The sequence below is a fragment of the Pelmatolapia mariae genome, linkage group LG16_19 (assembly GCF_036321145.2).
Source record: "Pelmatolapia mariae isolate MD_Pm_ZW linkage group LG16_19, Pm_UMD_F_2, whole genome shotgun sequence".
NCBI classification, from domain to species: Eukaryota; Metazoa; Chordata; class Actinopteri; order Cichliformes; family Cichlidae; genus Pelmatolapia; species Pelmatolapia mariae.
In genome coordinates, this window is record NC_086241.1 from 13,315,591 (window position 1) to 13,441,254 (window position 125,664).

General features: G+C 38.5%; 6 protein-coding genes across 10 annotated transcripts in view; 1 reads left to right on the forward strand and 5 right to left on the reverse strand.

The window, feature by feature from the left end:
* Nucleotides 1–3,605, forward strand: part of vwc2l (von Willebrand factor C domain containing 2 like) — a 25,997-nt gene extending 22,392 nt beyond the window's left edge. For 3 of the 4 annotated variants that reach the window (XM_063499266.1, XM_063499267.1, XM_063499268.1), the window contains exon 5: nt 1–3,605. This exon is cut by the window's left edge and continues 217 nt beyond it. The gene's annotated coding sequence lies outside the window, so the exon portion shown is untranslated. The other variant, XM_063499269.1, reaches the window with a different exon arrangement.
* Nucleotides 3,606–10,298: 6,693 nt separating this feature from the next.
* Nucleotides 10,299–33,623, reverse strand: bard1 (BRCA1 associated RING domain 1). Its single transcript, XM_063498903.1, has 11 exons — nt 33,468–33,623; nt 32,437–32,493; nt 31,566–31,714; nt 29,583–30,667; nt 28,931–29,011; nt 26,513–26,685; nt 19,691–19,823; nt 19,092–19,224; nt 16,603–16,695; nt 12,353–12,450; nt 10,299–11,039 (listed from the first exon to the last, which is right to left on the reverse strand). Exons 1-11 carry the CDS (start codon nt 33,557–33,559, stop codon nt 10,692–10,694), a joined length of 2,442 nt encoding a protein of 813 aa, XP_063354973.1. The 5' UTR covers nt 33,560–33,623; the 3' UTR covers nt 10,299–10,691.
* Nucleotides 33,624–38,445: 4,822 nt separating this feature from the next.
* Nucleotides 38,446–96,736, reverse strand: abca12 (ATP-binding cassette, sub-family A (ABC1), member 12). The gene is made up of 73 exons (XM_063496776.1): nt 96,671–96,736; nt 96,449–96,542; nt 94,730–94,885; nt 93,882–93,989; nt 93,656–93,723; nt 93,049–93,219; nt 92,662–92,855; nt 92,265–92,383; nt 92,073–92,176; nt 90,945–91,091; nt 90,471–90,637; nt 90,137–90,270; nt 89,432–89,562; nt 89,061–89,225; nt 88,616–88,797; nt 88,249–88,382; nt 87,796–87,904; nt 84,813–87,407; nt 84,014–84,126; nt 83,659–83,726; nt 83,295–83,443; nt 82,065–82,195; nt 81,723–81,865; nt 80,407–80,574; nt 80,015–80,232; nt 78,503–78,961; nt 77,757–78,215; nt 77,011–77,469; nt 75,794–76,723; nt 75,499–75,605; nt 74,273–74,379; nt 72,732–72,931; nt 72,227–72,303; nt 71,246–71,373; nt 70,236–70,400; nt 69,412–69,580; nt 69,042–69,233; nt 68,533–68,672; nt 67,815–67,934; nt 67,570–67,660; nt 66,828–67,007; nt 66,036–66,351; nt 65,323–65,437; nt 64,708–65,037; nt 64,245–64,314; nt 64,005–64,139; nt 62,923–63,081; nt 62,649–62,832; nt 61,833–62,051; nt 60,970–61,166; nt 59,652–59,809; nt 58,713–58,946; nt 58,420–58,552; nt 57,341–57,587; nt 56,018–56,107; nt 54,904–54,991; nt 54,620–54,747; nt 53,812–53,899; nt 53,365–53,473; nt 51,499–51,553; nt 49,794–49,971; nt 49,542–49,657; nt 46,790–46,952; nt 46,367–46,620; nt 45,951–46,158; nt 45,187–45,296; nt 44,417–44,567; nt 41,759–41,893; nt 41,086–41,189; nt 40,744–40,836; nt 40,386–40,491; nt 39,261–39,398; nt 38,446–38,796 (listed from the first exon to the last, which is right to left on the reverse strand). The coding sequence occupies exons 1-73, from the start codon at nt 96,734–96,736 to the stop codon at nt 38,713–38,715; spliced, it is 14,712 nt and encodes a 4,903-aa protein (XP_063352846.1). The 3' UTR covers nt 38,446–38,712.
* A 1,537-nt stretch (nt 96,737–98,273) lies between these two features.
* On the reverse strand, nt 98,274–106,359 carry pofut2 (protein O-fucosyltransferase 2). Of its 2 annotated transcripts, XM_063499997.1 has the most exons (10): nt 106,178–106,359; nt 105,322–105,575; nt 104,784–104,928; nt 103,696–103,806; nt 102,961–103,027; nt 102,588–102,713; nt 102,290–102,470; nt 101,786–101,909; nt 101,466–101,493; nt 98,274–100,948 (listed from the first exon to the last, which is right to left on the reverse strand). In XM_063499997.1, the coding sequence occupies exons 1-10, from the start codon at nt 106,351–106,353 to the stop codon at nt 100,877–100,879; spliced, it is 1,284 nt and encodes a 427-aa protein (XP_063356067.1). In that variant the 5' UTR covers nt 106,354–106,359; the 3' UTR covers nt 98,274–100,876. The 2 variants fall into 2 exon arrangements, with proteins under 2 accessions (XP_063356067.1, XP_063356066.1); XM_063499996.1 differs by lacking the exon at nt 101,466–101,493.
* Nucleotides 106,360–107,878: 1,519 nt separating this feature from the next.
* LOC134644083 (tubulin alpha chain-like) lies at nt 107,879–109,412 on the reverse strand. Its single transcript, XM_063496781.1, has 3 exons — nt 109,190–109,412; nt 108,942–109,090; nt 107,879–108,847 (listed from the first exon to the last, which is right to left on the reverse strand). Exons 1-3 carry the CDS (start codon nt 109,308–109,310, stop codon nt 107,879–107,881), a joined length of 1,239 nt encoding a protein of 412 aa, XP_063352851.1. The 5' UTR covers nt 109,311–109,412.
* Nucleotides 109,413–117,254: 7,842 nt separating this feature from the next.
* On the reverse strand, nt 117,255–122,549 carry LOC134644183 (tubulin alpha chain-like). Its single transcript, XM_063496947.1, has 4 exons — nt 122,445–122,549; nt 118,790–119,012; nt 118,529–118,677; nt 117,255–118,410 (listed from the first exon to the last, which is right to left on the reverse strand). Exons 1-4 carry the CDS (start codon nt 122,445–122,447, stop codon nt 117,436–117,438), a joined length of 1,350 nt encoding a protein of 449 aa, XP_063353017.1. The 5' UTR covers nt 122,448–122,549; the 3' UTR covers nt 117,255–117,435.
* Nucleotides 122,550–125,664: the final 3,115 nt, after the last annotated feature.

Below are 125,664 nucleotides of genomic sequence, written 5' to 3' on the forward strand. Positions count from 1 at the left end.
ATTGACAGGGCAGGAGCACAATTCCTATAAATCCTGAGACAGCATACAGTAGGATCGAAGAGGTGATCTCGCAGGCTTCACACAAATGTAGCCAGCGAGAAGAAGATGGAACTTGTCTCAGCTGTTTCCACACTCCGATTTTAATGGTCCTATATATTTTCAGAAGTTGACTTGCTTGACTTGCTGCTCTCACACACACACAAAAAAAGTTTCCTAGCTCCCTGAACTCTTTCCTAACCATTGACAATGTTGAATTGCTCAAATTGATTTCTGTACGTATGTCATCAGCTTGTTGTGCGTGCCAGTCACAATCACACAGGTGTTCCAGCAGAACAAACCGTAAGCACACTTAGCAGCGCTTCTTCTGGCATACAAGGATTAGCACTGATGAAAACACGGCAAAGATGTGCTTGAGTTACACGAATTCACTCTAAGAGCTTGTTTACAAGATGTGCATCACACATAAATGTCTGCCTCTTCATGAGACTTTATCGCTGCGGCAGGAGCTCGCTCCTAACATACATGATGCAACTTGCAACTGTCATATACCATTAACAGCTATGGAACCTCAAAGGCTGATTTTATTGATTAACACACCATGGTTTTGAGTCATGTCTCACAAGCAGGATAAGTTTGTACCACCTGGAGCTGTGGGGGAATGAAATGTAGTTTTTCAAAAAAGAAAAAGAAACCTGCATCCCTGAGAAGAGCCATGTTGCATCAACCCCCCCCCCCCCCAAAAAAAAACAACAACAACAACAACAGCAACTTTGGGCAACCCCTTCCAGTTCAATTGGCTTTATTGTTTTCTCTCAGAGGTCCATATCCTCCAAAATATTCCCACTAACTAACTGCTTGAACTTGTTATCAAAGCAATTTGCGAGCCAGTAGCAGCCTGCTTTAATTTTCCTTAATCAAGGAGTATTCTGTGATAAATCATCCAGCTGGGTGCTTGGCGCTGCTGCAGCCTGCATGCTAGGCACATTCAGTGAGAACCAACAGACAAAAGGCGGGAACGTGCATATGTCTAAGTGTTTTTAAGCAGCATTCACAAGCATATTGTTCACTTGAGTATGTACAAGCACACCATTCATAAACAAACTTGGGCATAGCATGATACACACAGCTAAATTATATCGCTCGTTTAGCTCATGTAATACATTTTCAGTTCCTACTCTTCTCGATATGTTGAAATGGCTCAGGCGGTGTGGTGGAGCCACAGCCATGGCTATAATATAAAGACAAGCTAATGTATTGCTTTGACATTTTTTTTTTCATATCAGAGTGGTCCTCAAGCAGTCCAGTCTGAAAGAAGAAAAACAAAAAGCACCCAAGCAGTGCCCAAAACACGATGTTTTTGAAATGATAAATACAAGTCATTAATTCAAAGGTGAATTTCCGTAAGCTAATGCCATTCATCACTAGAATTTTTTCCATTTCCAGAAAATCCGTTCCCGTTAACCTTTTAGACCCTATTCCTGGGCGGTGATGGATGAGCTGCTTAATAGCAGCTCCCAGCACTCTGTAATGAGACAGAAATGAACATAGGATAAAGACCAATGACTAAAGAGGTGCATTACCTTAAAAGGAACTAAAACTAATTTTAGAGGAATCTCATAGTCTGCAGAGTTGCTGGTTGCAGTATATGGGTGATGAAGAAATCTCCGAGTTGGAAGATCTGCAAGGCTCAGTCTTAGGTGGAACAAAGGAGCTTGGTTCATTTTTATCAGCAAGTTACAGTGATGTAGTATGTTTCAGACGACCTAATCTATCTGGTCTGAGGTCTGAAGGCTCATAAAACAAAAATGACATGAATGGTTTATCAGTCACAGCCTCAGTGCTCCACACATTTTAGAATTATTAAACGAGCTTCATTCATCTTAATTAAGTTAAATGCCACATAATTTTTCAACCTACACATGCATCCCCCCAAAAATGAGAGTTGCTCGGATATTTTGGGTCGCAACAAAGAAAGACTAAAGTGAACGTGCCAGCTGACAAGGCTCAAAGGCATTGCTGCCACCACAGATGCCTTATTGCTACTGTTCCAGATAAGATTCACAAAGCATGGCCTTTGGCATCATACAGTATGAACAGCCGACTGCTTCAAGTGCTACTTTGTTTCACTTCTGTGTGCAGTGGTTACTGCTCTGTTTTACCCCAAACTATTTATTGTCTTATCCTACGACATTCCAGAAACAGTCAGCAGGGTGAATAAAAGAACAAGGACGAGTGCAGTTCAATCACAGCTAAAAGTGCAGAACTGAACCCAGAGATGGCTCTAAAAATATACCGTCACTTGATAGTGGTAAAGAGAGAAGCTCAAGGAAGAAACTAAAGAAGGAACTTGATCTCTGTAGAAAAGTGACATTGTAAGTCATTGTACTGGTTGTTCTAATACGGATTCCTCCAATGCTTCTTATCAAACTAAACTGGGTGAGCTGCGGCTCCTCATTTTTATGATGTTTCAAGCTGCTTTCATCACCTGAGTTTGAAAGTTGGAACAAAGAGAGTGAAAGGGTTGTCAACAAAAAGCTGAAAAGTTAAAAGGTGTGATCCAGAGTGCTAGTGAAAAGAGGGCATGGGAGATATGACATCAAATAGAAAATCATGCATTCTAAGTTGGTCGTAAAGTTAAAGAAAAACCGTGAAAGAATTTAGTTTCACTGCACCAGAGCTCGCAAGCAGAAATGTGCTGGCGCATACTTTGCATTTTAAATAACAAGCAAGATGGATTTGAAACCACACAGATCATCCCGAAATCTTGCCTACGTTGTCATTTGAAAGAATAGGCTGTCTGCTAAAAACACAAAGTGGTACTGTGGCACACATCCACTCTACACCGCACGTGAGAGTGGCATCCAAACCAGACGAAATTACATTTCTCCTTCCAAACACATGAAGCTGCAAGGTTTCCAGGACAGATTAGCTGCACACTCTGTCTTTCTTCATCTCCTGCCAAAAAACTTGAGTCTCTATGTATGTCTGTGAAGGTTTATTCAAATGACCCCAATGTCTCCTCCCTCTTGTCATTAAAACCACAGGCTTGTACATGGGCATTTTTGTAAAGGTGCATCATTTGCTTTTTTCCATGAGACACCGACTTACTGTAGCTGGAAACAATGAAAGATTGTTTTATCTATTATTTTTTTTCCCCATTTGTAATTTTTTTTCAGCAACAAAACTGTTACATAAAGTGTGCCTGAAAAACAACACAAAGTATCGGTAGAGAAAGAGAGAAACACTGTTATTATACAATCAATTGTATTATTTTTTTGGTGCACCGAGGGTCTGTTCACGTGGGGCTCAAATATGGGATAGTACAATTTCTATAACAAATTGTAATTTTATGTTTAAATAAAGTTGATTGTATGTGAATTCATGCTCACTCGGGTTCACCCTAAACCGCAAAGCAAAGAGTCCAGTTTTCAAATAGTTAAACAACCCTTGGTGCTCCACATGTTGTACATATGTAAATATCTTCAAACATAATGTGTTTCCTGAAATCTGAGGTGGAGTAAAAAAAAAAAAAAGAAAAAAAAAAGAAAAGGAAAATGAGAAATAAGAAATGTGTATTATTCATCAAGACGAAAATATTTTGTTAAATAGAATTCAAAAGAAGTGTTATTCGGCAAAAAGTGAGTGTGGATTTCTTTTTTTCCTTAATCCTTTTTACATTCTTTGGAGACGTTTCTTGACACAAAATCACTTAGGATGGCATGAAAACACAACATGAACTTCTAAAAAAACAAAAACAAATGTGCATTTCTCCTCTGCAAAAAGCACAGCACAGCATTTTTTGGTTCTTAAATCAATGACAGGTGCAAATTCAATATAAGCCAAGAGGATGCTGCAGGACAACTCTGTTTAAATTCAGGCACATGCGCTTAAAAAGAGGGACACAGACAAACTCTTAGTAATGGTGTATATAAACAGAGCATTTCAGAATAAATGCTAGCACAATATTTTCCTGGCTCGTGGTCATGTGAGGGGTAGAATAAGAAGATACTGGTGCTTAATGGTTTTGTAATGCTCCCCAAGTTCAAGGGCATTACTCACAGGTTTATTCCTCCATTCCATTTCATTACAAGTCAGTCTGGGCTTCTATCTCGTCCGTACTGCTAATTGCCTTCTCCCACCTCCCACCGTGGACAAGAAAAGGGAAGCAATTTTATGCAGCACATAGCAATCAATAGCAATTAGGTGCATCCCTGACTAATCCTGTTGAAAATGGCATCTTGGGAGATGGCCAGCAGAAGAACTCTTAAAGCACACATACCTGCAAAAGTTTTCCTTTTTCTTCACAGCAAGTGCCAGCACTGTGACGGAACAATTAATTGCTTTGTTTTCCCGTTCTACACTTAGTATTGAATTTCCATCAATCTTTCTCTAGGAGCACAGTCTGCTATTGTATCAAACAGATATCTTCAATTAGATAATTGTCTCTTCCTGGTAAAGCCCTACATATTACGGAATGCATTTCCACTCTAAAAAAAAAGGCAGAAGATAACCAAATGATTTCAGTTCGACACAATAGGAAAAAAAGAACACCACAATCTGAACTCGAATGGTGTGAAAAAGATGAGAAGGCTTACAATCAGGTTGTTGCATCTGCAGTGATGTCTATGTTGCACTGGAGTGTTGTTGTGAAGAGGGAGCAAATTACAATCTAATTCAATCTAATTTCAGTCAATCTATATTCCAACATCACTTATTTGGATTCTGGGCTCATTCTTTTAGATTGGGTGAGAAGTCTGGAGAAGAACTGCTGCTCCTTCACATTAAAAGGTCAGTCAGTAAAGGAGTTTTGTGGCATCTCATTAGGATTATTCCTGGACGCCTCCCTGTGGAGGTTTTCAAGGCAAGGCAGACTTGATGAGAATGCTTGTGCAGGGCCAGAACACTTTGGGGGGATTATATATTACAATGTAGTCCAGAGATGCCTTTGAGTTTCCCCGGGAAGAGCTTATGGACATCAAAGAGGTGAGAGGCATCGGAGCTACCTTACTGAACCTGCAATGAAGGTGAAAAACCTCCACTGCAATTCAGTAGGCTGACGCAATCAGACGTGTCAAGTAGCCTAGTTATCATTTCTAAACAGTTACTGTATTTTATGCAAACTACATGGACTGAAGCTGTAAAGGGCCATGTCATATCTTACCAGTTACCTTACTAACATAAATTTTGACACGATAAAAGTGACGCAATGTGTTTACTTCCCATAGTACACACAATGACACAAGAACAGATACACCATATTGCCAAAAAAGATTTGTTCATCTGCCTTCACATTCAATTCAATTCAATTCAATTCAATTTTATTTATATAGCGCCAAATCACAACAAAAGTCGCCTCAAGGCGCTTTATATTGTACAGTAGATAGCACAATAATAAATACAGAGAAAAACCCAACAATCATATCATATGACCCCCTATGAGCAAGCACTTTGGCGACAGTGGGAAGGAAAAACTCCCTTTTAACAGGAAGAAACCTCCGGCAGAACCAGGCTCAGGGAGGGGCGGCCATCTGCTGCGACCGGTTGGGGTGAAAGAAGGAAAACAGGATGAAAGACATGCTGTGGAAGAGAGACAGAGATTAATAACAGATATGATTCGATGCAGAGAGGTCTATTAACACATAGTGAGTGAGAAGGTGACTGGAAAGGAAAAACTCAATGCATCATGGGAATCCCCGGCAGCCTATGTCTATTGCAGCATAACTAAGGGAGGATTCAGGGTCACCTGGTCCAGCCCTAACTATATGCTTTAGCAAAAAGGAAAGTTTTAAGCCTAACCTTGAAAGTAGAGATAGTGTCTGTCTCCTGAATCCAAACTGGAAGCTGGTTCCACAGAAGAGGGGCCTGAAAACTGAAGGCTCTCCCTCCCATTCTACTTTTAAATACTCTAGGAACAACAAGTAAGCCTGCAGAGCGAGAGCGAAGTGCTCTAATAGGGTGATATGGTACTACAAGGTCATTAAGATAAGATGGGGCCTGATTATTTAAGACCTTGTATGTGAGGAGCAGGATTTTGAATTCAATTCTGGATTTAACAGGAAGCCAATGAAGGGAAGCCAAAACAGGAGAAATATGCTCTCTCTTTCTAGTCCCTGTCAGTACTCTTGCTGCAGCATTTTGGATTAACTGAAGACTTTTCAGGGAGTTTTTAGGACATCCTGATAATAATGAGTTACAGTAGTCCAGCCTGGAAGTAATGAAGGCATGAACTAGTTTTTCAGCATCACTCTGAGACAGGATATTTCTAATTTTAGAGATGTTGCGCAAATGGAAGAAAGCAGTCTTACATATTTGTTTAATATGTGCCTTGAAGGACATGTCCTGGTCAAAAATGACTCCAAGGTTCCTCACAGCATTACTGGAGGCCAAGGTAATGCCATCCAGAGTAAGGATCTGCTTAGATACCATATTTCTAAGATTTTCAGGGCCGAGTACAATAACCTCAGTTTTATCTGAATTAAGAAGCAGGAAGTTAGCGGCCATCCAGGTCTTTATGTCTTTAAGACATTCCTGCAGTTTAACTAATTGGTGTGTGTTACCTGGCTTCATGGATAGATAGAGCTGCGTATCATCTGCATAGCAGTGAAAATTTATGCTATGTCTTCTAATGATGCTACCTAGGGGAAGCATGTATAATGTAAATAGAATTGGTCCTAGCACTGAACCCTGTGGAACTCCATAATTAACCTCAGCATGTGAAGAAGACTCTCCATTTACTTGAACAAATTGGAGTCTATTAGATAGATATGATACAAACCACTGCAGTGCAGTACCTGTAATACCTACAGCATGTTCTAATCGCTCTAATAGGATATTATGGTCGACAGTATCAAACGCTGCACTGAGGTCTAGCAGGACAAGCACAGAGATGAGTCCACTGTCAGAGGCCATAAGAAGATCATTTGTAACCTTCACTAAAGCTGTTTCTGTGCTGTGATGAGCTCTGAAACCTGACTGAAACTCTTCAAATAAGCCATTCCTCTGCAGATGATCTGTTAGCTGTTTGACAACTACTCTTTCAAGGATTTTTGATATGAAAGGAAGGTTGGAGATTGGCCTATAATTAGCTAAGACAGCTGGGTCTAGAGATTGCTTTTTAAGTAAGGGTTTAACTACAGCCACCTTGAAGGCCTGTGGTACATAGCCAATTATTAGAGATAGATTGATCATATTTAAGATTGAAGAATTAATTAATGGCAGGACTTCTTTGAGCAGTTTTGTAGGAATGGGGTCTAAAAGACACGTTGATGGTTTGGAGGAAGTAATTATTGAAGTTAACTCAGAAAGATCGATTGGAGAAAAAGAGTCTAACTTAACATCAATGGTACTAAAAGTAGCTGTAGACGATATTACATCTGTGGGATGATTATTGGTAATTTTTTCTCTAATGATAAAAATTTTATTTCTGAAGAAGTTCATGAAGTCATTACTAGTTAACGTTAAAGGGATTGTTGGCTCAGTAGAGCTCTGACTTTTTGTCAGCCTGGCTACAGTGCTGAAGAGAAACCTGGGGTTGTTCTTATTTTCTTCAATCAGTGACGAATAGTAAGATGTTCTGGCTTTGCGGAGGGCTTTCTTATAAAGCAGCAAACTATTTCTCCAGGCTAAATGATGATCCTCTAAATTTGTGACACGCCATTTCCTCTCCAGCTTACGAGTTATCTGCTTTAGGCTACGTGTTTGAGAATTATACCACGGAGTCAGGTACTTCTGATTTGAGACCTTAGTTTTCACTGGAGCTACAGTATCCAGAGTCGTACGTAGTGAGGAGGTAAAATTATTAACAAGATAATCGACCTCTGTTGGAGTAGCGTTCAGATAGCTGCCCTGCTCTATGTTGGTACAGGGCATTGAAGATGATAACAGTGGGTGGATTATATTCTTAAACTTAGTTACAGCACTATCAGAAAGACATCTAGTTTGATAAAGTCTACTCTCCACTGCTGTGTAATCAATTATTGTAAATGTAAATGTTATCAGGAAATGATCAGACAGCAGAGGGTTTTCAGGAAACACTGTTAAATGTTCAGTTTCTATGCCATATGTTAAAACAAGATCTAGAGTGTGATTAAAGTGGTGGGTGGGTTCTTTTACATTTTGAGAGAAGCCAATTGAGTCTAATAACAGATTAAATGCAATTTTGAGGCTGTCATTTTTAGCATCTACATGGATGTTAAAATCACCCACAATAATTATTTTATCTGAGTTGAGCACTAAATCAGATAAAAAGTCTGAGAAATCAGAGAGAAACTCTGTGTAAGGCCCAGGTGGACGATAGATGATAACAAGTAAGACTGGTTTCTGAGTTTTACAGCTGGGTTGGACAAGGCTAAGCATCAGGCTTTCAAATGAATTAAAAGTCTGTCTTGGTCTTTCGTTAATTAATAGTTCACATGCATTTGAACTTGAGTCCATACTTTTAATATGATGTCGGCCCACCCGTTGCAGCTACAACAGCTTCAACTCTTCTAGGAAGGCAGGTTTAGGAGTGTGTTTATGAGAATTTTTGACAATTCCTTTAGACACTGATGTTGGGCGAGAAGGCCTGGCTACAGTCTCCATTCTAATTCATCCCAAAGGGGTTTTGTTGGGTTGAGGTTAGGACTCTGTGCAGGCCAGTCAAGTTCTTCCACAACAAACTCGCTGATCCATGTCTTCATAGACCTTGCTTTGTGCACCGGTGTGCAGTCATGTTGGAAAAGGAAAGAACCATCCCCAAACTGTTCTCATAAAGTTTTGAGCACAAAATTGTCCAACATGTCTTGGTATGCTGAAGCGTTCCTTCCACTGGGACCAAGCCCAACCAATGAAAAGCAACCCCACCAAACTTTATACTTGGCACAATGCAGTCAGTACCCAGACTTGTACAGTAGCAGTGTGCTTTACACCACTTCATCCGATGCTTTGCATTGCACTTAGTGATGTAAGGCTTGGATTCAGCTGCTTGGCCATGGAAACCCATTCGATGAAGCTCTCTGTAAACTGTTCTTGAGCTAATCTGAAGGGCACATGACATTTGGAGGTCTGTAGCGATCGACTCTGCAGAAAGTTGGTGAGCTCTGCATACTATGCACCTCAGCATCTGCTGACCTCACTCCATGATTTTACGTAGCCCATCACTTCAAGATTCCGCCATTCTCAGTGACTTCTACTTTGCTAGAATACCACTAACAGTTGACTGTGGAATATTTAGAAGTGAGGAAATTTCACCACTGGACTTGTTGCACAGGTGTTATCCTATCACGGTACCACACTGGAATTAACTGAGCTCATGGGAGTGACCCATTCTTTCACAAATGTTCTTAGAAGCAGTATGCATGCTGGGGTTCTTGATTTTATACACCTGTGGCCATGGAAGTCATTGGAACACCTGAATGCAATGATTTGGATGGGTGAGGGAATACTTTTAGCAATATAGTGTGTCTGAGAGTGGTGTTAGATGGTGTCAGATGACTGAACAAAGAACAGTACTTTGCAAAATATGTAAGTAAAATGTTCCTGCTAAAGGTGAAAACAACAAACTTGTTTTATAACCTGAGGCAAAAACACAGTGAAGGCATGTGAGGAGGAGATACAAGCAGCCGGTGATGTGTGACCCGAATGTAAACAAATGAGTTGACCAAGCATCACTGAAGCACTCACTCCATATGACAAGAAAAGCCAAATGTGGATGGAAAGTACATGCTTCAAGCAACTAGTTAAGCTTGACCTGAAGATGAGTCCCAGATAGAAACTTCTACTTTTAATTTCAATTTTAGGGGCCTTCAGGTGTTACACATTTGTTTCATTTACTTTTAAACTAAAGTATAAATCAGTTATTTTACACTTTTACTTTACATCTCCAGGGATAATACTACCTAGGCTACTTTTGTGCTTACATTTGACTACAGTGCTGTCTGTTCATTTCAGGAATAGATTCGTACTCCAGATCAGGTAGTCTGTCATCGGTGACAGTAGGTCAATGGAACATTTCCTTGAAATATTGACTTTGAGGCTGTATCACTGACCCCAATCTGTAAATCCAGACTCTGTTTTTTGGCATGTTTGATTCATATATACAGCTCCCAAGCTTTTTATCTTTTAGATGCTGGTAGGTAATTTGTTTATTTCTGAAGTCTTGCCACTTGGATAAAGGAAAGAAATAATTTCATTAACAACTTTTAATAACAAAAGTTAATTTCAAGAGGTTTTTTTTGTAAATACAGCATTATAACCAGCAATAACTGTTAATTACAGTCAAAAAGCAAACTAAGAAAAACAGTTATGTTAAAATGTCCATGTTTTCTAATATAACCTCTTTCCTTCTCTTTTTATTTTTCATTTATTTTTATTTGTGTGCAACACAACTTTATTTCCACACTTTTTTGCATCAATTGTAGTGTCAAATCTTCTATTGTAAAGTTCAATCATACTGTATATAAGTCAGATTCTCAGACTTGTGAAAAAAATAATCTATATCTATCCATCTATCTCTAGACAGATTTGTACTTTATTTTTACACTGTAAGTATGGACCATTAAAATTAGCAACATTATTGTTTCATTATTCTGTATATGACTCACTATATCCACTTAATCTCCACAGATTAAACAACAACAAAAAAAGACATACATACACATTATGGCCATGCTTATGGGTAAGTTGTTTGGTGCAAACATAATTATTTAACAAATTTAGACCAATAGTTCAGGGTTTGGTACAGGGAGGAGGCTGAAGGCAGTGATGCAATTGATGACCCAGGTGGTGGGAGCTGACCACACCTTGCCTCGTCTCACTACTGACGGCTTGTGAGGGCCTTGAGGGTCATAGATGATGTACTGTGTGCAAAGGGCCTGGTCGGACCCTGGCAGGGCATGATAGGCTGCGGCATTCACAGTTTGAGTCACATCACTGTCTGGCTTGGGTTGCCGGTTCAGTAGCTGAGCTCCTCCCTCCCTGAGTAGTTTTGTGAGCTCATCTTTGGTAGGCGTCTTAAAAGAGCCAAGAAGGAAGAAGAAACATCCATCGAACAGTGGTGGAAGCTGTGAAATACGACGGGAACAGACATTAGTGAAAACTTTGAAGACCGCCTCATCCCTTGAAGAGTCCAAGGCTCGTCCAAACTAAAACTGTCTTGCTGAGAAGACGTCTCTATTATCATCCTTCATTAAAAACTGAAAAACATGAGCTTAGTGGCAGGAATGAGTAAAGTCTTCTCTTTTGTTTATGGTGAAGATAAATGGTAAATAATTGTATTTGCTACTATATCTAGGCAAGCGCCTGTGTGGATGCTTTGTGTTCATTTCTTTGCTGCAGCGCCAGAAGACATTTTTATAAGCACTGTTCTCCAGACAAGCTCTGAACCACTTGGCATTACTGTTTAAAGCAGCAGTGAATTAGGCCACTGGAGACTGTTCTATTCACAGCATCAAGGAACTCAGCTGTTTTGCGTTGTAAATTAGCACTCTCAAGTGTTTAGAGTAGAAAGATTCTTTTACTATACGTTGGCAGGGTTTTACTTTTGCTTCTGCATGCCCTTTATTTAGGATTTTGATTGATGGTTTTTACTGTTTTTCAAGAATGAACGTTTATTTTGCATCAGAGAAAGAAAAAAAAGAGTTATAAAAGAGTGGGGGAACATGTGTCTCCTTGTGGTTATGACCAGAACATGCTGAAAATATGTTAAGAATTCCTCAGGGAACTAACAGGTAAACACTTTATCAGGTACATATACAGTGCATAGAATTTTGTTTTTGCACAAATGAATCTGAACAAAGCAGACTAAAGCACCTTTAGAAGCAAATGCAGCTTCTAAAGAGTCTTTTGCCAGTATTAGCTTTGACAATGCAGTGCCCCCATTCTCTAAAAACAGCACAAGCTCCATCGGGTTTCATGCTGATTGGTTGGGGGAAAGCAATTTTCAAGCCCTGCCAAAATATCTTCTTTAAACTGAGGTCATGACAGACTTGGCCACTGTAAGTCATTCATGTTGTGTTAGAAACGATGTCAGTGTAATTTTGGCTTTGTGGTAAGCTGCTGTCTTTCAGAAACGGTTGGCTGCAAAATCAAACGTGGGTGAGAGAACAAAAAAATTTGAATACTTAGCTTAATTAAGACTAATTTGATTTGAAGAGATCAAAAATGTAATTTTTTTATATTGATTTGTGTCTAAAATAAGCAAATATGTTATGATTCATGACAGAAAACAGATATATACAAAAAAAAAACATAAAAAAAAAAAATCAACTATCACCATATGCCACTGCCTGGAAAAACAAATTTTTCCCAAGGAGAGAGAGCTTAAACAACGCATATTCATCAATTTCATATCTTTGTTTTTGTGCTTCTCGCTTACCAAGCTGCATCTGTTGATGCGACTTCGCTGGGGGCCTTCTCCTGCTTCATGCTCAGCTTCAGGCACCCACTTCCCCGCCTGGAGACATGCCTCCACCCCTGGCATCAAAGAGAGAGAACAAAGAAAATTAAAGCTACAGCTAATTATGTTGACTTTGAGGGAATGTGACAAGGCTGTGTTGCACACTAAGGATGACAGTCTGTTTTATCACAAGGTGGAAGATTTCATGTATTGGCATAGCTGCAGTTGTTGACAGAGAAAGATGCCCACAGCATGATGGAGTTAATGATGCAACCCCCGTTTTAAGTATTAAGCAGAATTCGAGCATCATCTCTTTCTCTCTGTCTCTTGAGGTTTTACGTAGTCAAAATAAAACCGTGTGACAGTAAGCATCCCGGCATTTGGCATTGTGTTAGAGATACAGCTTTTGTTAAAAGTCCTTAGGAAAAAAAAAAATCTTAAAAAGGCAGAAAACTTTTTAAAAGGCAGATAAAGGGGGGAAAAACCCCCACAAAAACATGCACATTTTAATGACCCCTCACTGTCACAGATAAAAAAAAGCTTCTGAACATGTCACAGATCAAACTGCTGCTGTTCTCAGTAAGTGTTCTATTACTGAGCATCATTTTAGGGATATATTAAAAGAAACTCCAAATCCACAGTTTATAAGTGGCATATCTAAACATTAAAGCTAGATTAGGTTGAAAATATGACACTTTGCTGGGGGGGGGGAAGATAGGAAATACACCTGAGCATACGCCTTGGCTCGAATAACTTTTTTTCATTACAAACACACTGAGTTTTCCCATAGCGCTTCTAACTGTTAGAGATGCAAACTATTCCACAGACACATTTGCAAGGTATATACACAACACTTCGCCTCAAGTTCTCTCTTACAAACATTCCACCTTCCAAATATGTGAGTAAGGTGACAGGAACAGATCAGTGTGTGTACACCGTGACAGCACCATTACAAGGGGTGAGGAGTAGTAACATTTCTTCACCCCCCCTAATTACAGACTTCTTTCAGGAGGACCCCGCTAAAGAGTTGGGCAGAGATACAGGGGTTAATCTCTCTCTGGACGATAGCACTTAGTTTCTTAGAGTCATTAGCATATTTGTTAATCATACTCCGAAAGAGAGCATAAAACATCTCAATCCCCATCCTTACTGAGTGAACAGTAAGATGAACCAGCCCTCTTGACTAACCATGAGACCAAACTGTTACTGCGATCTCATTATAAAGACAAAAGCTGACGAAAACTTGTCCTCTTATAATGAGACAAGAAGAATTGTATTGGCATTTCGAATGGATAAGAAGTTCTAAAGGCCAATACAGACGCTTTAGGAGTGAGACAGGATACAACATTGCACTCATAGTCATTATACAAAAAGTCAGTATGAAGTCATACTAATCAAAATTGAAAATTTCTCCTCTTCAGAAGCACCTCCACATCTGACATCAACTCCTAGGGAAAATAGCACAAGTCCTGAATTTCCTCCATTGTTATGTAATTTATCTTTATGATGAACACCAGGACCTATAGAAATGCTCTTGTGGCCTATGCTAGTTTTGTGCACCTATCTAAGTTCTGTAAAAGTTCTTGTGATCAAAGAATGACCTACCAACCAGTCTTTCTTGAGAACAGACTGTAAGCAACCAGACTTTGTAGGCTTTTATTGATACTAACAGGCAACTCGGCATCCCACACTTCCAATCTCATATCTTTAAGTAGAAAAGCTGACCCCAAGAAGTTTTCTGAGAGCTGCAATGAGAGTTGTACTTTTTTCAGGCTGCACCGATTGCTTAGAGCATTCAGTAATGTTAAGAAAAGTAAAACTGTATGTGCTTTATTAGTTTAGCTTTTCTGTGTAAATTCAGCCACCTATGTATAGGTGAACTCTTAGTCTTCTTATGACTAGGGACTGTGCATTGAAATGTCTTCTTCATGAAATACGCAATGGAAAAATGTTGTAATGTTAATGTTTAAACACATAAGATGAAAAAACAAAAACAATAAGTGGACATTTTCTAGCTATAGGTTGCCAGACACAGCTGGTGGATGCAAGATTTAAAAAAGGTTTACAAGCGAGCTAATTGAGATTAGATTGAGGTAAATAATCGTCTCATTTTACTCTAGCAAAAACGTTAGTGTGTTTCCCACATGCTGGTCAAAACCATTTCAACTGTTCTGAACATGTCTTTTAGTTTTAAATGAAACCCTAATAAAAGGCTTTTAGTTGGAATATAACCTTGTTAGGCACACAGAGACTGTGCATTTCAATCAAAATGCAATGCACTGAAACAAGTCTGATAAAGAAGTAAGCCGGGGCTCGGCTTAGCTGACAGGGATGGCATACAAAGTCAGGTGACAGTGAAAATGCAGCTCCTTCTGTGTGCTCACATACACAAGAAAAAGAAACAGATAGGATGCCACAGTGACTGTCACAAGGGAGACAAGAAGTGTCAAGTGCTCAGCCCGCGTGGAGAAAAGAAAAGGGGAGGGGGGGATAAATATGGTCCAAACACTCAAAACGTTACAGTGACACAACTACACACATTCAACGTTGAATTGGCTTACTGGCAGAGACAGAAACAGGAATGCACGGCACTGTACTGTAACACTCACACATTCCCACACATACAACAGTCAAGGGCATGCCAAGGTGCCAGAAAACTCTTTGACTGCAAGTCTCTTTCTGCTTCCTGTGAAGCTGATTGTCTCTGAACATATGCTTGCTGACTTGGTCCAAGGATACCAGAGAGACTAGCCAAGAATAGGAAATTTTTTGCAAGGTATTTATCTTGGTAAAAAGGAAAAAGAGTTGACCAACTTTTTATCACTAGTGATATTGTGGCCTTGTGATATATTGATTCCCACCTACTTCACTTGGCCGTCAGACATAAGGAGTTGTGTGCACACAGAGCAACAGGCACAAACAATCTGATATGAAAACTGCTTGTTGCTAAATGTTCTTTAAATCTTCCCATAGAGACTGGATGTTGTGCATGAAAAAAAAAATCCTGTATATTTTATTTGGACTTTTCCAAAAAAAAAACCAAAAAAACAAAACAAAACAAAAAAAACAACAGAATAATTCACTTAAAAGGTTCCAAAATGAGAGAAATTAACACCATAATATTGTAGCACTAAGTAGCACATCAGCAATTTTAATGGTTTACATGTCCCTTAATGTACCCGCATAAAAATATTATCTAAAACAGTCCTATGGAAAATCACAAACATCCCAGTCGTGGCCACTGTTTGAAACAAAGATGGCTATTAAAATGTTCTGTTATCTCAAATTGTTTTGTTTTGTTTCTTTTCTATGTAGAAACATCTGGGAAGTCTTCCTTGGAAATGTTCAGAAAGGGCAGGCAATTAAAAAAAAAAAAATACTCAGCAGGTGACTGGATGAATCATGCTTGTAGCAGTGACCTTACTACTGCAGGCTTATAGGTTAAAGCCGATTAGAATGGATTCCCTTGCAATCAGCAACCTCAGTATTTCTGCTGTCTCGTAAGGCAAGCAGAGGGCGTGCTACCAACATTTGTGCTGTACTTTTGGGAGATAAATGACTAACTGTGCCAGCAACCTGAGCAAGCTGAGCAACTACAAGAAACATAACTTCTATGTAAATGGAAATACTGTTTCTATATCTAGAAACTCTCTGAAAGACTTTAATGACTTTTCTGTGAAAAATGTATATATATTTATCAGGTACGGTATAGAAATATTTACATGTAATTTTGCCACTCAGCACAAATAGCCATCTGGCACTTACTTCTGGATGAAAGGTATTTAAGTATATTGCAAACAAAACTTACAATGTACAAATGTAATGGTGGAGCATGTGAGGAAACACGTGATAGTAGCAAATTAAAGTTCTTTCTATTTTTGGGCAAGAAGCCCAGTCAATACTGAACTTTTTATTAAAAGCAATATATAACATGACAGATTTAGTAACTGGAATTACATTGCTTTTGTTAAATTATAATGATACTACTCTAAATGTCCAAGACTTTTCAACATATTAAATTCTAATGCTATTAGAGCTGTCGGAGCTAGAAGATCACAGAACAATTTATTCATTTATGTTTTATACAGAGTCATGACATCAGTAAATCTAAAAATATTTAATTCACAATTCTGGATTCATTTTCCAACAGTGACACTTACACATTAAATGAATTAATGTGAATTAAGGAATTAAAGGCTGTTAAAGTTGACAGCCTTCTCTGTACTTACATTTGTATCTAACAATCCAGCAGCCAGCAAGAAGACCCATGAGGGTGGAGTAGGTGGTGGGCATTTGCCCTTCCGGCACCACAATGTGACTCACTGGAAAAAGAAAACAGACACACACCAGTCCATACAGGTCTACATTTTGCCTGTGACACAAATTTTGGTAATTTTGCACCAATGTATCTGAAAGGATGCAATCAGTGTGTAGTTTAATTCGGGGGCTTTGCAATAGTGAAATTCTAAATGTTTGGCAATTTGGCCTTTCATACATGTTTATATATCACGTTTTCCATATTTTATACATCTTGTATCTTTATATATCCAGTTATTCGCCTTATTGTCTTGAGTCAAAAACCATTGCTTTTGCAGTATGTTCTGGGACATTATCCCACAATACTATCAGTTTCAAAGTTTAGATTTAAACATGAGTGCAGCTTTATACACTTCAAATTCCATACTGCTATTTTTAACAGTAGTAGAAGTAGCAGTGGCAGCATGAATAAGTACAAGTGATCCACTTCCATTGGAAGCCAAATGTCTATGACATAACACAGCTTCCACCATGTTTGACAGATGACACATTATGCTTCAGATCACAAGCTCTCCTTTTCTCTCTCCATACTTTACTCTTCCAATCAATTTAGAACAAGATTATGTTGGTTTCATCTGTGCAGTGAATCTCACTCTCGGCATGGTCAGGTTATTTTTTAAGGTTCAAGGTTCTTTATTCGTCACATGCATAGTTATACAAGTATAACACACAGTGAAATGTAACCTGACACGCTCCTCGACTTGTGCAAAAAGGGGTGGGAGAGAGGAAGAACATTATCTATTATATACACATTAGGTGAATGTGCAGTAGTAGCATTGTATGCTGCACTACAGCTTTTGTTTGTGCCAAATTCTAAGCTGACCATTCTGTTTTTGCATATTGGTCCATTGGTTAAAAAAAACCAAACAAACAAACAAAAAACACTTTAATAATCCAATCCCTGTCTACAATAGGTCTAAAAAAAATTGACAGATTTTTTGACACATCTAAAGAGACAAACAAAATATAACTACAGAGAGTTTATCTTAAACAGTATAGTGTTTTTCATCTCAGCTCAAGTTTATCTCTAACCTTTTTGTTTTTTTGCTTTTTTGACACATTTATTCTGTTAGTTTTCATGAGTTCAGCACTACCTTTAAGGGAAAAAATATCTGAAAATGTGAAAAATTATTAACATCTGTCCCCTCTCCACTTTCTTTTTGACAGTGTGTTTTTCACTTTGCCTTCCAGCATTTCCGCCCCAAACAGTATTATAGATTATACAATAAATTTTATACTACATGTAGGCATGTTATGCATTTCATGAGACAGAGCCATTTACATGTGAATCTTTTATGAAATCATTTGTAAAAGGGTAAACCAATGTAATTATGCATTAAAGGAAAAAAATCTGTGATTCTGATTTAGCAACACAAACCCAACTGGATGAAATAGTTTTTATTCCAGGTTAGTCACTGCCCAACACTTCCCTAATGTCCCTTACTTTGAGTGGGTGAAAAGTAAGCTTAGTGAAAACCTGTCAAACACTTCGTGGCAACACAATAGGCCAAGTGTTAGCTTATTGTATAAAAAGAAAGGGAAACATAATTATGGTTAATTAAAATTTAAATACAAGCTTATTGCCTCTTCAATCAACAAGTGAGCACAGTTGAAAAATTCAAAATGAACATAATTATATCTCCAGGGTGAAACCTTTTTACATTGTGTATTGACCATGAATTTAGTGGATTTGCAGGCTTCAGTTCAAAATGTGAGAAATGTTCATTGGAAGCTTCTACTCTCACCCCTCAGGCCAGATGAGGGAGAGTTGTGAGACACACTTGTGTTTTTCATTAGCGTGTATTCATCACTCTGACAGTACCTCCAAACATTTTATGAGGAATGATTTCAATTACTTTTGTTCTCTTGTGTTCTTTCAGCTATAAACTATGCAGCAGTGAAGGAGCTGCTGTATCACAATGATGTATACAGCTCTAAAAGCGTTTGTTAGTTACCGTTGAACCTTCACGAGTGATAATGCTCAAGCACCTGACGTTGGCTTTTACAATAAAATGGATTTGTGTTAGACAGTAAAGCCTATGAAGCTTGGCTCAGTAGCAAAAGGACCATTTGGGATTGTGAACCATCTCTAAGGTTGATGAAGTAGCTGCATTATGTAATCTTTAGTAAATGTTTGGATGAGGCCAAGAGACAACCTTTTGATTACTGAATAACTCAGGAGGTTCAGCCTGAAATTTATCCTTCAGATATATATTTTGACTGCATGTAGAAGTGCTTGGCAGTTAAACAAGCTTCTGTACAAGCAGTTCGCTGGCAGTTGCATTTAATTCATGATGCTGTTAAGAGCCCATCACCAATAACGCTGAAAGCAGTCATGCAGCTAGTATTGTAAGGGGCTTGGACTGGAACGTTGATCCCCTGGAGTACAAACAAACAATACCTGAGCCAGAAAATGTGTCAGCCATCCTCCCTCCCAGTAGCTGTCCCAGTTTGACCAGTTGATGCCGTTCAGCTGGTGAGAGCTTGCTGGACAAAAGCACCATGGTTTGTTCCCTCCTCACACAGTCATTTACCTACAACAAGCAGAAATTTAGGGGTTTCGAGGCTTTTAATGCAAGAATATGTATTATGGTTCACTAAATCTAATCTGAAAATGAAAACCAACTGTAGGAAAAAGATAATTTTCCAGAAAAAAATGACTGGAAATATCTCTGCCTTTAGTATCTGTTAATTTTGTTCAATTAATCAACACAGCCAGCTTCAGGAGGCACTGGTCATTGCCATGTTCCATTTTTGTATTGTTCTGAACTTCTTAAATCTTGACCCTGACAATCACCAACCATTACATAATACAGACAAATTTCAACTAACACTGATAAAAACTAAATTGAAATGAGAAAACCACTGTGGAAACTAACTGAAATGAAGATGAATCAAAAACATTTTAAGCAATATGAGTAAACATAGTCATTATAATAACTCTGCTCCAGAGTTGATCATTTCAAGGGAAAAAGGGCTATTCACATCATGGCGACATACCACGGAGAGACTGGCTGAGGGGCTATGAGATGTACGAGCATTTGCATATTGAGTTCCTTCTGAGGCTTCTTGGAAAATCTCCAGGATCTCCAGACTCGCTGCATAATCTGCAGGCCGCTTTCCATACAGATTTCTATGAAGAGGAACAAAGATAAAAGGTGTAAGTATCTAACAATATGCACACACTTATATATTTATTCACTTGCAGTGCTGCAGACCATCTGGTGACCACCGGGAAGGTCAGAAACATTAACACTGAAAAATATGTCAACACATGAAATCTAAATCCCAGGAAACGCCACCAACAACAAGATATTTTGCTGTGTAATCCTGCATCTCTTGTGGGTTATTTAGTCATGATGGATCAGTGCAAGCATTAAATAGACAGTTGTTTTTCACAGGAACATTGCTCGGGATCCAAGGAAGTGAAGTGCTGAGTCTGAAGTCATTTGGATGAGTGGTTCAGCTTGCACTTTAATCAGTCATGTTGTTTGTATAAGCTCATCTTGAGAAAGCTGTAAGTCATGATATACCTTTACAGTCACATTTTGAATGAGCAATGCACTAGTAAATTTCCATTAGGAAACAAAAACAGCCCAAGAAAATATATTACATGCTATATTGTAAAAGCATATTATTATAAAAATGATTCAGACTTAGCTGGCTGCACTTCCTTAGCCAGGAGCTCTAGAGTCTTGGGAACCTGCTCTGAAAGCTCCATCCACAGTATCGTACCTTTTAAAGGATCCTTTTAATACTTGTTTTAGTTTAAGCTTTTAAGGAGATCATGTTTTCAAATCAGATCATCGCCCCATTTCATCATTTAGTCCCAATCTGTGCAAATTCAGTTTCAAATATTTGCTACTACGTAGATGTAAAAAAAAAAAACTATTTGGCAATGCCACATCCTGCTTGCTCTGTGAACTCTGTGCAACAGTGTGTGTCATTCACTCGTTAGTGCGTAACAGTTCGATGTAAGGTTAAGCTGAAGTCTGTCCTATACTTCAAGCATAGGTCACATCATAACACTCACTAAATGCAAAGCAATTAATATCAAAAGGCTGCATACTGAATGTGTTTTAATATTGACACATGGTAACCTTCTAGAACAGCGTGTCTAATGGAGGCTTTGCATCTCAAAAAGCACTATTATGTGCAGAGACTCAAAGACGATGAAACAGCCTCCCTTGGTCACAAAGGGGACAGCTTTAAAGTATGCGTCTTTACGTATGAGAAATCTGCATGAAACAAGACTTGGGTCACCTTGAAGAAAAGGGGGGTGGAGAAAGGAATCACGAAAGGCACAGGAGGAGGAAAGGAGACAAAGAAGAACCAAGCCCAGCAGGTCGTCTCTAAAAGATTAGGCGTCAGCAAAGATAACACCTGGGGGACAATTAATAGGTCCACTGGTCCATAAAATATTTCATTTGGATTCATACCCCCAGCTCCATATACACACAAATACAAACAAACATAAAATGTCCCTGACACTTAAACATATGCACACACACAAGCTGGTTTAAGCAGCAGCACATGAGAAGAATATCTAAAAATAAAACAAAAAGTAGAGAAGGAGGTAAAGTCACAAATACTCTTCCACAGGCCTCTGCTCAAGCACACAAGTGGGTGGAAGGTGATGGTGGTTCTAGTAGACGTGCATTATAACTGTGACTATCTAATATAGTCACAGTTATAGTGGTAAGTTATACTAGAAAGTTTCAAGTTATAGTGGATCCTTTCGACCACAGCAACCAGATTTAGTTTATGAGCTGAATACATAAAATGTGTTGCATGCTACAAATGGTTCATCCCTGACATTCTGAGCCTTTCTACAAAACACATTTTTCATTCCTAACTCCACTTTGGTAAAACAACATAAACACTGATAAAAGCTTTTTAACCCATCTACTTCTTGATATAAACTTTAAAAGACTGCTGCCTTACTTGGTATCTACAGTTTATATACAGTTTAAACCATTTCTGCCCAAAATCACATTAGCAGCAAGTATGAACAGTGAAATGAAGAGGCAGTATTTTTTTTTTTCAAATCCAAGATAATTAGTTAAATTTCCATCTTTGAAATTTGTCCTGATGCTTAGATCACCTTACAGCCAACACTGCTATGTTAGACTTCCCAAACACTTTCACTTAACTTTTTAAAAGTACTGCACTGTGATTTTATTTTATTTTTTGCAAATGCCCTTCATTAACACCAAACCATAATCACAAATAATGTCGAGTACAGCTTTAAGAGTTTTCTTGATGCTTTTAGCTACACCCTTCTTCAAACTGCTAACAATATTTCAAACTTTGTGACTGCACAAAAACGATAGTCCAGTGCATTAAAGCCAAAACAGGATCGGAGCAATGCACTTTGTTATGACAAGAGAATGCAACTGAAAAGACGGTATGCATTATGGAGTACATTTCAAAGAGCAAGAAAATGACATCCATTAACTGGAAGTTGTCATGTCAAAGGTGCCCTCTGAGGTCTTCTTGTAAACAAGCAAAGCTTCTTTTCACACTTAGTTCAACTCACCAAAACAGACTGTCTCCTTGAGGGCTAACAAAAATGATGAATTACCTTCCATCCCATTAAAACGGCTGAAAAGCTATTTTTGGAACACTGTGACCTGCATTCTTTACATTGTTTGCCATCTTCCTGACTTTTCTGATTGGTGTATTACTGTAGTCCTTAATGATTTATAACCACCAGTTTTTGGCTTGCCGATACTAACATCATCATACTTGTGCACCTGCATCATAATTTCAGTGCAAAAAATCTAAACAACATCCCTAGAGTTATGATTAATTTGAATTAACTTTAATTTGGCTATATTAAAATCACAAAAAATCTGTATAAAACCAAAAAAAGTCAGTATATAAACTACATATAGACAGACACACAGACATACATACAGACACTATATCCTATGCTAGTAAGTGTAAAGAGTGACAAAGAGTGATGTAATGACTAATTACTAGCATTTGATGAATGTCATTGCTAGTTTGTCGTACCCCTGTGTATTTAATTATACCCAATGGCATGTTAGTACAAGGCTTCCAGGTGATGTTAATTAATGTCTGTATGGATTCAGTGCTTCCGGCTTAATGTGGTCATTACGACTTAGTCAATTTAAATATATCGGGTACCTTGTTGCCCATGTCTCATTAGCACAAATTTATTTTCACACTGCATTGACCTAAACATAAAACAGTGAAATCTAAAAGCTTATTGTATGCTAAGCAAAATGCTTCAGGCCTTCTCTTAAGTGTACAGATGTCCTGCCCTGGTATACATTTAGAAGCTCATACTTTAAAGCGGTCTCAGAAAATACATGTTGTGACAAAGCAGATATCGCTTGAATATATTAAAAGGTACTCAACTGATAGTTTGTCTCTTTTAAGACTTCCTTCAGCATTTCAGACTTCAGTCAGATTAATCAAAAGTTGAGCTAGATATAAAGTGGACTCTGGCACCAAGTGATTTATAGAACTGTGACTAAACAACAACAAAACGCAGCTGAATCATTCAAGCTCTACTTGCACACAAACAGCAACAGAGGAAAAACGAAGATCTGCAAAATCTGTGCTTCTAAACCCCGAGCTGTGTGCCAGTCAGTCCATTAGGGATTGCACTGGCACATGTCTTAGTTTGTGTCCTCTGTGCATGTGTGTGATTCTGCATGGTAAGGAAGAGAAGCTAGGACAGGAACTGTATTGATCTCGGATCCTGAATAGGAATGAATATTGATAACAGTTTCTGGATGCCAATGCCAACATGGCTTTATGGATTAAATTATTGTCTCCTGATCAATTTTCTGTGTAGAACGAATGTAGGCCTGCATTAGTATTTCACACTGAAGTGCCCGTTTTATTACATTGCAATACAGAGATCAGACCAGTAGAACAAAGGCTTGCATTTTCTCTGTCCAAGAAGTCCGAACATCTTGAGGTTTGTAAACTATTACATTAATAATAAATTAAAAACAAAAAAAAAACAAAACAAAACAAAAAAAAACACCTCTTAAAAAAAATACCTTTCAACTTACAGTCTTTATTTAAAGAACCAATCAGGGTTCACAGAAACCCTCTTACTAAAGTTAATGACATGGAGATTAACAGTGACTCAGAGTTTCTTTCTTAGTCTTGCTTGATCTCACAGCTGCCTATGACACTGGTAATCGTGACATTTTAATTCTGGCCTTATGATTCAGTTGGTTACTCAGAGGCCTTCCAGGTAAGAGGAAATTTGACCATATTACCCCAGTACTGAATTCACTTCACTGGCTCACAGTACAATATAGAAATACTCTTAAAATCCTTTTATTAGTTCACAAAGCTTTCGATGGTTTGCCCCCCAGCACATCTGTGACTTGCTCACTGTTTATAACCCAATCACACGCCTCAGGTCATCAGGTGCAGATCTTTTAAATGTTCCTAGAATTACATTCAAGTATGCTGAGGGTGCTCTCAGTTATTGTGGTAACCTGCTTGCTGACCTAAGAACAATTACATCTGTACTGACATTCAAAAAATAAACCTAAACCTCACAGAATGTAAATGTAAATCAAAGTTATGAGACAAACACAACTAAAGACAAAAACAAACAAACAAACAAAAACAAACAAAGTATGATAGGTATTCATTGATTGTAAGACTGTAAAAGAGCTGATCATCTGATCAAAGTACCGAGTCTGATCAATTAGTCATCATAAGGATTAGTCCGTTCCCTTCCTCATTATTGACAATGTACTTCCACAAGCCAGAAAAGCTCATATGCCATCAACTGATTAACAAACAATCAGCACTGGATTTTACATCTGTCTACCTATGTACTACGTAACTCCCAAAAAGCTGAATGTCTTGTACGATGACTGAGAAACAAGACTTTGAAAATTTATTGAGGAAGTGGGGGAGGAAAAAAAGCAGTGGTCCAGTAGGACAGAAACACCACTATGATGTAATGCCAGGAAACACAATAGGCATGCAGTAAATATTAACTGGGTGTAAATGTTCTGTTTCTTTTGAGATTTATGCTTCAGTAGTGTGTGTTTGTGTGATACCAATGAGAGATCATATCATCAAAAGATGATGTCTCTGTCCAGGAACACTATATAGCTGATTTAATTTGTCAAAAGCATTGATTCTCTAACTTTTTTTCTTTATCCATTCACAAAAAAAAAGCATATCGAAAAGAATATTTGCCTAAATTGTTTTAGTCATCATCAACAATTAAATTAGGACTGTAGTTCACTTTTAGCAAAATGAATGTCATCACAAGAGCTTGAGCAAGCTACACTGCTCAAACAGTTTTTTATGCTTAATAAAAGACTTGATTGTCACAGTTTAACATAAAGTTAGTTCAACTTCTTGGATATTGATCTGTCCAGTTAGGATGCATTAATCACTGCGAATCCATATGATCTGCTTTGGTGCAAATGAACACGACAAGGGATGCACAGGAGAGGCGAGAAGAGAAAAAGGGAATGATTTTGCAGGTTGTGGCATAAATCATTGCTCTTCTCTTATCCCTCCTGACTGACTTTTCTCTAGTTTTGCTTTTTGCTAGTGTTCTTTCACTAGTGGTAGCATTAGATGGTACCTGCAGCCCATTCATGTTGCACAGGAACTCTATCTGCTTCAAGATGGCACATCCACATGAGCCATCACAAGAAGGTCTGCTGTGTCTGCCAGCATATTCTCAAGTGTATGGAGGAGATGTGGGCCATTACATGAGGAGAGCTGGAAAAGACTACTGTGAGGCACAAATCAGCAGCCATATGAGTATCTGCTCCTTTGTGCAAGGAGGAAAATGAGGAGCAATGCCACAGTTCTGCAAAATAACCTCCAGCTGGCTACTTTTAAACATGTTTCTGACCAAACTGTCAAAAAACAGACTGCATAAACATGGAATGAAGTGCTGACGTCCTTTAGTGGAACCTGTGCTCACAACCCAGGACCGTGCTACTCAACTGGCATTCACCAAGGATATGCCTTCCCAGACCATTACTGATCCACTGCCAAACTGGTCATGCCGGATGATGCTACAGGCAGCAAAATATCTAAATATTCACCACTGCAATGACATCTCCACACTCTTAATGCTTCCTAACTTGATTAAGATGAATTGCTCTGAAGTTTAACCAACTTTAGGTTATACTATGGATAATTGAGTGCTCCTTTTTTAAGAGCAGTGTATTTTTTTTTTATTTTAATATTAATTCAACTTAATTTTATTACATACCTTCAACAGGTAACACACACTGTGCACTGGCTCTACGATACATTAGGAGGGACCTGCCATACAGTTTCACAACTACTCTAGAGGACACTGCTGCCAATAAGAGTTTAAAAAATAACTTCCATCTTGTTGTAAATGCAGTTAAAAAGTGGCCAAAATGTGTTTAAATACTAGGTTAAAAGTTTGGCTTTGAAGACAAGACTAGAAACTCTTGTTTTCATGTCAAACCTTCGGGCCACTAAAAAAAGAATTCAACAAAAAATAAACAGCCCTCACAACTGTGGGGCTTTAGTTTTCACTCATTCATGGCACTTAAATAAAAGTGAGATTTTGAGCTCCACTGCTCTTCACTGGGCCTTTAGGTCAGAACTTAAAACACTGTTACAAAAGACCAATGTTGCACAAAATAATCTACTTTCAGTTTCTCTTGTGCTGCAAGAGGACTGAAGCGCTGGTATAAAGTATAAAAAAAACTTTGTAAAAGTACAACCATAGTTGCAGTGTAATAAAACAAAGTCAATGTAACAATGGACACCCAAATGAGAACGCAGTATTATGAAACACTTAAAGCAACTTACAATACGTTCTGTGAGGCGCCAAGCTGCAATAGTAGCTTTACAATAGATGAATGTCCATTCCTGACAGCATCGTGTAGTGGGGAGTCGTTCTCATACCCAGGCGTGTTCAAGAGGGCTCCCATTGAGACCAGTAGTTCCACAACTGCCAGATGACCCAGGTTACATGCTTCATGCTGAAACAAAGTAGTAAAGCTCAAAAGTTATACTGCTGCTTTTCGATCTGACAATATGCCTCAGATCTTATAGTGTAATAAAGCATTTTTAAAAACTGATACGAAATAAGTCTTGCTGAGTAATAACATCTGGGAAGTATGCATAAATATGTCCTGCCCCAGTTTTCTGCTTTCTAAAATTAAGAAGAGGGGTGCCTTAATGTTGGTCTGTTTTTAAGACTTCGCCTTTGCAAAGGATTAATTTGACAAAGTTAAAGTTCAGCCTGAGAATTTCAACAGAAATGCAATTAAGACACACTCAAACAACTGCAGAGTGATTAAACACAGCACTATGCTTTAAATAACTTGAGCAGCTAAGGCATTTATTAAGAAACTGGCTTTTTGTTCCAGTTTATTTTTATTTGGGTCAGGTAGTCTAAGCTATTAAGCCAAGGGCTGTGCAGTTATTTCTCCTCAATGACTGTAAAAATGATTTGCCACCTGAATGAGCAAATATTAAGAAGAATATGCATCATCTATCATCATTTTCATCATCCTCACCATCATCAGGGACTAGAAATGAAAACATGCCTCTTATTTGTGACAACTGTTTCATGTATTGCTGGGACACTTCCAAGTTTTTTGTAGTACTGGCCATCTGGACCATACAAATGTTTATTTTGCACCCAGTTTGGAACCAAATCCATGGATTCGTAAAGTGCATGCTGAAATCGGCTTCATTTTGTTTGTTCTAAATTTCACAAATACAGAGAGAAACATGTAACAAGCTGAAATGCTCTGGCTCTACAATTGGTGGCTGTAGCATATCAAGGCATATAGCTACCAACCTTCCCACATATATACAAACACACAAATTTGAATATTTCTAGCATTAAGCTTACTGGTAGCAATTTGAATGATCAGCTGAAAACTGTCAAAACTCAAATTGAAAACTCAAGTTTGAGTGGAGCATCTTGACATAAAGTGCTGCAATAAAGATGCAAACACACACTCAGTCTTGAGCAGCTGTCGAGGCGTTTCCAGCTTATCATGTGGCAGCAACTTGAGGTTTAACTGATAAAATAACATGCCTGGGATTGTTGCTGAGGAGGTACCACCACAAAGATAACCCCTTGTGTCATCAGAACATATTACTTTTCAAAGAACTATATTCTTCTATCTTGAAGGATGAAAAAGTCAACCCTGGTAGAGGAACTAATGCAATATTGGCAGCAACAAAAGGTCTGCCACCGTGCCATTTGGAAGCTGGACCTATTCTTGAAGTCATGCAGGGCTTTACTTTCAAGTGTCATATAGCTTCATCTCATATGCACACTAAAAACAAAAGAAATCTTCATGTTAATGATATTTAAATTTCTGATTTAGTGTCTGCACAATGTTTCACCAGATTTCAGAGTTTAATATAAAAAAAATAATAATAAAAATGAAACTTCTGCAAAAGTGCCTCCCCCTTATTTAATCTTGATCACAGTTTTGTTCCAGAGGCTGGATGTTGTCATTTTAGTGACTTTTACAACCACATTCTACTTACACTGGGCTGGTGTTTCCTGAAAGAAACAAGTCCATAGAAGCTAAAAACTATTCTTATATTATGTTTGATTCACTTAACAAGCTGTGCTTGTGCTGTTACTAGATTACTTGTAACCTTATCTGGTCTGGTTGTTTGTGACCCCATGCCAATTTGCACTGCTCTTGGTAGACTTCTGATTATTATTATTATAATGAACTCACTGTGCTTTTGATCATAAATTTATGCATTGTTTAACATCACCATCTGAAATTTCCACTCCTATCTGTGCTTTTCTCTGATTGCAAACTAGTGCCAATTTGCCCTGCTTAGTAAATCTGGTCCTTATTATCCCAGTCACACAAACAGTGCAGATGCTTAAATTTTAAAAACATGAGTTTAAAAACAAACAGAAAATAGAGATAGCAAAAGAGGGCCAGTCATATAGTAGAAATATGAGTAACCAAGCAGGAAGAAATCCAAATATTTAGCTTTAATAGCAATAATAATAAGTAGCAAACATTATAGAAGTAAAGTTAAGTCTTTACGAAAACCTATGTGGAAAAAGTCACTGTAGTTTAAAAAAAAAAAAGAAAACAGGTCACCTATAAACATGGAAACACCAATTATTTGTCATCAAAATAAGTTAAAAACAAACATGATTGTGTGTAAACAAATGCTACATTGCTGAAGAAACATAGTGTAACAACAAATGAGACTAACAAATTCATCACCTACCAGAGGTGTCCACCCCGCATTATCTTTTAGATTGGGGTCAGCCCCCTGGTCCAGAAGATCCTTGACAGCCTCTACATCTCCCTGCAAAGACCAAAAGAGAACAACAAACCTGAGGTCAGATCTACAGACCTGTAAATGCAAACCTTTAAACTTAGTAGCTGATCTCAGTAAACCAAAGCTCTCTGGTTTATCAATCACTCAGCAGTGGGCCATTGATTGCTTTGTCTGGGATCCAGGGAAGGATTACAGCTATGTTTACAAGGATTACTGTAAGACAGTTTAGTCTCAATAGAGTGGAATATGGCTGCCTGATCTAATACAGCCAAATATGTTCAACTCCATCGTAAGGGAGAATATTTAATTATATATCTGTATTTTTTTTAAAGAAGAAAAAAGAATAAACAGGAAATGCCAGGTTTGCTCCTTATACTCACTAATTTTCATGATTTTTATTTCTGCAAAATGTCCTAACCCAAGAACAGCATTACTGAGCTAAAATGAATGAAATTATCATTGTTTACCATTTTAATATCTCATTTTTTAGGAACACTGTGCACAGATTTTATTCTATCAGTCCACTGCAGATATTTTCACACCTAGAGTTGAACAGAAAATTGAGTAAATAAAGTGAATTATGCCAACACTTTATGACCTTGATTGCAGCTAGATGAAGCAGGGTCTCTCCCTTGTGGTTCCTCTTCATAACTGCAGGGCTTCCTGGACTGGACCGTCCAACAGATGCACCATTAAAACAGGAAGATCTCCTGTAACTTTCTGTGGAGGGGCTGGCTTGAACAGAGGGGCTGCCTCTGCCCTCTTTTCTGGACTTTTTGGTGCTCTTAGGGGTAGTCAGAGATGGAGGATTTAGCACAACTGGAGAGATCGGACTCAATGATTTTCTCCCCCTTCTGCCTGGAGAAGGTCTTGGTCTTTTTGGAGTGTTGTCTAAAGTGCTGTTTCTGTCTTCGGTCCTAGATCTTTTTGAGGAATGCTCGGAAGGAGACACGTTCTTGTGGTTTTTGGGGTTATCATTTGGTTTGGGTACATCTGCAGACAGCTGGTCATGCTGAAAGGCACTTTCCAGCGAGGGTTGAACAGGTTCAGTTTGGCAGTTCAGTACAGTCTTGCTACCTTCTGAGAGACTCTCTCTCACTGTGCTCCTGGCAGGACTGAGTCTGTCAGTGCTCCGCTGTGCCATCTCAGGCTGAGGCCCATCAGAAGTGACAACAGGGCTGAGGAAAGAAACCCTTTTACTGGACCTTCTTGCTCCATCAGCACACACCTGCTCATTTTCAGAGAGATGAGCCTCTTTTGAGATTCCCCATTGCTGGTTTATGGCTTCCAACCTTTTCTTCTTCAAATTTTGCTTCGTCTGTTTTCGTGTGGTTCTGGTGGCTTCTTGCACCGGCACATTCCTGCTGGTAGCATTTTTCTTAGTTGACCTCTTCTTCCTGTTGTTTTTTGTTTCACTGTTGCATCTTTGAGAAGAAGAGGAGCCGGAGTCTTGGGAGGACGAGGTGAAATTGAAAACTGACAGGTCCTGGCATTGAGCAGTGAGGGTGTCTTGCTGTGCTGCAGCTGTTTCTCCAGGAGACCTGCTGTCCAGTACGGTGATCTCTGCAGCCTTTTCGACTGTACAGCGTACCTTGCGGCTGCGGGGACTGAACCAGATTTTAAAATTCTTCTTGTTGTTTTTAAGTACAGGGCCATCAGGCTGAATCTCAGCCACAGATGAATCTACAATGAAGTATGGAAAAAAAAAAAAAAACAAAGAAATATATGTGAAAACAAAGTGCTTACAAAAATTATCACATGGAACTATTCAAGCTAATTAAGAATAATTTATATACTGAAATCTTGAAAGTTTAACATTGATCTTTGAGGAACTGTTCTTAATGTATAATTTGGGGTGGTTTGATGGTGACCTTTTTTCCATGCTTTCTTTTAATTGAACTTCAGTATTAGTTGCATTTCAAGGCTGGTCATTTAGAGTGTTACAGTGGTTACATACGAGTACATAAACATACACATATTAATGAATAAAGGGCTCAAGGTAAAATAGCAAACACTAACGCTACTGCTAATGGGATCCTAATAAAATGCAAGAACGCAAAAGAAAAAAAAATAGAAAAAAATCCCTCACAAACAGAAACTGCACAGTTTATTAGGTGTAGTGAAATAATAATGCTTACATATGAAAGACGTATGGGAGCACCTCGTTTACTTTCTACATCTTTAGTTGGTTTTGTGAACACTGACAACAACGTGTAGATTTGTTCCCATATTAACTACATGGCTTTGAAAGCCCTTCTGAAATTCTTTGTCAGAGCTGAGATCTACTTGCAAACTAAACACTAATGTGGATAATTGCACTGCATAATTAGTGCCATTACCTGGATGCCAGATGGGCAATAAATACAATAAACCAAAGGAACAAGCCACTAACACTGTCAATCTGAGATCAGATTAGTGGAGGAAAATGTTTGAACATTTCAGTCAACAAGTGATAGAGGACGGTGTGGAAGGATGAGCGTGGTGAGAAAGATAATGAACCAAACACATGGATTTCGAAAGATAAATTGTCAATTATGCTTTTAGCCTGCTATATAAATTTATATATATAGCTTCCGTCTACCTGGATTTTTAATAGGATTGAGCAGGGACTCTAAGCCACAGAAGAGTTCTATGATGCTGCTGAGCTGCCTGTTGATTTGGATGTCCTTCACCCACGCAGGGCTGTGACACACCACACAGCCATCTCCTGCACGTGGCCCAGCACAGGACCTGAGGAATAAATATATCTCATATTAGGAGTCCACACTACAGCTCAGTAAGAAGAATTGCAGAGTGGTTATTCCTTCACTTTTAAAGAACATCCAGTCATGAAGAGAAGAATCAAAATTCGGGCTGTTGTTTAAGCATGCAGACATTAATTCACTCAGTAGCCACTTTCACACATCCGCTTCAGACAATTTCAGGGGAATTAGGTTGGGATATTGTCGACATTTCAACTTTCCAACATGTACCACAGAAAAAAAATGCCTGTTTGAGGTGGACTGAAACTACTTGAAATACTTTTTGTGTTAGCATGAAGGAGGGAACACATTACGCCCACTCACTAGCAATAAAGGCACCAGACTACTACCTGCATTGTTCGCACAATGGCATAAACCATCATCACATAGATTTTGTATTGGGCAGCTGCCAGGTTAAACTGTGGAAAATCCAGCTGCTTTGGATATATGTGTTTTCTCCACTAACTCTAATAAGTGATGTCTAAAGGTTCAAGGCTACAGTGCATGTGTGAAAAGCACTATAGTATATGAGAGGGGAGGCAAGACTATGCTCACATTATAATCTATGATGAAGGCAAAACATATTGCAGGTGTTAAAAACTATTTAGGTGTACCAAATGAAATTGAGCCATTAGGCTTATTAGCTAAAGCTGTCTATTGGTGTCCTATTGGTGTTTAATTGGTTAGAATACACTTAAGTTCATACATTACCTGCACAGCATATGCTCACATAAACCTAAGCAAACAGGTTCCTTCATCAAATCTGAACTGGGGGAAAAAGAGAACAAAACAGACAGAAAAGACGTTAGTTGGACAACGGTTGTATACCCCCAAGACCCACAAATTAATTTAAAGTGAGATAAAAAAATAAAAAAAACAACATCACAATAGCCTTATTAGGAATGCAGGGTGTTGCAATACTTTTTGAGCCAAATGTGTAAAATCTGAACTTTAGAAGACCCTGAAAACCTTAACACAAAGTGCACTACCATCATATTAACAAAAGCACATAGTCCTGGATGTTTAGCAACTTACACTCTGGGGCAGTCCGGGACCTTGTCATATGCAAAAATAATCACCTGAACTCCATCACAGCTACAAGTACAGTCAAATACAATTTTAAGCAGCACACCACTCTCTGTTTTTACTACGCTTTGTGCTGTTGTCTGTCACTTATTCGGCGCCAGATCGCTTAGCAAAACATGCCAGTGTGTTCATTGGCAGGTGCTGCAGGCGTTATCGCCGCTATACCGTAATTTGTTGTGACCGAGTTACAGGTTTATTATGTGTGGTTTATTGTGATGGCGCGGTTTACCAGAATATATTTTGGAAGCTTTCATCGTTGAAGTGCAGGCTGCGTGATGTTTTCTCATTGCTGCACAGAGGTCTTCAACATTTCATGGCATTGCCGCACGTGTGTTAATTAAGGATGAATTGAAAGTGAGGTTTCAAATGAAAAGTTAACGATAATGGACAAGACTAGAGGCACGGTTAAGTTTCTTCCATGTTGCTTTGCTTTCTCTATAAGCATCAGGCCACTGTTCGACTTACTAAACAAACATACCAAACTAACATTTACGTATTTGTTAGGCCATTCCTACCACTCTAAGTGTAAGACAACACTTCGTTACTTTTGCTGCTACCTAAACGCATAAAAAAGACCCAGTTTAGCCTGACTTCCAGTACTCGTAGACGACGCAGGGTTAGCTTGCCACTCTGTACTGCACTTAACGTTTACTTACCATTTGGAACAAAGTAGCAACCGTCGGAAGTTTGCCACCGCCTCCTCAGTCTTCTTCCAGTCCACTGTTTGCACGGAACTGTGTTCATCCATTCTTAGAATAGGAGTGTTGCTCTTTTGTTGTTGTTTTATTAATCAAACGGCAAAAACAAGTACAACTTCCTCCCTTACATCTCCCGCCAAATATTTACGGAAGCGAGCAAAGCGCATTGCCGCAGTGGATTGGTCGACGAGCATACCGGTGATGACGTAAACCCTGACGTAGGGGTTTTTGTTGTTGTCTTTTTTGAGAATCGGACGTGTGAAATGGACATGAATGCATACCAATAAATATGTTAAGACTGAACATTATTTTGTGGTATGTCTATGGATAATATCTTATATACAGTGGATCAGGGCCGTTGCTAGCCATTTGGGTGCCCTAAGCACAAATGCTTTATGGTGCCCCCCCCCCGCCACTTAAAAAAAAAAAAAAAAAAACATTAATACTTTTGAATTTCTCAGTGGAATTTGTTTAATTAAATAACAACAAACATGACAGTTAAACAAATAAATAAGGTTAAAGGAGGTTAAAAATACTGTTACAAATAAATACTCAGGCCCCTTTGGAAAATTAAAATCAGAGCTGACATTAAAAGGACCTCTCCGCACAATTTCTACACGATCAGCATCTACAATGTGAGCTGGCCAAAGAGCAGGATCGGTTGAAGGGGGCACACATGTCTCCACAGTGTCACTTTCTGATAGTCTCTCAGTGACAGGACTCTCAGTGGTACTTGTGTATGGAACTGTACCTGAACTGGTGGTTGATGGTTCTTGTTCTTCTTGGCTAGGGATTGTTGCAGGGTCTACAATGGCTGGTGGTTGATGTCCAGGGATGGCACTACTACTGGATGGTTCATCCTGTCCTTGAGATCCTCCTTGAACATATTTAAGCATTGACCCTGCATACAAGAGAAAATATTCAGGGATTTTACAGAAATACAATTTTGAATCTACAGTAGGCCTACGAAAAATTGCATTATAAGACTAATAAATTAAGTAAGTCACTGGTACATTTAAAAATTACTAACTATATTTTACATGTATAGATTTTCATAATGGCAAATGGCAATATAAACATGCTGTACATAATTTGATATAAATGCGCAAGTAGGAAATCTATATTACTGGAAGATATAGGTTTCATATTACACTGTAATATGAAACCTATATCTTATTTATGCCGCATAAATAAGATATGCGTCTTTATAGATATCCTGAAATGCAGCAACATACAAAGTAATCTTGTCTAATCTGATAATAATACTTGACTGCATCACTGACCTATCCCAAAGTTAAGGTTAATCAGTAGCATGCATGACGTTAGCCAGCTACCAACCTGAGGAGGGAAATGCTAGTCTCACGATTGCTAACGTTATCTGAAAACCGTCAATTGAGTGACCATGATGAGTTGCTTTTAGTAGTCCATTCTATATTCATATCCACAACGTAAACAAACTACCCAACATCAATCATTTGCAACATTTGTTAACACAGTATGAACACTGCTAACAGGAGCTATCACAGAGTTGACGGACATGAGCGTGCAAGCAAGGGCTACAATAATGAACTTTTTTTATTGTTATTATTTAAACATTGCCTTACCGGCAAGCAACGCCTGAGTTTCATCACGCTTCCTCTTGTTCTTTCTTTTCTCCGCTCCCGACTCCTGTTGCCGTTTCGAGGCCATGTTCAAACAGGTGTTTACCAATACCGAATTGAGGCATTATAGAACAGACCACTGGGAGTGGGGGGGGGGGCACCAGGAGGAGACTGGAGACAGGGCACAAAGCAGATTCACCCCTTTTCTCGGGAAAATTGTTTTATGTTGCTTTTGTATTGTTTAACCATATTAATGCATATGATATTTATAGTATTAATATGGTTTACTTTTTTTTTTTTTTTTTTACGACCCTGATTTTTTTGGTGCCCTACCGGCCATTTGGTGCCCTACGCAGTGTGCGTTATGTGCGTTTGCGGAGCTACGGCGCTGCAGTGGATGATCTAAACTTCCCTATTTTGTTAGAGTGACAGTCCAACTTCTTTAATTTCTTCCTTCGGCTGCGTCCTTGTGGATCATCTGCCCCATCTCACCCTATGTGTACTACTTTCCTCTGTCACACCGAGCCTCTGTAAGTCCTCTTTCACAGCATCCATGAATCTTCTCTCTGGTCTTCGCGTTTTCCTCCTGGCAGCTCTATATTCAACATCTTTTGTCCGATATATTCACATTCTCTACACGTGTTCTGCCTTGCCTCTCTGACTTTTCTTCAACCTGCTGAACCTGAGCTGTCCCTCTGAAATACTCATTTCTAATATTGTCCCTCCTGCTCACTCCCAATGAATATCTTAAACTCTGCAACCTCCACCTCTGCCTCTTGTCTTTTTATTAAAGCCACCATCCCCAAACCATACATCACTTTTACTATTTTGTCAAACTTCCCTGTCATTCTTGTTTTTTGTCTTCGGTAACAAATCACCCCTGACACTCATCTCCACCTACTCCACCCTGCTTACACTCTCTTCTATACCTCTCTTGTGCATTGCCTATCACTTTGGATGGTTGACCCCAGGTATTTATACTCCCCTCACCACCTCTGTTCCTTGCAACTTCACCTCTACACCTGGGTTTCTCTCATTCACACCCATGTATTCTGTCTCAGTTCTACTGACTCTCATTCCTCTTTTCTCCAAAGTATACCTCCACCTCACTAGGCTCACTTTCACCTGCTCCCTACTCTCACTATAGATCACATTGTCATTGCAAACATTATTGTCCACAAAGAGTCCTGCCTCACCTCATCTGTCGATCTGTCCATCACCGCCTGCAGACAAGAAGGGTCTCAAGGGTGATCCCTGATGTAATCCCACCCCCACCTTCAACTCATCTGTCTCTCCTACCACACACCTCACCACTGTGTCTCTGTCCTCATACATGTCCTTCACAACCTTCACATACACAATCTCTTCTACGCTTCTATACTTCTCTATCGGCACTCGCAAAGCAAACATTGCATCTGTAGTGCTCTTTCTCAGCATGAAGGCATACTGTTGCTCTCAGCAGCTCTTTCCCATAGCTTCATGGTATGGCTCATCAACTTTATCCCTCTGTAGTTACTACAGCTCTGCACATCACTCTTGTTCTTGAAAATTGATACCAGTACACTTCCCTGTTCCTCTCTCCTACACATTTCTATATATATACTAACTACCAGCTAATGTGTCAAAAATCTATATATTGTGAACTATTAAAACCTATGGATGAATTTTTGTGCATGTAATCAGAACAATAAATCAGAAAAAACAGAGAAACTTTATCTTCTATCAGTTGTAAATTTCCTAGCCTCTTTTTATGTATTTTTGTATTATCCATTTGTCTCTATATCTCTGAGACTAGTCATTAAGATTTTCTTTAGGCTATGCTAATATCCTACACTTAACAAATGCAAAGAGCCTTCAAATAATCTTTGACCTAGACTCCTCTTTTGACTGGCATTTTAAACAGATCTTTAGGAATGATTTTTCTTCTGCAGAAATGCTCAAAAAACAATAAGTCCTTGCAATTGTTATATCTGGGCTGGATTACTGTAATTCCTTATGATAGACTTTCCTAAAAGGTCCCAGAAGAGGCTTCAATTGATCCAAAACACTGCCACCAATGTGCCATCCAAGACTAGGATGAGGGGAAAAAAAGATTCTTCCTGATTTGTATTTAAAATCTTTCTCCTCAGCATGAAGCCCTGAATGATCAGACTTTATATAGACCTCATTTACCAGGGGACCACCATATCGTTCCAACAGAGCACTTCATTCTCAAACTGCAGGCTTATTTGTGATTTGTAGTTTACGTAAGTAGAATGGGTTAAAGAGCCTTCAGATATCTGGCCCCTCTACTGTGGAACCAGATCCTAGTTCGGGCTTGGAAGACATTAACTCTTTCCGCTTATAAGATTAGCCTTTAACTTCTGCTATTATAGGTGCAAGGTACTTGAGAGACTTTGTTTGATGCACCGAGTACATCTCCTCCACTCCCCTTTTTTTCAGTCCGTGTGCGTTTAACTTTTGTCAAATTTTTCCTGAAACCTTTTTTTGTTGTTTCTGGTCTCTCTATGCTTCTTTTTTTCTGTCTCCCCTTTCCCCTCACCAGTCACTGCAGTATGCTACCTCTCTCAACCCTTCCTTAGGTTTCTTCCTGTAAAAAGGATGGTCTTCCCCAGTGTCGCAAAGTGTTTGCTCATAGGGCATTATATGAATGTTAGGGTGTTTACCTTACAGCACAAAATAGCTGGTGACATAAAAATAACTGGTGCTACATGGATAGAACTGAACGGAATTAATTAGTAGAAATGCAGTAATACATCTGCAATGTTTTTATAACTTATATTGACCACTGAAGCAAAATCAAAGATCTTAAATAGTCCCAGTGCAGAAAAATAGTAGAAGCATAAACAGTAGCCAAATGAACAACAGCTGCACTTGAAAAATAGCTTTATTAAATTATAAAAATAGGCTTGATGCAGTTAATATCACATGGAGCAGGTCCATAGGCAAAAAGGTCTATTAAATATTCAGTACAGTCATTCCAGAAGTTACATATACCCTTGGAGAAAGTGTTAATGAGTGAGGGGAAAGTGCATATTAAGCTCTCACTGTCAATATTTTCTTTTGTCAAATTTAATCTCAGGAGCAGAATTATATGTAGTTCACATAAAAAAATACATTACTTTTTGTTTGTGTTATATATTTATTAAGTGAGTATCTTATGATCGTGTATAGTGATGGTTTGCCACCAATGACCTTAAGTAAAAATCATTCTAAATATTTTTATTAGCTATGGTCTAATATTCTAGGTAAAGGTAGGTAGGTAAAAAGAACCCTAGCCACAGAGAGAAATTAACAGACTACATAATTAAATTAAACTTCATAAATAATGTGACATGAATGATTCAAAGTGAACATGCAAACAGTGTTATGTAGAAGAGTAATTATTCACTTCATCTACGCATGTATGCAGACTGGCCATGTATTCTTATGCTTTTCATCAACAGTTTGATTTGGTAAGAAAAAAAGTGTAATTTAACCTTCATATTCACAGTCAAGAGACTAAAAAATGATATTCCTAAAAAGAACCCACAAACATTTAAGTCACTATATTAAGGTCAGATTTAGTGTGAATGGACACACACTAAAGATGGCAGTCAGCTCTATGCTTGTACTTCATTTTCATCTTCGGCATCAATTGGTATGGTTTCCATGCCGATCTTCCCCATGGCGAAATTGATGAAGACCTGTGAAGGTGCAGCATAATGTAAGAGCCATGTCAATAAGAAAGGCAATTATTTTTCTCTGACCTGCTTAATTTTGGCTGGTCAGTTTCCCAACCCCCCACCCCTCCTGTCCTGTCTTCTGCCTATAGTATGTTCCAATCCCCGAGCCTCAAAGGGGTAAAGTGGTTGAAGAATATCAGCACTGGCTGCATATAAAGCTCTTGGATTTTCACCCTAACTCATATTCCATTTATTTTCCCTCAGGCCTTCCCTCTGTCAGTTTCCCTCTGCCTCTTTTAAACTTTCTCTTTCTCTGTCTTTCACTCCCACTCAGCTTTCTTGTGTCCCTGCTTCCTTTCCCACCTCTCTTCTTCTCTCACTCCCTGTCGCTTTTTTCTGTCCCTTGCCACCATCAACCCACACCTACAAAAACCTCACACTAGTTCTTCCCCTCTCTCAGTTTATGTTGTCTCTTTTTTTCTCACCTCATCCAGTGTGGTCTGGCTCACAGAGAAGTGCTTGATCTGCAGAGCAGTCTTGTTGGACTCCAGCTGGTTGAAGATGTCAGCCAAACCTCCAGGAGCAAATGGGACGTGGTACTCCACCACAGTCGAGTGCTGGTCCTGTGTGTTGAGAAAGGATGACCAAATGTGAGGTTAAAAGTTAAAAGAAAGTGCTCGTTCTTCTTTAACTATAATTCGATTTTTGCACTTGTATGAAGAAAATAAAATCCTTCTTAATCTTACAATGCTGCAAACATTATTTTTGGGGCAGAAAATCTACATTATTATTAAAATACTGTATACGCACTGCACTTTTGGTAAGGGCTCTGGGCACAGCAGGTCCTTATATAATGAGTTTCCTTCTATTCTTAGCTGAGCAAGTCAGCATTATAATGAAGAAAAGTCCACATGGGTAGCGAGGTATCAGACAAAGTTCATTTTTATAAATTCTTTAATGGTGCACTGATCATTATTATCATATTAACACTGACTCAAACGTGTACAGTGAACACGGTTAATCACAGTGACAAATACACAAAATTATCACCCAGCTCGGAAGGTAACCCCATGCTTAAATGACTGATTTAGCGCTTTCACAAGCAACAACTTTGCTGTTTTGGTTCACTCCCACATTCCCTCAGGAGTTGGTGAAGACTAAAACAGAAGGAGTGAGGCAGACAGACACATGACGCCAAATTAGTGCTTATGCTGATTCATGTCTGCTGGTTGTATAAATAAGCAACTGTTTGCTAACACGTTTGCCTTAAACACTGACAAATATAGCCATATTTATATATCCATCTGTTATATATAATTATATACCAGAAACATAAACAATCTAAAGGACCTTAGAATACTGCCAGGATTTGTCACAATCACTACATCTAAGGATGTATTATATTAGTTTGTTAGGCAAATAATAAAGGAGATGGAAATAATGCCCATAAAAGGCTCATAATTTAAGAGTATATTGCCTTATTAATTATTAATTGATCATTAATGCCTTGTGTACTTTAGAGTTTATAGTGCATATTTAAAAATATGCACACAAAGTAGTCAAGAGTCCTTTTTTTTACCAAGTACTCTTGACTGCTCTGGATAGCTCACCTTGAGATAAGTGCTGGGGAATCTGCGCTGCATGAAGCTAGTGATTTTCCCTACGTCACAGGAGGCCTCAGCCAAGTACATCTTCACAGTGAACCCACTGCCAAACCTGCACGAGGGAGATTTTATGAACAAAGCAGAGTTATTACATGTCTGAGGCATGGGGCTCTGGTGGTGGAGTGAGAGAGTGTGTGTGCGTGCGTTGCGTGTGTGCGTGTGTGTGGAGGAGGGCACTGTTCTTATAAATGAAATTGAGCATTCAACTGCACAAAGGACCATGGGGGGCAAGAAAGAGAGGCAGTGGAGACAGGATGTGGAGAGCAGTAATGGCAGGGTTGTAGGATGAGGAGAGGTCACTAACCTGTTCTTAATGTGCTGCAGGGAGCCCAGGCATCGGAACTGACCTTTCACCATGATGGCAAGACGGCTGCACAGTGCCTCACATTCCTCCATGCTGAGATTTGGAGACAAGGAGGGAAAGATAAAAGGTCATACAAAGGTCCATTAGGATAAAAGTAATTACCCATGCCAGCTGTCACACAGAAATGAATATATATATATATTTATATATGTTATTGCATTTGTTATCTAGAGTATGCTGTGGGAAAAAGATTGAATGGCTTTCTCCTAGAATGCTAATCATCTCTGCACAAATCTCTCCTTTGTGTTAAGGTCATATAATGGGTGCATGATATCTTCTAACCTGTGGGATGTGAGAACCACGGCACACTTTCCTTTCACTTCCTCAGAGATGATTTTCCATAGATGACGCTTAGTACGAGGGTCCATGCCAGAGCTTGGCTCATCCTGTGGATAACGGAGGAATGAGACAAGAATAGAGGAATGGTCAAAACAGCATAAAGGCATCAAATGAAAACATGGAAGGCAGCATGTAGCAAACACAGTGTAGTGCATACAGTAGAGGGACGGGCACAGCGAAGAAGAGAGAGTAAACACATATATAAATGCAAAATAGGAATGGGGATGGGAGGTCCAGTGTTGCATGCAGAGCAAACAACAGAGAAATGAAGACAAATCAAACAAGGGAACACTGGTTACTGAAGAAAACATGGGGAGGAAAAGGGAATAGTTGAAGACAAAAAGGAATGGGGAGAGAAAACGAGAAGAGAGGATTTGATGGAGACATAAGGCACAAACAAACTTAAAAGCTACAGGCAAGACCACCCCTCGGGTAAGCTTGGGTAAGCAGACTAATTAACTATATGAGATCTGTCAAGTCTAAGTGATCGATATCTGCTTTCCTTCAAAGACCATTTCAGGGGGAACGGTGCAGAGTTAGTTTAATATTTGTTGTCTGGTGACTTGTTAGGAAATTAAATGTGCAGCTACAGCAGTGTGAACAGGTGTGCTCTCACCAGGAGAAGGATTTGTGGATTCCCGATGAGAGCCAGCGCTGTAGAGAGCTTCCTTCGGGTGCCACAACTGTAACCGTCGGTAATGATGTTTCTGTGGTAGTTGAGCTGCAGCCTCTTCAGTAGGTAGTTCACCAGCTACAGAGGAAACATGCAGGGGATTACAAAGTGGATGGACAAAATAACAAACAGCACATGTGAGAGGACTCTAGTTTGGCATTCACTAATCCCAGCCAGAATGTGACTACACAGATAGGTTACATTGTAATAATTTTTAATTAGCAGTCTGTTTTCTTTTTTAATTGGTGGTGCAGCACCAGTGGTCAAAGCAAATCATTTATTTATTACTGCATGGACTACCAGCTGTAATCTTCTTTTTAAACACTTTACATGCTAAGTGATAAGCACGAGATAGAATCATAGAAAACAGTAATTAAAGGTAATAACATTTGCTTTACCTTTTTCCATCCATGTTTATATCAGAATCAGAATACTTTATTAATCCCTAAAAAAATTATGTTATGTATGCTCGGTATGTATTATATATATCTGAATGTAGATCATGGAAATGTCCAAACTCCGTCTGTTGTAAACTGCTAATCATTGCAGGAGATGTGTAATGGTCTTTCAGTGATGTAACAGGAGTCGATAGGTCTAATGATTGCTCCTCGTGGCTGTTTGACCCCTGCCTTCACCCCAAAGCAAAATGAGACAGTGTTATAGACTACCATGCTGTTCCTAGCTTCATCCACATGATAAAGCTTCAAACAGATGCTGTTCCTTAACAGCCAAATCACAACTGCAGTCACTTCAAGACGCTTTATATTGTAAGGTAGAGACTCTAAGATAATGCAAAGAACTCAACTGGAGACCCTCAGTGGAGATCCAATATATAACTACACATGTTTTCACAATAGGAAAATATAGATTTACATGATAAAGGGTAAAGGGTGATTCTATTTCTTACTGCCAATTTTATATTCATGTTACATGTGTAACTGCTTTCTCTCATTTCGCCCAGTACAGCCACACAACAAATAACTAAGGTATCTATCTATTCCACTTCCATGAATATTTAATTCTGTTTGTACAGCAGTGATGACTTTACTCTGTGACTTTATTCTATCTAAACTCTATGCAGTCCCGGGGCTGCAGAAGCTGATGCAGTATAATCCATTTGGTGCATGGCAGTTGATCCTGTGTGTTAAACCCAGCAGGGATCAAAAACCCTTAATGACTTATAAACATTTCAGTCACTTAAAACTCTTCAAGGCTTCCCTGTTAATCAAATAAAATAGTGTGCTGTAAATACAACTACATTTTCAAATAGCTTAAAGTGATTTCCCATTGGTAGGCTTTAGTCTTTTTCCCATTAGTTGGCAAATTTGGATACCAGATCGATGAAGCAAGTTAATGCAATAGATACCTTCACTTAGAGTCTCTGCTGTTTCTCTGTAAGACAATTCGCCTTTTGTCTAGAGTTTTCATTACCATTCGCTGTTTTTAAAAGTTTTATACTAGACAATTTCATACTAGACAAATACACAGTATTTTGCATATGTGAATGATAAAAACTGGTAACATAGACTATTCCTCATGCAGCAGGTTCAAATCAAAATATGATGTTTAAATGTTCTCTCATAAAAGCCGCTTTCTATCACCTTTGATGTTACAGCTCATTAAGCCAACAAAACCATGTCAATGCGAAATGACCCCATTAAGGCCTGTCTCATTATGCACAGCTAGGGGACTGTCACTAGGAGACAACATAAGAGGAACTCTATATATAACCTCAGCTTTGAGAATTAGCCTGATGCTGCTGCAGTTGCCATTATAACCATTGTTGTCAGTATACCGACCGGAGAGGAGGGGCTGTAACAACAGCAGTGAGGGTGATTAGTGTCAGACAGATCCATTTCTGTGCTTTACTGTCTGTGTAAGCATGTGTATCTATGTGCAGCACACTTGGTAATGTGCGTGCTCAATTCTGTTGGTAAAATGCCTGAGACTGTCAGAGACAATGTTTTTGTTGTTCTTCATTCTGACCTCAAAATGGTGCAGAGAAAGAGAAAAAAGCAGACAGCGCTTACAGCTTGTCATGATATTTTCCACAATTTTTCACACTCCTAAGAGCTGCTTATTTTTGTTCTTCTCTGTCTTTCAAAAAAGAAATATTGATGGGATATTGATATTGAAAATCAGCACACATCACGTGCTGATTGGTTGCTCTGCAGAGTCCTCTAACAAGCAGACACACTCAGCAATCACCACAGAAGCAAGATTGATTAGTTCTCAGGAATGATAAATGAGAAGATTGAGGCTTAAGTGGCATGTCAAATAAGATTCTCCCGTCATGAAAGCTGAATTTAAATATAAATTTGTCCGCAGTAATGCATACTACATCATCTCAGTTCTGAAGTTTGGACTGCGCAAGCTGACAACAAAAGCTTTTTCATTTCGCTACAGATTCTACAGCTTTCATCACACATCATTCATCGCTGCACACTTTCTGATTCAGTATGCAGAGGAGCAGCATCAGCTTCTAGTCCTGCGCTGGAAGTGCACCTTTGAATTTATATCAGATCCCGTGTCACTTTTTGAATGCTATTGTCACTTGGCAAAGTGACAATAGGCAGCACTGAGTCTGCAGCTCTTCCTTACCCGGTCTGTCTCCCACTTTGAGATGCCACGTATGCGAGCGTAGAAGTACAAATGCTCTTCTCCAGTGAGCAAATCATCCAGTGCATCCACTTGAGGACAGTAGCCGATGTTAATTCCCTGTTTCCGGCACTCCATGATGTCTACCAAACGTCTGGGGGGAAAACACACACACACACAAAGAAAGATTTTCTTAAGCAGCATTCACCACATGATGTGGCACAGGTAGGCATATAGGGTGTTTCAGAGGATCTGTTGTCTGTGGGGTGCTATCTAGCTTGCTAATATCCACTTTATATACTGACAACACAGCAGGACTGTACATTGCTACTTGTATGAAAGCTCTTCAGATACATCTTTAAGATAAAATTGCTAGTTTCTAAATCCCAAAACTATCATATTCAAATTTTCCCCAATAAAAACTAATAACATCCCTCATATGTGAATGATTGCATTACGTAATTAAATTTTGGGATTACCTATGCACCTGTACCAATAAAATGAAATTCTTTCTTGTAAATATTTAATTCTATAAGTCATCTTTATTTTGCTGGAATGTGTACATACTTATCCTGACACCTCTGCATCACTTTAGTGTGCAGCTAAGATGCAAGAGTGGTCATAAAAACACAAATATTCCTGCTAAGTTAATTCTGTGATAGGTTATCACAGTGGTGGAAGAAGGGGGTAATAAAGAAAAACAGATTAAATACAAACATGCACTAGGCCACATTCGCATGTTACATGAGTAAATATATTCAAGTAAAGCTTACCCATCCCAGTCCTTGATCTGTGCAGTGCCATCAGTGGGGCTAACGTCTCCAGTCAGCATCTTGAAGGTGGTAGTTTTTCCTGCTCCGTTCACTCCCAGCAAGCCAAAGCACTAAAAATAAACACTAGTTTCTTAGTAACTTCAAGCATTTTGCTATTATGCAGTACTGTGACGTAAAGATGGGCTCTTTAAAGATTACCTAGCTCTTTAGGTCAGTATTTAGTGCTGCAAAACTGTGTAAAAAAGAAGTGTGTCCAAAGAAAACTTTCATACAACCAGACATCTGAAGTAATAGAATAAAAATGACTCGGATCAAAGACTAGACTGAAATTGGTCAAAGTAAAATAAAGGCTTTGAGAGTAAATTAAAATGACAGCTTAAAATGATCACTTTTTACTGACTGCAGAAGAATATGAAAATGCTGGCCTGTCTTTTTATTCCATATTAAAATGTACAATGTTGTACATGCTTGTTATAGCCGCCAACAATGGCTCCAAATCCTCAGCTGTGTTAATAACAGTAGGCTGTTGGTATTTTAAATTAATTCCAATCTTTGACGAGTCCATTGCACACAGCGACTAGTACCACCGTACAGCTCTTCAGAAATAACAAAACAGAGGCTGTGTGATTTCTGGGTAATTATAGAGTTATGCTGCTGCCATAAGAGATTAGTCATTATTACACAATACCCCCCATTTTGCTATCCTCTTGCCTTAGAACAGCTTTACTACATTAGTATTCTGTGCTCCTGTCTCTGAGGCTTACCTCTCCTGCAGGGATGCCCACAGACAGATTCTTGACAGCGTGGACCTTCTTACTGAGGTGTTGATAGACCTTTGTGAGCCTTTTGACTTGCAGTATGTCTGAGCTGGCTGCTCCACTGGCCACTCTGAGATGCTCAGACACCACATCCTCATCCTGATCATCATCATAAGCCGCCTGGGGCACAGTCTTGATGTAGCAAATTAGACGCCTACAATACAGAAAGATTGTTGTTTTGTTTTTAAATAAGTGCAAGGCATTCTAGTAAATATAAATGCTTTATCACCCCTTATCACCCCCTTGTGCATTTACAAGTCCATCCTACCTTTAAAGAAAGTAACTGAAACTGATTTCAGTTAAAGATTCTGTGACTGTATATCCTCCTTTATATTACCAGCTCTGACTTCTGTGTTTCTCACCTGACTTTGCGCATTAGAGACTTGTTGATCAAGAGGCGCAGCGTGAAGAAGACCAGGCCCTGGATGATGGAGGAGATGAACATCCATCCCAGACATTCTGTGGAGAATGGGTTCTTATAGGTATCGACTCCATAGCCACTGAGAATCTGGACCTCTATGTCACTTCTGGCCAGTTCCATCAGCCCGTTCCCAAAGCTGAACTGGGGGAAGATGAGGAAGGCGTAGCTCAGCTTCTGGAAGATTTCCTGGATTGCCTACAGGAGAGAAGGACAGAAGAGGGGACATTTAGAAGAAGCTGAGAGAAAGATCTGAGGATGTGAAACTGAGTTTAACTGAGCTCATCTTGAATTCTTCACTCGACCTGTCAATGGACAAGCAAGGTATGTTTTCTAAGTTTCCCCTGATTCTTACAGTTAATCTTACCTCAGGATTGTGCATTGATATTTGACCCAGAAAGTAGAGGATGCAGGTGGTCAAGATGGTGTTGACACTGATGAAGAGGTTGATGCACACGTAGCTGATAAAGGCCATCTCTGCATCCCTGAAGATCCCGGCAAACAGATACATCCATGGGAAGGTGGAAAACCTGAGGTGACAGAATAATCGCATTTTAAACCTGGTAACAGCAAAAAATAACTCCACAGATGCACTTCAAAGCTGCGGTAATGGGGTTGGGTTGGTTTAAAATACAGAAAACAGTCAGAAGGTTGTAATATAAAATTAATAGTGAAATTGTGCAGTCTTGCTTACAAATGCACCTTCTAAAATATAGGCTTGTGTGAAGAGAGCCAGACAGAGTAGCTATGAGCCTTAAGAAAAAGAAGCCAGCAAAAAAATACTGAAAAGAGAAGTTGGAATATACCACGCTACAAGGAGGGTGAACATTCAGTCATGAAGCCAAAATAGAGGAAGATAAATTACTTCTCCCTATATTGTCAAGGTGGAGAAAAGATCTTTCTTTTTTTGTTCTCTCTTTTCCCTCACATAATCTGTTTGTCCATTTGATTGGTAAGTCTGGGTCAGCAATACAGAGAGGAAGAGAAGGAGGGGAGAAAGAAATGAAAAAAAAAGAGCAGGGTGGGAAATGAAAGAGACAGACACAAACAGATAGAGCCAGACAGAGACAAAGCATCTGCATGCTTTGCCCAAAAAAGGTGCTTGGTAGGCAAGTGTGGGTGCCAAGCCATGACAAGGAACAGAAGCAAGAAGGCTGAACACCAGACCAGGTGGGTGCAGCCTGACAGATGGAGCACTGTGATTACTCATTGCTTGGGAAGGAGACATCTGTCTGATAAATGAGAAGCAGAGTGCTGACTTGGCCTTCTAAAATCTAGGGCTCAGGACTAGGCCTCCAAACAACAACGGCAAACACAAGAGTGTAAACCTCAGCAGCAGCTCGGGGATTGATGTAAATAATCCCAGTAGTTCAGATGAGGCGAAACATGACACATCAGTGGTTTTGATACCATCCCCAAATCTAAATCTCTTTGTCAGACTGAATTGAAACCTTGGTATTTCGAGATTATAGCTAACCTCTATCTCATACTAAGTCATTCTGTTATTGCCATAAGCCCTGTTGCTTCCTGATTCCTCCCTTTCTCCCTCTCTAGTGTCTTTGCCTTGAATGGGATAAACATGTTGGCAGTGATTTTTCCATCAGCATTGCAGTCCTACTGCCATCTGTCTTAGCAAGAAATTCACAATAAAAGTTTTGCAGCGTTTGCTCGTCCTTATGCTCTGCGCTGTAAATCCAACCTACTGGCACAGAATTGCAGTGCATGTGTGGAGATAGGCTTTTGAAAATGTATAAACCTTTCAATGATTGCTTGACTTTGGAAAGTCCTCTGCAAGAAATGTATTGTCCATTTGAATGAATCAGTATTTCCCCTGTTTGGCTCCTTGGAGGAGCTGGGTTCATGTTGACTGTGATGGGCCTGCTGCAAGCATAAAGCACCATTCAATGAATAGGTTTGGTTTTGAGCAGTGCAGATGCTTCTGGAAACTTCACACACTTCCTGCTGTTGTCTCAGCAGGGCAACAGCCAGAACAACACATTCACCATCTCTGTGACAGATTTGATGCAGTTCCCTTAAAACATTTTTTATAAACATGTCCATCATTCAGTGTGGTTCAGGTTGAAAATAAACTCAGAGGTAAGTAAAAAATAGTTACAGGACTGTGCAAAAGTTTTAGGCAGGTGTGAAAAAATGCTGGAAACAAAGAATGTTTTGAGAAATATAAATGATTGTTTACTGGCCCCAAATGTATCCTGCAGCAGGACGATGACCGCATTACGAAATCATTAAGAACTATCTTCAACGCAAAGAAGAACAAGAAGTACTGGAAGTGATGGTATGGCCCCCACAGTGCTCTGATCTCAACATCATCAAATGTCTCTGGGAGTACATGAAGATACAGAAAGACGTGAGGACGCCTACATCCACAGAAGATCTGTGTTTAGTTCTCCAAGATGTTTGGAACAACCAACCAGCCGAGTTTCTTCAAAAACTGTGTGCAAGTGTACCTAGAAGAATTGATGATGTTTTGAAGGCAAAGGGTGGTCACACCAAATATTGATTTGATTTCTCTTTTGTTCATTCACTGCATTTTGTTTATTGATAAAAATAAATGTTTATTAAACTTCCATTTTTGAAAGCATTCTTTGTTTACAGCATTTTTTTCCTGCACAGTACTGTATATTTCAACTAAACGTGGCATAAGCAGTCATTACTGTACAGACCATTATCCTAGTGAACATTTAGGCCATTAGCAGTCTCTTTAATTTACCTCTTTATGAAGTGGTAGCAAAGATTACCTGCACTAAACCTTTCAATCTGACTGCTTGTCTAACTGCTACTTTGCTATTGTGTTGCATCCATATTTTGTGACATTGTCATGTTCTCTGACCTTAGCCATTAGTTAGTATTAGAATATTATATGACAGAATGATACCCAAATTAAGTTAAAATAAAATAAATGTTTGCTTTCATAATGGAAAGCAATCCAGTAGTATAGCTACTGTAGAGAGAACAATCTCTAAAAGATTGTCTTCCAAAATTTTCAGCCACACGAAGGACTGGTTCATTATCAAATACATTTTTGTCAACAATATACACTCCAGTACAACTACAATGTGACTACAATTGGTGAATCTACTTTTTTCAAAGTTACTGACCCAAAGAGCACCAGGAGGAGAGTGACGGCACCCAAATTTTGGCGTTCTGTAAATGCTGGAATCTGGAAGGCAGCAATCACAACAACGGTCGCAGCTACGGGGACCAAATAGATGACCTATGGGAAAAGGTGGGGCACGGTGCAGCAACAGAAAGTCACTTCATTTAATAACTTTTAAAAAAGATATATGGATGAAATTAAGTTGAACACATGGTTTTCAATATTGTAACCAATTTAAGAAATATGACGTTACCATGTCATAGATGAAGTTTACAATCCAGTAGAAGGACTCGCTGATGCCAGCGATGTGCTGAAGCCTCTTGGACCCTCTTTGGTGCTCAGTGACTTCATAGATGGCAAAACTGGCTGTTGTAATTGAGAAGCCTGTGAGCATGCACACAGCCACAAGGATGTGGAGCAATCCCTGGACACTGTGAAGAAAAGATCATCCAGGTGAAGTGATTAAATACCATTAACCATTGAGTTATCATGAATAATGCACTTATCATGTTACTGGGCCATATATTGTGTTGTGTTTTTTTATTTTTATTTCAAACTTTCTTTTGTTCTGTTCTTTTAAATTAAAACGACTACAATAGCAACAACAAAGGGTGCAGAAGAGTGAATATAAACTGGCGTTCAACCAGGTGTATGTATTTTCTGAAAATACTAGCTCACGTGACTCATTTGAACTACTGAGGAATCTCACAATGAATGGAATCCCATTAATAACAAACAGCTTTGTGAAAAAAAAGAGACGCTTGCGAATCATCTTTGACAAGATAACAGCAAGAGAAACAGATCACTTCATGCAGAGAACAACTTCACACTGCTGTTGCTGTACAGTCAGCAAGCCAAGGGTGTTGCTGTGAGACTGCAGAGCCTATTGTCCAGATTAGACCCCAGAAATCCAGTTGAAGCTTTGATCCCCTCAGTTCGTCTTCTACCCAGCGTGTTCATTTAAACTTTCTTGATGCCAAGCCAGTACCTGCTCGTCTCCAGTGCTCTCTCGCCTACCCTGGATTGCAACTGAACTACTTTTACCACTCCCCTCTGGCTGGGGCACAACACCTCAAACTAAACACAATGAACTGCACGAAGCTGAAAAGAGGATGAAGATGAAGCTGGCAGAGTGTCCGAGTGGGAAGGAGTGAGAACAACAGAGAGGGACATGTGGTGGGCGTTTCAGGGCAGCACTAACTACAGAGGATAGCCAGGAGCGACAGCTACAGAGCAGGCTTGTTATCAAGACAGCCAGCATAGCCTTAGATTTTCTCTCATGGGCAAAGCTACTATATTGTGAGAATCAAGACATTTAGAGTAATAAGTCTGCTGTATCTTTAACACAGCTCAGGGCAAATCAATACATCTAGTAAGGAAGCCTAATATCACCCATTCAGCTGCTACAGCATCTCAGCAGACTACACCTATTAAAGTTTTACACAGACACTGAACATAAATGTGACATATGTGGAAAAACTGACCAATAACTCTAAAATTGCCAGTAAGATGCTTAGTAGTAATAAGGCTCTAGAGAGGACAGACCTTCATGAGGCCACAAGGTCAATCCAATCCACTCTCAAAATGATGTATTTGATTTGATCCTCTGGAACATGTGCACACATCCATTTAAACTAAATCTCTTTTCCACCTTTACCGAAATATTCATTCCAAAACATTCATTAAATTGGGACTCTGATCAATACTGTAAGCTTAGGGAAATCAATTTAGAGAATCAAATATGTATAAATAATGTTGTCATGTAGATCCTTGCCCTGAATCCACCTTGAATTAGATGTAAAAAAAAAACCCGAAATCCCCAAACACATGAACACATGATTAATTGGGGAATATTTTCCCAGATTAAGATGCAAATACAGATCTATTTTTCTAAGATTATTTGTCTAGTAATGCACTAGCAGTCAATTCTGCAGAAGAATTTTAAGCATGACCCTTACACTATATCTTCATCATCCGCCCGTCCAAAATAGGGTTGGCTGTAAACTGAAATGGCTGTAACAGAAAGAAACAGAGTACTGTGTTAGCAAAAGAAAAACAACAGCATGCAAACTATTTTTCAGCACAGGAAGCAAATGAGCAATGATATTCTCTTAGCCTAGGACACAGTCAATTGAAAAATATAGCGGAAGATGATTTCATTTGCCAGTGCGCACAAAGGAAATTGAATTTTCTTTATCATTTTTCTGGGTCTTCGAGATGCTCAGAGACATGAACTGTAGCCCTACATATTTTGCATTTCCTGAAATAGGAGTATGAGTTCACCTACAGCACAGAAGCCCCAAAGCAGGCTGCAGGATTAGCATTACTCAAGACAACTTTGATGAAATTGATTAGTACCACTGCCTAAAACATCTGTAATTACTGATACTACAAGACGACTGCACTGAATTCAAATGTTCCCATACCTGTTTTGTGCATTTGCAATGATAATTATCAAGAGTTTTACTAATAAGTATATGTATATGCCACATTTAACCCACAGATATTATTTATGTTGTCATAGTGGTTTGAAAATAGGCAATAGGCTTTAAATTTGTGCCATTTCTTTTCTAAAAGAAGTCCCAAAACCTAAAAAGCAAATGTTCATGTTTTATTTTGATTGACACGTAGTTCAACTGGCTAAACTAAAGAAATTGATTATCTATACTATGTTTAGTTCTAAGAGACTCAAGCTGAGCATGTGTTTTCAAATCACATCTTCTAAAGGTGGACTATTAGACAGGTGAGAAAATCAATGATTTCTGGGGGATGGGTGAGGAAAAACTTGAAATAAACAACACAGTTGCAGGTAGGAGTAATCGGAGTTTATGATCTGGACAGTAGTGTTATTGTACAAATGCACCAGTGGGTAATTGTAGTCAGAAATCCTGCAAGAGTGAGATGAAAAATCTGTTTGATGCAAACATCCAATGGGGCCCAACCCCAAAATTAAACTGTAGTACACAATGCAAAGGTTAGGATATAATTTTTGACAGATAAAGCAGTCACCTTGAAAAGTAATCTCCCTGGATCTCCACCCCGGACAACCCCTGCCACCGCTTTGAGTTTGCTGGTAACATTTAAATGGTTACACTTTACCCTCCAGCACTTTTATCATCCACTGGGGAATAAATATGTGTGTGTGTGCGTGCCCGTTCTGCTATTCATACATGTTTTTATGAGCAATTCTATATATGCATTTGTGTATGAGTGCATGACTGTGTACTCCTGCCTGCAGGCAGATGGTCAGGATAATACTCAGAAGCTGAAACAGTACTGAAAACGTGGGCCAGCCTCGTTTCTCTTTAGCAGATCTCCCCAGTGAGTGGCACTCATCAGTATTCACCATGCATAGTGATGTGAGCGTAAGGACACACAGCACCCCCTGGCTTTAATCCAGTGAAATGAACCATGAGTAAACACACTGTTTACAGCTTTCTTTACTGTATGTTTAGTATACAAAATGCACCGGGCTATCAGTGAGGGGCAGCTTTCTAATACTGATGTGCCTCTCTCCTGTGCAGTCATGTCTTTTTCAATCTCTGCCTTACCCTATCTTTGCATTAACCAGTGTTTTGTGCCTGAAGGCATACAATAAAATACCACAAACGTAACATACATATACGGTACATTTTCTAAAACTCACTTTAATCACATTACAGATAAGAGTAAGCTGTGGCCAAAATCAATTTCAGTATTCCAAAAGTTAGATAAAACTGATGTTTGCTATTAATGCATTTGTTTGTACAGAATCCCCCATCAGCTGAAGTGACATCTCAAACATGTGTACTAAGACTTTTATTTCTTCACCAATTCTAGCTTACCATATTTGCGTGGATCCTTGTCTGCTGGCAGATTGGAGCGTAGGATGAAGTTGTTGAGGCTGTTTAAGTATGCTGGCATTGTGTGGTGACCCTCAGGGTTGAACCAGACCTACACTCATGCACAGCAAAAAGCAAAAACACAGACATGCATAAAAACGAACATCATTCACAATACTAGAGATCAGGAAATGTAGGTATACTATATATTAAAACAACAAAAACACTTTAATAACACAAAGAAGGCAGACGTCTTCATCTATGCTGGCACAATTCGTGCAGTAAAGCATATTTATGATGAAAATGATGGTGTAACAATTCAGCTCCATTTCCATGCACTGAGTAAACACGTTTGATTAAGACGTCAGGTTTTAACTCTTGACAACTAATCAGTACGGCAATTAATCTGAGAATGAGAAAAGGGGCAGGGAAGCAGCGGGAGAACGTTACCTTAGACAGCGTACGGTTTTTGGGCACTGCTGTGATGTCCATTTTTAAGTCCGCTGGGAGTGGCATGCCAAAAGCAAAACCACCGTACCTGGAAAAACAAAATATTGACTAAAACAAGGAGCATGGCTTGATGCTGAGAAACTCGATGTAACACACTGTGATTTTCACTTGGTTGTTTTGCTTTTAATCAAGAGTAAATTTTCAACATATGCAGATGAGAGACCCATTTCAGGGTAAAAGCACCCAAGCCCAAATTATAAGTATGATTACCATTATCAACAAGGTGCTAGAAACCAATCTGTGTCAAGCTGAGAAATCAGGAAAACTATGCCTTTAGGCACTTACTAACTATTTTTCATAATTAATTAGATTTCTGCACATCTTTTTTTGGTAAAACACCAATCATTCCATGCAACTGAATACTGTGAAGACCATTTAAAGCCTCCCAGATGACTAACAAACTTTATTTCAGAGACTGCTTGCAGAATTCCGGAATTTCATTTAGGTCAATCGTCTCCTCTGAATTAATAAAAAAATTAAATGAATGAAAAGATTTGCAAACTATTCCTAACTATGTTAGCTCATTTTAATGATGTAATGTTATGAAATATGATTTAAAATTGTGAGCAATATGCCACACAAGTACTTGAATGCTGAAACTTGAATGTACTTGAACATTGCTTAATTCGGCTCATCTAATCAGAGAATACTTTGACTGCAACACAGAGTACAGTAAATTATCAGTGAGGCATGTATAAAAGTCTCACTATGGCTTCATTAACCACATGGATATATAGGCTCCATTCACCTGTTCCTTATGAAGTCATTGGCTGTAGCCACTAGGTAGTTCTCCACATTGATGCCATTCAGATCATAAACAATCTGAGATGAAGGGATCTCCGTATGGGGGGGCTGGTAGTTGTCTTTGTCACAAATCTGCAGTGCAAAGAAAAGATAAATAAATATCTTCCCTTTTTCAAAAAAATGTGAGCACAGGAAACACATCTATGTGCTGACACACACACACACACACACACAAGTGAGAACACAGAGAATCACTCAATTCCACTATTCTCGGTGACCTAGTCTCACCTGTTCTTTCTGAGTGCATTTGCAGATGTTGAATCCTTTCGTGCTGTTTCCACTGAATCTCCACTTGTTTGTGTTTCTTGTGCAGTCACTGAAAAAGAGGAAAAAAAAGTTTCACCAAGTGAAATGAAGTGAGTTTGCAGTAAGCGGTACATACCACAACACTCTCCCTAGACACACCCTAGAAAATATTTTGAAAGTGAGGAGATATGATGGCCCGCTAAAAGAAAGAAAACTGTAAAATCTAAAACCGTTTATGAAGTAGCTGTAGGCTTACATGATTTTTGTGAGATCAGGATCTAAATCTTTCCTTTGATAACAGTTTTCAAAGCTGTTAATGTGTGCTGTAATATCATATTGTGTGAAATTTCTGTTTGTGTGGGCTGATGTTCAACTCCCACGCATTTTGCTCTCTGCCAAATACTTTCAGGGACACTCTGTGCAGATCAAAAACAGGTTGCGGCAATATTATTTGCATACACACCTGTTACTTTAGATTTCTAACACCAAGTAACAATGATCATAATCAGAGGATGATGCAATATATTTTCTATATATGTAAAAAATGTAAATGCAGTAATCAGTCATTGTCCTGCTGTAATAACTGGACATGATGAGCAGACATGCAGGCTCTTTTTCCACGACAGGGTCTCTCTCTCTCTCTCCCTCTCTCTCTCTGTCCCTTCTCTTTCTCTCACTCTCTTTTTTTATTTGGCTGAGAATTTTAAAATGCCTCTGAGGTCTGGTTCATGAGTGCCAACATTGATTTGAGTGCCTGCAAGGGGAAAATCTTCCCTATAAACACGGGGTGTTTATGGAATACAGATGATGCTCTCACATCGCAGAGTCCTGCTGCAGGGTTTCAGCCACATACACTGAGCAGAGCAGCAGAGAAATGAAGAGTGGAGGGACAGGAGAGAGACCAGAGACAGCGACAGGAATTGCAGAGAGGAAAGCCTTGTAAAATAAAGATGGAAAGAGACTTGGATGAAGTGAAATATAAAAACGCTGTACATTTGACAAAGGCTTAAATACATAGAGAAAGCCAGTACAGGAATCAGCATGTCACTGATAAAAACAAACAAAAAAAGATGCCATTAGTAGTATAATTACTTACAGCTTATCAGGCTTGTTGAGGCAGGTGGTGTCCATCCCAGGGAATGACATCATGGTGTCTGGCAGACGCTGTGAGTTGGGATTCTGGTTGCTATAGAATCAGAAAAGAGTTAGCCTTGACTCGGGAACGCCAGATATGTTACAATAAGAGGATGTAACAGACACAAAAGGCTATTTCATGAGCATTCACTAAGCAGACTGCTAAAACTGATAGCCAGCCAGCCAGATTTTACTTAATTTATGTGATGATTTGGGGGCTAAGGATCAACAGCATTTAACTACTAACTGAGATATTCTAATGGTTACTAATGTAACCATTAGAATGGCTTCTCTGAGCAACTAGAGAAAGAATGAGGACATTTGACTTGTCACTTTAAATTTAAGTGGATTTGTTTTATTTACCATTCCTTGCATTAAAACGCACACAAGTAGCCTCATAAATAAAAATCATATTACATTTGCATCACTCTTAGAAAAAACTAAGAAAACACAGTGTTCCAGGAAAGTTCCAAAAATGTTGAAACGCTGAAGCATCTCTGACCCTAAACTACCTATAACCTTCTTCTGCACTGCAAAAAAACCAGCTGTTACTGAGATGAATAATTAATTATCATTTTCAATCCCTTTTGTATATCAAACTAAAGAGGACTGGGAGGAGCATCCATACGGTCTCTGATACAGTTTGGCACCTCAGCATTTTCTCTCTTGCTACACATCCCCTTGATCAAACAACAGCAGATCGGGAGGATGAAGACATCTTGCAATCTCCTGACACTCCTAATCTCTCTTCCTTTGATCTCACATTGTAGCCGTCTTCATCGCAAACATCTCTTACCCTCACATAGTCTCTTGTGCTCTTGCATTTTAAGGTCCACATGCCCTTCAACAAACTACAGGATCAAATCAAAATCCTTTTATAACAAGTGTGGCATGCCTCCTGCAAATGATGCGGACCCCAGTGAACCTGTCGAGTAAGGTGGTGTATCAACCATTCAGTTCAGGAAGTGATTATCAACATTAGTTATGATATTTGTCTGTAGCCCTGTGGCTTATGTGATTTATATGGTTCCCCAGATACAGTGTCCAAAAGTGTGGGCTTGTTTTATATTGCTACTTTGGCAAATCATAAAACTACTTTCCTCTTTTCCAGTAGAATTTTCACTCTTCTGTGTTTATTTGTTGCTAACTCAAAAACTAACTTCCTGAGATATTCTCAACTATTTCAAACATTTTTCCCCCATAGAAGCACATTTATTTGCCCAATTAACTTCTGTTTTGTCTCTTTTTATGGTTTAACTGTATTTTCACTTCTGCGGGTACTGACCTGAAGAAGGAGTAGCTTGGTCCAATCTTGTAGAGCGCAGGGCTGAGCTGTAGCTCAGGATAGTGCTGCACGTCGCTTTTGATAGACCCCAGGCTCATAGCAAACACTACAAACAGAACAGGAAGCAGGATTTGGGAAATCAGGCCCTTCCAGTCTCTGCGGCTGTGGTGGAATCTCTTGATCAGGATGGCTGACATTTGCTGCCAGGCCAGAGCCATGCCGGTCACTGTGGATGAACTGGTGAGTTCTGAAACACACAAAAGGAGAGCAGAGTGAGGAGAGAATGATTTTGGGGCAAATTCACTTGCTATCTTAGTACTTTTATGAAGCCTTCATAGTCTTTTAAAGACAGTAAAGCTAAAGGCTACCATGCAGACACAAAAGATGACAGTGCAATCCATCAAGAAGACCGCTCCAGTTGTAGAAGTTGTAGAACAAGCTCAGCAGAGTATTGGCAAAATATTTTAGGTTGTCTATGAAAACGTCAAATTTAAAATAATGAGCTCAGGTAAAAACACAATGTTTTGAAAAGCAGAGACTCTGACAGCCATTGTTCCATATGTGGCCACCTTTAAGAAATCAATCCAGTTAATTTGTGAGAGAATGCAGAGAATTTGTGTCTTGTTGGACCTGGTGGTGTTTATATTTAAAGTGTAACCAAAGCTTTTATAGTAATCTCTTATTTCGCTTTAATACATGCATGACTGCTGGAAGTGGCAAGTGTTAACTCTGAGGTCTAAAGGTGTGTGATGCTGAATAAATGTTATGTTGATTATAAAGTTCAGCCATCTATTCTCTGTGTAGTGTATTTTCAGTCTCTTGTTTTCTTCTATATGATTAAAGTTACTGTTGAATATTAACAGAATTTAACTTTTTTGACTATAAAACCTCTGTCATTTAATTTTCCTTGTCTTGACGTTGTAGTATATACTGTTTTTTATCAGTGTTTCTTTGTTTCGTTTTTTTTATCAGAGGTATCAGTTTAGCAGCTTTTTTTTATTTTTACAAAAAGAAGATGACAGCAATTGGTTAACAAAAACAAGCAAACCAACAAAAACAAAACAAAACAGTGAACTCACTGATCCTGTCGCTGTCACTGTCGTCTAAAGACAAGCTGTCGATGGATATAGTGTCGGAAACCGTCTCTGATATAGATGGGAGGCCATGCTCAGCTTTAGCTTCTGTCTGTCCATGAGTCAGTTGGAGGAACACCTGCAAATATATATAGAAAAAAATATATAGTATCTGTATATGATATTTTTGACATTTTAGGGTTTATGATATGCTGGCAGATATGTTAGTATGATAAAGTTTGGATCATATTAACAAAAGGGGCCTTTAAATGTACCTCGGCATCAGTGTGAGAGCTTACCTCCTCTAGTGTGGTGTCAGAGATACCATAGCCCCCCAACTGTAGAGCATCCAGGTTGGAGTCCAGTGCGGTAAGCAGAGAGCGGTATGAGGAGGCGTTGGATGAGTTGAAGGGTGGCAGGGAGTAGACCAAATCATTGCCCTGGGCTTCTTTCAGTCGTGCTTCAGGTACATGGGCTTGGACAAAGGCTTTAACTTCAGCGCTGTCAATCTGTTTATTTTCTGTGTTTTGCACCTGCAAGTAGAAAAGATTAGGAAAGTGAAATCTTACTTATAACACACTACCTAACTTATAACACACTGTTCCTGCTTTTCAGGATTTTTTACACAAGTTACAAGTGATATGACTAAGCAAAGCTGAGATAAACTTGGAAAAACTCACTTTTTTCCTCACACTGTCTGATGGTTTCTGCTTTAGATTGCTGAAATGACTGACTATCATCATAGAGGACACTTTTCTTAAAGTACAGAATACTGACAGAAACTTCAGGTTTGATCAAAATATACAAAATCAGATCGTTATTTATCCATGAGAGGGCATCATTTCTATGTGTCCTAACATAGTTCATGTGGCCCTTTTTTAATATGTCTGATACAAATTGACCTATTGCAACATGTCATCTGGGAAAAGATAAAACCCTGGGTTTCGTTTTACACAAACAGTCCAGCTCTTTCATAAAAGCTTTTGGTGAAATGTTACGCCTGTGCTGACCATTTACTTTGCAAGATGCCTCCCTGCTAAGAAACATTCTGAGTAAAATGCATCAGAGGTAAGCTGCTGTTCTCTCATTTTTGGAACCAGTTGTCTGCTGGGAAAGCATATTTCACTAAAAAATAAATAAGTGGAAGTAGATTTTCATTAAAATTTCATGTTGTGGAAAAAAGCTGCTGTAAGCATGAGTCTTTATTGCTTCGACTGACATGGCGATTAGATGATTACCTTTTTGGTGAGGGTGAGTTTGTAGCCTTGGCCTAGCTTTTCTTTCAAGTAGAATGGGGATCCACAGCATTTTAATCCTCCTTTCTCCAGGAAGACGATGCGGTCACTCAGCACTTCTGCTTCGTCCAGGTGGTGGGTGGACATGATGATTGTGCGGTCTGAGAGGGCACACATATAAAAAAAAATTACACATGCAATATTACACTCTTCTTTAACAGGTAAATCTTACACAAATGTAAAATGGAGGTGAAAATTACAAAAAAATAATCTGTAAGATTGTATTTACCTACTAAGCTAGTCTGTAAAGCTTTGTCATACTTTTATGGCTTCAGCAACTCCAAATAAACAAGCTAAAAAGCAAACATTACAAAGACAAATCCAAACACAAGCTCTATCATGCAAACACATCATAGAAACAGGCATAGAAACAGCAAGAGATGTGGAAGATTTATTTTGAAACAGATTTTTCTGGCACTAAAATCTCCCAAACGTCTCAGATGACGCCAATTACATGATATTTCCCAGAAACATCTGCTAAGAGAGCCTAAAAATACCTCTTCATTTATATTAAAATTATGCTTCGCTAAAGTCCATTCACAAAACAAAGCAGAGAAAAGTCCTGCAGTGAGCTGCAACCTGCAGGTTCACAGCTTGTTGCCCACCGTGTTTCTTAGAAAACAGATAGGAGGGTGCGTGTTCAGAGGAAAAACCCTAGTGTGAGACTTTCGGTTGTCTGTGCATTTTTAATACTAACAATGCACAAATGCAGTGCAATTAGTTTTTTATGTACTACAGAGATTTTACATTGTACTTTAAGGGTAGTTTTAAAAAGGTATGAGCTACACACATACATACGTACTGTATTAGAAAATAGAGCTACAATGTGCTTCAAACGAGTATTTGAGGGAAACCTGGTCTTTCCCTCAAAGACAAGGATAGACAAATACAACAGATTAAAAATATATATATATACAATTTGGTATATGAGTTATATAAATGCAAGGGTACACAGGTGGGTATTAAAGGGCTTTAAAAGCAATCAACCAGTCCTTAAATTGTATTCAAAAACAAACTGAGTCAGTGTAACTCAGACAAGTGAGATATTTTCCCTGCACCTGGTGTTTGTCACCATCCAGGAAGGAGAAATGAGGATGCGCATTAATAAAACTACAAAAACCAGCGATTTATACAGACATGTCAAGTTAAAGTTGGCCCACTGAGACTGCATATGTGCAGGTCTCAGATTTCCTGTGATAGAAAAAACTTCATGGGGATGTTTTTTCAGTGTTCAGTGTTTGAGTGTGCCTGTCAGACTTACTTTTCTTGTGCTGGATTACAATGTCCCAGATGTTGCGCCTGGAGCAGGGATCGACTCCTGTAGTGGGTTCATCCAGAACCACCACGCGAGAGCCCCCTATGAAGGCGATGGAGATTGACAGCTTGCGCTTCATGCCGCCTGATAGGGTGCCCACCCGCTTGTGTCTGTGAGCATACATCCCCGTGTCCTCTAGGATCCTGGCAGCAAAGTCGATGAAAAGCATTTAGGATGGAGCACATGTTAACTTTTTTTTTTCAGTGCATTACAACCCAGTTTGTGGGTTGTAGTTCCATCACTTCTATCAGTTACTCAGCAGGGGTTTCACATTTCCTGAAACCAGGAGAGAGGTACATTTCTTGCCTTTAAATTCACTGCTATTCTGCTTATATAAGACCATCTAAAAAAAGTCACATGAAGCAACTTAAAACTCAGAGTTTTATGGTATTCTGTTCATGTTTTCCTGCAGAAGCACATGGTTTATTTGACAGCTCTAAAACACTAAAATAAGAGCGCAATTCAAAGACAACAGGGATGCAATTTTTTTTTTTTTTTTTTTACTGCAGACTTGGAAATACACTATATAGCCATTACTGATTTTCAAATTACCCCTGTATAACCTTTCACTCTTGTGAAGCACTGGCAATTATTTCTTATGAAAGTCTCGTAACCTCTGCACATATTTTCTTTTTATTTGAGGGCCATGCCTTTAACTGAGCAAAGGACGGAGTTTAATGATGTACATATAAAACAGCTTGTAAAGAGAATCCTTGTAACAGGTAAAATATATCACCAAGGTATCATCCTTAAAACAGAGCATCCTTTTATACACTGAGCATATCAAGCTTCCTGCTCTGGTCACTCACGTGCGGACTTGTTCATGTAGTTCTCTGTCTGACCAGTGTGGGGCCTTGATCTGTCCATACAGCAGCAGGTGCTCCTTGGTGGTCATGTGATCAAACAGGACGTCATACTGCATGCAGACTCCTAGCTCCCTGCGAACGTTCTCAATGTTTGTCTGCATGTCTCTATCGTAAACCTCTATGGTTCCCGAAGACGGGGCAAAAAGCCCAGTAAGAAGAGACCTACACAAAGAATACATGCATTTGTTAACAAAATTCACAATAATGAATAAACAAATTCAATTTTTATTTCTCAGATCAAGTTATAAATGACAGAACATGCTCAAAAGACTTTTCATATACCAGGTGGCACATGAAAGGCTGAAAATGCCCTTTCCTTTTGTCCTATCTGTTAGTTTTCATATTTTCTCCCTGGCAGTGTCTTCTTAAATGATGACTTATTGTTCTCAAAAATATCATAGGGCATAAAATCCCTTCTTGGTTTTTGTTTTTTTCAGTGGTGTTAAATCTCATTCTGCCACTGCACTCATTGTATGTTTCCCTTGATAAGAGCGTCAGCAAAATGAGTCGCATTTAAAATGTAAATGTAAGTGCTCTAGTTGATGAAGACCCGTCAGGCGAATCGCTACCACAGTACATTTGCTGTGCCAGATTTGGACAAAACAATCTCCCTGTCAGCATCAGAGCCTTGGAATGATTAAAGGGATGCACAAAATCTCATTTTAAATTGGATCATTTTGCTGCCACGGAGGGTGTATACAGGGTGGTCAAATGCATACTGATATTTAAAAAGGAAAGGAACAAAACTGCCCCACTTACATGGTGGTAGTCTTTCCAGCTCCATTGTGACCGAGCAGTGAGGTGACGTGGCCCTCATAGAAAGAAACATTAAGGTTTTCAATAGCCGCTTGGTCACCATAGATCTTGGTGAGACCATGGAGAGCAACGCCAACTGGGAGCTCTGAGAAGTCTTCCCCAGTCTTGGTGGAAAGAGCGCTCTTTCCTGTGAGAGACACAGAGAAGACAAACTGTAAATTAAACAGCAGACAAGAATTCCTTGTTCCTGTGTGTGCCACATTATAATTTGACGCACCTTTTCCCTTGTCATTGGAGAAGGCAAGCTGGTCATTCTGCATGATGTTTGTGAAGAGAAGTCCTTTGGCCGTATTCTTCTTTGGTCGAACACAGCACAGGTCAGCCCAGAAGGAGAGTTTGAATGGGAAGTACCACGGAGCAGGAATGCCATATTTTCCTAATGGGTAAAATAACTGCAAATAAATCTCACATACACAAAATATTTATATTTACATACCTGTTTACAGATGGGACTACTAAACAAAGTAAACCAAGCTAAACCAACCTGCATTTGCTTCAACTAGAAGCTGATTAATGTACACTTCACTTGATATTTTAAGGCAACGCTTACACGTTCGCCTGTAAGTGAATTCTAACCTGTGTTATTCTAATTCTATTACTTTACTTTAAGAATAGGATGTATATAAAAGATGGACACAGCCACTGTTATCCATTGGTTGCACAGTGGTATCTTTTTAAGGCTTGAGCTGAACATTTTTGCTGTCACCATCTTTTTGAAACCAAGCATGCAAGCTTGGATCCCACTATGGAAGCCAGGGAAACTGCACACTCATACAGAAGCAACCTATCAAACACTAGGAAACAGATGGATGCCACAATTTACAAAATGAACATCATGCTAAATCCAGTCCACAAACTCATGCATCAAGGGAGGAGAGAGCTGTTTTCCCATAGACGTCTATGCAACCAGCCCCCTGCTGGCCATGAAGAAGAATGCACTCTTCAATTCAATTCAATTTTATTTATATAGCGCCAAATCACAACAACAGTTGCCTCAAGGTGCTTTATATTGTACGGTACATTGTACAATAATAGATTCAGAGAAAACCCAATAATCTTCCACTTTTCTCATCACTTTTCTGATCAACAGACTACACTTATATTTTATATACAGTGTATATATCAGCTGACCTGACAAAAAAGACTAGCAAACAAAAACTCTAAAACATAAATAAATAATAACGATTGGCTTGACAAACTATGTCTGATGTACTAAAATGGCCACAGGACATCAGCATCAATAGCTGAGTGAAAGAGGTAATAAATTTGTTCTTTTTTATTTTTTGTGCCCCAATTTACCTGGAAACACTGTGCGAATGTAAGCCCCAATGGTGAAGTAGAGGATAGAGTCGATGAGCATCAGCCAGCACAGCCAACCGAACGAGGCTGTGTCTCCAGCAATGGGCGAGGAGTATGAGTTGCTCCATTGAATTCCTAAAGAGGTTAACATAATGAAAGTTTTATGCTGCCTTCCACTGATTCACTTAGCTCACATATCAAAGAGATCTTGATGGTAGTCAGATGTCTACATGCTTGTACCTTCTCCTTGGGCCTCGTACCGAGACATGTACTGACTGGCGTAACTGAAACAGGTCGGGGAAAACAATCCCTGTCAAAAAGACAGAGGGAAATCAGACAGGATGCAAAACGAGAAGCAAGAAAAAGGAGCAGCAAAAATATATATACACACACACACACGTATATATGCATATATATGTGTGTGTGTGTCTGTTTATGCAGATAGCTCCATATTGGGGGTGACATTTTTTGAGACAATCCAATCAAAAAATCATTCATTTTGTAAAATCAAAAAACAAAAACGTGTTCTAAAATGGATAGAATAAACAACATTTTCAAATGAAACTAACTGTCACTATATCTTCTTCTACATTATTTATCTTTCCAAACCAAATTACATTACTTGGTATTTAAATTATTACACAGTATACAAATGAGTTTCATATTCTTTAATGATGACAAATGAGGTTCACAGGAGGCTTACCAAGGCACTCTTCTGGATGAGCGTTAGACTGCCCTCCAGTGCGGTGACGATGATGAAGGGGAAGAAGCAGAGGATGTAAAGCAGGCTGCCACTCAGGCCGGCGATGTAGGTTTTGTCAAAGAAGGAGCTGACAAGATAACTGAAAGCTAAGATGCTCAAGCCATAGTCACACAGGTACAGGAAAATGAGGAAACCGTCACTGTTGGGCAGGATTTTGCCGTGCTTCAGCACCAGTGTCATGATGATGATAGTCACCAGCAGGTAGATAAAACACTCCACGAACCAGGCAAAGAAATGACTGAGTGTGTTGACTCCCATCATTTTCATGTACTGTGAGAAAAACATGAAGAGAAAAAAACTTATGAAACTGTCAAAACACATCCTGTGCCTGTTTTGCCAGTGGTGACTGTCAATAAATATGGAATGGAATTTTTGAAAGTGAAAAAACAAAATAAGGAATTACATGACTAAGAAAATAAAATTACGTTTTTCTTTTTAACTTATCACGCTGTCTGTTTACCCAAAATAATTTGTATTTACAAATGACTGTGGGTGACTAATTACTTTTTGGAAAGAAAAACAAACCTTTTTCTTTCAGGGAAAAAAAAACATTACCTCATGCAGCCTCAGTTCTCTCTCATGCACAAGTTTCTTCACGAAATCGGCAATAAACAACACCCAGGCTACCATCAGCATGATAGGGAAGACAAAAGAGATGGCCTCCAGGTACCTGGGGAATAGAGAGATGGCAATTGTCAATCAAATTCCTTGAAAACGTCCAATCATTGTCAGCAGCAGCAGAAGAAGACGCCTATCATTCAGTCACTGACTTGACAGATAGCGGTAGAGCAACATTGGGGTAGTTTGCAGATTCTGCCAGGAATCTTCAGATCCTTGTATTATTTACACAAATAAATGCCTTTCTACTGTATTTTTATTTTATTGACAGTCATATCTGGAGCCTGATAGACAGGCTTTTAGTACTTGCCATTGTACAGATTTAATATCCATATTTCACAGCTATCATATCAGAAATTGTGCAACTGAGTAATAAATCAGAATGAGGGAAAAGCAAGGATCACTACATCTTATAGCTGGTCACAAGGCAGCCTGCTAGAGTTTGTGGCCTGCTCATTCTTCTTATAAGAGATATCAGGAGTATCTTATGTCACACTTGAAGGCAAGCGCAAGCATACATATTAGGTTTGAGCATGATCTATTGGACAAAATGTGGCATATTGATGCCAAAAAAACTTTGGACTAGATACATACATATATCTATCTACCAAATTTTATGTGAAAGTTAATGCATGAATTATGGAACTCACTCATCCCGGTGATAGCACGGATAGGGGAATGGCTGCAGCTGCACGGCTGTCTCTTTGGCTTTCTGTCCCGTCTGTGTCTCAATGATAGCTCGATCAATGCTCTCCTGTAGGTAGATGAATCCCCGGTTGTAGCGCATTGTGTTTCTGGCTGAGATGTACGACTCCTTGACAAAAAACGGGTTCCGGGCTCTGTCAGTCCGCATTACATTGTCCATATGCATGCGGATAGTGTAGCTGACTTCGGGAGGCAGAGAGGTTGTGGCATCACGCTTGTTTCTGGATGAGTCTGCATCTTTGGGAAGCTTGAAGATCACACCTGAAGTGCAGATTGTACAACCTCACTGTTAGGTTACCCAACTAACTTCGTAATTCATTACCCTAAATACAAAGTTGCAGGGTCACATTCCTTGTATCTATCTCATCTTAATACATTATCAACAGCCTGTAGAGAAAGCACTAGTGTCTAACCCAGAAACTAGTTGAGAAAGGCACAATAACAACCTGAGTGGCTGTAAAAGTGAGCTGTAGTCATTTGCTATTCTGAGCCTAATGGGTGAATCATTGGAATTTCCCCTATTATTAAGGTGAGATCACAGTTCTTTTCTACAGCATTACACTGTTCTAGGTCAGTTGTGTTCTCATGCACATAATTTCATCTGTTAAGGAACTTTAGATTAACTGAAATTAACTTTCACTCAAGCAGATTAGAAACCACTGCTGGTCCTAGATACACGTGACATAGTCTGGTAGATCTCATCCTTTCACACAGAGATTCAACTCATATTTACTCACTTGCATAGAGATCACGGTTTTTGGCAAGTTCCTGCGCTGCACTGTTGAGCTCGTCGGCAGAGTCAAAGCCACGGTATCGGTCAAACTTGATACAGGAAGAGATGTCAACCATCAAGGTGGATAAGGTGTTGATGTGATTCACTACCTCTTTGTTCTTCTCCAGCATCAGCGTCATGTTAGCTTTGAAAAGAATGAAATTTAGAAGTTTAGTGACAGGATTAAAACTCCAGGTGCAGTTTTATCTTTGATGGCAATAGAGTGCACCACTTTACATCGCAGCTCAGAAATATTGTGGTAATTGTGGAGTACATTTGATAATAAAGGTGGAATAATTTATTCGTACCATGTAATTATCAAAGTGATGGGTTATAACACATTGGCTGTGACAATGCACTAACATTAATAAAATTTTTATGTCAGCCAGCAGAAGCAACTATTTGCCTCTTCCAGGAAATGCTCTGCCTTATTATATGGTAACTCAAATAGACACAGTCTGACAATACAAGTGATCAAATTAAGTGTACATGTATGTGAACGTCACACCTGGGAAAAAATGAGTGACTCAAGAAGAAACAGCCTAAGAAATCCATGCAGAAATAAATCTAATGCTTCCTGTAAAGTCTCATTTTTCACCTCTTCTATGGAAGTGTGGATATTTTACCAGTAATAAGCGAGATGGGAATGTAAAGGTAAACGTGGTATATGCAGCTTACAAAAGTAAGACCTTCAAATGCTCACTTACAGAAGCTGCTGAGTGTCTCCTGCATTCTGTCTACATTGATGCCTGTCTGCATCTGAATGAAGTTCTTCACAAAGGGATTGCCAAGGGAATTCTGCAGAAGGGGAGAGAGAGTGGAAAAGACAACATCAAGATTCAGCTGCAGAAACTCGTTGAAGACCACTGCATAGTTTATCTCTATATTTTCATATGACAGCAAGCCAGATAGAATAATCAGATACAAGGACGACGTTTTTGAGTTTTCATACCTGCAGCATTGGCAAAGTCTTTTTGAGTTTGTTCGCAGACGTAAAGAGGTACTTGGAGGATTTTATCCAGTCTTCTGAATATTGCCTTACATTTGCAAAATCTTGCAAGGTGGCATTGGCCTGAGCAGTGATAGGACAGACAAGAACATGTAAAATAGTTGGTTATGTGTATGAAGCTGTGAAGGTGGCAGTGTACAAAAAAAACAAAGTCAGACTCGCTCAAAACAGAACTACAGTGGGAGATGGTGATGCCTACAAATAAGTGTGTATCTTTTCAAATTTTAATATTTCTTGTTTGCTACATGCATCTGGGGGTGAATGAATATTAAAAGATTAAAATAAACTAAATAAAAAATATCTAGAAATAGCAGTGATAATAACTCTAGCAAAAAAAAGGCCTCAGATGAGGGATTTTGAAGGATTAGAACATAAACTTTGTGAAGGTCATGGAGTCGCTAATCCCCAGTTAAAATGTTTGAAGTGAAAAACAAGGGCAACGGATCAGAAAGGAAAGTGGAGATGACTATACACAGGGCCAGCCATGATCTTGCAGCTGCTGGCAGGTGAGTACATAAGTAGTTTAAACAGCAAAGCAACACAATACTGTCAGTCAGCAAGGTTCCCACTAAACGCAATCCATCAGTCTATTGTTGTGTGCATGGAGCACAAGAGCTGACTTTAGATGCATTTGTTCTTTTATATTGCATATATTGTATACCTTCTCTATTATGGCTCGTGTGCTAGGTGTATCAGGTGTGTACAGGATTTGTCCCATCAGCATTGGCTTGAGGAAGGCCCAGGCAATAGCTCCTCCTGTGGTGTTGACCATGTCCAGGTACATGTTCATACAGAAGGGAGCTACACAAAGACACAAAAGAGGAGCAGATCAGATATACAGCATTTTAAAGTGGAGGAGGCTTTTTTTGCCTGACATGCAAAGTCACAGGAGCTCCAAATTTTATAACAGCTTTTCAACAACTGGCTAGAATTGCTCTCCGCTTGTTGTGGGTAGAAAAGTATCACAGGTACTGAAATTGTGCACTTTATCGAGATATCCTTGTTTTAAACTTGTTTGCTTTTGACTGTGGCTCTTACATAACTACTTTTGCTGATTTACAAGAAAAAAAGAAAGAAACTAGTAATGGAACTGTGTGAATCAAGAGCAAATATACATGAATGCAGAGGTGACAGAGTTCCATTTTAAAATCTATTCCCTTCAGAACATACTGGCATTCCGTGGTATCTTGAACCTCTCAATCATCTCCTCCCTCTGTGGATTGTTGGTAAAGGAAGGGTCCGAATCTGAGACGAGGGGCAGCTTGGAGATTCCAAAAAGAGCCTTGATACCATTGCTGCACAGCGCTCGAGAAAGGGTAACGAATGATCCTGCGCTGGAAGTAGTGGACCTCCGCTGCCTCACTGGGTGTGGCTAAAAAAAAAGCATGATGCTGTTACTTACTATCTGATTCAGTACTGTGAATGCAGCAGAGTACTTAATCATTCACATTGTTTGCTTGGCTAGGTGTAAGTTGAGTGATCTCACAAACATGAATATATTATTGATAAAGAGCAGTAAAGGTGGAGCAGTTAAAAGAACTCACTTGGTTCAAATGGTTGTTGGCTGTCAGGTTGAGGTTTTTGATGTTGTTCAGGTAGATTTGCAGTTGGTTAATGGCAGGAAGCATCTTGTCCATCATGTCTGTTATAGCCTCAGCCACCCAAACCATGATTCCCACCACAGTCTGTATGTCGTCAGACAAAACCATCTGAAAGAAAAAAACATTTAAACACACTTTAATCACTGTTACACTTTTTTGTCTCTGTTGCCTTTAATATTTTACAGGGTTTTGAAAGCATGGGTCTACCACTACAGTATAACACCCAACAAATAACTCATTTCGGTGATTAGCTAATATCGTGTCACCAAAAACCACAGGGAAAAGTTTCATGTAAGCTGAGGTTGTGCGTCTTTAACAAGTTTTATATCAGGAGAAAAAGACACAATCAAAAATTAGATTACATGAAATAAAACAAATTTTGTAAGTAACTAAAATGACCTTTCATGGTCAAACAGATAAAATGCTGCATTTAACCTTTACTGGCCTACACTTTGTTGAGCCTTGTATGAGTTTTCTGCCATGGGTGTGTATTGGGGAAAAAAGGGTTTGTCTAGTAAACAAACATTTTCTTGTACAAAGGCCTTTTTTCTGACTCACTTTGCTCAAACAAACACACCCTGGAAAAACATGTTTTGTGACTGCCCAACAAAAACGATTTCTTTGTTGAAGACAGATTTATGTGCCGTGACAGAACTCCCACATTTTTTTGTGTGTGTGTGTCCGTGTCTGTGTGTCCCTGTGTGAGTGTGTGTGTTCGTGGTTTTTTACATAACAATTATTAACAATAGACTTAAAGCCTTACTTTGTATAACACTTGTTCAACGTTTAGATGTCGAGTCATCAGCAGTGACAATGTGTACCACTGTTCAACAGACAGAGAGCAGAAGGTCTTCATCAGATCAGCCTCTTCCATGTTTGCGAGTGGTGTGGAGGGGCAGTGACGCAGGTTCACCAGCCAGGACAGGATCTGTTCCAAAAAACATGAAGAGAGTTAAAGAACCAGGAAGGAGGCATGTCATGCACAAAAATACAGGCCTTATAGCACATATATATCATCAATAACAAATATGCATTTCCACACTGTTTAACTGAGGTCTCTGTGGGCAGCCGACTTTCAAATCCCTGTACTGGTGAGGCATTTGGAAACAGTGTGAGTTCTGTCCCATTTAGTAAAAATAAATGAATAAAAAAGACACTGTCTAGCATATTTATTAACATGAGTTTTGGATAGAGAAAAAATACTATGAGGCTTCGTGAAGGTGAAAGCCTGAAAGATGTTTAAACCGCACTAAAGATGTTCACAATCATGGAAATGAGTTTGCTCCAATTCAAAGGATGAGCAAGTCACAAATGTTACTGGCAGCCACTTAGTAGTCTATTTTGTCAGTTTACTCACCTATGTAGTGCGCAGACAGGCATGTTTTGCCTCCTGCTGGCTAAACTCTATTTAAGTGATTTCTTTGTAGTTTTTTTTTTTTTTTTTTTTACATAATCTGCAGTGCACAGTCAAAGACATTAAGAAAGCAGCCTTTTATTCTGCTCTGCTGTACGTCTGCTTGAGAGAAACCTTCTAAATACAGTGACCAGTCACTGAGTAATTTTCATTAGGCTTGCAATGTTCCCTGCAACATTAAAGATACAACCTGTTTTTTAGCTTTGTTGTAAATGTACTGTATAAAATAATTAAAAAGCAAAGCTATATTAAAGCTGTGGTATTTTGAAGCAGTCGTACCGACTCTGGATTTTTTTATAGACTCAGTGTTGTGTGTATTCAAATTTACTGAACAGTGACACAAGCTGTCTTTGGCTTACCACTAGATTGTTGTTTGGGAGCGTGCTGTTCATTAGGAGGTCAAGAGTTGCTGGATCCAAATCCATGTACTGCTGCACGTCCAGAACAAAAGCTGTTTTATTCTTCAGAATCTCACCAAATGTCATCACTCCTGTGAAAAAATGTGAAGTGAATATAGATCAAATATTGTCAGTTGATTCCTTCTGTTTTTGTATATTTTTCTAAGAGTTAAAATTACAAATAGACTTTGAAAGTTACAAATTGTTCATTAAAATTTATTTTACATTATTTGATTTACCTCTAAAAATATGCTTATCTATAAACAATTAATCTAAAATACTGAAAGGCCCAGAATGTCACGCACACATTTATATGGTGATTTTATTGAATTTCTTTAAGCCCATTTTACTAACAATCACATGCAACTTGAGCAATATGCAGCTTGAGGATCTTGCCCAAGGACCCTTTGACAGACTGGGGAAGCCAGGGGTTGAACTCCAACTATTTCTGACTGGCAGACAACCGACTCTACATCCAGAGGAACACAGGCACTGTCTAAACAATGCAGGAGCCTCACAATTCCTGGTAGATGTTTTTATATATTTAAAAAAAAAACCTGTTTAGAAACATAGCACTGTTTTCAAGCCAGTCACACTCAGTGAGATGGTGGATTTGATGTTTACACGAGCAACAAATACGAACTGTGGAAAAATTGGTCAACAGAAAGACAAAGTGGTGGCATCAGATGGAAATGAGCGAAGGGTGAGCTAAAATTAGTATTTTGTTTAATATCTACAATGTGGAAAAAACAAATAATAATAATACGTGACTAAAAGTTTACATTTTTAATTCTGACAGTTCGAAATATACTTCTCGGTCACAATACGCCTAATTTAGGACAAAATTGATATATAATTTTACATATAAACTTTCCTTCTTCCATATAAAAAATTTTAAGGTGCAAAATTCTTAAACTATTGCAACATAAAGAAATATCTCACTTGAGGAAGTGCCGTTAATGTTGAGAGAGCTCACGCTGCTGATGTTAAAGCCCAGAGTTTGGCTCAGCACACTAGACCTGTTATCACAAACAGAAAACAGACAAACCCACTTTGAGCAATAAATGAAAATATACAAAGATAGATAGATAGATAGATAGATAGATAGATAGATAGATAGATAGATAGATAGATAGATAGATAGATAGATAGATAGATAGATAGATAGATAGATAGATAGATAGATAGATAGATAGATAGATAGATAGATAGATAGATAGATAGATAGATAGATAGATAGATAGATAGATATTTACATAAATTTCCAGACCTCAATACTATCCAAACAGAGCTTGGACAATTCAGTGATACACGTATTTTGGAAATTAAATGATAGGTAAACCTCTAGTCAATTGCAAGAGCAGCTTTCTTTGAAGAAAGTGCTACTCTCTGCTAGGAAAACCGTTGAAATAAAAACTTAGACAGAAGTATGATGACATCTTTGTACCAGTCTGTGTGGATATTGTAGCTCCTGGGGTCCCCGATTACAGTTTGATAGAAGATATCAACCAGAGACGTTGTGTTCATCACCAGACCCTCAATTATGACCTCTAGGCTGGGCAGGAAAGTGTGACAAAGCTGACCGGACTCTATGTTGAGGCTCTGCATCAGGAGGTGTACAGTCTCTGTATCCTCTAACATACACACCTGTAAGAAATCAGTCACATTATGAAGTGCAATGACGAGTTTGTCTAAAGATTAAACACATGCAAGACAGATCAACTGGTCTCTTGTGGGACTATTTTATTCAGTGGGGAAATTAAAAATGATATATTTTGAGGATTTATAATCAAACCAATAAAATGAACTTGTTCTTTTTGGACGCAGCATTTCACCTTGTCCATTTCATGCTTTGGAGAGGGAAAGCATAAATGGACCCACATGCAAAAGTTGCATGACCAACTTCCGCATGCGTGTATAATCAGTTTTGAGAAAAAGAACGTATGAAGTACATTCCGGGGTCCTTAATCACCAGAAATGATTAAGCTAGATGGCTAATATGTATTTACATGAAAATGTGTTCATGTCTGTTTAAACCCTTTCCTATGATTATTTTCATGTTTGCTTGAAAAAAAAAACTCCCTCTGCTTTACTGCAACTTCTGCATAAGTGTGCATTTCACACTTTGGAAAGGCAAGTGTGAAATGTACATGGTGGACAGGCGTGTCTATTACCCGTTTTGCTGTGATATTCATTTGAGATAGCTTCACTATTAGCCTTAAAAAAACAGGGCTTGTTCAAAGTGTTTCAGTGTTATTTTTGTGGAATACTGATGTCAATGCTGTGGCTACTTATTAAACTCACCAGTTTAATAAGTTTGCACAGGTCTCTCTGGGAAAGTAGGCTTCAGCTAAATAAAGAATCAAATTAAAAACTATATTTCCATAGGTATATACAGCGCAAGTGAAACTATATGTGTGAGGTCTGCAATAACAAAAGGATATACATTTTAAGTAGTTCTAATTAAATCATCTGTTAGTAAAATATATAAAAACCCACACAGTGTTTTCCATGGAAACACACTGCTTCCACCTCATCTTGGGGATGTAACAGCATGTATAATTATGACTTACCTCATAATTACCTTTTAGTTAGTGTAATTAGGATTCTCAACCAGGTTTTGAATTACAAGCTATCACATAACCAGGGTTAGCTAATGGAACGTGCAGCAGGAACAAATTTGGCATGCCAAGTTTTCCAAGCAAATAAAAATTATTAACTGGTAGCACACAATGCAACCTATTATATGCAAATATTTTCCACAATGTAAAAGGAATAAAACCCTGGGATTCTCAAGTATAGTAACAATTTTTTAATCTTGTTACCAATTTCTCATATACGATCCCAATCTCTAAATTATAAGAAAGAACCTAGACACTTGTTTTGCTTTTTGAAGCAGCGAGCATCTGTAATTTTCAGTTGTGAGTTATTATTTTACATTTTGTTTTAATGATAAATGTGTGCAATCAGAGTAATTAAGTCACAAACCAGGAATTTCAGGAGGTCTAGATTTTCTTTAAACTGTGGGTCTGTTGGGAGGATCTGGAAAAGCTGACTAGCTGTATGGATGATCTGCTGCACGAGCATCAGGTTCTCTGTGAACAGTGAGTGAGAGAGAGAAAGCGAGAAAGGGAAGGGAAAAATGAGAGTGAGAGGGATGCTATTAGAGTGTGTAGTCTTAGGGAGTAAGGTCTGTAAGGTGACAGAATAACATGGCATCCCACTGGGCTTCATTACAACTTGCACCATTACGGGGCATCGTCATCAGGCAGCAAGCAGCAAATGATGTGCTTAAAGTGAAACCCTGTACTAGACTGATGGGGCCAGAAGGGCCAGCAGTACTAGATGCTGTCGTGCATTAAAACACATCTGACAAGCCCTAAGAAAGGCACCACCTTAGGCAGCAAGATATGATGACAGAATATTTAATTAGTCCAAAATTAGACAATGTTGATGTTTAATCTCAGGCTGCTAAACACCTAGAGGCCTTTGCAATTACAACAGTGCACTGTGTGTGAGTGCATCTGTGTGTGTATGAGTAAATATGAGTAGGGCTGCAGAGAAGTGAAGCTGCTGCTGCTTACAAAGTGATTCTATGCACTAAAAACATTATCACACAAGCACAGACGCAAATTAAAAGGAGGTCATAGATGTCCACTTGTGTGAGTGCGAGGGGAGACGTTTAGCGAGGGCGGACAGGATAAGTGATTGAATTCTACTTTGCTAATGAGATTTAAAAAGGTGCTGAGTGGCTTTCTGCTGGAGAATGGCCATATGGCCTTGGGCTCTTTGGGAGCTCAAGCTAAGCTGGTGTGAAGTCTTATTCCTCATATCTCCAGAATTAATTTTGCAATACTTTAATCATGTATACAATAGCAACAGCATTGGCAAAATATATTCTGGTCTTGCTGTGGTCTCGCAAAAGCTATAAAAGCTGGAGAAAAGGGTGGCATTGCTCTAATAGCAGACTGTAGCTTATATGTACATACCTTCCCAGCAGGTATGTAAATACAAGCTGAAGCATCAGCGTGAGCTTGACAGCATGGCAACAATTAGACTTAGCATGGATAAAAGGAGATTCACTCTGGAGTCAGAATTGTGAAGTCACTTTAGTTTAACTAATAAATGTGCATTTCTCATCATAATGCTCCTCTTGGACAAAGAAGACTGTAAATGTCCAGACTGGGTCAAAAATAACTGAGCCCTCAAGTTACCTTGAGATTCATTGGCTAGTGCTCTGGTGAAACTTTTAATCACAGAGGAGTATGGTAAGGCATCAGGAAGCATATCCACCACATTCTTGAGGAGATCCATTGACGACCTAAAGGAAATAGGAAGGACTGTTTGTTAAACAGAGGCTTTTAAAATAGTTGACTATAAGGCAAACAAACTAAATTGAAAGTTTCTAGAAGCTAGAACAAATATAGATCTCACAATACATAATGCACAAGATACATTCTTTTTTGTCACACCTTAAGCTGTAATGAAGGACATAAAAATAACACTTACTTTTCAAAGACGTCAGGGAGAGTGAGGAAGGAGAGTACCCCAAGTGCAGCATCAACGGTCTCTTCTCGAGAGGCATTCAAGCCCCACTGCATGCCACTTGTAACTCCCTTCATCACAATGCTCAAATCAGGATTGGCAAAGAACACATGGGCTGTTTCCATCATTTCTGGTGTTGTAGGAGGGACAGCCATAGCTTTGAACATGGTTGGGTAGTCAATGTAGAACAGGTCTATGAAGTCATTCATCGGGTCTGTTGTCATCATTAATGAGGCATCACGTCTGCGTCTGACCAAATGTGTGTGGTAACCGCCTGTCATTTCTGAGTCACTCAAATATTGGACCATGGGGTCTGGAACATTACCGGTGCTTACCAACTGCCTAAACATAGCAATGACGTTTCCTACTAAGTCTTCCAGGAGCTCAACAGTTGCTTGCATGTCCGTGTTCATCTTGGTCAGGGCAGACAAGACAGGCCTTACGATGTCATAGGATCTGAACAGAGCCTCACTCAGCAGATCTAGCCCAGATGCTTCGGTGGAGTTTAACCACATAGACAACTCGGCCACCTTCTCTGCTATCAACTTTGTGTCATTGGATGCCAAAAATTCCTCCAAGACTTGGTAAATCATAGGATCATCACCAAATGCTTTAATGTTAATCATCAGTCTTATAATTTCTGTTGTCAAGTCGTAAAGAGATGCAGTCATGTTCCCTGCACTCGTGGAGAAGATATCATAAGAGGAGATGTTTGCAGAGGAAAGGAAGCGCATTGCTGCTTCTTTGAGGAGCTCCTCGGCTGATGTGCTCTGTTGAAGTAGTTGATAGTTGTCCAGGATGTAGCCTGTAGCATTCACAAGAGCTTCCATGTAGGGCTGCAAGGCGGGGGCCACATTATGCAATTCATCTGAGAGCATTTTGATGGAAGACAAACTGTAGAATAAAGAAATTGACTGAATGTCAGGTTAAGCAGCACAGTACATCAAACATGGTCTCTGTGACTGTGACTCTGTAAGCTGTCTCATGTAAAAAATATAAACATGAGTTCAAAATCTGGAGATTATTGGAAAGCCAAAATACTCATCGAATATAATGAAACAGATTTTTTAATCGATCACTTCAATACAATGGTTACATAGAACTTATTCAGATTTAGGAAGAAGAAATATTTCCTTATCATCAGTCTTTATACTTATGAACAGGGATTTCCCATTTCTTACCTTCTTATGATGTCATAGGATCTGAACAGAGCCTCACTCAGCAGATCTAGCCCAGATGCTTTGGTGGAGTTTAACCACATAGACAACTCGGCCACCTTCTCTGCTATCAACTTTGTGTCATTGGATGCCAAAAATTCCTCCAAGACTTGGTAAATCATAGGATCATCACCAAACGCTTTAATGTTAATCATCAGTCTGATAATTTCTGTTGTCAAGTCGTAAAGAGATGCAGTCGTGTTCCCTGCACTCGTGGAGAAGATATCATAAGAGGAGATGTTTGCAGAGGAAAGGAAGCGCATTGCTGCTTCTTTGAGGAGCTCCTCGGCTGATGTGCTCTGTTGAAGTAGTTGATAGTTGTCCAGGATGTAGCCTGTAGCATTCACAAGAGCTTCCATGTAGGGCTGCAAGGCGGGGGCCACATTATGCAATTCATCTGAGAGCATTTTGATGGAAGACAAACTGTAGAATAAAGAAATTGACTGAATGTCAGGTTAAGCAGCACAGTACATCAAACATGGTCTCTGTGACTGTGACTCTGTAAGCTGTCTCATGTAAAAAATATAAACATGAGTTCAAAATCTGGAGATTATTGGAAAGCCAAAATACTCATCGAATATAATGAAACTGATTTTTTAATCGATCACTTCAATACAATGGTTACATAGAACTTATTCAGATTTAGGAAGAAGAAATATTTCCTTATCATCAGTCTTTATACTTATGAACAGGGATTTCCCATTTCTTACCTTCTTATGATGTCATAGGATCTGAACAGAGCCTCACTCAGCAGATCTAGCCCAGATGCTTTGGTGGAGTTTAACCACATAGACAACTCGGCCACCTTCTCTGCTATCAACTTTGTGTCATTGGATGCCAAAAATTCCTCCAAGACTTGGTAAATCATAGGATCATCACCAAATGCTTTAATGTTAATCATCAGTCTGATAATTTCTGTTGTCAAGTCGTAAAGAGATGCAGTCGTGTTCCCTGTCGTCGTGGAGAAGATATCATAAGAGGAGATGTTTGCAGAGGAAAGGAAGCGCATTGCTGCTTCTTTGAGGAGCTCCTCGGCTGATGTGCTCTGTTGAAGTAGTTGATAGTTGTCCAGGATGTAGCCTGTAGCATTCACAAGAGCTTCCATGTAGGGCTGCAAGGCGGGGGCCACATTATGCAATTCATCTGAGAGCATTTTGATGGAAGACAAACTGTAGAATAAAGAAATTGACTGAACGTCAGCTTAAGCAGCACAGTACATCAAACATGGTCTCTGTGACTGTGACTCTGTAAGCTGTCTCATGTAAAAAATATAAACATGAGTTCAAAATCTGGAGATTATTGGAAAGCCAAAATACTCATCGAATATAATGAAACAGATTTTTTAATCGATCACTTCAATACAATGGTTACATAGAACTTATTCAGATTTAGGAAGAAGAAATATTTCCTTATCATCAGTCTTTATACTTATGAACAGGGATTTCCCATTTCTTACCTTCTTATGATGTCATAGGATCTGAACAGAGCCTCACTCAGCAGATCTAGCCCAGATGCTTCGGTGGAGTTTAACCACATAGACAACTCGGCCACCTTCTCTGCTATCAACTTTGTGTCATTGGATGCCAAAAATTCCTCCAAGACTTGGTAAATCATAGGATCATCACCAAATGCTTTAATGTTAATCATCAGTCTGATAATTTCTGTTGTCAAGTCGTAAAGAGATGCAGTCGTGTTCCCTGCCCTCGTGGAGAAGATATCATAAGAGGAGATGTTTGCAGAGGAAAGGAAGCGCATTGCTGCTTCTTTGAGGAGCTCCTCGGCTGATGTGCTCTGTTGAAGTAGTTGATAGTTGTCCAGGATGTAGCCTGTAGCATTTACAAGAGCTTCCATGTAGGGCTGCAAGGCGGGGGCCACATTATGCAATTCATCTGAGAGCATTTTGATGGAAGACAAACTGTAGAATAAAGAAATTGACTGAATGTCAGGTTAAGCAGCACAGTACATCAAACATGGTCTCTGTGACTGTGACTCTGTAAGCTGTCTCATGTAAAAAATATAAACATGAGTTCAAAATGGAGATTATTGGAAAGCCAAAATACTCATTGAATATAATGAAACAGATTTTTGAATTGGTCTTTTCAATACTATGATTAGATAGAACTTATTCAGATTTAGAAAGAAGAAATATTTCCTCTTCATCAGCCTTTTCCCATTTCATATTTGATGAAAAAGACTGTAGAGTGTTTGCACTGTGATCAGTGATCTATGACTTATGTAGTAAGACCTGACTGATTCCCTGCGATATGCAAAATGTGATCCTTATCACCACGCTGGTCTCATTATAGCAGCTGGCATATAAAGGGAAATCAATTTTAAGAGGATGTCTCGGCTAGCTGAATCATAGTTAAGCCGCTATCTGTGCAAGCCTGCCAGTTTTCAGGCAGGCTTGCATTAAATTAATCAAGTTCAATGCAAATGTGATCACTTCACATCCTTGTGTAATTACGTATGAATCAAATTGGTTTGACTGGAGCATCGTGGATAATGCTGTTATACCAAATGGAGTGGCAAGTTCATGGTGAGTTCATGTATACTATAGGTGAGTCATTTTCTGTGGTTCCTTGTAAAAATTAAATTGACTGTTAACAGAATTTAATGGGAATGTAAAGAACATTTCCACATTCAGATACCATGTTCAGGGGGTTTCTAACATGGCTGTACGACATTTTGTTATGATTGTGTCTTGTGATTGTGATCTACTGAAGGCTTGGATTACTCTGATATAAATATGACACGATTCTAATTCCTCATACTTGCTGTGGTCATAAAAACAGTTTGCTCCTCAAGAAAGTTTTGAAAGTCTAAATCCAGCTAGATGTGATGTCTCATCAACAGTCACTTAGTGATTCGATGGATTGACCATTTTGACCATAAAAACCATTTCCTCTAAAACATAGCAAACCATGGTCACTGCACATAGCAGTGAAATTATCTGATTGTAGCTCACCTGTTTTGCAACTGCATGTCTTGGAGCTGGTTTTGCCAGTAAAGCTGTGCCTCAGGACTCATAGACTGCTCTACCAGCATTGAGAGGTGGTTGGAGAAATTCATGACCAACTGGTTTATCACAAGTACGTTGTAAATGTTGACTTGGTAGAGTGACTTTACAGTTTCTACAATCCTAGCAGCTGTGTCGCTCACATTGGTTGGTCCCATGATCATCTGCTTTAAAGACAACATAGAGCAGAGAGGGACCATTAGCAATCAACAACTTTCTCCGTGCATCAACACTGACCCCAAGTGGTAAAACTGTTAATTGTACTTGCATGTATGAATGCGGTATATATTTTACTATCAAGTGAAATTAAGTAGTACTTAATTTGACATTTTTATACTTACACTCATGTTCATTTGGGAGTAGAGATTCTGTGCGGAAGCATAGGCCTCCAAAACAGGCTGCAGGCTGATGTTGCACCACACAGCCATGGTGTTAGGACTTAACCCTGCTGCCTCACTGAATGTCTCCCACACTTTGAGAACTTCACTGCACTCCAAGGTGCCATTAGCCTATAACAAAACAAAAAGATGTGTCACGTGTTTCATAAGCACTGAAAAAACCTGTTCAGTTACTAAGACGAAGAAATGAGGGAAAGGTCAGAAGTCTCACACAGATATTTTCACTTTTAATAGACTGGTACACACCCACAAGTAAGCTGCTCTTTAAAAAAATGTATTTACAAAGCAGCAAGTGTTTCTGTCACGTCAAAAGTCTATGACAGGGATTAATGTCAAGGTAGGCTATAATAACAAATCTAACAGTAGCCTTTTCAGGAATTAACATGATATGAATACATAAATATGCACTGATGCCAGGACTTTAAGTAAGCTTACAGAGCTGCTAGAAATGCTATATGAATATATTAACTCAATAGACATTTACGTGATATCAGTATATACATACAACCTTCAAAAGGCAAGTCATTACTGCCACACCAGTTTAAGAGAGCAGCATGTTGCGAACAAGCGCAACAGTAGTTGTCCTGCAATGAATCAAGTTATGTGTTTCAAATATCTCCCAGTCAAGGCTGAAGAAAGACCAATTCTGATACAGGTATCTTGGATTAGGCTAAATATGTTGATATTATCAACTGGCCAGTATATACTATAAGACTTAGGAGTCAAGTTTGGGGGTCTGTGAAACATACGCTGACAAGTTGTTATTGTGTGTGTTATTTTGTGGTTCAGCAAGACTATAATTTCCCCTTGTGGGACTAATAAAGGTATCTTATCTTATCTTATCTTATCTTATCTTATATAATGTCTACCTGGCATAAATAACAAAAGAAAAAAAATAAAAGCTTATATATAGTCAACAACTCTACCCTGGTGTTAGCCATAGCTAAATGTTTTCTGTGTCATCGCATCAGAATCTTGTCTGTCTACATCTGTCTAAATCTGCCGAAAGTTAAATAACTCAACAAATTCTGATGCAGAGAAGTGGAACAGAGAAAAAGCGAGAGAGAGAAAAAAACCTCACTGCCTCACTGTTTTAACTTCTGTCAATGATGAAGGAAGGAAGACAGACATTGCTGTGTGCAATTACGCACACATACACATGCAAACATTTCCATAAATGAGATACCGGCAGATGACTAGGGAGACACTTGCACGAATGATACAGCAAGTCTAAAAAGCATTCTTTCAAGAACACTGACCTGCTGAGCGGCCCGCACTGTGCTTTCAATGGCAACCTGAAATTTTTCCAAGACTTCAGAAAAATTGTAATGAGTGTTGTTCAAAGACTGTGCAGCTTCTCTCATCAGGTTCAAGATGGGGATTTGAAGGCTTTGTATCATCACTGAAAAGAAGAAGACAAAATGGCTTGACCCACAAGTTTTGAAAAAACAAAACAAAACAGCAGCAATACTGCACATTAGTAAAAGTGGCAGACATATCAGGAAATGATTATCTCTTACTTGGCATGTGCCAAGAGTTGTGTCTAAAGAACAAGTAAATAAAAGTAAACCTGACACTATGTTCTTCCTTAACATTCTCACCATTTCCTGCTTGGATGCTCTCCACTAAAGTTCCAACCATTTTTTCAAACTGTGGGATAACAGATGTTAAATTGTCCAATAACTCTGTTCCTTCAAGGGTGGACAACAGGGTTCCCAGCATCTGTTCAAGCCTGTAACAAATTAGTAACATATTAGGTATGGGTTAGGGTAATCACAGAACAGAACAATCTTTACTGTGGAGCAAGTTACAATTGCTGTCAAATTATCGTGGGCATCAGGGTAATTTGGGGCTTTTAATGATTTCTTTGAACTGTTACATATATAAACAAGTGCACTTTCAAAGATCAATCTGGAAACCCCCAATACTCAAGGCTGCCATGAACTGGAAACCATTGCAACAGCGTCACTGTCCACAGTGAAGCCAGATTTATATTGCCATGGACTGAGACATCTTGAAATCTGTTGCTGCCCAAATGAAAAAGTCAAATGCCTTCTAAAGAAACTTTTTATGGTCACACAAGCTATTTGGACACCCCAACATTAAATGGGTTTGGAGTAGTAAAAGAAAGGTTTTCTAACCTAAGGAATCTTTATCAGCTTTCAAGCATGGTGGTGATAGGATCATGGGGCTGTTTTGCTGCCAGCAGTACTGATACATTAAACAAAACAGATGGAATAATGAAGAAGGAGGACTACCTTCAAAACCTTTGAGTGGATGCTCCAAAAGTAGAATGATGCCAAACAAAAAAATTATTTTTGGAATGAATAAAGCAGGCTAACGTTAGGCTGCTGTGATCAATTTGAATGAACTCTGCCAATTCTGCCAAGATGGGTGGTTAAATATCCAGCCAGAATTATGACCGGAAGCTTACTGATTGCTACTAAAATTTGGTTGAGGTACAACTTCCCAAGGCACATTTAACAAAATATTACTGGGGTTAAATGGACAATAGAAATAAATATATATTTATTCAATCTTGTGCACCCAATTCCTGTTTTTCAAAGTTAATCAAAGATTCTTATCAAAAGGATAAGAATGTACACAGTACAATCGTTACACTCTGGAAAAACAACAGTTCAAAGAAATCATTAAAAGCCATGCAACTGCCATGAAATTTATGCCCATGATGAGTGTATGTAAAGTTTTTTTTTTTAGAACTGTAAAACAAAATTACTTCCTACACATATCAGGTATGCAATTTAATATCAAACTGCTGTATAACAACAAGCCATTTGGATTGTTGCCATTACACTGATAATTACACTTACTTGTTCCATGTGTCTTGGTCTGCATTCCCAGTTAATATGGTCTCCAGGACTGGAAGAAGTTGAGTAAAAGCCTCCAGGGATGGAGCAGTCATATGTGAGCCAGTGCCTTCCGCAACCAGTGGCCAAAACATGCTCACAAGTTTGCCCAACTAATAAAAAAAAGTGTCAACAATAAGTGTGCAGTTTGGAATTAGAGGCCTAGCAGTCCCGTGAGATGTTTTTTATTATTAATAAAATTATTATTAATTAAATGTCATTTTTAAATTGAACACCTTTAGATGTTATGTTTTCAATATATAAATGTACATTAAACTAATTTTACCAGACATATAATAAAATAAAAATAAAAGTGCAGAGATTTTACCTGCTGAATGATTTGTTGTGCATTGTCTGCTGATGCATTTTCAAAGCCTGCCCAGAAGTTCATGTTACCTGAAATCATTAAAAAAAATGTGCTCACACATCAGGCCTCATTTTCAGTATCTAACATACTAATATGTTAGATACTTATAGTAATCACCCATGTGGAACTGCAAGCAGAACGACCAACTCTTACAACATACATCACAAGCATTGTGGTACTTTGATCTACTTTTGTTCTTAGGCTTTTTGGCATAAATGCCTGAATGATGAAGTGCACAATATGACCTCCACTCAATCAGATTTCATCAGGATTTAACATGCAGTCCACCTACAGTGGTATTGAGAAGCTGACTTGCCTTGGCCATACTCCAAGATAACCTGAGTGATGTTAATGAGGGCAGAAATGTAGGGCTGGACTGGAGATTGCTGTGACAGGAGGCTCTGCAGCGTCTTCATTTCATTGAAAATTCTTAGGAAACAAAGCAAATCAACATTTCAGATCTTAACAAGTCTTATCAAAAGTTCTTTGTGTTCTCTAATGATTGCATAGAATAGAACTGCATGCATGCAATCATTCTGTTAATTTATTTATTTTTATCTCAGAGCATTAATAAGGACTAGAAGTACATGTAAAATCCCTAGTACTTAAAATAACCTTTTTATTTGACAAAAATAAAAATAAAATATAAGAGAGAACTTTTGGACAAGATCTAAACTACAATTAGACCTATAAATTTTCCTTAGAAAAATTAAACATCAGATTTGTTAAATTTCACAGAGAACTGCAATAGGTTGAAAGCAGAGTATTACTACAGACTACTTTTGTGGAGTAAAAATAGACTAAAATATCTGTTGCAGCTAAAAATATATTAAGAACTTTAATTTGAAGCAACTTGCAATTTTGGGTGCTGGAAAAGCAAAGTGATACTTACTGCACTTGTTTATTTTTATAGTAAATCAAAAGCATGCTTTTAGTTCATCTAATGCTTTATTACATTTAATACATCGTATATTAGTTTTTGTGAGGCATTATTTTAAAGCAATCCCTATTCTTAAAGCTATGATTCATGATTCATATTTGTTAAAGAGTACTCATTTGAGCCCCTTCTGTTACAAAATTATGGTAATTGTGTACAGTAAAGTAGGGAAACTCACATCTGATTCAGGTTGTCTTGTCCATTGGCTTCAGAGATGGTCTCAAAATATGTTTTTACAAACTTGAGTGAGCCAAGCATGTATTCTGCAACCATTTCTGGTACAGTTTGTTGGATGATTCTATCAACTTTCTCCAGGATGATGATGGAGATGTTTTTAGCTGAAGCGAAGCTCATGTTTGGTTGGACAATGAGATTTACTGACTCTTGCACAATTTCCAGAAAATCCTGCTGTGACAGTGGGATAACAGTAATGTTTGGGATCTGTATAGCATGTTGCACTACTTCTACAATGGCAGCTATGAAGCTTTCATCCTGTAGGCCTTGTTGCTCTGCCACCATCACAGCTTTGCTTAGAGACTCTGTGATATTGTTCACTATGGAAAGGTAGGCCAGCTGATCATCACTGAGAAAATTTTCCACTGTCTGCAGGATGTATTGGAGATCTGTCACAGGGGTGGCAATGGTGGAGTTTTTCCATTGGATCATACTGCTAAGGAACAATGTGACATTGGGCTCTGTCATCCACTTCTCAATGAGACCAAGGTACTGCTTAATTTGGAGTGCCGTGGAATGCAGAATGGTTGCACTGAAGTGCTGTTCAGAGCCTTCAGTGTTATTCCATGACTCAAGGTTGACCTCTATTAAGTCCAACAGATGCTGAAGAATCTCAATTGCTGTCTGGCCAATTTCACTCACAACGGTGCCATCTATTGGGCCCTGGAGGCTGTTTATTAGGAACTGGACCTTGTCACTAACAAACAAAGAGAAATTTGTCTGTGCCAGCTGTAATGCCACTTGCATTTGTGTGATGGAAAAGAAAGGATGAAGGAGCTCTGCGGTTGCACTATCGCTGGTGATGTTTTCCAGCCGTTTCAAGTACCATTCTATAAGCTTCAGATATACTGTCTGGACTTGCACAGGGTCCGTCATTTGGGAGGTGTTTACTGGCTGCATGTCGGCAATCAACTGTATCAGACCCTCTACCACTTTTATTTCATTCATGATCTCTGGAGTGTTTAGGTGGCTCTGGTCTAGGCTCATCTTGATATTAGTTAGGGTGAGATTCAAGCTGTCTACAAGAACCATGTTAGGACCGGAGTTGAAGTTAACTTGGGTGAAGTCATTGATAGTCTTATTGACAATTACAGGGATGAGGGAGAGGATGTCTGTGTTGTTATGGAGAGAAGGTACCTGTGTCAGAAAGCTGCTGAACATATCTATGAGTCCCGTAACACACTTGGTTGTTACCATGATGTCATTCTGGGGTTCAAAACAGCTCTCAACATTTGCAATCCCGATTACATTTGACATGAGTTTATTTATGTTGGACGCTCCAGCTAGCTGGGCAATAGCATTTAGGTCCTCAATGGTTAGGTTTGTCTGTGTAAGGGCATTCTGGACATCGGACACGGTAACATTTGGTGTATTCATGACCAATTTGATGAATTGGAGGGTCTGCTTGAATGTTTCCAGAGAGGCAGCATCATTTGGTGACAGGAGCAATGAGAAAACCAAGGAAGCTGTGTTTTCATATTCTTTATCCCCCAAACCAAATGGACCAATTTTGATGGTGACAGTCCCATTGGCTGTGAGCATCATGTCTAATATCTGATCCAGAAATTTAGAGATTTCTGAAAATCCAGCCAGACAGTCCTCGCCTGCTGCACATTTGGTTATATTACTCTGCAGAGCCTTGAAATCCTGAAGAAACTGAGCAGCGTCACTTTGGATTTCCTTTGGCAGGAATGCTACAAATTTCTGGATAACGATGTCCTGGGCAGCATCTGGTCCAGCCTGAGTGAGGTTCTGCAGGATCTCAGGTGTGAGGAGGTTGAGAAAGTCCATGGAAAGCAAGTGGAGGTCAGTGACTTGAGCCGTGCTGTACTGGCCATTTGGTAACATGACATGTTCAATTTTTCGTAGCCCATAGAGGGAAACCACAAACTCTTGAATCTGACGGACGTACCCAAGAATGATTTCAGTTGGGTCACCATTTTGAGAGTCCATCACTGTCTTGAACAGCTCCACAGCACTGATGATAGCTTCTACAAAACCCACTGAGGTCTGGTTGGTGAAAGGCTCAATTGCTTTTATGAGACTGTCCACTTCATCAGAATGGAAGTAATCAGAATAGGTAAGCAGAGTGTGTCCCATGATGTTTGGGAGAGACAATGTGAGGTTACCCTCCAAAGAGAGGAACTCCCTTATCAGCTCTTCCAGTTCAGGCAATGTTGGGTCTGTTTCATTCAAGGTAAAAATATGCTGGTTTAACCTGCCAAGTTTGGAGGCTACAGCAAGGATTGTGGAGGCATTAAGGGGAGACTCTTGGCTGAGCAGAGGAACAAGTGATGACAAACCCGTGGACTCTAACAGGGCATGAATGTTTAGAGACATGGTAGCTGGGTTAGTGATGTTTTGATTGGGAAGCTGGGAGATTGTACTGAGGAATTCATCCAGGTTATGCATCAGATTAATCAGGTAATCAGAGAGGGCATCAGCTCCTTTGATTTCCTGTTTCAAATATACAGCTGTCTCGTTTGTATAGATTTCACCATACACATGTTGCAGTAGATTCACAGATCCTTTGAGCCAGCTACAGAGAAATAGAAGAGTAAAACAGAACATGCCAACTTTATAAAGTCCTGAAAGCAATGCATGTGTAACATTAAAAATAACAGAGAGAATTGAGCGTTTCTATTTAACTGTAATATGAAATGTTGTTGTCACTACAAAAAACATGGTAATCAAACTAAAGTGTTGACAAACATGTTATGCTAGCACACATTAAGAAAACATTTTTTGTAGGCTTGTTAAATAGGCAGCTCACTGTAGCTACTTATTTAACAAACATAACAGAACAGCATAAATCTCCTTATCTACACTGATTATTGTGTTTTTAAAAAACAGAAGACATGCTTCAATTCTAAAGCATAAAAAATCCATGTATATTTCAATCAAAACTAAAAGTCTCTGTCACTTACTTTACAAGGGCATCACTTGGTGACATCAGAGCCTGAGTCATTGCTTGAACAAAGTGTGGCCAGTCAAAACCAGTGTCACAATGAAGGGCTAAGTTCTTGTTCAAAGAACCTACAAAACAACACATGCTAGGAATTAGTTGCATTGACTGGAACAAACCGGATTAACAGGCTTTTACATGTATACTAAATAAATATATTTTGTAACTGAGTTCCTTTGATTTGTAGAATTATAATAAAATACAACTTTAATCCTTTCTTTTGTTGAACGCAGTTTAGTAGTCACATATTGTCTAAATATATTTAGATATATTTGTATTATATTTGTGTATATGTTAGTTTTCAGTTCAGTTCAGTTCAGTTCAGTTCAGTTCAGTTCAGTTCAGAGAAGAGAAGAGAAGAGAAGAGAAGAGAAGAGAAGAGAAGAGAAGAGAAGAGAAGAGAAGAGGAACTCACAGTTTGCTGGCTGAGTGGTGACATCAGGGTGGTAGTTCAAAATCCAGTAAGCAATGTGGAAGTAGTCCTTTACCGGTGGCCACTGATCACTATTTTCAATTCTTTCACCAAGACTGATCATAAACCACACAAGACTATAAGCAAAGAAAAATCACAACATGTCTGAGTCAGTAAAGTAATAACACACACCTTGTAAAGCATTGTGCACATTATCTGAAATCTGTTTTCTTCCATTACATTTAGTAAAGTGGGAACCCCCGTATGTTAGACCTGTTTCTTATGTGCTATGTTTGTTATGCTATGTTGTTATCCAAGTAGAAAATGAACACTTGGTCAAGACCTTTTTTGAAGAGCTCCAGAAACAAACTGGGTGTTGTTGTCGGGTATCCAGTTCATCCAGTATTCTTCATCCAGCTTTTGTGTCATTTTGGTCAAAAGCTCAGCAAACTCCAAGCTCTCCTCATTCAGCTCTTGCCACTGAGACAGAATCATGGGAAGTGTTACGTTGAAATCTGCTTTGCCTGTTAGGATGGAGTACAGATCTTGTCCCTGGGGATTATAATATGAACGATAAGACACAAAGAAATTGTTTCTTTAAACAGTTAAAGCAAAATAAATTAATAAATCCTTAAAAAAACATATTTATACTTTTTAATTTACAGGAAGCTAAGTAGAGATGGATTAAGCCTTCCTTGTTAAGAATCTGTTGCTTTTCACTTGAGTAGGTTTATTTATTATAATATAGTAAAAAATTATGACATAATATAGCATTTTTTTAGACCGCAAGTTGCACACATAAAATATATTTTTACCTTTTTAATCAAGTCCTCCCAGTCCATCAGCAAAGCTTGTTGCAGACTCCCGTTGTTGGGGCAGATCAGTGCTGTCCATACTTCAGTTTTTATGCTATTGATGGATAACAGCCAGTCCAAGGAAGCAAGAACTTCTTCACATCTTACATCCTCAGTTGACATCACCTGGTAAAACAGAACAACACATCATCTGATTTACTGCTGCGGAAGCCTTGATGGAGATACTTAATGTATGAAGTGACAATGAAAAGCTCAACTGACAGATGAGTTGGCATTAAACAGCGGAGATCACATGTGCAAGATGCCAGATTTTGACACAGAACCTGTTCACAGGCCAAAAGTTAAGGTCAGTTAACATAAATCCTACATACCTTCATAACTACTTCCATCACACTGTTGAGGACACGGTCCATTAAAGCGTGTGACTCGGACTGGTTTGTCAGCAACGTATGATAAATCATTTGGATGTTATTAGCATCTTCCAGGACATTTTCTAGAATGTCTGCAAAGACAGAAACAAACCAAACTCAACTCAGTGAGAAAATTGGTTTTTGGATTAGGCCATAAAATCAGTAACTTTTCCTACTTTAGACACTTTGTTAAGTTACAAATGACACACATATCTCTTCAGTACAAGTGTCGTTTTGTCCAGTTTTGTTTGTTTTTTTGTTTTGTGTGTGTGTGTACTTTCCCACAGGCTAACTAATCCGAATTGGGTTCAACATTTCATCTTTCATTAGTCCCATGAGAAAGGGTGTGAACTTGTTCCATTCATGTCTTTGCTATGTATTATGTAACGCAACTGATGATAAAACAAAATGTCCGCTGAGTGCATAAGCTTCTCTATTTCTCAAATGCTGCTCTCTTTTTAAACCTGACATTCTTACAGCCCATGTCTTTTATTTTTATTTTAGTTTATGTTTCCCTATTGGATGTATAAGAATCACCAATAATGATTGGAAAGCCATTTTAATAGTGCTGGAAATAAAAGTGAAACATTCACCGTAATGTTAATTTTCAAGTAAATGCTCTCACAGGTGGGACCTCACTATGGACATGATGTTTTGTTGTCATACCTTTTAGCGTCTCAATGGTCTCTGACGCTAGCGTCATGGACTGATAACCAGTTCTGAGGATGCCCCGGACAACCGTATTCGCCTCAGGCACATTTTGTACAAGCTCCAATGCTGCCTGACCGATGTTCAGAAACCTAACAAAGCAAATGAGAAGACTCAGCTTAAAGCACAAGACATCAAAATTACAAGAATCACAGCACAACTAGCAGAACAAATAAGTAATACGAAAGTTTTATCAGCTTCAGATCAAAGGTAAGAAGAACAGTCATTTTAGCTTCAATTGATTTTCTACTAGTATTAGTAGTATTTAAATCGGAGAAAACACTGTACTCACAGCTCTTCCTCTGCGTTTTGTGGTTCTGTATCTGAGCTGCGCCTGGTCCTTGTGATGTTGGAGGCTTCAGATTCTCCTGAAGAGAAATCTCCAGTCAGATTGTAGACCAGTCCTCTGGCAAAGAGCACGTCATGTTTAGCAACCTCCTTAATCCAGGCCAGGAAAACCTGGGAACGAAACATGAATCTCATCAAAACATCAATATTGTAAAGCCACTGCCAACTGAATACCGTTGAGGTTTCTCTGCAGGTGTGGACTGGAAGATGTGGTTGCTTCTTGCTATCACGAAAGCATTTCGAATGTCATCAAATAATTATTTGGCATGCTCTTAATCGTAAGTCGCATTGGGAAAGCAAGTTAGGAGCATATGGAACAATTTTAAAAAACAATCAAAACAATGGAAAAGGAATTAAAATAAAATTGTATTTCTTATATATGTGATTCTCTCTGTTAATGCTAATAACATTAGCCTACCTGTTTTGCCACTTTTTCTGTGCTGATCACGCTTAGAACCTTGTCCACAATTCCCGAGCTGCACGCTGTTGCTGACCACAAGATGTTGCTGCTGTTATCACACAGATAAGAACGCACCAGATCTTTGTCCAACATCAGGCCGAAAGCCTAAAATAGAGAAGATGGTTGCAATGGTCATGGAGAGATGATAGTGTTAACCAAAAAAGTAAATATATATGTTAGCTTTAAGTGGGTTCTTTAACTGGAATATGCTTTAGACAATTTTAACTTGCTAAACTTAGCTAATGTTAGGCAGTATCCTTAATAGTTGCATATTCTGTATATAGTATGGTCTGATAGAGAGTAATATCACTTTAGGGAGCAAAAACAAAAAGTTATTATATTACTTATCAAAATGTTTATTTGCTCTACATGCAAATTTTATGTCTCTGTTTTCCCTCATTTGAATCTTGTTTTCTAATTCCCATTGTGAAATTCAGTTGCTAGGAAATGTTTGTGAGCACTTTGGAATAACCAGACTTTCAGCTAACAATAAATTCTGCTGTAATCTTCATCTAAGCCAGAATTCAAATTACTAAGAGAAAAACAGTTGTACTTCATATGTGTTTGTAAAAGTGAGTGAATACCGGACCACTACTCCCTGCAAGCTTCTTAACTGTGTTAAAATATTTGGTTGTTGGTTTACATATGTGGTTTGAATAAATGAGTTTCCTGAACTTGGATTTGTACCGTTGCTCTGACATTCTCATGTAAAATCTCTTCATATGAGTTACCACTGTTCAGTAAAGACAAGAAAGTAAAAGTTTAACAGGATGTGTCTGTGTAAATGTGTAAATGAATTGTACGCAACCCTCACAACAATCTTTGTGGAACTGTTGTTGTTGCATAAATGACTTCCTTATTAGAATTAAAATTCCTAAGACCAGCTTAATGACCCTGAAGAAATAGATGATGACTTTTTTTAACCTTATAACTAGAAATATTTAATGTGCAATGTATTGAAAGGCAAATGTAGAACTCTTTGCTATTACCTTTTTTCACATGAAAGGAACTGCCTTCTGTGGCATTGCTATTTCTTTAATATACTGCATAGTACTGTTTACTGAACTGTTGCATGATAATGCATACCTTATCCAGTGGTATCTCATAATCCAAAACATTTTCTACGAGGTATTTCACCGTTGTACCTAGTGAGTCATTTGTGACCAGTTCTCCAAGGGGAATGGTGACATCTATGAAGAATTCAAGCACATTGTCAGATATTAGCAGACATGGGTGATACATAGAGTATTTACAGTAAAGCTAATGGTCCATAGTTACTTTTGCCAGGCCAATGATTGATATAGGTGATCACTCTGATGGCTTCAGCAAGAAATGAATCAGACTTGGAGAGCGGGCCACTGGTCTCAGGGAAATCTTCCTCAATGGTATATGCATCACTAAAGAGACAATTTCAGAAGCATTAAATCTTCAAGTCCAAAATATACTATGGGCTGGAAATATAGTTTAAAAAAGTGAAAGGCAATACCAAGAGTACTTCTAAGCTGAATTCACCAGTTTTCAAGCTTTTGTTGACCACTAATAGGTTATTTTTATTAAATATGGTTTGATTTTGCCATTCCATTCTTTAAAAAAATCTGACATACTACGTTAACCCCTTACTTCAGCTACCTTCATTTATTTTTTTAAAACTGTTTCATCACTGAAAATACTTCACCCCTGTAGGTGCTTGAGTACGTCTTCCAGTGTTCTCAGCATTTGGTCAATAGAACCATCTGAAAAGAGCTGAGGAAGAGCTAGAAGACGGTCCCATAGCAAGTTGTCATTTTGCAGCTGATTGAGGAATGTCACTGTCACCCATGCCACCTCCATCATTTCCTCTGGTTGGGTCAGCATCCACTCTTCCAGTACCTGACAACCAGACAGAGAAAGTATCTAAGCCTCCTAAAGCAAGGTACAATTACAAAAAATACTAAACACAAAACAAATAAAAAAGAATACATTTGGTTAGTGTCATCGCAGTGTGCTGACTAAAGTCGACCTAACATACATGGGCCTATATTTCACAAAATGTATAGGATCAAGTGCAAACACAAAAATATACCTGATTGACTGTATAGAGTGAGACTTCGAACACTGTGTTATTGGTCTTGCAGAAAGTGAACACAGCATTGGTGAAAACATCTAGTGAGCTTTCATTCAGCATGGGCAGAGTCACAGTGCAAATGGCCCTCTTTAACAGGTTGGCTGACTCAAGCATGTTATCCAGGTTCTCCTGCAAGAAATGCAGTTTAGGTAAATGCACGTTGTTGTTATTATTACTAGCAAATATACAACTGGTCTACTAACACAACATTATTAGTAATTGTAAATGCAATATCTACAAATTTAGTCAGTAACAGCAGCATGGTTGTAGGGGAAACTGAATATTTTTGACACATAAATTTATCTATCTATTTAATTATCTTTCAAATTTTGGACTGGGTATACGTTTAGTAACAACATAAATAATTATAAGTGTGCTTAGTAAATAAATGCAGTACATGTTTTGTAGCCATTGCTGCAATGCAAACTTGAGGTTTGACTATGAACTACAGGACCTACAGGATCATTTTCAAACTTGACTGAAGATGCTATCAATCAGCTCTTAATACAAACTGTACTAGTACTGAGAACCCTTGTATCTTCTTTTATTTCTCCACAATACCCACCTGATCTTCAGTACTGTTGAAAAAAGTCGTTACAGGATCATTTTTAGGACTTCCATGGTGAGACGTGCCTTTAAAAAGCAAAAAGATATTGTGAAAAACTGCAGGACTTTGATAAATACTAGATAACCATTTAAAAAAAAATCCAAATACCTACATCTACCCCAAACTGCTGGTGATAATATTTATTCAAAAACATCAAAGTGATTATGTTAGTTGAGCAACATACCCAAATTGTCCAGCAGTTTAACCAGTTCTGCATGATCATTGGTGAAGTCGTTGGGGAGAAGGTTAAGAAAATCCCCCACTTGACCAAGACTCTCCAGTGGAGAACTCTCTGTCACAGACCTGTGGTACAGGTATAACACGGCAGGTGAGGTAGTAAATACATTCTATTAGACGCATTTAGGACCCTTTTAGTGCTAAAGGTTTCATCTTTCTGTCTTAAATTAAAAGTACCTTTTGTTTCTGTGTTTGAGGCGCTTGATTTTGACCATGCATTACAGTAATCATATTTATAATACTGCAATTCACTGAAATAGAACCTAACTCTACAATACTTTGGTTCATTGAAATGAAGCTTAACTCGATGACACTTTGATTCCCTGAAAAGAAACCTAACCTAACAATATTTTTGTTCCCTGAAATGAAGCCTAAGGAAAATGTACTGGTAGATAAGAGGTAGACAAACAGGTTCTTCTAGCAGCCATTGACATTCCAGTGCAGGGAATTTAAATCAAAGAAGCTTGCAGATAATGGCATTTGTTAACACATGTAATGTGATAGGTAAGGGTTAAGATCCTTCCCTTCCTCCACAGGGAAAAGTCTGTTGTTGCCAAATTTTCGTGATCACACACTGACTAATCATGTCACGTGATGCTGTGATCCTAAGGCGTGTCCCTCCTCTGAGACACAGGAACCTTGTGATTTAAAGTCAGCAGAGTTCAAAATGTAGTTTTAAACAATAATATATGAAGGGTTATTGACTTAAATCATAGTTGCAGCAAATATGCAATTTGTAAATATGTTTTAGCACTTAGATTGCAGATTATATACATAGACTGTATATACACTGACTATACTGACGAAGAAGGTACCTTGCTCTCCTCGACTTTGATGTTGTTGGTTCTACCAGGCGAGATGTGTTATGGCAACTGCTATCTGTGTTGCACATGAGGGTCTGGAGGAAAGGAAATAAGCCTGTGCTGGGGAGGTTTCGGGGACCCACATAACCTAGAGGAGACATGATAAAGGTTTTGCTGTAGTGATGACACTGGAAAATGTCATATTCATTAAGAATTGTTTCTAGGCACACAATTGCATGCATTTGGCAAATGCAGGCAGTTCAGAAGCCTTAAAAATGACATCAATTCAAGGTAATAATGTGAATGACAATAGGATATCTGATACTGAGAGACAGTTTTACAAACACTCTGTCTGAGAAGTTCCTGGAATAGTTAGAAGCATCTACAGCATAACTGTACGCGGGTTTCATGACCGGTGCGCAACCTCTGCCTTCTTTGTTAGAAAACAATCTGAGCTATTGTACTTGGGAAAAAAGAGAGATCCAAAGATTAACTCAGAATGACTTGTGTTTAACCAGGTAATTTTTGATTGATTGCCATGACGTGCGAGTTTTGAAAGCCACAACATACTGCATAGCTGCATATTTCCTTCAGAACTAAAAGATATCCTGTACAGTCACACCGCTAGTTCTATAGAAACAACATAACATATGGAGCAACTTTACTTAAAAAATATGGAATATGTAGCAGTTAAAACTAAAAATGAGAACTGCTTTGCTGTCTCCAAAAAAGTTTATACACCAGTCAGATTTTGGTGCATTCTGACTCTGTGTCTCTTTCAACCAGGTATAAAATAAAATACCCACTAAACGGTATCTCAGGGGCAAGAAGAGGTCCTATTGGTTTGACTGTTTTACTAAAATGTTTGACACACTGGGTTATTAAAGTTCAAGTGAATTCACATATCTTTCAAATCCAATCTGCCAATCAAGCCTGAACCAACAAATGTGGCAGGATCAACTGGTCATCTAAAAGTGTTGTTTCCCATGGTGAACATTACCATGAGAAAGAAGGTTATTCCTATGGTTTTTAAGGATTTTATCGAAATTTAGATATACCACTTCTTAATGTTGCTGTGATTGCATGTGTTTTTTTGAGGCTGAAAACTGTTTGAGAACCTGGCTCTCTGTTAACCATTAACCTTGTTATTTAAAAAAGGCTGTAGGTGGCAAAACAAAGGTATCTCAAAAGCCTCTCCTTTTACAGTTTCACACAAATCTAAAGCAGAGCAAATATGATGTCAGTAGGCATTAAAAGATAAAGCAGAACAAACACCATGTCAATAGTGATGGGATAGGCTCAAATCTGAAGGACCATTGATGTTTGCATTTAGCTATCCATTTGTTTACTTTGGTTGCAAAAGTAGAATGTCTCCAAGTATTTACCTGCTGACCTTTAAGATGACAAACAAAAGAATGCGGTCTAATCGAGTTAATATTGTGTCATTACTTACATAACTATCAGAAAGGTAAGTTTCAAGAGTACCCTTTATAACTAATAAAAGTAAAAAACAACAAAAACAAAACACCAGTAATGCAAAATGTAAGGTAATATTTCCAAACAAAGCTTTTACTCATTAAAAAATATTTTTGATTGTTGTAAGGGATGCTTACGGTGGAATAGGCAGACTGTGCATTTTCAATATGAGGTAAAAAAAAAAAAGGCTTGATTTTGTTTGCAGAATTAGCAGCAATTGTTTTTTTACACTTACATGTTTCCCTCACAACAGGAGGGAACTGGTGGCGGGTCACAGCAAGGATGATGAAGATGATCAAAGGCCAGGCGATCAGAGTCAGGGACCATACCTGGAAAAACACAACATATTTTAAAGCTTTGTAATAATATTATTTCAGGGAGACTTAATGTACAGAATGCCATTTTTTCATTCTTAGGTAATTAACTAGATATTTTTGACTCTTTGAATCTCACTCACTGGCCGTCTAATTACTGCCAGTCTATTCTTCCAGAGAAGAAGTTGAAGTTGGCGAAAGAAGGCCATCACTGGTGGAAGAGGCTAAAATAAGGAAAAAAAGGAAACAAAGTTAAAAATGATATTTTTCATTCCATTAACTTATATATTTCAGTGTTCATTTAAATACATTAGCTGGCCATTAAGAAAAAAACAAAACAAATGCAGTATATTTCAGGACTAGTATTTCCATGATCCCAGTATATATCTATATATCTATCTATCTCTATATATACATATACATATATATGTATAAATATATATATAAAGTGAGAGAGAGAGAGAAAATTCACATTCACATTCAAAGGTAGGCATAGACATTTTTGGATAGGTGGGAAATAAAGCTACTATATAACTTGGTGAGAATTTATTCATTAAGTAGCTCACGTGTAGGTTACTTAAATCATATGACAGATTTTTTTTTTCTTGTTTTCTACAAGTCTCATCAACTGTAGCTAACGTCTATAGCGCAAACTTGCGGAAATAAACGGTAGGTTTAAAATAATAATAAATAACAGCAATGTAAATCACGTTAATGTTGTCGCTCAGTTTAGCTCATTTAGGATAGGCACTCAAAAAAATAGTCCACTGCACACTCACCTCGCAGCCGCTTTCCTTTTAATAGCTCAAATTATTTGTTATGTGACTGTCGCTCGCAGATTTGCCAGGGAGGGCATGGCTCCTAGCAGGATGCACTTTCCATCAGTTGTTCACCGAAGTAAGACAGAAGAAGACCACGCTCAAACGTAGAAAAAAACCCTCTCTGAATGCCACCGCGGTTAGTGTAAAAGCAACAACAATACTGGCAACCTCAACCTCTCTGTCGCTTGTCTTGTGTGTGCGTGTATGAAAAGGTAAATCTGGAGTGGAAAAGGGCGTGTTCTCCTGTTGCACCTGTCTGCCCACAACAACAAAAAATGGACCGCATTACCGCTTAGAACAAGAAATCGCATTCACTGGTACAAGGAAGGGCGCTACTTGAGGACGCTTTATGTGCCTATCTTAGTACAATATTTAAGTAGATTCTAGTTACCTCGGATAATCACAGCTGATAGATTCAGAGAACAACCAGAGCTGCTTAGAGAAGCATATGATGGAATTAGAACTGGTTGTTTTTTTTTAAAATGTGTTTATGTATTTTGTCCTAAATGATAAATAGAAAACCTAAATTTAAAGGTTGCATTGATCTTAAATGCCTTCTTTTCGTTTCTATAACCAGTGAAACTGGGAAAGTTAAACCTCTTATTAAATCTACAAGGTATGAAATTACACACCTAATTATCTAGAGTGTTGTCAAGGAGCTACTGTATAAGTAGCCACAGAGAATAGTCACAATGATATGTGTGAGGGATCCATTGGGAAAAGTTAGCACTCACACACAATACTGTTTCCACATAATGTTGAGAGGGAATACGATCCGTCCAATTCAATGATATCGATGATATTATAATAGATTACATATAAATAAAAATGATCTTACACATTCATATTTCACTTGTGTTCTTGTATTTTCAAAAAGAATAATATAACTGAAGCTTTCTTTCAAATGTACAAACATCCTGTACAGACCATGTGAGAAAAATAAATGTTGGCATTGACATTGTTGCATTATAGTGCATTCTCCAAAAGTTGATTCTGTTCATCTGGATGTAGCATTTTCAGTGGGAGAAACATTTCATCACTCATCCAAGTGACTTCTTCAATCTCAGCTGACTGCAGGTTTCCCCAGTCTTATAAACTTGCAAACATATAGTGTACGCTGTTAAGTGACAGGAGGATTGCCAGGACTTATACCTCTGGCAAAGCGGATGGCACAACACAGAAGAGCTACCTCGTCAGGCCAGGACTCTGCAGTCCTTTTACACCTACAGGCCAGTGGACACTCTTTCAATGATGAGGATGTACACATCCTAGACAGGGAGGAACGCTGGTTTGAGCGCGGGTTCAAGGAGGCCATTTACGTGAAAAGGGAAAGACCATCTCTGAATCGAGGAGGGGGCCTAAGGGTGCATCTTTTGCCATCGTACAATGCTGTGATTGCAGCCATTCCCCAACTCTTTGTGAATGGTACTCATGGCCATTGACCATGACTATTCTATTCTATGATGAAGGAAGTGGGATGACATGAGTGACGAAACATTTCTCCCACTGAAAACGCTACGTCCAGATGAACAGAATCAACTTTTGGAGATTTACTTACCTGGATGATTGAGCATGCATCAAGAAGATTATGGTGCATTCCATTATCTTTAACTCAGAGTATGAGTGGAAATTTACTGTCACCCAGTCTTTCTTTTATGGTACTAACATTTGTTATGCAGGCTGAGTATTACATACTAAATCTTTCCACAGTCAGATTGTTTGATAAAAACAACAACTGCGAAACAATGGGCAGCAGGAATAGGGTTGGGCCATTTCACCTATGCCCAACAAGGCCATAGGTGACATATGACACTTGCAATGTTATCATAAAGGTAGCAATACTGGTTTCTGATCTTGCAGTGTGCTGGGAAAAAATGTCAGCTGTTTTTATGCAGTGTACTGTCTTACCACAGGAAGCTTATTCGACTAGCTACTGCAATCCAGTGATGTATAATACACTCTTCTTTTTGACTTTGCTCTATATAAAGTTAGTTTTCACTACAATGCTGTGTGAAAGCCATGAGCAAGCCCTTATTTTATATTTTTCCTTCAAGGACACAGACTTTATTGTAATAAAGTCTTGAACAATAGTTCTTCAGTCATTCTAAAGATCTTTCAAAGGTTTTCTTTGGATATTGGCTGCTTTGTCTCTTGTTTTCAGTCCAGTTTTTGTACCTGACCATTTTCAGAGGAATGTCTTTTGTTTGTTAAGTCACTTAACACTGACCTATTAGATCGGGAGAGAAGTACGACTGTAAGAGTCTTGACTTTCAATCTCAACAGAATGGTATAATAAGGGGTTTTTTTGTTTTGTTTTTTTGCTTTATAAACTATATGTTTACACATATTTCAAAAAGACATCTTTTTTTCCATTTTCCCAAAAAGTGAGGGGTGGCAACACTTTTTGTTTCTTTGAAACAACAGAACAATTACAGAAAATAATCAATTTGTAGGTAATTCCCTAAACTAGCTTTATTAAACATCTCCATTTACATATGTACTGGGGAAACTTAATTATAGTTGAAGAGAACTGGAATTATGCGGTGGTATTAATCAGATTCTGAAATAACAAAATATTTTATTTTAGTTTTAGTAGGTTTCTGGCAGGGTGGAAGGTAATAGGTAAAAGTGCCTTGAAAAAAACATGCAAGTCTTTTGTACAGTACCAATTTGATGGCAAGTTATGTGTGACTTCTTTGTGTTATGGCAATACTGCTCCCTGTAGTACTTTAAATTAGGATTGCAATGTGTATGCTTGGAAACAGTTTGTGGTTTAAAAATCAGGCTGGAAAAATTTGGCATTGTAACGTCTTCATTATGGTGGTATTTACAAAGTAAAATGCCTGATTTCTGTTTTCTAATTTCCTACCGTTCCAACACTGGCAATATTATGAAAGGGCAAATACTGTATAAAAAAAGTGAAACATATTTGTGTTTCTAAAATCATAATTGATTGTGCTTCTTGGTAAGACACTTCACAAAAGCAAATTTTCTTAATCGAATTCACAGCATAACCTCTGATTACCAATTTGTAAAAAAAACAACAAAAAAACCTCCCCTCAAAAACCCCGCTGGATTTAAAATGAGAATACACCATCTAATACTCTTTGTTCCATTACAAGACAATCTGTTCACCATTGCCATGAATACAAATAAAAATGAAAAATACAGTTAAAAAACAAAACAAAAAACAGTACATATACAATCTAAAAAACTAAAATGTAAGCAGCTTTATTTTTTGAAAATGTAATTAATACTGTACATGTTTGGCAGTCCTCTCTTTGCCTATTTAGCATAAAGTCCAAAAGAGCGGTCTTTTCAGACCTGGGAGCACAACACTGAAAACATGAAAAGTAAATAAAAATGAACAACAAAATTGTTAAAATATCTTGAAGATTCCAAACACTGCATTTGGCCTTTGTATAACCAAACTCTTAATGGTCACATCAATAAACAATTTTCCAGTGTGTGGGCTGTTCACATTCTTTCTCAGTGTCCCCACAGAAACGGTTGTATGTAGTTTTGGGGTCAAAGCCCAGAATTTCCCTCTCTTCGTGGATCCGGAAAGAGAAAGTGGAAACTGATGTTCCTATAAAAAATCTGGAAAGACACGCAGAAAAATATAAATTCAAAGATGGTGTCCATGAAAACTACACAATACAGTGAGAACAGCATGAGTCACCATGAGTAGTTTTTCAAGTTGAAATATTTTCCATGGGCAGGAACACGTGATAAAGCCAATGAAATATCTAAGCTATTTTCTGTTAAACTAAAGTTGGGCATAGGTTAAAGAACTAGTATTTCCACAATAATCAAACAAACATTTTTTAAACTGATGCACATTATTGTGCCTATATGTCTAATTTAAAGGGAAAAAAGTTTGGGATATTTTTACATTGTGATATTTTTACATTTTGCTTAAATTAGTTTACTGGCAAAATCATAAAGAACAGCCGTATACAACAATAATGGGAACTTTGAACTACACAACACCTTTACCATAAGTTACAAGCTAATGTGCATTACATTCAAGGATAAAGGTGTTTGGCCACTATGTGACAGCATTTACCTTTTAGCATAGGTAATGACTGAATGACATTTCCCCCTTGAAACTTACCATTAGCTGTATGTGCTTGCTGCTGAGGCTGCTCAGTTTAGAAAGACATGCAACACCACAAATTTGAAAACTCAAAATGTATCATCTATTTATATTTTCTCACTCAATACTCCTCTACAGAGGTAAAATAACACTACCGTAATGTTATATTAATGTTAAAAATTGTAATGACTGGAATGAAAAAATAACCGATTTCCATGTCATATACGTGTAATTTTATATTTTTTGAAATACATAACCTGCCTTATTACTAGTATCACAAATGTTAGCGAATAATGCATTAAATACTGAATGTATTAAAACCGTGAAATTAAATATACCTTGCATGGGCACATATCCACTGGTCAATTATGGCAACTCCGCCATCTTTAAAGAGTTCGAGGTCCTCTGTGGATGGCTCAAACCGCACCATGTCTGGCAACAACTTTTTCAGCTCCTTTATTTCTGCAAATTTTACAGATTAACAAGTATAATAAAATCATATAAGTAACTATTATCTATTAGATAAACTACTACTAAATGTTCACACTGTTCTTTAAATATTTATAGAAAACTCACAGAAATACTCATACTAATTTAAACCACAGAGTATTACTGGAAGATATTACAATATATATATCTTTTTATACATTTTGTAAATCAAGTTACCATACAGGGTCCGTCGTCCGACAAAGAGTTAAAGGAATTATTAGCAGATTATATTTTATTACAAGTATTAGCTAGAAAATAGTGTTCTAAAACTTGACTTAATATGCAAATCACTGAAGCTTCAATGCATTACAAGTATAATTTCTCTATCTTTAAAAATGTGTGTGTGTCACTACCTTCATCATCTGCATCTGTTGCAACAAAAACTTTATCAAGTTTATGTTTTTTCATCAAGCTGCGTATTTTTTTGACAGCTCCCTTAAGGCTCGGCACATCCTCTCTGTGACCCCAGATAAAGTCTTTCCGGCGCAGGTGGACGCCCAGATATGGACCACCTTTAGCTGAGCCAGGCTTGGCCTGAGGAGTGATCAAAAAATAGCACATCACTTCTTACAATGCTGCTCAATATGGAAAATGGTCAAACCCATAACCAGTACAATCCCATAAATATACTATTATAAGACACTGCCAAACCTTCATACGAGTCCAGTCCTCGCTATATGGCGTATGGTCTGTTTCATCTGTAGAGTTTAGATGTCTTGATCTGAAGTTATCCCCTATGAGACGCAGGTGCTTTGCAAAAACCATGCTGCGTCGTGTCTAGAATAAACACAGACCACAGTTTACAGACAGCCAAGTTTCCCAGAATCCCTTTGTTTTTGAAAATGCAAAAGATACATAATGTAACTTATTATCAGTAACAATACAGTGATGCCACAGTAATGCTACAGTATACTGCACATAGAAAAAGTCTAGGAACAATAACACTGCCTAAGATGACCTAACCTAACCTGAAACATAAGACGTGATGTATCACGAACTGAAAGTTCTATAGTTCTTGACTTACATTCCAGTAGTCCTTCCCAGCATAGTGATCATGAAGGAGTGTTTCTGCTCGGTCGAGCATAACAGATCTGCAAAAACAACAGCATGCAAATAGGATTACCACTGTAGGTGTCATAAAATCTGACAGAGCTATAAGTAATGGCAGAGCTGAATAATAATGAAGTGAGATCATCTTTCAGACATGTTCCAAAAAAAGAAGAAGAATCAAACACAATTTTTTAAAACGATGATCATATGATCAGCTTTATGTTGAGACAATGCCACCCTGTTATTATGCATACTTTTTTATATTCACCTGTATTCTGAATTACACACCAGGAATAGTAATGTCTAATTGTAATGCCTATACTGAAATGGTACACCAAGTTGAACTATTGTAATGTTTTAAAGTTCTTTACAGTTTTAAGTCAGTTCAATTTTAAGGTGGAAATAGTGACTTTTAATGAAGACATGTTACATTATTCCAGTAAACTAAAAGCCTAAACCAGATTTAAGAATTCACACCACCCATTACATAATTTTCTAAAGCAGATATAATCTCTTATTCATATTTTAGTATGTTTAAATGTCGACTTACCCTCTATAGGTGACATAACAGCAAGAAAATTTCATGATAAATCCAAACGGTTTACCAGCATCACTTAACAGCTTTTACTGTTTGACTGATGCCAGATAACAAATAACAATAACGTATGGCTGGTGACTTTTTTATTAGCATGTTCCTTTGTAGACTCACATCGCTGTAATGTTTTTCTGAAGAACCGGTGCTATGACAGATGCATGGCCTTGTGCTGATAAACACGTTACATTTCGAGCTCTCGTCTCCTCGTATCCCCAAAACCAGCCCCTAAAAAACAGACAAGATACATGTGGCAAGTAGTGGGCACAGATAGACACAGAATTGTGAATATGTGCGATCTACAGTATTGTGCAAAAATCTCAAACCATACCTAATTTTTTATGTTTTGCTAGAAATGTCAGTAATATGCCCCAGGAAGACTGAAAGTCAATATTTTATAATCTAATAGATCATTTTTATTCAGTGTGCACTTCTTCTTTTGTCCTCCAATTGTCCATTTTCCTCAGACTTTTTAAGGACTCACTGCACCATGCCAAGACACAGTGGGGGAAATAACTGCTGAATGTGTAAGTTTGCTTATTTACAAAGAAATTAACAGTCTCTAATTTTTGTTGTTTCAGTTTAATGCCGACAGATAGAATATCAACCAAAAATCCAGAAATAAAGGCACATTATATAAAAGTTATAAACTGATGCATGTCATTGAGTTAAATAAGTATTTGATCCCCAAGCCCCAATTTAAAATGAGTTCTTTTCTAAGTTATATGTTATGTGTAGCCACAAAACTACTTCATCCCATGAGTCAGGTGCTTTTTATGCTTTAATGATTCATGGGTCAAGTGGTATCTAGTGGTTTAACAAACATAAAATATTTCTCTGAAAATGGCCAGGTGGAAAGACTAGACTTAAAAACCCTGAAACAACTTCAAAAGGTTTGGAAACCTATTGCTCAAGACCACTTCTGGCTCCTTGGAAGCAAATTTCACAGAAATGAGGGGTGGATCAAAACTTTTGCAAAGTACTGTAGACGTGAAGTAGGTTTGTGTATTTTCTTGTGTAATTACATCTTTGTTACTAAAAAACAAATATATTCACCACACTAATACCCACATCTTTACTTCTGACCCTTGTCATGATACAGATAATGGCATCTAGTTGTTGTGTGTGACAAAATGTATGAGTGGTATTGTATTCGTAATGCAATGTATTATACATGTTGCTGGTTTTCTGCATTGTTTAATCACCTGTAGTAGCCATGTTTATCTTTGGAGTACATCAACTTCTCGATGCATGGCCGCTCGTCAACCTTTTCCTCCCATTTTCCGTCAGTCCATCCTTCCGCATAGTTTTGCAGTACCAGAACATGGTCTATAAACGGGCCTCCATTTTCTACACCAAGGAGAGTTCAGTTTGCCATAAACAAATAATTGTGTTGCAAAGGGTTTTAATTTATGTATTTTAATTTATTGAGCTTGAAATTCCCTTTCAAGCTCGGGTCCAGAGGCCTGGGAGCTTAAGGGTCCTGCGCACTATCTTAACTGTTCCTAGGACAAGGTAGGCGAGTGGCTCCAGCAGATCCCAGGAACAACATCCGAGATCTCTGTCCAGAAGAGCGCAGTCCTGGAAACAGTAAGATACTGCGCAGGACCCTCAAGCTCCCAGAGGACCTGAGCGTGAAGGATAGACCGCCAGCAGGGGCAAGAGGGGAATTTTTTATATATATTAGGTATATCTCTTTCAAAAAAATGAAACCTAGTCTGCATCACCCATCCAAATGCTCACCAGCGATGAATTCTTCATACTCAATAACAGGTACGTTGGCCTGAAGGCTAGTAAGGCTGAAGAACTCCCCCCATGGAATGCGGATTTGATGGAGATTAGGGCTCTGCCAGTGGTAAAGGCGACCCCATGGGGGAAGCACCAACACCCAGTCATCTCCTTCTTTCCTCAGTGTCTTGACCAGAGAAGCCATGCGAATATAGACATCTCTGCGCAGATTGAAACCCTCTGGAGGGTTTACATCATACAAAAGGTACCTGTGGTGACAAGACAAAGGCATAGCACATTATTTGTATACTGTAGCTAATACTTTCCAAAATTGAGGTACCACCTTAAAACATTAGAAAGCCTTACTCACTGTTGCAAATTTAGCTTTTAGTGATCCAGGCAGTTGTGTTCTCTGTTTTTTTGTTACAGTAGGCTGTTTAACAATTCTGGAAGTTACAGTCTGATCAAACAAATAAGCATGGGTACAAATAACTCATACATATCACCTAACTACAGAAAGCAATAATGCACATACAATAACCAGAACACTAAATTCTGCATTAAAGGTAAACACAAATGAAATCATGTTGTTGCAGAACTCCACTATAGAACAATAATGTTCTGGCTGTTCTGGATTTGTGGTAATTTTATGGAAGAAGGCATTAAATTGTAAAGTTTTTTTAATATATTAAGATGACGCTTGACATAGTCAAAGCTGGCACGATATCAACATAGACTTAAAAGGCCAAAAAGAAAAAAAAAACCCGACGTGTTAACTACAAAGAAACACTGCCTGTACGGTTAAATGAACAGCTGCTTCCAAATTTACGTTAGCATTGCTGGTTAGCCCACCGTTACGCTATAAACTTACCGCAAATCCCTGGCGGCAGCGATGGGTGCAGTAACCGTCTGGCTTGCACTAAATACATTATCACTGTTTCCTTCATCGAATGCGGAAAGGGCGACGAAAACTGACAGCAAGAACGAACTGAAAGAACACGCCGAAGCAAATAACATCAGCAGTCTATTCAGTACGCTCTGCGCCATATTGACTCTGAGCCACGCACTTCCGGAAGCGTCTGCATGGTTGCCGGGCAACCAGCAATCACAGACGCAGACGACAAAAACGAGGCCAGAGTGCAAAAGATTATTAGCCCTTTTTAGTTAGTTGTTTTTATCTATTTAGATAACTTACATTTTTTAAATATAAATATCTTGTTGACTGCTACATGCTTCCTTTCTGTGCAGGCAGTGCTGTGCTGCCATATTCACAATCAGACTTTTTTTTAAGTAGATATTTCACAAGTTATATGGCTAATTTCCAACCCCTAGACAGGATAAAGCTAGTGTCAAAGGTAGAATTAGGTGAGTGAATCTAATCAAAATATTACCTTAAAGTAAAATACTTGATAATATATAAAATACTTGATATATGCTATCTTTGATTTAACTTAACACTGCACCATCAGAGTATCAGTATACACTTCATCACAAATGCCTGGACTAAACTGCATTTTTTCATACAGCCAAAAGTGTTGAATGTATAAGCGGGTTGTGGCATGTAATTATTTTGTTATGATTGAGAGAGAATCTCCATGCTGTCACTGCAAGGATCGCCAGGTTGCAGGACAGGAAAAATTAACTAATTAAACACTAGCTTGCCTATCAAGATCAAAAATCTTCAATACATGAAGTGACACCTTCCCACTTTAATCCCTCCTTACAGTATTGAAGAGTAAATATATTACTTAAATTTGAGTTTGAGAATTACGTTCTCTGTGAGCTGCACACAGAATTTAGGAGAGGCATTTCACAACATGGTTGAAAAAACACAGGAGTCTACAACACACAATTTCCCCTTACTGAAATGTTTTTGTGTGCATCTGGTATTTTCAAGCAACCAAAAAAGTAGCTGATGATGGTTACTGAGCCCTGAACATAAACTATTTCTTTGTTTAAAAAAAGACCTATGGTAAGATAGAATGGATTCTTGAATGGATGAGGAGAAGGGAAGAGGAAAATGAATATAATTACAGATCAAACTAAATTGTTTTAGTTTGACTCAAAAAAGACAAAAAATGGTTTTAGGCAAAGCTGTCTGTTATGTGTAAGTACAGTATTAATTTAGCCACTGAGTTCGGTGACTTTTCATAATTTAACAATTTAAAGGGTATTGTTAATTGGTTAAACAAACCCAGTAACCCAACATTCCTCTGAAAATGGTCAGCACCTGTCCAAAGAAAGCCTTTGAAAGACCTATAAAAGCTTGGAGAACTATTGCTCAACATAATTTGAAAGCATTAATATAAAGTTTGGTTTCTTGAAAAAAAAAAAATAAAGAAATGACAGATCACTCAAGCATTTTATACAGTACTGTATTTTGGAAGCAATTTTTTGAGCAACAACAGTTCAAAACATTTAATACAAACTAAACAACCTACAGAGTCTGTAGGTTTCGAGGGTAAATAAAAGTAAATTGATTAGAATTTAACATTTTAATCTCACTTCTACAAATAATAAATAACCAATATTAGTTTTATCCCAGAAAATAACAAATAAGATATAATGCATTTTAATATTCATCATCATCTTCAAATGAATTGATACCTGCCACCTCTTCATAATCCTTCTCCAGAGTAGCCATATCTTCTCTGGCCTCTAAGAACTCTCCTTCCTCCATGCCCTCCCCAACATACCAGTGAACAAATGCTTTCTTGGCGTACATCAGGTCAAACTTGTGGTCCAGTCGGGCCCAGGCCTCAGCGATGGCTGTGGTGTTGCTTAGCATGCAGACAGCCCTCTGCAACTTGGCCAGGTCTCCACCAGGAACCGCAGTTGGAGGCTGGTAGTTGATGCCCATCTTGAAATTTGTGGGCAACCAATCCACAAACTGAATGGTGCGTTTGGTCTTGATTGCTCTGATAGCAGAGTTGATATCTCTGGACACCACATCACCACGATACAGCAGACAACAGAGCATGTATTTACCATGACGAGTATCACATTTTAGCATCTGGTTTGAGGGTTCAAAGCACTCATTGGAGATTTCAGCCACAGACAGCTGCTCATGGTAGGCTGTCTCAGCAGAGATGACCGGGGCATAGGCGGCCAGAGAAAAATGGATACGAGGGTAGGGCACCAAGTTGGTTTGGAAGTCTGTCAGGTCAACATTCAGGGCTCCATCAAAACGAAGTGACGCTGTAATGGATGAGACTATTTGGCTAATAAGGCGGTTGATGTTAGTGTAGGAAGGACGTTCAATATTAAGGTTTCTTCGATAAATGTCATAAATGGCTTCATTGTCCACCATGAAGACACAGTCAGAGTCCTCCAGGGTGGTGTGGGCAGTCAGGATGGAGTTGTAAGGCTCCACCACTGCTGTGGAAACATGAGGGGCAGGGGAAACAGCCAGTTGAAGCTTTGACTTTTTGCGAAACTCAACAGAGAGTCTTTCCATCAGCAGGGAGGTGAAGCCAGAACCAGTTCCTCCACCAAAGGAGTGGAAGACCAAAAATCCTTGAAGACCATTGCACTGATCAGCCTGTAGATATGGAGAAAAAAACCCACTAAGACTGGTGGTTATGCAGAGCGGGCTTGATTGCAAGTTCTTGTCTCTCTAATGGCTACTCGCTTACCAGTTTGCGGATCCTGTCAAGGACAGAGTCAATGATCTCTCTCCCAATGGTGTAGTGTCCACGGGCATAGTTGTTAGCTGCATCCTCCTTTCCTGAGATCAGCTGTTTAGAGTGAAATAGCTGACGATACGTTCCTGTTCGAACTTCATCTGGAAAATTAAAAGAGAACACAAACTCATCTGTTATAGGAAGTGCTTTTAGTTAAATGCTTTTAGTTCAATTAAGCTCAGATTCAGAGCACTACTTACCTATGACAGTGGGCTCCAGGTCAACAAAGATTGCCCTGGGGACATACTTCCCAGCCTCCGTTTCACTGAATAAAGCACTAGAGCAATGATTGTTGCCACCTATAGGCTTGTTACTAGGCATTTGGCCATCTGGCTGGATTCCATGCTCTAGACAGTAAAGCTCCCAACAGGTGTTTCCTATCTGAACACCAGCCTGGCCTACATGAACGGAGATGCATTCGGGCTGCAAAAAACAAAACAATCCCCCCACGCCCCCAAAACAAGACAGTATATGTTTATGAAAAGAAAACACCAAAATACCACACGACAGAAGCAATTTGGAAATTTTGCCACTAGATGGAAGCAAAGAGATATTTAAGAAAGAAAAAAAAAACAAGCAAAATGGCAGCTGTCACTAGATGTTATGTACCTGCAAAGATCAGTCAGGAGCTCAAAAAATCAAAACAAAAAAAACCAAAAACAAAACCAATGGCAGTCAAATTCTGCACTTATTCTGCATAAAATATATTTTTATTTATCTGTCATAAGTAGAGAAAAAAATATAAAGCTTTGGGGTTTATCCTTTTATGTCTTGGCTAGTAGACCACAAAGAGCCAAACTGCTTTCTACCAGTGTTTTTTTTAGACTTTGTTTTAACAGCTCATGGATCATGTAGACAATATCTACCGGAATTTAGGGAAAGGATGACATAATAATAAACAAAAAGGTGTGGTGGCTGTTGTTTAGTCCACATGAGGTAACATGACAGTGAGGTAATGGTAAACAAGTTGAACTGCAAGGATTGTAAGAAATTATGTACCTATGTAGCAATTGGTGACAAAATAAAATCTAATTGATCTGCGAGTGCTAAATAAATCATCTCAAACCATGCAGAAGATTAAAAAAAAAAAGAAAAAGCAAAACCTCAGTTTGCCATATGACAATCTGTTGAGAAACTTTACCTGATTCTCCAAAGGGAAATGTGATGTATCCCTGCAGTACCCACCACCTTAGTGTCTTCAGAAGGTGTGGCCCCTGGAGCCTTATGGATTGAGTGGAAGATGGGGGTACATCTTCAATTATGCTACAGGGGACCTCTGTCTGAGCCAGCTTGATAAGGGTGAGACTTTAGGAGAAAGGTGCTTTGTGGCTCTAATGACTCCTAAGTATTAGCCTTGCCCATGAGGAGGTGAAGCCTTTTGCAGTAAAAGAAGAGAGGCGGTGCCTGTGGCTGTGTCCAAGACTGCATTTCTGGAAAGAAGATAGTTTTCAGCGCTGTTTGGAATTTGAAAACAAGTGATTCTCTGAGTGTTTTACATTTAATCTCACAATGAGAATCTGACTTGTTATTAAGTGAAATATCTCAACAACTGCTGTTTAGATTACTTTCTTGTTAAGGAGTTACTGACTGATACATATTAATGTCTGTCTCAGGATAAACTATAATAACTCTAAATCACGTGGCTTGACGTCAGACTTTGCTTTGGCTGTTTCGCCAGTGCCTGCATTGCAGTGCCTGCATTGCAGTGCCATCTAGAGGTATTTGGGCCAATTCAGTTATGAACACACACACACACACACACACACACACACACACACACACACACACACACACACACACACACACACACACATACCACCTGGTAAACCTGCAATGTTATTATCAAGCCAATAGGATATTTTTTTGTTGTTGTTTTTCAATTCCACTTCTCTGATTTTATAATTTTGATGTCTTTAGTCTCGTCTTACTGAGCAGAAAACTGTATTTTTCCCCCTCAATCATCTACCAGCACTGTCATCAGTTTGAATAGGAGCTCTCAGTGGAAGAACCCATTTTACAGATCTGGCATTGTTGTAAATGTATGTAATTCAGACTGCACACAGCCATAATTTCTACAGAGAATCAATGTATGTGTAACAGACTAACTTTTTCATTGTTTTACAAAAATATGAGCAGGATATTATGTTGTACATACAGAAAAATGTCATTTTAACCACCAGGCACCCTTTAACAAATGTAATTCTTTTATTCTGTTTTTGCAGCTGTCCATACATCAGTACTGTATTTAACAAAGTGTAGTCCAATATTTTCATTTTTTCAATCAATTTCTTTATTTAATAAAATATTTCTTTCCAGATCTATTTTTCATGATGAAAGATAACATGATGAAAAATACCAAGACAAAACATGAACAATAACATAACAAATCTTGGTAAATCCTGCCTCTGGACTATCCCTAAAACCACATGTAGCTCAAAGGTGAAGCAATATTCATTTATGTTAGCACAGACAGAGATCCACAATATATGTGCGTTAACCAATTGCGTGTATATGTTTATACTCTGCAAAAAACATCTGTTTTTTAAAGTCCAGAAAAAGTATGCTACCAACAAAGGAAGGTATTTAATACCAGAAAATTGGCAGTGTTCATTTGAACATAGTGTTTTTAGTGGGTGAAATGTTTCATCATTCATCCAAGTGACTTTTTCGAGTGTATGCAAATGCAAAGCATTCATTAAAAAAAAGAAAGGAGAAAAAAAGTGGAGGTGTAGTCCAGGACAGTATATGTGTTTGAAAAAATGACAGATGATACCCACAGTGTCTTTGACTAAGGTAGTTCCATGACTGAATTAAACTAATGTTGTATACATTTTCTTTGGCTGGAAATTAAGTCCTATTCTGTAGTTGTTTTCTTCTTCTTTTTTGTTCTCCACAAAAGTGACAGTAGCAGACATTATGTGCATTGTGTTCCTGCACCACTTAAACTTAAGAAGTCCTTTTGCCAGGCCCTCTAATTGAAAAGCACTAATTGCTTCGCATATCCTTTGGAAAATATTTGGGAATATAGACCTAATAAGCCCTATAACATTTGTATTTGAAATCGCAAAGCTGCACCAGGTTCTTCTATGCAACAGTTGACAGCAGCCATGAAATAATATTTAGCTGATGAACTGATAAATCAACTAAACACTTTTCATAAGTATTATTCAGACAATGAAGTCTCTTACTTTGATATTCAAGTTAGTATGTACTGCAATAACAGTATGTATATATGTAGTGTTATTGAAAAGCTACTGTTTTAATGACTCTAGCCTTCACAGTTAACAGTAAAAATACAACATAAGACTTGTTATTATCCTCTCCCTTGATTCCAGCATACTTAGCAAAAGATAGGAGAGACAATGTAAAGCAAGTTACTGCTGTTTTTTTGTGTGTGTTTTTCAGGGCTGCAAATGAAAATATCATAAATAAGTTGACAATGATTTTTTTAATGAATTAATTGATTAGATTTAAAAATGCAGGATGATGATGGTGATGAAAAGAAATAAATGAGTGCATCAGTGCCAGATGAGCCATTTTTTGGGATGGTTTTCTTAAAATCTATTTTGCTTTTTGTTTGTTACTATGACCATAACAATTGAAAAATGCCTGCCTGCTGTAATATCAGCAAAATATTGGTTAAAAACATATCCGGTATATCATTGAAAACCCCTTGGTTTCTCATTAAAAATATTTTCTTGTGACCTTTAGACTTCCAGTTTATCTGGTTTACCATTATGTCACCATTAGGTGCGCTGACTACACATTTTCCATTACATCATAATGACCTTGAGCTGTCAAAACAAAGTTTAAAGAAAAGGGACTTGTATCATTTTATGAACTTTAGCACAGAAAATATTTATGTATCATTTATCAGCCAAGTTATCAGAGTGATTTTATAGAAAATATACTTGCATATATTTACTGTTGCATTTGTCACACAGTCATTTTTCTTGCAGTTTTATCAGTTAGCAAAGCATTGTGTAGTATTTATTTTAGGTTTCTCATGTTAACCTATCACCAAGCTGTGAGTGGTTGCAGTTCCAATAAACACTGACTGTTGATCATCAAAACAGTGGTCCTTGTCAGGTAAAATTTTGCAGCAAATCTGTAGAAAGTGTGTGTTACCATGATTTTACTATTTGGAAACTGAGAGATTTTGATAATTGCAAGTATGATAAGTAACTATTATTTAGGGCGTGTCAAAGGTCTCTCTGACTGTCTCTAACTGTTTTTTTTTTTTAATTAATTTTCAAACATACGTGTACAAAACTACAAACATGTCTGACTTGATATTCCAGTTTTTGTTGGTAACGGAAAAATGTAGGTTGAAATGAATACTCACAAATCTACCAGAAACAGATTACAAGGAAGAACAAGAGAAATAACAACTAAAGTCAACAGTAAACTTCCGCTTCAGGAAGTGTTGGATCGCTTATTTCTTGTCACAGTAAGACCTGGGAGATATACATGATGAATTTAAAATATGAGAAGATGAGAAATAATGATTCACTGCCAAATGTTTTGTTGTTTTTGACCTTAACATGCATTTGACAACATCTTGTATGTTTGAGTGTTATTTGAATCTTTTGTAATAATCATTTACTTCTTTTTCATTAGGTCACTAGTTTTGCATGTAGAATAACCGTGGTCAGGACCATCATGCTTATCCTGACTGTATGTGTGCTTTCCAAGTCTATGAATGAAGCAATTCTTTTTGCAGTCACAACCGACAAGTCTAAGAGTTTAAACTTTGTAACTAATATGGTTTAGCATGAATCAAATGCATTACTTTGTGAATATTCACAGTTTCATGTTGAGTGTTTCTCATCCAGACCATGCTGGGATGTTTCTCCTGTTATACAGTGGGATGCAAAAGTTTGGGCAACCTTGTTAATAGTCATTATTTTCCTGTATAAATCATTGGTTGTTACAATAAAAAATGTCAGTTAAATATATCATATAGGAGACACACACAGTGATATTTGAGAAGTGAAATGAAGTTTATTGGATTTACAGAAAGTGTGCAATAATTGTTTAAACAAAATCAGGCAGGTGCATAAATTTTGGCACTGTTGTAATTTTATTGATTCCAAAACCTTTAGAACTAATTATTGGAGCTTAAATTGGCTTGGTAAGCTCAGTGACCCCTAACCGTACATACACAGGTGAATCCAATAATGAGAAAGAGTATTTAAAGGGGTCAATTGTAAGTTTCCCTCCTCTTTTAATTTTCTCTGAAGAGTAGCAACATGGGGGTCTCAAAACAACTCTCAAATGACCTGAAGACAAAGATTGTTCATCATCATGGTTTAGGGGAAGGATACAGAAAGCTGTCTCAGAGATTTAAGCTGTCTGTTTCCACAGTTAGGAACATATTGAGAAAATGGAAGACCACAGGCTGAGTTCAAGTTAAGGCTCAAAGTGGCAGACCAAGAAAAATCTCAGATAGGCAGAAGCGACTAATGGTGAGAACAGTCAGAGTCAACCCACAGACCAGCACCAAAGACCTACAACATCATCTTCCAGCAGATGGAGTCACTGTGCATCGTTCAACCATTCGGCGCACTTTACACAAGGAGATGCTGTATGCGAGAGTGATGCAGAGGAAGCCTTTTCTCCGCCCACAGCACAAACAGAGCCGCTTGAGGTATGCTAAAGCACATTTGGACAAGCCAGCTTCATTCTGGAATAAGGTGCTGTGGGGCTGTGTGGCCAGTGCAGGGACTGGGAATCTTGTCAGTTGAGGGACACATGGATTCCACTCAGTATCAGCAGATTCTGGAGACCAATGTCCAGGAATCAGTGACAAAACTGACACTGCGCTGGGGCTGGACCTTTCAACAAGACAACGACCCGAAACACTGCTCAAAATCCACTAAGGCAGGGGTATGGAACGTTGGTCCTCGAGAGCCGGTGTCCTGCAGGTTTTAGATCTCACCCTGGGTCACCACACCTGAATCAAATGATTAGTTCATTACCAGGCCTCTGGAGAACTTCAAGACATGTTGAAGAGGTAGTTTAATATTTAAATCAGCTGTGTTGGATCAAGGACACATCTAAAACCTGCAGGACACCGGCTCTCGAGGCCTGGAGTTCCCTGCACTAAGGCATTCATGCAGAGGAACAAGTACAATGTTCTGGAATGGCCATCTCAGTCCCCAGACCTGAATATTATTGAAAATCTGTTGTGCGAGTTAAAGAGAGCTGTCCATGCTCGGAAGCCATCAAACCTGAATGAACTAGAGATGTTTTGTAAAGAGGAATGGTCCAAAATACCTTCAACCACAATCCCGACTCTCATTGTAACCCACAGGAAGCGTTTAGAGGCTGTAATTTCTGCAAAAGGTGGATCTACTAAATATTGATTTCATTTCTTTTTTTGTGGTGCCCAAATTTATGCACCTGCCTGATTTTGTTTAAACAATTATTGCACACTTTCTGTAAATCCAATAAACTTCATTTCTCAAATATCACTGTGTGTGTCTCCTATATGATATTTGAAAAGCTTGGTGAAGATTAAATGCTAGCCAAACAGGTTGATGGTGGCATCAAAGATTCATGTCATTTCAGATTAGAACTACTGTTGCACACAGTTGTAACTATCACCTTTCAGCACACTTGGCATGTAAGGAATCTTTTTAATTTACTCTCAGAACATATTTCTGTGTATCTTTGTGACCTTTTCTTTAAACACAGTGCAATATTTAAACTGAATATATTTCACAAGGAATGGCATGATATTTATGAATTTATTTATAATGTAATATTAACAGCACTAACGAGCAGAATTTTCTGACAGTGAAATATGTGACTAAAAATGCAGTGCATCAGCACCCATTTGAGCCATTTGTAGAAGCTGCAAGGTCATGTCTCATCATGCCTGATTATTAAGAGTAATTCTAAAAACTTTAAACTTATTAAAAATGTATCAGCCAGGCCATTAATTTAATCTGCAAATACTGTACATACCTGCATGTTTAAGAGGGCTACTTGAATTTTAAAGAAAAATATTTCCTGTTCTGCAGGTTGAAAGATGTAAAAGATACACTTACATTCCACACTGACTTAGAGGCTATGGTTTTAATCACCACACCTTGTAACAAACAATTATTAGCTTTTTTTCTTTTTATTTAGTTATTAGTATTATAGGCTGCAAGATCATGTCTCTTTCAGGTAGGGGGTATTTGTGCCATTTGACTAATAACATGTGATTTTTGTGAAGTTTTAAACTTAAGGAAGTAGGAAGTAACCAGGTCATAGATGAATGAAAGAATGATTTGTTTTTTTTTTAATTGTATCCTACATTGCTATTTGAAAGAACCAAAAAATGTACTTCAATTTGAAAAAACACTAGACTTAATAAAAAGACATTTTATTTCTTTCTTTATTATCTACCTTAAATCTCCTTTGTAATTTTAATGGTCATCTCTTGATGAGTTGAAAGTGTCTAATCATCAAAACTGCTTATCCAGGACAGGAGTCAGCTCAGCTTGACTGCCAGTCATTAAGCTAAAAATCTATTTCTGCTGCAGGAGGCCACACGGAGAGCAGTAACAAGAATCCCTGCATCACCCACTTTAAATCTGGAGCATTTAAATAGATCTACTGAACATTCGTTGACACATATTGCAAAAATGCACCTGCTAAGGAACCATTTCATAGAAGATAAACCTTTCTAAACTTTGAAGAAGAAATTTCTTCACAGTCTACTGACAGAATTATGCTTACCATTGTTGATTGTTGGTAGATTGGCCCTGAATGAAAAGCAAGTCCCAACTGGTTTCAGCTTCTATGTAACTTCTTACAGTGGCTTTCACTGCAGCTTGACAGAGTAATATCAGGAGATTGAGGAGCTGGTATTTGTGGCTGCAAACAACTCCCAGAAAATTCTAAAACACACCCACTTTTCTAAAGAAATCAACAAGTCTAAACAATCATGTGTTTCGTATTTCAAAGGAACTGAGAAGTTACCCAATTGGCGAGACAACTTTGTGTCCTGAAAGGTGAATAACTTCCAATAGATGGCAGTATCATGCTGATTTTAACAGGTTACAAGAACAGGCGCGCGCACACACACACGCGCGCACACACACACACACACACACACACACGCACACACACACACAAAAATACTTTTTGAGATGCATTGGGTTAAAAAAAAAGAATCTATATGTTGGGAGAGATTTATTGAGCCACAATAGTTCAAAAATAAAGATTCACTCATTTATTATATTAACAGAACCTAACAAACATAAAAGCTGTCAAAACAAAATTTTATTGGCAAAACAGATATAGATTTTAGGTAGATTTTTCTGTTTTAAAGGGTAAATAAAAAGTTACATTTCTGGATTAAAATCCAAAATATTATCCCCGCCCCCTCCAATAAATAACTACTACCAGGATTAATTTTCCCCTGAAAACACTAAATGACAGCTGACCCTGTTTAATATTCCTCTCCTTCCTCATCTTCTTCAAATGAATCAATCCCCACCTCTTCATAATCCTTCTCTAGAGCAGCCATATCTTCTCTGGCCTCTGAGAACTCTCCTTCCTCCATGCCCTCCCCAACATACCAGTGAACAAAGGCTCTCTTGGCGTACATCAGGTCAAACTTGTGGTCCAGTCGGGCCCAGGCCTCAGCGATGGCTGTGGTGTTGCTTAGCATGCAGACAGCCCTCTGCACCTTGGCCAGGTCTCCACCAGGAACCACAGTTGGAGGCTGGTAGTTGATACCCACCTTGAAGCCAGTAGGGCACCAGTCCACAAACTGGATGGTGCGTTTGGTCTTGATTGCCGCAATGGCCACATTGACATCTTTGGGCACCACATCACCACGATACAGCAGACAGCAGGCCATGTATTTACCATGACGAGGATCACACTTCACCATTTGGTTTGAGGGTTCAAAGCAGGCATTGGTTATCTCAGCCACTGACAGCTGCTCGTGGTAGGCTTTCTCAGCAGAGATGACCGGAGCATAGGTGGCCAGAGGGAAATGGATACGAGGGTAGGGCACCAAGTTGGTCTGGAACTCTGTCAGGTCAACATTCAGGGCTCCATCAAAACGAAGTGACGCTGTAATAGACGAGACTATTTGGCTAATAAGGCGGTTGAGATTGGTGTAGGAAGGACGTTCAATATCAAGGTTTCTGCGGCAGATGTCATAAATAGCCTCATTGTCCACCATGAAGGCACAGTCAGAGTGCTCCAGGGTGGTGTGGGTGGTCAGGATGGAGTTGTAAGGCTCCACCACTGCTGTGGAAACCTGGGGGGCTGGGTAGATGGCAAACTCAAGCTTTGATTTTTTGCCAAAGTCAACAGAGAGTCTCTCCATCAGGAGGGAGGTGAAACCAGAGCCAGTGCCTCCACCAAAGGAGTGAAAGACCAAGAATCCTTGAAGACCAGTGCACTGATCTGCCTGTGTGGAGAAAATATCACAAAGTTTGCTATTTGTGCAGAGTGGGATTTGAATGTCAGATTTTGTGCAGTTGAGGGCAACATTAAAGGGAATCCCCATGTTTTAATTAATCACTTACCAGTTTACGGATCCTGTCAAGGACAGAGTCAATGATCTCTCGCCCAATGGTGTAGTGTCCACGGGCATAGTTGTTAGCTGCATCCTCCTTTCCTGAGATCAGCTGTTCAGGGTGAAAGAGCTGACGATATGTTCCTGTTCGAACTTCATCTGGGAAATCAAAAGAGCAAGCGCTAAGAATACAAATTCATCTATTATAGGAAGTGCTTTTTATTAAATGTTTTTTTTGTTAAATTAAGGCCAAATTCAGAGCCCTACTTACCTATGACAGTGGGCTCCAGGTCAACAAAGATTGCTCTGGGGACATACTTTCCAGCCCCAGTTTCACTGAAGAAGGTGGTAAAGGAATCATCATGGCCACCGATGGGCTTGTCACTAGGCATCTGGCCGTCTGGCTGGATTCCATGCTCTAGACAGTAGAGCTCCCAGCAGGTGTTCCCCATCTGGACACCAGCCTGGCCTACATGGACAGAGATGCATTCACGCTGCAAGACAGAAAAATGAGCAAGATAACATAAATTCAGTGTATATATTCACACATATATACATACAGGAGAAAAGGAAACACAGATTACACTAAAATACCACAAATTTGGGCATAATTATATTTTACAATTGCTGTCAGAATTCAAGCAACCAATCTGGAAACTCAGCCACTAGATGGAAGCAAAGATGCGTGAGAAAGAAGATTAACAAGCAAAACACATTTTTGCTGCAGCTGTCACTGGATGTCATGCATTTGCTATGAGCAGTCAGGAGCTCAGGAGCTGGAATGGAAGCTGAGTCCAGAGAGCAACTAAGCATTTGTTATACTTTAAACATGACCTAAATTTAAAAAAAAAAAAAAATCAACAGTTCACTGGCAAGCAAAGCCTGCACTGTTTTCCTCAGTATTTTTATGCATGTGAAGCCTAAAATAAATTGAAAAATGGTTTAGCTATTCATTATACAGAGAACAAAAGAAGGCTTTTTGCTGTATCACTTTACATGTCTTGGGTGTTAGATCACACAGAGACAGACTGCTTTGTGGTAAAACTTGATTTTTCTACCAGTGAGATTGTTACAGTCTGACATGCCATTTAAATGCTGAAAATATTCATATTTTCAGATAATGGGATGATGTCTCGCAATTTTATGTAAACGCTATGTTTTCCAATAATATGAATGCCAGAGAACAAACCTAATCTTTGAACTTCAAGATCCAGCTCATAAAACTTTAAACTGAATGCTAGCCTCTTGTTGGGAATTTTGTGTAAACTCTGAGCTATACCATCTTTGTTTGGGGCATACATGAAAAATAAGTCTACCCAGTTTATATTTCAACAACTTGTCACATGTGGTACTCTGTATTTCCACACTAGTTTATGTCAGGCAGCTATTTTTACATGTCCCCAATTTTCCCTTTCTCTGTGAACAGATGGTGACTCAGACCACCATGGTATTGGTGGTGTAAGTTTTCTAGAGAGTGACCATATTTCATTTATTGACGCAAATATACTTGGATATATTCACTATTTTAAGTCTTATAATTCACATAGCCATTTTTCTTGCAGACTTATCAGTGATGACCCTCATACTTGCCTAGGCTTCTAGGTTAGCAGAGCTTTGTGGAACAGTTATTTTGGGTTCCTCATGCAAACCTGACACCTAGCTGTGAGGGCTGGCTATTCCTGTAAACACTGACTGCTAGTCCCCAAAACAGTAGACCTTTTGTAACGTATCTGTTGAAAGTGTGTGTTAGAAGGATTTTGCTGTTTGGAAGCTGAGATATTTTTATGTCTATAAGTATGAGTACAGTAAGTTGTAGATATTTAGGTCTTTGTCATAGATAAATCTCTCTCCAACTGTCAAACTTAATTTTCATTCAGACTGTCAGGGTGTGTCGACAGAAACACAAACATGTCTGAGGTGTTTCAACACTTACTTGACATTCCAGTTTTGTCAGTGGTTAAAAAGCCCGCGTTGGAAATAACTAGTCACAAGCTTGACACATACGGAGTGTAAGAAAGGAAAATATAAAGACATAATAATAGTTTGTAAAAGATTTTTTAGGTCAGGAGGCATGGAAACTGATTTCTTAATGCCCACTCTCACAGTACACGTTTGGAAAAAAAAAGAGATCAAGAATCAATAGATGAATAATATGTCATGTATTTTGTTCATATTGTTTTAGAGTCCTCCAAGAGAACCACTTGCCATATAAATGGTCACCTTGTATAATTGAATGTTAGTTGAACATTCGGTTATTACCATTTACTTGCATTTCTTTGTGCCAGTACTTCTGCCTGTATATAAACCTTGGTCAGGTCCAACATGTAAGACACATTTTGCCAGTCTGACATTCATTAATCATTTTGAGTCTTGAGCCACATGCACTGTATAATACCGCACTTGCCCCAGAATCTGCTTTATCTAACCTAAAACCTACTTAATGGATTTTCATAGTTTCTAGTTGATCATTTCTCATCAAGACCATCCTGCGATGTTTTTCCTGATATAAACCCCTTAAAAATCAAAGCATGTTTCTGGGGATGGTTCAACATTGAATTCTGATAAATAATTAATATGTCTAACTTCTGATAGTTTTAAAATAAATCAAAGTTGCTGACCTATTTGAAAAGCTGCATGGCGAGGATGCAATACTAGCCAAGCAGGTTGATGGCGCCATCAACAATTCATGTAACACGGTTTTAGCTGTCACCTTTCAGCACATTTGCTCTGCAGATTTTGGATCAAAGGAAAGCCTCTCTTTTGAATTTAGCACTTCCAGAACATGTTTAGGTGTGCCTAAAGTTGTCGTTAAGTGTAATACTTAGCCTGATTGTGGAATATATATTGCTTAAGGAACGGCACAGTTTGTGAATTTATGTATAGTGCTCTGTCTGTGTAGATGTATTAATTTAGGACATTGTTATATATACACTAAAGAAACAAAAGAATCCTACAGTTGCCATACAGGAACTAAATGTTATGCATTAGGTCAATTTAATCAAGCTGGGTATACTGTAGTGTACACAGTGATACCATTTGGTTTAAGCAGTACTGACAGTACTAACAAGCTGTGTTTACACTACACAGAGCAAACAGAGGTAAAAGGTCAGGTGTGTGTGTGTGTGTTAGCTGAATTTCCTGACAGTTAAACATGTGACTAAAAATTCAACATAACACAGTAATCACATCGCACATCAGAGCCAATAATTGAGGGTCCAAGATCATATCCATCTCAGATGGGAAAGGTTTGTTTTATTTGATTATAAACAGGTGATTTGTATTTTTTAAAAATGATATTTTACATTTTTATTTTTGAAAATGTAGAAAATAGGCCATGAATTTAATTTATGCCACTGTTTGTTTAACATGACAAACAAGAAATTATTTCCTGCTCTGCAGAACTACACACTGAGACTTACTTTGGATTTGATAATAGATGTGAGACATACCTACATGCCACACTTGCAAAAGGGCTATGGTTGTAATCAACGCACGCCTTATAGCAAAGAAGTATTTTTATTTATTCGTATTCTCAAAGCTATTTGAAAGAACCAAACAGTTCCCTAATTTGAAAACCACTAGACTGTTAATACAGCAACCCCCCCGCGAGTAAAATTTGCTTTGTATAGCTTGTCTCTGGTGAGGTGAAAGTGTCTAATCATCACCACTGCTTATCCAGGACAGCAGTCAGCTCAGCTTTACTGCCAATCATTGAAGCTAAAAATCTATTTCTGCTGCAGGAGGCCACACGGGGAGCAGTAACAAGAATCTCTGCATCACCCACTTTAAATCTGGAACATTTAAATAGATTCGTTGGCGCATACTGTGGAAATGCACCTGCTTAGGAAATATTTCATAGATGATAAACCTTTACTAAACTTTGGAGAGGAAATATTTTTACAGTCTACTGACAGAGTTATGCTTACCATTGTTGATTGTTAGTAGATTGTCCCGTCAAAGAAAAAAAACGAGTTGCAGCTGGCTTCAGGTTATGTGTAACCTCTCACAGCGGCCGTCAATGTGGTCCGAGTGAGTAAGTAATGTCAGGTGGGCGCGGAGCTGTTACGGTATATTAGGCTGCGAGCCACTCCCACTTGTCTCTGACGTGGACGCGCGTTTGGAATGTGCAGGGTAGTGTAGCACGGACATAGTTGAATATATATAACTGTGAGCAAGATGCACGAGAAACGGAAGAAAACACTGAACTTGATCCTTTATGTAGTAGAAGAGAAGACGCTAACTATTTGTACTGTTTTTGAAAAAAGGTGGCCATAAAAGGTCATGTTGTCAGCGAGTCATTTTTCTTGTTGTTGTTACAAGACCTTGTTGGATTATTTTTGGTCACAGCACCATCAGCAGAAAATACTGTGCATTATTAGCTCTAAAAATGCCTGAAAATGGGTGGAGATGTGCAGTCATGCTGTCATTTAACATTTTGAAAGCTAGAGGTCGTAGTAGTTTCATTGTGACCCACTGAGTAAGTAAATGTGTGACAACCGACGTCATGTAGTCTTTGTTTTTCCCTCTCCCGTATTGGAACCTGCAATTTTTTTCATTACCTCTGCCAAGGAGGTCATGTTTTTGGTAGCATCTCCATGTCATTCTGTTTGAAAAGACGATGGCTTGAAAGGTTTTGAGTGAATTCTGATTAAAATTTGTCAGGGTTTAGAGCACAGGTGTCGAACTCCAGGCCTCGAGGTGGTAATGAACTAATCATTTGATTCAGGTGTGTTCACCCGGGGTCTTATTTAAAACCTGCAGGACACCGGCCCTCAAGGCCTGGAGTTTGACACCCCTGCTTTAGAGGGAGTTGATGATAGCCATCCATTAAAATTTGGCTTACATCCACCAAGGCCCTCAAGTTCAACTTAATGATTTACTGATCGAAAACTGACAAAAAGTTTTATAACTTAGTAACTATGACTACAAGTTTGAACTTTTACCTTGTCTTCAGTGTCAATAAAGTGATCTGAACGTCAAAGTGTAATATAGACCTATTCTTATTGCCATTCCCTATATGTGCGTATAGGGAATGGCATGTGAGGAATCTAAAGATTAATTTTGTTTGAACCTCTTTTGCAAAGTCAGATTAGGTCAAATGTTCACAAAATGTCTTTTATCTTTAAAACTATACTTAAAATTCTGCTGCCTTTGTTAGTATATGGCAAGATTTTGGAAGTGATAAACTTCCACTTGTCCTTGTTGGGTGAGGGGGTACTATTGCGGCTACCAAGGCAGACCTTGGACAAGTTGCCAGTCTGCCACAGGGCTAACTAACAGAGAGGCTGAGAACCAGTTGCACCTATGAGCAATTTGGAATCACCAATTAACCTAACCCCATGAGTGGCATGTCTTTGGATTGTGCTTTTCTTTGTCTCACCCCCAAACGGTCATGGACAATGGCTGTCCTCTGGCCCTCCTCTCTGAACGTGGTTCTGCCAGAGGTCCTTTCCTGTTAAAAGAGAGTTTTTCCTTTCCACTTTTGCCAAGTGCTTACTCATAGGGGGTTGTTTCATTGTTGGTTTTTTTTCTATATTATTGTAGGGTCTTTACCTTACAATATAAGATCCTAGAGGCAGCTATTGTTATGATTTGGCGATATGTAAACACAACTGAATTGAAATTTAACTGATCCCAAAATGTGTTAACTTTAAAGAAAGTGTTGTCATGACCTGCCGAGTTAGTTAGAAATATCCTATAGTATAATGTTACACAATAAGCTATTCATGCCCAATGATTTCTTTTCTTTTTTTTTCTTTTTTTTTTTAGCTTTATACCACTGATGCTATGCTTGTTTTGCTTTTCAAATTATACTATAATCTTCTAAGGAATCAGTATACAGTTAATTTATGCTGACTTTTACTTTGTTTTTTACACATATAAAGACCTCACAGAAACACAGAAATTATTTAAATCCTTTCCTGTCATTCTGCTTTGTTCTAGGTCGCAAAGGTCATCTCATTTTTTCCCAGCCCTAACACTGTTATGACCCACTAGTCTAAAAACTAATTCTATGACATTGGAGAACTATACTCTCAAATAATAGAAGTGGGTTACAGCTTTATGCAACACCCTTGATGAAAAATCACATAACAGGATGTGTGTTTTTCCAGTGAAATCCCTGCTTGTGGAGGAGTAGCATTAAATGCTAAGTTGGAAAAAATAAGTTTTTACCTTCATTATGTTTTACTGTACTAAAATGTAATGTAAGACTGCTTTAATTATAAAATTATATAAACCATACCATTGTGTCTAAAAATATTAAAACACATAGTATATAGTACAATAGAGTTTAATATGATATAGCACTGAGCATTATTAACACAAAAGAGCTTTGTTGTGTGATTGATATAAAAGGATATGACAAAAACGTCATTTACTCCTTTGGTAAGTGAGTCTCACTCCCTCAGGAGGGGAACTGAGCTCAAAATGAATAGTGCAGTTTAGACTATGGTATCACTCTTACTACAGGTTAATAGTTATTACAATCATTTTCAAGACAAAAAAGATTTACACAGCATAGTTTATATGAAAGTGCAGAGACCTTCTACTAAGTGCATTTAGTACATTAGTAACTATTTACCTTTCAAATATTCTCAGTTTCTCTCCTGAGAATAATTATTAAATTATTAAATTCTATGTAGAATTTGTGAATAATACAACCACAGGTTGCTTTAATGTTTTATTACAAGACACTGAAAGTAATGAATCAACATTCCCATATGTTTTGCCTTCAGCTCTTACTGTGGGCACCTGCGGCTCCAGAAAGCGGTTTAACTTGTTTAACATATCACAGAGCTGAACAATATACAGTATATGTTGACTGATGTTTGTTTTACATACAGTGAAACAACTAGGACAGTGAGTTATGTTAACACCTTGTTGAAGAATCAGCAAGAACATAGGAGCATGTATCATGCATACTTTATTTAGAAAGAACTCTTTCAGCAATCAACATAAATTTTAATAAGTTATAAAAACAACAAATTAGCCTTACAAGCCCGGTTCCTATAAATGTTGGGATGCTAGTCAAAGCAAATAGTAAAGACAGAAAAAGATATTTGTCCATTATAATGTTAGTGGTTCAAAGAATGAAAATCAAAATTGTGATATTATAACTTGCCAATATGGCAATGGAAAGTCAGT

Excerpts from the sequence above, each read along its gene's own strand:
- bard1 (XM_063498903.1), bottom strand. The coding sequence starts at position 33,559 with ATGGATGAACACAGTTCCGTGCAAACAGTGGACTGGAAGAAGACTGAG. Across the intron at positions 32,494-33,467 it reads TTGCTACTTTGTTCCAAATG|TTCAGATTTGATGAAGGAAC; the intron begins GTAAGTAAACGT and ends TTTTTCCCCCAG. Across the intron at positions 26,686-28,930 it reads ATGCGGGGTGGACACCTCTG|CATGAAGCATGTAACCTGGG; the intron begins GTAGGTGATGAA and ends ACTTTGTTTCAG.
- abca12 (XM_063496776.1), bottom strand. The coding sequence starts at position 96,736 with ATGGCCTTCTTTCGCCAACTTCAACTTCTTCTCTGGAAGAATAGACTG. Across the intron at positions 78,216-78,502 it reads TCCTATGACATCATAAGAAG|TTTGTCTTCCATCAAAATGC; the intron begins GTAAGAAATGGG and ends TTTATTCTACAG. Across the intron at positions 39,399-40,385 it reads TCCCCAGCACTTATCTCAAG|GACCAGCACTCGACTGTGGT; the intron begins GTGAGCTATCCA and ends CTCAACACACAG.
- LOC134644083 (XM_063496781.1), bottom strand. The coding sequence starts at position 109,310 with ATGCCTAGTAACAAGCCTATAGGTGGCAACAATCATTGCTCTAGTGCT. Across the intron at positions 109,091-109,189 it reads CCTGGAGCCCACTGTCATAG|ATGAAGTTCGAACAGGAACG; the intron begins GTAAGTAGTGCT and ends TTAATTTTCCAG. Across the intron at positions 108,848-108,941 it reads TTGACAGGATCCGCAAACTG|GCTGATCAGTGCAATGGTCT; the intron begins GTAAGCGAGTAG and ends CCATATCTACAG.
- pofut2 (XM_063499996.1), bottom strand. The coding sequence starts at position 106,353 with ATGGCGCAGAGCGTACTGAATAGACTGCTGATGTTATTTGCTTCGGCG. Across the intron at positions 104,929-105,321 it reads GTATGAAGAATTCATCGCTG|AAAATGGAGGCCCGTTTATA; the intron begins GTGAGCATTTGG and ends TCCTTGGTGTAG. Across the intron at positions 103,028-103,695 it reads CAGAAAAACATTACAGCGAT|ATCTGTTATGCTCGACCGAG; the intron begins GTGAGTCTACAA and ends TTGTTTTTGCAG.
- LOC134644183 (XM_063496947.1), bottom strand. Across the intron at positions 118,678-118,789 it reads CCTGGAGCCCACTGTCATAG|ATGAAGTTCGAACAGGAACA; the intron begins GTAAGTAGGGCT and ends TTGATTTCCCAG. Across the intron at positions 118,411-118,528 it reads TTGACAGGATCCGTAAACTG|GCAGATCAGTGCACTGGTCT; the intron begins GTAAGTGATTAA and ends TTCTCCACACAG.